Here is a 108,706-nt window from a genome sequence, read left to right as displayed (position 1 = left end):
ACCAGGGTAAACATCGGGTTACTAAGCGCAGGGCCGCGCTTAGTAACCCGATGTTTACCCTGGTTACCAGCGTAAACGTAAAAAAAACCAAACACTACATACTTACATTCCGGTGTCTGTCCCCGGCGCTCAGCTTCTCTGCACTGACTGTGAGCGCCAGACGGAAAGCAGAGCGGTGACGTCACCGCTGTGCTCTGCTTTCCGGCCAGCGATTTACACAGTGCAGAGAAACACAGCGCCGGGGGACAGACACCGGAATGTAAGTACTGTATGTAGTGTTTGTTTTTTTTTAACGTTTACGCTGGTTACCAGGGTAAACATCGGGTTACTAAGCGCGGCCCTGCGCTTAGTAACCCGATGTTTACCCTGGTTACCAGTGAAGACATCGCTGAATCGGCGTCACATACGCCGATTCAGTGATGTCTGCGGGAGTCCAGCGACGAAATAAAGTTCTGGACTTTCTGCTCGACCAACGATGGCTGCTGCCTGTCAAACTCAACGATATCGCTAGCCAGGACACTGAAACGTCATGGATCGCTAGCGATATCGTTCAGTGTGAAGGTACCTTAAGAGTGGAGGGTCCGAACAGAGTATATTTTCCTAATGTATAAATCAATTGAAATATTTTAGTTAATAATTTAATCAAGTATAACTTCAGATAATTGCCCAGATAAGAGATCAGATATCAGTATTACATCTCTGCAGTCTTTATGGGCTGAATATCTGGCAGGCTTATATATATCTGATTACAGCTTTGGTGTGAGGCAATGTGATCAGAACAGGGAAATCACGCAGAAGAGCTAGATCTTGTCCTGGACCTTCAGCTTATAATCTGAATATTACTGCAGACTAAAAGGGAGACCATACTCTGACCACCGCAAAGATAAAGGTATGATATGATAGACGCCGTATTTAGACAATAGATAGCACACTTTTGGAAGAATAGTTTTTAAGAGCAGAGCTTGAAAGTGAGTTGAAGAATAATCCACCACCATTTTACAACAAAGTCCTAACGTTTCATGTACGCCTTTGTTTGATAGTTAGCATGAGACATGTAGTGGATGAGGAGTTTGCACTCTTGGATGTGCAGTAGGATAATGGTGACTCAACCTGGTCGTGGGACAGAAAGCAATAAGCTGCGAGCGTGTCCTTTCGGCTTCTGTATCAGATGTTAGGGGCGAAGGGATAACCAACTGTGAGGGGCAATGAGATCAGAGAAAACTGTAAGCTGATCCCTAAGTGTGTTATCATGAATCCTGTATCATAAGTGAGGATTGAAGGCAAACCAACAGTGAGGGTCAAGGAGATCATAGGAGACCTTCAGCTGATCCCTAAGTGTGTTATGATGAATCCTGTATCATAAGTGAGGGTTGAAGGCAAACCAACAGTGAGGGTCAAGGAGATCATAGGAGACCTTCAGCTGATCACTGAGTGTGAAGAGAAGGTGCCATACCAAAGACGGCAAGGAAACTAATAACTGTGTGCGAGGAACTGTCACTCAGGAAGGCAATGTAGTAAGTTTATCTGAGGTCCTTTGTAGAACCACAGAATGGGTTTTTAGAGGATTACACCTTATGCAAGGACTTTGTATGATTCCTCAGTGTTTGTGAGAGTTTCTTCCAGGTTCTCCAGTTTCCTTTCATACTACAAAGACATACTGATCTGGAATGTAGATTGTGAACCCAAATGGTGATGATGATTTCTGCAAAGCACTGATGGCGCTATATAAGCGAGTAAAATAAATAAATATATAAATAAATGACACTCACCTCTGTGTATGGGAGTTGTTGCTAGCTTCGACATGAAGGATCTGATTCATTATTGCATTTGCACCTGATTTTGGTAAAATGTTTGGTATTTTGGACTTTTTTGCACTAAATTCTTCTTTCCATTTGATCCCTTTTAAAGTCTATTTTATATGTATTTGGCTAGCTTTTGTTTTTGCTTATCTGGTAATATTAAAGGTTTTTTAGATGTTTTTGTCTTACTCGTCAATTGCAACTTTTTGAAAAATTTGTGGCTAATCTACTCCAGTACCATCACCTGTAGTGATTTCATGTACATCGGACTTTATTGTGCAATTTTTGCATTTTTTTTCTGCAAAACGTGCTACTTTTTACATTAGAAACTCTGAAAAACAGCTGGAGATGTTAAAAAAAAGAACAACTTTATATTTTGTACAAAATTCTTGAACCACATGAGCCATAGACAACAAAAAAAGAAATCGGGTTAATAATTTTTTTTTTTGTCTTTCCATAGAAACCTTTCCTGTCACCATGAACATTTCAGATCCCATCACATTGGTTCTATCTATTATTCTGTGTCTTTTTATTGTCCTGTTTATCTACGGGTGGAACAAAAATGTCTACAACTTGCCCCCCGGACCATGGACGCTTCCAATCATTGGAAATCTGCACATTCTAGACCGGAATAGACCATATCTGACAATGCATCAGGTAATATTCAGATTTCATGATTATTTTATCCTGAAGGGTCCTGATTCTGTTTCTCTGAAGGTTTAAGAATAAGCTACATATAGTGGAGATAATAAATAACTTTTTCCTCGCCATGAAAAAAATGCAAAAAATATTAGGTGTAAAACCTTCCCTTTTTTACACACTTTTGGTAGAAGGGTTCTGACGTAAAACTGATGACCAGATCTCCTACTGCTGGTTTAATCAGCCATCATGTTCCTTTAACGGCAGCCGGTAGAGCAGATGTTAACCTGTCAAATCCCGTTGTCAATCTCTGACAGGGGCGTGCATCATTCCACTCCCCCATCGGCGCACCTGTGATTTGATTACGGAGCATCGATAGGTTGTCACGACAGCCTAGGGTCTGCTAATATTACGATCCACCTGTAAACGCTGGATCGTGACAGGAGTTCATAGGAGATTGTGATTTACTGAAGCCCTGCTATGTATAGCACAGGTGATTTGACGATCACTTCTTCAAATCCCCTAAGGGACTATTAAATAAAGTAAAAATATAAAAAAAAAGTTTTATAAATACGAAAAAAAATAAGAAAGTACAAAAGTTCAAATCATCTCCCTTTTGCCCCATTGAAAAGAATATAAAATAATACACATATTTGGCATCTCTGCTTTCAGAAATGTCCAGTCTATCAAAATATAAAATAAATTAATCCGATCGATCATCCATATTTAATCCATATTTCCAGAACCATAAGGCAGATTTATATATATATATATCTATAAATATATATATATAGATATATAATACTCAGAGGAGCAGTTTTAACAAAGTAAAAGCAAAAACTGGACACTTTTGACCCGATCACAGGATCTCATTAAGTAGAAAAAGAATCCCCCAAGGTGTTCATCTTCTTTTAGGTTTATAACATAAAATGGGAAAACCTCTATAAGGAATTTCGTTCTTCAGTTACAGTAGAAGCTGCTTAAGAACAAACACCAGGAGACGTGTCATTAAGAAACACACTAAAAATAACATCATGTTCTTTCCAGCTGTCTAAGAAGTTTGGACCCATGTACACCTTAAAATTAGGAGAAGAGAAAGTTGTTGTCATATGTGGATATGACGCCATAAAAGACGCCCTGGTCAATCATGCAGATGAATTTTCCGGCAGACCGAATGTGCCAATTTTTCGTGAAGTAACTAAAGGACACGGTAAAGATCATAAACTTGCGCCCTTGATCGCCAACAGGAAAGGAGGATTAATTCATCAAAAGATAAAACTGTCTTTTTTGTCATCCGTTTCAAATGGGGATATCCATAGTTAATAATGAGAAATATTCTGACGTGTTTCTGGCATAGCTTCCCTTAGTTGTTGATCAATTCATAGTCAATGACGAAGGGAAGCTATGCCAGAAACGCGTCAGAATCGTTCTCATTTTTAACTATGGATATCCCCGTTTTAAACAGGTGAAATAAAAGACATTTTTATCTTTTGACGTAAAAATCCTCCCTTCCTTTTTTCTGTCGTACACTGTTGGTCAGCAGTATGGATTGTTGTGCTCATTTATGGAGGCAGTGACATTGTCACGTTGAGGCTTTTCATATTTTTCTTGTATAGACTTTACACCATTGATCAATTAATTTCCCCTTGTTGATTTCAATATTGCATAGGTTTTCTGGTTTGGAAAACCTCAGTTCAATTATTTTGCTCCCCAATAAACAATCTAGTGACAGGGAGCTCCACGTTGGGATCCTCCTAGATTAGGTTCAGTAGGATAAAACTGGAAGACAATGGTGAAAAATGGGGTTTAACTCAGATAGAGGATATGGTAATGATAGGTGAAATGATGTACTCAAATGGCTGGGTTGTGGGACCAAAACACCATTGATAGCTCAGAAAAATGTCTGCCGCAGATCCAAGATACATACAAGGAGAGAAAGATCATGGAAGCTGGGTCTTTAATAGCACTGCCAAAGACACCATGTAATGAAAAAGGATATCCAGGAGGCAATGTGTGGACAACCAGAGGTAGTGTACTAAGTGTGGATATCATCTTCCAGTAAGCTCATACGTCCAAATGACAAAGCACACATTGACTCTGTTGGCACCATTATAGTCTATGTCCCACATATGTCGGATTCCCGTTTTGCAGGAGGCGGGGGTTGTTGGACGCAAGCAAATATGGACAAAATGCAGTGCTAAAAGGCCCTTAATGACACCAAAATCATCATTGTTCTTGGTGTACTGTGCTTGTGCTGTTCAAGGGGAAAAAAAAAAAATTAAAATCAATACATAAAAAGTATTCTGCATTCTTCTACATTTTTTTCTTATGTCCCAAGCTTAGATGACATGAGAAAGGCTACATGTTAGGCTACTTTCACATTTCCGTCTTTCCTCTGCTGTCGCAATTCGTTGATTTTTGAAAATGCAAAAATATTTGCAGGACCCTGCATTTTCCCATAGACTTGTATTAGCGACGTATCACGACGGATGGACACACGTTTCTTCCGTCATGCATTCGATCCTTCAAAATGTGACGGCCCATCTTTTGAAAAAACGTTCAAGGGAACGTTTTTCTGTACGTTGTATCCAGTGTTTCTGACTGCGCATGCCCAGCAGGAAATCTCGCTCTCACTCTCTTTCCTCCCCGGGACTACAGAAGGAAATGTGAAAGGACAAACTTTGGTTGGTACGTCACGCCGACACTTTGTGACCGGCAAGTACCGACGCAAATGTGAAAGTTAAGTCTGGAGGTAGTCTGTCTCTCATACTGCTCTAAGAGGAATGCTAACCAAATCCACTCAGTTATGCCTTTCCTAATTTACTATGCCCACCAAATCAAGGACTACAAGAAAAAAAATCCCTGGCTAGGTTTGTACTGTATGAATCCAAGAGCTTATATAAGGTTCTGCAAATTAACCAATAGGTGTATGCTGGTGCACTGTTTTTATTCTTTTCTTATTTATGCTTACTGACTATGTTAAGGGAAATGATAATCAAAAAGTTACCTATCTTTAAATCAGGTTTTTGTGTTAAATGAATAAAAAAAAGTGTCAATACTTTCCTCTCCAAAATCACTGAAGGAGAGCTTGCTCATCTCCTCTCCAAATCACACCTCATCACTTGTGCTCCCATCCCATCCCATCTCCTCCCCAACCTCACCACCACACTTATTCCATCCCTAACCCATCTCTTCAACCTATCACTAACTTCTGTTACCTTCCCCTCTGCTTTCAAACATGCCACAATCACACCTATCCTCAAAATGCCATCCCTTGACCTATGTCTAGCTATCGCCCCACATCTTTGCTCCCATTTGCTTCCAAACTCCTTGAGCAGCGTGTCCATGCTGAACTTTCCTCTCACTTTGCATCTAATTCACTCTTTGGCAACCTACAATCTGGCTTCTGTCCCCACCATTCCACTGAGACTGCCCTGACCAAACTTTCTAATAACTTACTTACAGCCAAAGCTAACAGACAATTCTCTATACTCCTCCTTCTAGATCTGTCATCTGCCTTCGACACAGTTGACCATTGCCTACAACAGAGCCTCTTTACCTTTGGTGTCAAAGACCTCGCCTTAACCTGGATATCCTCATACCTTACCAACAGCACTTTTAGCATTTCCTACTCCCACACTACCTCTTCATCTCGCCCGGTCTCTGTTGGTGTCCCTCAAGGCTCTGTCCTAGGACCCCATCTCTTCTTAATCTATAACCTTGGCCTTGGACAATCTATAAAGTCCTATGGCTTCTAGTACAATCTATATGCTGATGTGCTGATGACACGCAGCAGATGTCACCTCCTCTTTCTGCTGTCCTGAATCCCAGAGTGTCTATCAGCCATATCCTCCTCCTTCTCCTTTCACTTCCCCAAGCTCAATGTGGACAAATCTGAACTAATTATCTTTCTTGCATCTCGCATATCTTCCCTACCTGATCTATCTATCACAATAAATTACATCACACTTTCCCCTATCCTGAAAATTCGCTGCCTCGGAGTAACCTTTGACTCTGCCCTGTCCTTCAAACCGCACATCCAAGCTCTCGCCACCTCCTGTCTCCTCTAGCTCAAAAATATTTCCAGAATCTGTCCTATCCTCAACCCTCTCTAGCAAAATGCTTATGCATGCCCTAATCATCTCCGACCTTGAATACTGCAACATCCTCATGTGTGGCTTACCTTCTAACACTCTCGCACCTCTCCAGTCCGTCCTTAAAGGGCAGATGAGTATGCCTGCAAAGGGTAAATTATGATATTGTTTTCTCTGCCTGCCCCTGGTCTTTGAATAACTGCTTTTTCAGTGACCTGCTTAGTTTAAAATAAGTGCACCTGCGCAGTAGCGTGATGTCAGGGAGCGAAGAAGCAAAAGGAGGGAGGCATCGCAAGAAAATGGGAGGCACCGGACCTGGACCTGCGACACCCATCGGACTGTTCCACACCAAACCGCCCCCCGGGTGAGTATAGTAAAACTTATTTTTCTTATCTTTAGGGTCAGACAGGGGGCTTATCTAGAGCATTATAGAATGCTGTAGATAAGCTGTGAAAGGCAGTGGTCGCATGTTAGATCGGCCAAAACTGCTGACAGGTTCGCTTTAACTCTGCTGCTTGAATCTCTCTCCTCCTAACACTCCTGCTTCCCCTCTTGCAAATCCCTTCACTGTCTCCCAATTTCCCAGCGTATCCAGTTTAAACTACTAACACTGACCTACAAAGCCATCCATAACCTTTCTCCTCTGTATATTTCTGAACTAACCTCCCATATCTTCCCTCACGTAATCTCTGGTCCTCCCAAGACCTCCTTCTCTCCTCCATGCACTTTACCCAATCGCCTCCAAGATTTCTCCTGAGTATCCCCCAACCTCTGGAATTCTGTGCCCCAACACATCCGGGTTATTCACCACATTTGAATCCTTCAGATGGAACCTGAAAACCCATCTCTTCAAAAAAGCTTACAACCTGTAATGACTATGTTGCCACCTCAATACCATCGGAGCTACTGCAACCCCCGACCTACTGTCTCCTTCCCCATAATCCTGTAGAATGTAATCCCAAAAGGGCAGGGTCCTCGCCCCTCTGTACCAGTCTGTGATTGTTAGTTTTGATTACTGTAAGTGATATTTGTATTTTGATGTAACCCCTTCTCATGTGCAGCACCATGGAATCAATGGCGCTATGTAAATAATTAATAATACATACTACTTTTCTGACCATGTAAGAATCTGTATTAAGAACTAAAAATAGAAATCTTGCAATTTCCACATTGACCACTGGGGCTTTTTTCACTCTAACTTCCTGGTGTTTCAGGAAACAATACATGTGCATAGTGTCCATGGTCCTACCCCGACCATACTTTTTTTATGAAAGCATCTAATGTGCATGTGCAAAAATCACTGAAGGGAGGGGGAACAGAGTAAATTATGATATTGGCACCTCTGCCTGCCCCTGGTCTTTGAATAATAGCTCACTGCTTTTTCAGTGACCTGCATACTTACCGTAGTTTAAAATTTGCTTTTCAAACACTGGAGGCAGGCAGAGAGGTCAGGGTATTGCAGACAGGGAGAAAGCTGAACGTTTAACAGCAGAACTTGTGTAGAGTGTTATAATTCTACTAATACTAGAAAAATTGCAAAAGAACCATCCAGATCCAAGATAAAAGCTATAAATAAATATCACAATTATTTATATAGTGAAATTAGCTCCCCAAGGTGTCTTTTGAGCAAAAAGAAAGTGGCAACCACTTAAACCAAGAACCAAACCAATCACCAAACCCAAGGATGCACTATGAAGACCAGACTGGATCATAAAATATACCTTTATTAATTAATTAATTAATTAGCAGCGATATAATATGTAAAATCAATAAATTCAACAAAAATTATATAGAACAAAAATGATACAAAAAAGTGTGCAACACTGGACGGCGTATAAAAAATACATAAACGGAAACCCAAACGCACAAATATGATAGTCACATATATAGATGTACAAGGTAAATATTCCCCAAAATCGGGGTATAATAATTCCCTAAGAATTTGTGCAAAAAATGGTGGAAAAAATAATATATCTTAAAAAACAACTCCCATAATAAGGTGCAAAATATGCAAAAAAAAATTGTGCTTAAGTGCAATTTAAGTTAGGGAACTCGGTACTTATATATATCAGGGTTTTTTCCTCAGACCCTACACAGTGCCAGCATAAACAAGGTGCAAAGTGTTAAACGTAAATAGTCAAGGGATAGAATTAATGAACATTACCTTAGGGCACCACGCCGTCCTGAGTACACGCACACACCCTGGGTGCGTTTTTTTTTTTGCATATTTTTGCACATTATTATGGGAGTTGTTTTTTAAGATATATTGCTTTTTCCACCATTTTTTGCACAAATTCTCAGGGAATCTCATAGTCATTACCTTGCACATCTATATAAGTGACTATCATAATTGTGCGTTTGGGTTTCCGTTTATTTATTTTTTATACGCCGTCCAGTGTTGCACACTTTTTTGCATAATTGTTTTTGAATTTATTGATTTTACATATTATATCACTGCTAATTAATTAATTAATTAAGGTATATTTTATGATCCAGTCTGGTCTTCATGAGGCATACTTGGGTTTGGTGATTGGTTTGGTTCTTAGTTCTACTAATACTGTAGCTCTGCTACTCATCAATAATGTAGGAAACCCTGTCCTGCTAGAAACGAGTGTAGTGCAGTGGTGTTCACACCATGCAGTAATGAGGCAGTGACTCAGGAAAAGTTCAAAGCAAATGTATTTTAATGTCCAAACCTCACAAAACAAAGAGCACACACGATATCTTCCGGATCGCATCCGTGGACTTAAAACAGTCTGTAACCAAGATCGGTTGCCATGGGCAACTGCACCACAGTGTCACGCTGAGGGGTGCCGGGTGTTCGCTTCTATTGGCTAAGTGTTTCCTTACACTGGCTATTGCAGAGCCAACTGCTCTGCGGCTTGCAAGCAAACAATGACACACCCAACCCCTTACTGCAGGGTTTTTAAATGGAATCTGTGGCCATGGGCCACTTGTAAGAACCGGCCTGGAGTGAGCAAACAGTCCCACTACATACTGTAGTTCGCTCCAAAAATAGAGGCCAATGCTGGGTTTTTTAAAAATCTGCCTTGGGCAAATAGCTTGTCCAAGACCACACTTACTTTTATCTTGCATTGCAGCCACAGCTATATCTGTGACTGCAATGCACTCCAGCGCCTTAATACACTTCTGTGCGCAACATGGGGGATACATAGTGACCCTCGCATATAATACCTGTCATTGCCTCACATGCGACATCCCTTGTTCAAGCTTGTGAGGTTGAACATTTGCCACCATACAAGATGCACGTGACATGGCATCCGCATTTCCCTGTGAATTCCCCGCCCGATGTTCCACTGAAAAACTGAAGTTTTGTAGGGAAAGGAATCTTTTGGTGTCTCTAGCATTCATTTATTTTGCATTTCTCATCCAGACAAGGAGTGAGTGGTCCGCTACCTAACAAAATTGACTCCCGAGCAAATAGTAGCATAGGGACTCCAAGGCCCACTTAATCGCCAAGCACTCCTTCTCCGCTACACTATAATTTTTCTCTGCCGGAGTCAGTTTCCTGATCAAGTAAGTGACTGGATGTTCATCCCCATTCACTTCTTGCCCACATCTGAGGCATCCGTTTGTAGAACAAAGGTTTTCGTGAAGTTGGGGCTAATGAGGGCTGGCTGTCCATACAACGATGACTTCAGGGACTGGAATGCTTCCTTCGTTTGAGGATTCCACAGGACCATAACCAACTTCCTACCCTTTAAGAGGTCGGTTAGGGGTGCTGATTTCCCAGCAAAATTGGGTATAAACTGGTGGTGGTACCCAATGATGCCAAGGAATGCCTTCACTTTTTTGTATTTTGCGGGTTGGGCCAGTTTTGGATGGCCTCAATCTTATTTGTTTGGGATCTTATAACCCCACGGCTAACCACATATCCTAGTTACCAGGTCCTATCACATACTTTTTTGGATTCTCTGTTAACCCCGCAATTCTTAGAGAATCCAGCACTGCCTGTACCTGGGACAGGTGAGTATTTCAGTCGGCACTAAAGGTGACTATGTCATCTAAATATGCTAACGCATACTTCCGATGAGGCTCTAACACTAGGATCATCAGAATCTGGAATATGGCCGGAGCCTCATGTAATGCAAAAGGCAAGACGACATAGAGCTATAGACCCTCTGGTGTTATAAATGCGGTCTTTTCTTTTGCATATTCAGTCAGTAGGACCTGCCATTAACCTTCAGTCAAATCGAGCATGGTGAAGTGCCGGGCTTTCCCCAGTCTCTCAATCAGCTAATCCTCCCAGGGCATTGGATAGAGGTCAAACTTAGATACCTCATTCAATTTCCTGAAGTCATTACAAAAACTTAATGACCCGTCTGGCTTTGGAATTAGTACAGTCGGGCTATCCCACTCACTCCAGGATTCCTCGATGACTCTCAATTGAAGCATTTGCTTCACTTTAACTGTGATGGCACTGGGTACAGTTTCATCTGTACCCTTACCCGGGGCTCAGTGACAATGGTGGATCGGCGAGGTTTGCCCCGGCAGATCTGAGAATATGTTGGTAATCTGTTGCATCAGAATCCAAGCCTCCCGTCGCTGCTGTTTTGTGTGAGCATCATTTATCTTAACCTCACCCCCGCCCGCGTCCTTGACCAGTGACAGAGGGTTCCATGTTGGTATGACCAGAGTCACCTCTGTGACCAAGCATTTCCAGTCCTTCCAGGCATTTCTCAGGTTTACATGGTACAGTTGTTCACGTTTTCTCTTTCCCGGTTGGTTCTCTCTATAATTCACTTCTCCCACCTTCCCCCATATCTCATATGGCCCTTTCCACTTGGCTATGAGTTTACTCTCTGTGGTGGGCACTAATACCAATACTTATTCCCTTTCTTTAAAGGACCTGACAGTGACTCTTTTATTAAACGTGCGGCTCTGTGCGGCCTGGGAACCCATCAGATGCTCCTTTACTATAAGCCAGACTACCGCAATCTGGTCATGCATGCTTGCCACGTGCTCAATGACACTCTTATGCAGAGTTGGCTCCTGTTCCAAAGTCTACTTTGCTACATCCAGCAACCCCCCTCGGTTGCCCGCCATACAATAATTCAAATGGGGAGAAATCCATGGATGCCTGTGGTACATCACGGATAGCGAACATTAGATAGGGCAAGAGCATGTCCCAATCCCTCCTGTCCTTGGCGGCCACCTTTTTGAGCATGGATTTGAGGGTCTTATTAAACCTCTCCACTAACCCGTCGGTTTATGGGTGGTACACCATTGTGCGTAGCCGTTGAATCTGGAGCAGCTTACAGAGCTCCCTGGTCACCTTGGATATAAAAGGAGTCCCCTGATCAGTAAGGATCTTCTTTGGTAGCCCAAGGTGACAAAACATTGCAAACAGCTCGCGGGTAACGCCTCTGGGTACCATGTGGCGTAATCCACTATGACCAAATTAGGTTGATGGCCACGGGCGCATTTCACTATAGGGCCCACCAGATCCATTGCTATCCGCTCAAAGTGTACCTCTATAATGGGTAGATGCTATTGATGAGCAAGCACTAAAATGCTTGGGTGCTCGTTGCTCAGGTCCAGCAAATTGGAATGCTCAGGTACTTGACCCGAGCAAGGAGCCCAATGTAAGTCTATGGGAAAACTGAGCATTTTTGCTGTGACCCCCCAGGGGTCCTTTTAGGGTCTATAAACATCTGAAGTTGATGGGAACAATGCTCAAATGACATGGGAACATCAAGGGGAATACCCCTGGAAGCATTTCTGACTCCCAGGTCACAGCTGTGAACAATGTTGCCAGAGTCTTATGCCACTTTAACAAGTGCAGAATAAAACATACAAAAACAAAATCAAAATGGATTTTCCTGGGAAAAATGTTAAGGAACATCCTTTCCAGGGTAATGATTTGTATGTAAGGCAAAATACTGTAGCTGTAACAGATGCGCGTCTCAAGCAAGGCCTAAAAGATACCCATGAAAAATTGGTTGCCAAAGATTCATGTTTCCATATCAAGGTTAAAGGGCAAGATGCTCATGAGATGCTGAATTCTAGAAAGCAGCAGATCAGTGTTGGAGGACAACCAACAAAACTGATGGATGCTGCTCGTGAAAAACTAAGTTTAAAGAGGGGTGCACCACCCGTAACTATAAACACACTCATGGCACAAGGTTCTTCATCTTCAAACAAATATTACCAAGACAATCAAAATTTCACAGCCAAAAACTATTTCATCAGGTAAAGGACTGCGAATAAATGTTAAATTGTTAAACACGAACCAGGGAAACCACACATTTCCTATTTACAAGATATGGACGATGATGTCATTAATGACGACTTGGAATGTTCCCACATCCCATCCAAGAAGATGAAAATCACAGCTGCCAACACTGCAAAAAAAGGCCAGGAATGTCTGGAAATTCATTTTCTCTTGGACAAACTTTACCTCTTACTAAAGTGGTACAAAATGATGAATACAGAGCTCTCTTGTCTACTCAGCATGAGACTTCGCCACCTTTATTGCACCCAAGGGCTCTAACCAACGTGTTATGGACACTTCTCACAAAGGAGGACAGTTCTTCAGTAGGGATTACTCCAAAAGAGTCTGTCTTTAGCCCTTTAGAAGGCAAAAAAATGACCGTTAATAATTTGCATCCAAGACTCACAGAGGACGATATCGTGTAGCTTTTATGTGTATACGGTACCTTGAAGCTCGCCCACTTGTTGAGTTACAGAGTTGCAGAGGTTGTGTTTATAAAAACGGAAGATGCAGTTGATGCCTACAAAATATACAACAATAGATATCTAGATGGACAACCAATTAAATGGAATCTTCATTTGAATTTTAGTGTGATAACATCAGACCTGCCCACCCATCAAACAATAAATGACACCTCATCAAATAAGCAAGGTGAATCTAGAAGAAACATAACCTCCTCCTCCTCCAGTGTTTATCCAAATCCTCCAGCTGAAGTTGCTCCTGACACTATCTTAAAAGAATTCTTTAAATCCTCAGGGTCATCCGCAGTCATCCAACCAACTGCATTTAAGATTAAGCTATGATGATACCGGCACAACTTGGAGACTGTAATAAGAGAGATTCCCAAGTCACATATGGGCCCAGAGACTCCTTAAAAAATCATTAAACCTGCTGGCAAGGGTGGTGCAATAGTCATGAAGAACATATCAGACTATATGAAAGAAGCAAACAGACAATTTATGGACACACGCTACTACAAAAAATTGGAGTCGGACCCTACACAGGAATATTACAAGAAATTAAACAAGTTAGTATCTTGTCTGCCCGATGAATCTATAAGAACCGATGACCTGATACTAGAAAGTCCAAGAACAGGGACATTCTGCATGCTTCCCAAAATCCACAAATCTGGAAATCCAGGAAGACCAATTATTTCATGTGTGTGCACCCTTACCGAGCAGGTATCTGGATGGGTAGAGGTTATTCTTAAACCCCTGGTAAAGGATACACCCAGCTTCATTCAGGACACAACTGACCTATTGAATAAACTATCAGCAATAGGTCCTCTACCAGAAGGAACCATCCATGGATGTGGAATCTTTGTACTCCAATATTGGATCGCCCCCAGACACAGGGCCACAGATTACTCGGTACCGGTCCTTTCTGTCTCAGTTCTGGGGTTGTCACGGTGGCTGGACCCGGTCCGTGACCCTGCTAAGGGGCGTCCAATAAAAGGTGATAGGAGTCTGTCAAGGTTTCGTGACGCCACCTGTGGTGTTCGGTCAGGGTGACCGACACTGCTTGGGGCCCGCTGTGGTGATGGAATGGCAGCTAGATGGTATACCTTCCCACAGGTGAAGTATGTCCCCAGGGCTTCCCAATGATGTAGATGGCGATGGTGTGAGGTGCAGACAATAACGAGGACACAAGGTTGCAGTCTCTTTACCTCTTTACTGAAGACTTCAGGATCCTCAACCAGAGCACAGTTAACAGGGCAGTCTGAGACCGGCCGGTCCAATGGCACATCCAGAGTTCCCTTTGCAGGTGGAAATCGTTGCCTACCAATAGCGCCTGTGTGTTGTAGTGCTACCCTGCTGAGCATTCGGTATAGTCCTCACAACTTCTGTTCTAGTTCGTTCATTCTTTCTAGTTCTTTCTCTTTCTTTCTATTTCGTTCCAGATGTTACTAGTTTCTCGTCCCCCAGGTATGTTATGGCTAGGATGCACCCGTATGACGGGAAGGCCTGGATGTCTTCCGGGATCCTAGAGAAGCCCCTCTCCACGCGTTGCCCCCTATGTCTTCGTAGGAAATTTAAGGTAGACAGCCAACCTATAATTAACTGTCCTGCGGAGTTTGAAGTAAGGCATAGAGTCAGTTACTTCCTCGGTGTTCTGGCCACCGGCTACGCGCCTCAGTAGGATGTTGCCGTTCTCGGGGCAAGACTCCTACTGGTTCTCCTTTGTGCTTGATTTCATTTCTCACTGTTCCACAATATCCTTCGCTTCGTGTCTCTTTCTTAGGATACCGCCACAAGGTAGTGCAGACGCGGTTCCGTAACGTTCTGTTCTGTTCGCTAGGTACCTGCCAGGTTCCCACGCCTGACAGGCACCCCCCTGAATCTTCTCCCTGCAACATCTCCTGCCACGAGATGTTGCCTGAATCCAACCCAGTCAGCTTCTGACTAACTTCCTATCCAACCCCTAGTTTTATCAGTGTGAGGAGTGGCCCAATAAATAAAGCCTTTTTCTCCCCCTAGTGGCCGGAGTGTGAAGTGTAATGTGTTCTGGTGATACCTGGTCAGTAGAATTCCTTCAGTGCCATCAGACGTACCATCACTCCCCTTAGCGGCAGAGTGTCATATTGCAAGGACCAGATCTCTGGGGCGCTGCACTCCTTCCCGGTTAAATCCAGTACTCCTGGACTGGGAAGAAGAACAACAATACATGTCAGCAAAAGACATACAAAATTTTGGAATGCTTGAAACAAGTAAATATAACAAGGCTTCCCTTTATGGGAGGTGAGGACACTTGAACGTTACAAACAAAAACAAAGTTAAATATTTTTAAATAACATTCTGACTATAAATAACTTCTGGCACCCTTCCGGGTATTCTACTAAGTGCAAATTCTGTACAATAATTTAACTTTTCCTTTAAGGGCATATAATCTGAACTCACTAAAGGCCTACTATAAAGTACTAATTCTGAACAATAATTTAACTTTTCCTTTAAGGGGCGCATAAGCTGAACCCACTAAAGGCCTACTATAAAGTACTATAAGACAAACTCAACGTTTTCTTTTCTTTCTAGCTTCACCAATGCCGGACCGCCTAGCTCCTTGGCTGGGCCTACTGTCATTGTCTTGCTATCAGCAACCAACTATCGTTCTACGGTTCTCAGGAGGACTCTCTCTCTAACCCCTACAGGTTTAAGCAGCAAGAGAGTAGGGAAAACAAGAAGATAAAGAGTTAACTATGTACATTTTCAGGCTTCCGAGGTTTAGTTCTTTGATGTTGGTTGTTGTGACAACTCCACCGGCAGCAGTGGGCGGGGCCATCCCGCCGGGTACTCACGGGCACTCGGTGTGGTTACAGGAGATCCCAGGCTCCAGTCAGGGGTCTGTGTGGCAATTGTTCTGAACCTCGCAGTGGCCAAGGTGCTAACCACTCCTGAGGCTGAGCTTTCTGCCACCACCGTAGTGGTAGTGTCCACAGTACAAGTAGTGGTTTTCACGATGGTGCATGTGGGGGTCACTACCGTAGTCTTAGTGATGGTCGTGGTCCGGTCACAAGGGGGCACCCTCGCTACGGGGGACGGCTTCTCCGACGCTTTGTCTGTCGATGTCACGGGGACTGGCCGCTTGTGTACATTCAGGGCGAACCATCCCCTTTCCCCAAAGTGTCGCGTGTACTTTACCTCGTCCCCCGGGTAGAGATCCCGGCCCGGGTGGCCTTCTCTGAGATGGGACTCCACATCCCTCCGGTTAACGAAATCCTCCGAATACAGGTCCGGCTCCTTGATGAAGCCCCATCCCCCACGGAGCTTGAAATCCACAATGGTGCCATGCCTGCGCGGGGCCTGGTGGGTGGTGCGGTCCTTGCGGGCCCGACCTAGAGGTCCCGCTGGTAATGGGCTTCTCGCCCGGCCTGGTATTTCTTCTCCTGTTCCTCCCACTGCCGGTCCAGCTGGGCCTGGTACGCTTCCCAGCTGAGGGCCTCCACCATCTCCCCTTCCTGTGTCTTCGCCCCAGGGAACCCCATGAAGTCAGATCCCGGGTTCACCCAGCGACACACTGTGCGCTCCGCGTAGACCTCGCCTGGCATGGTGATCGGCGAGATCGGGGCTTTTAGGAAGTGTTCCATGCCCGAGGCCTGGTCCCAGGGCGGGAGGCGCTGGAGCCTATGGGTGCCAGGGAGAGGGGGCGCTGCAATGGGGCCTATTAACAGGTCCTCTGCCTACGGGACGGGGTCGGCAGACTCACCGGTCGATGCGACTTCCTCCATTGCAGCCGGCTCCAGTGATGGCAAAGGATCCGGAGTCGAGAGTTCCTCCGCCGGTGCCTCCTGGCCCGAGGCCTTGGTCTCCAGTCGCCACTGGAGAAGCTGTTCCCTGAGATCCTCCATCTCACCCTGCAGGAGACCGGTCCCAGTTGTGGAGGTTTGGTTGCTGTGCTCGTCCGGGTAGCTGGGGGAGCCCTCTGCTTCAACCCCGCAGTCTGGGTCTGAGCGACTGGCCATGGCGTCCTCCACGTGGGTCGCTTCCTGGTCTCTTTCCCCCTCTCTCCTTCGTGGGTGGTTCCGTTTCCTTTGTCTCTGCCCTCCATTGAGAATCAGGAGGCGGATCTCAGCCGCTGACGGACACGTCCTCAGGGTGCAGAAATATTTAGATTGGGCGGTCATTGTCGTTCACACTCTGCAGTTTGTTCACACCCACTTTCACACCCTTCTTCTTCTCCTGCGCTCCTCGTGGCGCTGTAATGGCGGCGGTTTTGGTGGGAATCTTGCAGCAATCGGCAATACACAGTCCTTGCAATAAATCACAGTTCATGCACAATTCAATCACAGTTCCAAGGCACACATGACCTGATTCCTCAGGCTTAAGTACAATCCTGTTCGTGACGCCAAGTTGGATCGCCCCCAGACACAGGGCCACAGGTTACTCGGTACCGGTCCTTTCTGTCTCAGTTCTGGGGTTGTCAAGGTGGCTGGACCCGGCCCGTGACCCTGCTAAGGGGCGTCCAACAAAAGGTGATAGGAGTCTGTCAAGGTTTCGTGATGCCACCTGTGGTGTTCGGTCAGGGTGACCGACGCTGCTTGGGGCTCGCTGGGGTGATGGAATGGCATCTAGATGGTATACCTTCCCACAGGTGAAAAGCAAAAAGAAAAACAGGTTGCCGCACCAACCGCTAGTGAAAACACCTGTACATGTGTGTGTCAGATATCCAGCGTATATGCCACTTGCAGAACTTGGGTGCTGCCACAGAAATATAATCCATGAAATAGCAAAAACTGTAGAAAAAAGTGGGCACTCACCATCTGCTAATATTCAGTCTTTATTGTGCCACATGCCAAATGCAGAAATAGCAGGGAGAAACGTGATATAAAAAGACGACGATCGCTGCTGCGCTTCCTCGGGTCTTGATGCAGAGTGTGAGTGAGAGGACTCTATATAGCAGAAACCACCACCAGGTGGCCACTCACTCACCTGCATTATCACAAACATACTAGTCTAATAAAAACATAAAAGTGATTAAAAACAATGCGAGAATAAGCACCTTACATAAATATGAAATCTTGAACATGAACTGTGCAACCAACATCATATTATATTGCCAACTCTCCATTATAAATATACTGACATATCCAGTCTCTCGTTTAACACCAAGGGTCCTTTAGCATTAACCCTCATGATCCACTTCCCCTCTCTTCTCAGAAGTAATGTATTATGATCTCCTCCTCGATCAGACAGAGCTACTCTTTCTAGTCCCGCAAATCTCAAAACTGACGAATCCCCTCCATGATGTGAACGCATATGTGATATTAACCGAGGGACACCCTTACCAGTGCTGATCGAATTGAAGTGTTCTCTGAACCTCACAAACAACGGTCTAATAGTTTTCCCAATATAGTAAGATCCACATGGGCAGAACAAGGCATAAACCACATATGTGGTCCTGCACGAAATAAACTGCTGCACTTTATGTGTGACAGGACCTAGCCTTATTAGTTTGTCAATCATGTGATACCCACAAAAATTGCAGTGACCGCATTTGTAGTTACCTTGAGGAGTCCCATCCTGAAGCCAATTAGATCGGGTTGTACTGATATTATTATGAACTAAAATGTCTTTTAAATTCTTACCCCGACGGCACGCAAATAAGGGGCCTCTGCTGGCCAGTTCAGTTAGTGCAGGATCTCTTTCTAAAATGTGCCAGTTCTTCCTGACTGCTGTTCTTATTGCTGAATCCAAGTGACATAGGGTCCTGGAAAAAATTACCCCAACCCCCTTAAACAGATCTCTTAACAATCTAAAGAATAAACTTCTAACGTACTCAAAACAGCAGACGGAGACATATGTTGGATTTAATTGGCCACAGCAGCCATTTTATTAAATAAAAGATAACAGAACTTTTATGACAACCCAGAATAGGAGGGGCGGTCCTCGAAGCCCCAAAGTTATAAAAAACTCAGTATCCCAAAAACTCCACAATGTTCAGCCCAGGATGAGTCTTACCCCCAGCCGTAAAGCACCAGCTCAGGGATAGATAACAACCAATCCTGGTCCACCGAACCCACCCCCATGCCAGGGGTCCATAAATCCACCTCACGCGGAATAACCGTACCGCGCCTTGTTAAATTCTCTCATGGGGTGTCCAGGACCTCTCAAGATCCCCACCCCATTGAACCACGATTTACCATTTCCACCGACTTCGAGGACCTCCACCCCCGCCAACTGCCGTGACAATACCCTGACAGCATTCACATAACAAAATAAATACATTTAGACGCCTCTTAAAACAATACTCCAAAAGCCCACATATGCCGACTTCACCCCCCCCATTACCCTAACCAAAAAAGGGAGGGTGGGCGGGAGATTCCTCACTTGTCACGCAGGCACCTAAAATGGATGCCTGCGTGAGGAGCGTGCCCCTTTTTATGTGCCCCCTCCCCACAGTCCCCTAGTTCCACCCCTTATTTTCAAAAAATGCCCCTAAAGCCACCCCTCAAGTTCCCAGTTAACCCCTTACCACCGTATCCCTTCTAACTGCTCCAGCTCCCCAGGTCCCACGTAACCCCGTCATGGCGGCCTCCCTTTACGTGCCGTGGGCCCCCAGTACGGCCTTTCTGGACCGAAGATAAAACTGAAAGTAAATCTTTTCTGGCTTTTATCTTTATGTGCTCCCTGTGAGGATTTGACATCTGATTTGTCTGCCCTGACTAAGGCTTTATCTAAAGTTGACCGGGGATAACCTCTAGCACTGAACCTGTCATATAACTCACGGGTCTGTTGTCTGCATTTTTCTGGATCGCTGTTCACTCGTTTAACCCTTAAAAACTGACTGAAGGGGAGGGAATCCTTCATATAATGTGGATGTGCGCTCCTATAGTGCAATAAGGAGTTAGTGGCTGTAATCTTACAAAAAATTTCTGTGTTTAACCTCCCCTCCTCTGCACTGACCTTCACATCCAAAAATTCCAAAATTTAACCCCCCAAAAACTGAAGTGAACTTCATATTCATGTTATTAGTCTGCTCTAGAGACTCAACAAAACTATTAAAAGTATGGTTGTCCCCATCCCTAATTATGAATACATCGTCCACAATACGGAGGTATAGTTTGATATGTTTTAAGAAGGGATTGCTTTCCGTATACACATACCGATTTTCAAAAACCGCCAAAAACAGGTTGGCTAATGTACATGCGACCGGTGTCCCCATGGCGGTACCCTCTGTTTGAAGGTACCACCTGGAGTCAAAACGTAACGCATTGTGTGTTAGTACAAAAAAAATGCCATCTAATATATAAAGCTGAATGTGTGTGTGTATGTGTGTATGTCCGGGATTGGCATCTGCATCGTCGCAGCTACAGCCACAAAATTTTGCACAGTCACACGTCTGGACCCTGAGAGCGTCATTGGCTACGTTGTGAGGTGAAATTTTAACCCCGCGCTTTCCAATTCACCAAACTATTTTGCCCCTATCTACATAATGGGGGAAAAGTGAAATGAAAAGTGTTGGAGGCGTCGCAGCTACAGCCACAAAATTTTGCACAGTCACACATCTGGACCCTGAGAGCGTCATAGGCTATGTTGTGAGGTGAAATTTTAACTCCGCGCTTTCCAATTCACCAAACTATTTTTCCCCTATCCACATAATGGGGAAAAGTGAAAGGAAAAGTGTTGGAGGCAAATTGACAGCTGCCAGATGTGAACAAGGGGGACTTAAAGAGTGAGAGCGATGGCGCAAAAGAGTATATACTGTACAGTTGCTAAGGTGGGGCCCCGACATGAGATACTCACCACACATGGGGATATGAACACACACAAAATGCGCCACACACTACCACGTGCTTGAACACATATACCACCCTCAGCACACATTTCACCACACATGTACCAACCTCGCCACATAAAAGTCGAAACACAAAAGTCACCGCTCAAGACTCGCCACGCGCAAAACTCGCCACATGCTAAAACTAGGCTCACGCAAAACTCGCCACAAGTGTAAAACTCACCTCATGGAAAACTCGCCACACGCAAAACTTGCACACGCGGAAAAATTGCCACATGCACAAAATTTGCAACACATGCAAAAGTTGCCTCACACAAAACTTGCACATACTCAAAAGGCACCACACATAAAACTCGCCACGTGCAAAACTCGCCATGCGCAAAACTTGCTGCACACAACTTGCTACACTAACCTGTCACATGCAACTCGACACGCAAAAAGTTGCTACACGCATGTTGCCACACAAAACTCATCTCACAAAAGTCACTACATGCATGTCGCCACACACAACTCAACACACACAACTTGACAAACAAAACTCACCCTAAAACACACACAAGTCTGGTATTATCCTTCAAAAATAAAAATCTGATTAATAAGCAGACAAACTACAAGAGCAACAAATGTACCATATAGGAAATACGGCAGCTGTCAGTCACATGACCTGTCTATTATGTGCATGTGTGAGCTAATATATACTGCCAGGGGGGAGGGCTTCCTGTTGGCTGGGGATTTATCAGGCTGCCAATTTATCTTACAAATACTGAGGTAAAAATACTGAGCAAATAACGTGTGAACGAGGTCTAATACAGGAGATCACACAGGTATATACTATATACAGGGGAGATGACACACAGATATATACTATATACAGGAGAGATGACACACAGGTATATACTATATAGAGGAGGAGATGACATACAGGTAGATACTATATACAGGAGGAGATGACACACAGGTATATACTATATACAGGAGCAGATTACCTACAGGTATATACTATATACAGGAGGAGATGACATACAGGTATATGCTATATATAGAAGATGACATACAGGTATATACTATATACAGGAGGAGATGACACACAGATATATACTATATACAGGGGAGATGACACACAGGTATATACTATATACAGGAGGAGATGACATACAGGTATATACTATACATAGAAGGAGATGACATACAGGTATATACTATATATAGGAGGAGATGACATACAGGTATATACTATATACAGGGGAGATGACACACAGCAGGTATATACTATGTACAGGGGAGATGACATACAGGTATATACTATATACAGGAGATGACATACAGGTGTATACTATATATAAGGGAGATGACAAACATGTATATACTGAGGTGAAAATGAGAGGTGTGAGGTGAAAATGAAAAGGTGTGAGTGCAAAATGAGAGGAGTGAGGGAAAATAGTGGAGTGATCGGAAAATGACAGATGTGAGGTCGAAATGACAAGTGTTAGGGGGGAATGAGAGGAGTGAGGGAGAAAATGAGAGGTGTGAGGGAGAAAATGAGAGATGTGAGGGGGAAAATTAAAGATGTGATTGGGAAAATGAGAGGCGTGATGGGAAAATAAGAGTCTGAGTGAACACAGGAAGTAAATCACACAACAGAGCATTTTGGGAAACAGTCACTATGGAGACATCTAAACATTGTGGAAACGTATGGTGAGATAAGAGTAAACACTGCATGTTTTTATATTTATAATAATAATAATAATAATTTTATTTATATAGCGCCAACATATTTATGGGATGAATATTATAGAGTTACACTCAGCGGTGATGTGCCTATATGTTAGTATATGGCTATGTACAGTCATGGCCAAAAGTTTTGAGAATGACACCAAAATTATATTTTCACATGATCTGCTGGCCTCTGGTTTTTATTAGTGTTTGTCTGATGTTTATATCACATACAGAAATATAATTGCAATCGTATTATGAGTACTAATAGGTTATATTGACAGTTAGAATGAGTTAATGCAGCAAGTCAATATTTGCAGTGTTGACCCTTCTTCTTCAAGACCTCTGCAATTCTCCCTGGCATGCTCTCAATCAACTTCTGGACCAAATCCTGAATGATAGCAGTCCATTCTTGCATAATCAATGCTTGCATTTTGCCAGAATTTGTTGGTTATTGTTTGTCCACCCGTCTCTTGATGATTGACCACAAGTTCTCAATGGGATTAAGATCTGGGGAGTTTCCAGGCCATGGACCCAAAATCTCTATGTTTTGTTCCATGAGCCACTTAGTTATCACCTTTGCTTTATGGCAAGGTGCTCCTTCATGCTGGAAAAGGCATTGTTGGGCGCCAAACTGCTCTTGGACGGTTGGGAGAAGTTGCTCTTGGAGGACATTCTGGTACCATTCTTTATTCATGGCTGTGTTTTTAGGCAAGACTGTGAGTGAGCCGATTCCCTTGGCTGAGAAGCAACCCCACACATGAATGGCTTCAGGATGCTTTACAGTTGGCATGAGACAAGACTGGTGGGAGCGCTCACCTCTTCTTCTCCGAATAAGCTATTTTCCAGATGTCCCAAACAATCGAAAAGGGGATTCATCAGAGAAAATGACTTTGCCCCAGTCCTCAGCAGTCCACTCCCTGTACCTTTTGCAGAATATCAGTCGGTCCCTGATGTTTTTTCTAGAGAGAAGTGGCTTTTTTGCTGCCCTCCTTGAAACCAGGCCTTGCTCAAAGGGTCTCCGCCTCACAGTGCGTGCAGAAGCACTCACACCAGCCTGCTGCCATTCCTGAGCAAGCTCGGCACTGCTGGTAGTCCAATCCTGCAGCTGAAACAGTTTTAAGATGCGGTCCTGGCACTTGCTGGTCTTTCTTGGGCGCCCTGGAGCCTTTTTGACAACAATGGAAGCACTTTCCTTGAAGTTCTTGATGATGCGATAGATTGTTGACTGAGGTGCAATCTTTGTAGCTGCAATACTCTTCCCTGTTAGGCCATTTTCGTGCAGTGCAATGATGGCTGCACGTGTTTCTTTAGAGATAACCATGGTTAACTGAAGAGAAACAATGATACCAAGCACCAGCCTCCTTTTAAAGTGTCCAGTGATGTCATTCTTACTTAATCATGACTGATTGATCGCCAGCCCTGTCCTCATCAACACCCATGTTAATGGATCAAGCACTAAAACGATGTTAGCTGCTCCTTTTAAGGCAGGACTGCAATGATGTTGAAATGTGTTTTGGGGGTTAAAGTTCATTTTCTGGGCAAATATTGACTTTGCAAGTACAGTAATTGCTGTTAAGCTGATCACTCTTTGACATTCAGGAGTATATGCAAATTGCCATTACAAAAATGAAGCAGTAAACTTTGGAAATAATACTATTTGTCTCATTCTCAATACTTTTGGCCATGACTGTATATCTGATGTCTGTTTTGTTAGATTAATTGTTTATATGTTAATAGTGGGCTGGCACTGAATGGTGACTGGCTCCCTGCGTGGAGTGCACACTATTTAAGACAGCCCACGATACCATGTTGTATGCTTGAAAAAGGCTGGATGTGCAGCCGAAACGTTGCTATTTTACCATGGCTGAAATAAAGTTCTTCTCTATTGGATAAACACCCGTTTGGAGCGCTGTTCTTCCCATTCTGGGGAAAATAAGAGAAGTGACGTGCTATAACTAACCACAGAAATTTACTATGCCCAGGCAACGCCGGGCTCTTCAGCTAGTCACTAATAAACCTCACTGTATTCTCATCTGTTGTTGTGTATGACAAAATATCCTTTACCGCTTCTACTGCCAACTGTTGTGGTATGTGAGTATATAAGCTCTCTACATCTATTGATGTTAGATTAAAGCCCTTTTGCCATGTGAACCCCCTAAGCACCTCCAAAAAATGTTTTGTATCCTTTATGTATGAAGAGAGTTGACGATATTAGTAAAGATGCACAACTATTGCTCAGTTTAACTGATCCGGATGTGACAATGCGAATATCTACACCCTATACTAATACACCCTTCACAGGAGGAGTGCAATCTACGTATATGCCTCCAGTGACCCCTGGTAATCTCATAGATGTCTTTGAGAGACAAGTTCTACAGGAGGTGGAAGCCCTTATTTACCGTGAATCAATCCCTAACTTAACTCAAGCAGAACAGAGAGCATTAATGGACATAAAAAGTTGGTCGGACGTGGTTATCCGCACTGCGGACAAAGGAGGTCATACGGTTCTCCTTTCAAAGGAGTTGTACATGAGGGAAGCTAATAGGCAATTACTGCAAACCAATACATATCAGCGGTTAGAAAATGATCCTACAAATAAATATAAAAATGATCTACGCTCCTTGTTGAGAACACAAGTGAAGATAGGAACTTTATCCAAAAAACAAGCAGAAAAATTACTTCCTGAGTTCCCTCAAAAGCCCATTTGGTACCACGTCCCAAAAATCCACAAGTCAATAACAGAGCCACCTGGCCGTCCTATAGTGTCGGGAATAGGCTCTATAACGGAGCCTTTGTCGTGCTATTTGAACTGGCTACTCCACCAATTGCTCTCTGATATTCCTTCATACATAAAGGATACAAAACATTTTTTGGAGGTGCTTAGGGGGTTCACATGGCAAGAGGGCTTTAATCTAACATCAATAGATGTAGAGAGCTTATATACTCGCATACCACAACAGTTGGCAGTAGAAGCGGTAAAGGATATTTTGTCATACACAACAACAGATGAGAATACAGTGAGGTTTATTAGTGATGGCATTTTTTTTGTACTAACACACAATGCGTTCCGTTTTGACTCCAGGTGGTACCTTCAAACAGAGGGTACCGCCATGGGGACACCGGTCGCATGTACATTAGCCAACCTGTTTTTGGCAGTTTTTGAAAATTGGTATGTGTATACGGAAAGCAATCCCTTCTTAAAACATATCAAACTATACCTCCGTTTTGTGGACGATGTATTCATAATTTGGGATGGGGACAACCATACTTTTAATAGTTTTGTTGAGCATCTAGAGCAGACTAATAACATGAATATGAAGTTCACTTCAGTTTTTGGGGGGTTAAATTTTGGAATTTTTGGATGTGAAGGTCAGTGCAGAGGAGGGGAGGTTAAACACAGAAATTTTTCGTAAGATTACAGCCACTAACTCCTTATTGCACTATAGGAGCGCACATCCACATTATATGAAGGATTCCCTCCCCTTCAGTCAGTTTTTAAGGGTTAAACGAGTGAACAGTGATCCAGAAAAATGCAGACAACAGACCCGTGAGTTATATGACAGGTTCAGTGCTAGAGGTTATCCCTGGTCAACTTTAGATAAAGCCTTAGTCAGGGCAGACAAATCAGATGTCAAATCCTCACAGGGAGCACATAAAGATAAAAGGCAGAAAAGATTTACTTTCAGTTTTACCTTCGGTCCCTTGGATTCAGCAATAAGAACAGCAGTCAGGAAGAACTGGCACATTTTAGAAAGAGATCCTGCACTAACTGAACTGGCTAGCAGAGGCCCCTTATTTGCGTGCCGTCGGGGTAAGAATTTAAAAGACATTTTAGTTCATAATAATATCAGTACAACCCGACCTAATTGGCTTCAGGATGGGACTCCTCAAGGTAACTACAAATGCGGTCACTGCAATTTTTGTGGGCATCACATGATTGACAAACTAATAAGGCTAGGTCCTGTCACACATAAAGTGCAGCAGTTTATTTCGTGCAGGACCACATATGTGGTTTATGCCTTGTTCTGCCCATGTGGATCTTACTATATTGGGAAAACTATTAGACCGTTGTTTGTGAGGTTCAGAGAACACTTCAATTCGATCAGCACTGGTAAGGTTAATATCACATATGCGTTCACATCATGGAGGGGATTCGTCAGTTTTGAGATTTGCGGGACTAGAAAGAGTAGCTCTGTCTGATCGAGGAGGAGATCATAATACATTACTTCTGAGAAGAGAGGGGAAGTGGATCATGAGGGTTAATGCTACAGGACCCTTGGTGTTAAACGAGAGACTGGATATGTCAGTATATTTATAATGGAGAGTTGGCAATATAATATGATGTTGGTTGCACAGTTCATGTTCAAGATTTCATATTTATGTAAGGTGCTTATTCTCGCATTGTTTTTAATCACTTTTATGTTTTTATTAGACTAGTATGATTGTGATAATGCAGGTGAGTGAGTGGCCACCTGGTGGTGGTTTCTGCTATATAGAGTCCTCTCACTCACACTCTGCATCAAGACCCGAGGAAGCGCAGCAGCGATCGTCGTCTTTTTATATCACGTTTCTCCCTGCTATTTCTGCATTTGGCATGTGGCACAATAAAGACTGAATATTAGCAGATGGTGAGTGCCCACTTTTTTCTACAGTTTTTGCTTCCCACAGGTGAAGTATATCCCCAGGGCTTCCCAGTGATGTAGATGGCGATGGTGTGAGGTGCAGACAATAACGAGGACACAGGGTTGCAGTCTCTTTACCTCTTTACTGAAGACTTCAGGATCCTCAATCCAGAGCACAGTTAACAGGGCTGTCTGAGACCGGCCGGTCCGATGGCACATCCAGAGTTCCCTTTGCAGGTGGAATTCATTGCCTACCAATAGCGCCTGTGTGTTGTAGTGCTACCCTGCTGAGCATTCGGTATAATCCTCACAACTTCTGTTCTAGTTCATTCGTTCTTTCTAGTTCTTTCTCTTTCTTTCTATTTCGTTCCAGATGTTACTAGTTTCTCGTCCCCCAGGTATGTTATGGCTAGGACGCACCCGTATGACGGGAAGGCTCGGAGCTCTTCCGGGACCCTAGAGACGCCCCTCTCCACGCGTTGCCCCCTATGTCTTCGTAGGAAATTTAAGGTAGACAGCCAACCTATAATTAACTGTCCTGCGGAGTTTGAAGTAAGGCATAGAGTCAGTTACTTCCTCGGTGTTCTGGCCACCGGCTACGCGCCTCAGTAGGATGTTGCCATTCTCAGGGCACGACTCCTACTGGTTCTCCTTTGTGCTTGATCTCGTTTCTCACTGTTCCACAATATCATTCGCTTCGTGTCTCTTTCTTAGGATACCGAGGTAGTGCAGGCGCGGTTCCGTAACGTCCTGTTCTATTCGCTAGGTACCTGCCAGGTTCCCACGCCTGACAGGCACCCCCCTGAATCTTCTCCCTGCAACACCCCCTGCCACGAGATGTTGCCTGAATCCAACCCAGTCAGCTTCTGACTAACTTCCTATCCAACCACTAGTTTTGCCAGTGTGAGGAGTGGCTCAATAAATAAAGCCTTTTTCTCCCCCTAGTGGCCGGAGTGTGAAGTGTAATGTGTGCTGGTGATACCTGATCAGTAGAATTCCTTCGGTGCCATCAGACGTACCATCACTCCCCTTAGCGGCAGAGTATCATATTGCAATGACCAGATCTCTGGGGCGCTGCATAACCCCCCCCCCCCCCCCCCCCCCCCGGTAAAATCCAGTACTCCTGGACTGGGAAGAAGAACAACAATACATGTCAGCAAAAGACATGCAAAATTTTGGAATGCTTGAAACAAGTAAATACAGTGGGGCAAAAAAGTATTTAGTCAGTCAGCAATTGTGCAAGTTCCACCACTTAAAAAGATGAGAGGCGTCTGTAATTTACATCATAGGTAGACCTCAACTATGGGAGACAAACTGAGAAAAAAAAATCCAGAAAATCACATTGTCTGTTTTTTTAACAATTTATTTGCATATTATGGTGGAAAATAAGTATTTGGTCAGAAACAAAATTTCATCTCAATACTTTGTAATATATCCTTTGTTGGCAATGACAGAGGTCAAACGTTTTCTGTAAGTCTTCACAAGGTTGCCACACACTGTTGTTGGTATGTTGGCCCATTCCTCCATGCAGATCTCCTCTAGAGCAGTGATGTTTTTGGCTTTTCGCTTGGCAACACGGATTTTCAACTCCCTCCAAAGGTTTTCTATAGGGTTGAGATCTGGAGACTGGCTAGGCCACTCCAGGACCTTGAAATGCTTCTTACGAAGCCACTCCTTCGTTGCCCTGGCGGTGTGCTTTGGATCATTGTCATGTTGAAAGACCCAGCCACGTTTCATCTTCAGTGCCCTTGCTGATGGAAGGAGGTTTGCACTCAAAATCTCACGATACATGGCCCCATTCATTCTATCATGTAACCGGATCAGTCGTCCTGGCCCCTTTGCAGAGAAACAGCCCCAAAGCATGATGTTTCCACCCCCATGCTTTACAGTAGGTATGGTGTTTGATGGATGCAACTCAGTATTCTTTTTCCTCCAAACACGACAAGTTGTGTTTCTACCAAACAGTTCCAGTTTGGTTTCATCAGACCATAGGACATTCTCCCAAAACTCCTCTGGATCATCCAAATGCTCTCTAGCAAACTTCAGATGGGCCCGGACATGTACTGGTTTAAGCAGTGGGACACTTCTGGCACTGCAGGATCTGAGTCCATGGTGGCGTAGTGTGTTACTTATGGTAGGCCTTGTTACATTAGTCCCAGCTCTCTGCAGTTCATTCACTAGGTACCCCCGCGTGGTTCTGGGATTTTTGCTCACCGTTCTTGTGATCATTCTGACCCCACGGGGTGGGATTTTGCGTGGAGCCCCAGATCGAGGGAGATTATCAGTGGTCTTGTATGTCTTCCATTTTCTAATTATTGCTCCCACTGTTAATTTCTTCACTCCAAGCTGGTTGGCTATTGCAGATTCAGTCTTCCCAGCCTGGTGCAGGGCTACAATTTTGTTTCTGGTGTCCTTTGACAGCTCTTTGGTCTTCACCATAGTGGAGTTTGGAGTCAGACTGTTTGAGGGTGTGCACAGGTGTCTTTTTATACTGATAACAAGTTTAAACAGGTGCCATTACTACAGGTAATGAGTGGAGGAAAGAGGAGACTCTTAAAGACGAAGTTACAGGTCTGTGAGAGCCAGAAATCTTGATTGTTTGTTTCTGACCAAATACTTATTTTCCACCATAATATGCAAATAAATTGTTAAAAAAACAGACAATGTGATTTTCTGGATTTTTTTTCTCAGTTTGTCTCCCATAGTTGAGGTCTACCTATGATGTAAATTACAGACACCTCTCATCTTTTTAAGTTGTGGAACTTGCACTATTGCTGACTGACGAAATACTTTTTTGCCCCACTGTATAACAAGGCTTCCCTTTATGGGAGGTGAGGACACTTGAACGTTACAAACAAAAACAAAGTTAAATATTTTTAAATAACATTCTGACTATAAATAACTTCTGGTACCCTTCCGGATACTCTACTAAGTGCAGATTCTGAACAATAATTTAACTTTTCCTTTAAGGGCGTATAATCTGAGCTCACTAAAGGCCTACTATAAAGTACTATAAGACAAACTCAACTTTTTCTTTTCTTTCTAGCTTCACCAATGCAGGACCGCCTAGCTCCTTGGCTGGGCCTACTGTCATTGTCTTTCTATCAGCAACCAACTATCGTTCTACGGTTCTCAGGAGGACTCTCTCTCTAACCCCTACGGGTTTAAGCAGCAAAAGAGTAGGGAAAACAAGAAGATAAAGAGTTAACTATGTACATATTCAGGCTTCCGAGGTTTTGTTCTTTGATGTTGGTGGTTGTGACAACTCCACCAGCAGCAGTGGGCGGGGCCATCCCGCCGGGTACTCATAGGCAGGGGTCTGTGTGGCAATTGTTCTGAACCTCGCAGGGGCCGAGGTGCTAACCACTCCTGAGGCTGAGCTTTCTGCCACCACCGTAGTGATAGTGTCCACAGTACAAGTAGTGGTTTTCACGATGGTGCATGTGGGGGTCACTACCGTAGTCTTAGTGATGGTCGTGGTCCAGTCACAAGGGGGCACCCTCGCTATGGGGGACGGCTTCTCCGACGCTTTGTCGATGTCACGAGGACTGGCCGTTTGTGTACATTCAGGGCGAACCACCCCCTTTCCCCAAAGTGTCGCGTGTAGGTTACCTCGTACCCGAGTAGAGATCCTGGTCTGGGTGGCCTTCTCTGAGATGGGACTCCACATCCCTCCAGTTAACAAACACCTCGGAATACAGGTCTGGCTCCTTGATGAAGCACCATCCCCCATGGAGCTTGAAATCCACAACGGTGCCCTGCCTGTGCGGGGCCTGGTGGGTGGTGCGGTCCTTGCGGGCCCGGTCCTTGACCGCGAGGTCCCGCCGGTAGTGGGCTTCTCGCGCACCCTGATATTTCTTCTCCTGTTCCTCCCACTGCCAGTCCAGCTGGGCCGTGTACGCTTCCCAGCTGAGGGCCTCCACCATCTCCCCTTCCTGTGTCTTCGCCCCGGGGAACCCCATGAAGTCAGATCCCAAGTTCACCCAGCGACACACTGTGCGCTCCAAGTAGACCTCGCCTGGCATGCTGATTGGCGAGATCGGGGCCTTTAGGAAGTGTTCCATGCATGTGGCCTGGTCCCAGGGCAGGAGGCGCTGGAGCCTATAGGTGCCAGGGAGAGTGGGCGCTGCGATGGGGCCTATTAGCAGGTCCTCTGCCTGCGGGATGGGGTCGGCAGAGTCACCGGTCGATGCGACTTCCTCCATTGCAGCCGGCTCCAGTGATGGCAAAGGATCCGGAGTCGAGAGTTCCTCCGCCGGTGCCTCCTGGCCCGAGGCCTTGGTCTCCAGCCGCCACTGGAGAAGCTGTTCCCTGAGATCCTCCATCTCACCCTGCAGGAGACCGGTCCCAGTTGCGGAGGTTTGGTTGCTGTGCTCATCCGGGAAGCTGGGGGAGCCCTCTGCTTCAACCCCGCAGTCTGGGTCTGAGCGACTGGCCATGGCGTCCTCCACGTGGGTCGCTTCCTGGTGTCTTTCCCGCTCTCTTCTTCGTGGGCGGTTCGGTTTCCTTTGTCTCTGCCCTCCATTGAGAATCAGGAGGCGGATCTCAGCCGCTGACGGACACGTCCTCAGGGTGCAGAAATATTTAGATTGGGCGGTCATAGTCGTTCGCGCTCTGCAGTTTGTTCACACCCACTTTCATGCCCTTCTTCTTCTCCTGTGCTCCTCGTGGTGGTGTAATGGTGGCGGTTTTGGTGGGAATCTTGCGGCAATCGGCAATACACAGTCCTTGCAATAAATCACAGTTCATGCACAATTCAATCACAGTTCCAAGGCACACATGACCTGATTTCTCAGGCTTAAGTACAATCCTGTTCGTGACGCCAAGTTGGATCGCCTCCAGACACAGTGCCACAGGTTACTCTGTACCGGTCCTTTCTGTCTCAGTTCTGGGGTTGTCACGGTGGCTGGACCCGGTCTCTGACCCTGCTAAAGGGCGTCCAATAAAAGGTGATTGGATTCTGTCAAGGTTTCGTGACGCCACCTGTGGTGTTCGGTCAAGGTGACCGACGCTGCTTGGGGCCCACTGGGGTGATGGAATGGCAGCTAGATGGTATACCTTCCCACAGATGAAGTATGTCCCCAGGGCTTCCCAGTGATGTAGATGGCGATGGTGTGAGGTGCAGACAATAACGAGGACACAAGTTTGCAGTCTCTTTACCTCTTTACTGAAGACTTCAGGATCCTCAATCCAGAGCACAGTTAACAGGGCTGTCTGAAACCGGCCGGTCCGATGGCACATCCAGAGTTCCCTTTGCAGGTGGAAATCCTTGCCTACCAATAGCGCCTGTGTGTTGTAGTGCTACCCTGCTGAGCATTCGGTATAGTCCTCACAACTTCTGTTCTAGTTCGTTCATTCGTTCGTTTTTTTTAGTTCTTTCTCTTTCTTTCTATTTCGTTCTAGATGTTACTAGTTTCTCGTCCCCCAGGTATGTTATGGCTAGGACGCACCCGTATGACGGGAAAGCTTGGAGCTCTTCCAGGACCCTAGAGACGCCCCTCTCCACGCGTTTCCCCCTATCTCTTCGCAGGAAATTTAAGGTAGACAGCCAACCTATAATTAACTGTCCTGCGGAGTTTGAAGTAAGGCATAGAGTCAGTTACTTCCTCGGTGTTCCGGCCACCGCTTACGTGCCTCAGTAGGATGTTGCCATTCTCGGGGCACGACTCCTACTGGTTATTATTATTATTATTTATTGTTATAGCGCCATTTATTCCATGGCGCTTTACATGTGAGGAGGGGTATGCATAATAAAAACAAGTACAATAATCTTAAACAATACAAGTCATAACTGGTACAGGAGGAGTGAGGACCCAGCCCGCGAAGGCTCACAATCTACAAGGGATGGGTGAGGATACAGTAGGCGAGGATAGAGCTGGTCATGCAGCGGTTTGGTCGATCGGTGGTTACTGCAGGTTGTAGGCTGGTTCTCCTTTGTGCTTAATCTCGTTTCTCACTGTTCCACAATATCCTTCGCTTCGTGTCTCTTTCTTAGGATACCACCGCAAGGTAGTGCAGGCACAGTTCCGTAACATTCTGTTCTGCTAGGTACCTGCCAGGTTCCCACGCCTGACAGGCACCCCCCTGAATCTTCTCCCTGCAACACCCCCTGCCACGAGATGTTGCCTGAATCCAACACAGTCAGCTTCTGACTAACTTCCTATCCAACCCCTAGTTTTACCAGTGTGAGGAGTGGCCCAATAAATAAAGCCTTTTTCTCCCCCTAGTGGGAAGTGTAATGTGTGCTGGTGATACCTGGTCAGTAGAATTCCTTCAGTGCCATCAGACGTACCATCACTCCCCTTAACGGCAGAGTGTCATACTGCAACGACCAGATCTCTGGGGCGCTGCAATATCCCATGCCAGGATGGAATAAATGCCTGCAAATTCTTCATGGAAAATACAGGGAGTGATGCTGATTCTGAGGTGAAACTTATAAAATTCATCCTCACCCGCAATTACTTTGAATTTGACAACAAGATATATCTAGAGAAGACTGGCACAGCAATGGGAAGTAAAATGGCCCCAGAGTATGCAAATCTTTTCATGGCCAAGATTGAAAGAGACTTTTTATCCTCATGTCCCATCAGGCCTCTGGCCTACTGCTCTACGTTGATGAGATTTTAATCATCTGGATGGAGTCTGAGCAACAGCTAAAGATGTTCCATGAACAATTTAATCAATTTCATCCTACCATCAACTTAATACCCAACTACTCCTGCACTGAAATTAACTTTTTGGACACCATCATTAAGCAGCAGAACAATGAAATAGAAACATCCCTGTATCAGATGCCAATCGATCGTCTAACAAACCTTAAATGGGACAGTTTCCATCCAAAACACATACAAAATTCTATTGTCTACAGCCAAGCCATCAGATACAATCGTATATGTTCCAACACTATGGATAGAGTTGAACACCGTGGTCGCCTCAGAAAGACCTTTTTGAATCAGGGCTACCATCCAAGAGCAATTCAAAATCAAATTACAAGAGCAACTAGAATATCAAGGAATCACCTGCTACATTACAAAGCTAAAGAAGAAAATAATCAGATGCCTCTAGTAGTCACCTTCAATCCAAATCTGGAGGTGCTAAGGGGAGCTGCACGGAAATTACAACCTTTACTACAAAAAGATGCCCGCTTACAATCCATTTTTCCAGACCCCCACTACTGTGTTTTAGGCAGCCCCCAATCTAAGAAGCATCATTGTCAGAAGCTCGCTGTCCTCTCCAACAGCTGCAGGAACCTTTCCTTGCATCCAGAAAAAATGTAAAACCTGTCCATTTATAATGACCACGGACAAGATAAAGATTCCCAACTCACATCAGGACTACAAGATACCAGGTACTTTCAGCTGCATCACATCTAATGTGGTGTTATTTGGACTAAATGTCCAACTGGGGGTCTGTATGTAGGGGAGACAGGGCAGAAACTGAGAGCAAGGATGAACTCTCATCGCCATACAATAAGAGAAAAAAGAATGGATCTACCTGTGGCAATACATTTTTGTCTCCCTGATCATAGCATTTTGGACAGGAAATTACTTAATAAAAGGTAACTTCAAATCTCAGAGAGACAGAAGATCCAATATGAAAAAGTGACAGTGCTCCATCCGGGTGTAATCCAAAATCGAAACTTTATTCAGCCATAAAACAGCAGACAGCAACGTTTTACTAAAGTAAATTTTAGTTCAGGATAGATTTGATTCAAAGAATCATGGAAGGCCTCCAACTCAAGGGAGGACCCCTCCCATATCACAAAAATGTCATCGATGTATCGCCACCAGGCTCTGACGTGGCGCCAGAGGTTGGAACTGTACACGAACGCATCCTCATGTAGATGTTGGCATACGTGGGGGCCACATTGGACCCCATGGCGGTACCCCTTATTTGCAAGAAAAACTCATCCCCAAACAGAAAAAAATTCCGCCTGAGTATGAACTCAAGCAATGTGAGGATGAGTCGTGCACACTCGGGGGCCAAGTCAGAGCCCGATAGCATACATGAGACCGCTTCAAGACCTTTATCGTGCTCAATGGAGGTATATAAAGATACCACATCGGTATAAAGCCAGGATGGTAGAATCAGAAATGGTGATGTTTTCAATCTTATTCAAAAAGTCTCCCGTGTCCCGGATATATGACTTTGCAGATGTAGCATATGACCTTAATACGCGGTCCCAAAAAATTGCAACATTATTGGAGAGAGAGCCCCTACCCGAGACGATAGGTCGTCCCGGGGAATTATATAGATCTTTATGTATTTTAGGCAGTACATATAGTACTGGGACCACCGGAGACTCAACGATCAAAAAATCAGCCAGCTTATGGTCAATGAGTCCCATGGCTAGGGAGTCACTGACCACAAGCTGTAATTCCCTCTGAAAACGGGATGTCGGGTTACATGATAGTTTCTCATAAACAGCCCCATCGTCCAACTGCCTTAATATTTCTGACTTATATTTAGTACTGTCCATAACCACCACCGCCCCACCTTTATCAGCTGGTTTAATCGTTATTAGGGAGTTATCAGCTAAAGTCCTCAACGTGTCCCTCTCGACCGTTGTTAAGTTGTTGACCCTGACAGATTTAAAGTCTTTCTTCAATTTTTCAATATCCCTGCATACCAATTCAACATAGGATTCCACAAAATGGTTTCTAATGGGAGGTTGAAAATTGCTTTTACAATGCAGGCCCACCCCTTTCAGAGTGAAGCCATTCTCATTATTCAACCTGCTAGTATTGGGGATTTCAGGGCTCTCCATTTTTTCAGAAAAGAAGGTAGATAATCTTAGTCTTCTGAAAAAAGCTTGTAGATCTACCTCTAATGTAAACCAGTCAGGGTTATGTGTGGGGCAAAATGATAACCCCTTGGACAGTACCTTAATCTCCATATCCGACAGGGCAGTAGACGAGATATTCACAACCAACTCCTCACTATCATTTAGTTGTCCTTCCTGTTCCTCGTTCTCATGGTCACACTCCGTCCTGGTCGCTGCTCCCGGGATGTCCCTCCATTTCCTATGTTTGCGGCCCCCTCTCCGACCACGTCTCCGGGGGTAGTTTTGTCCACCTTCTCTTGACCTAAAAAATGTTGGCGCTGTTGTATCTGTCTGGGCCCTCCAGCATTAGAGTCATCTGTCGACTCCGAATCGGCTGTAGTGAAACCAAAGTTAGAGTTTTCTCTTACTTGTGGTCTTCTGCGCCTCCTGGTTCCATTAGCTCTCCTATTGCCGATATTGGAATGCTGTCCCGGCTGTCCCGGACCCATCTGCCAAGAAAAGACACGGCCCACCTTATAGTCATCCGCATCTCGAAACCACTTGGTCCTTTTAGTAATCTCGATCTCATTCCTGAATTTCATCAAATTCTCCTCCATCTTTATTTTAAGCGGATTCCAATCCTGGATTGTCAACTGTGCCTTCACCTGATCCTCCAAATCCATGATGTTCCTCTTCACGGTAATCATTTCCGCCTTCAGAAATTCAATATTCAGCAACATAACATCAAAGGCATATTTGTTAGTAATTGATTCAAATTTCATGCAGAATTGGGTATTTTCTGGTAACAGCGTAGGTCTAAGGTGTGGCCGCAGACCCCGTGGAATCCTCCGTGCCTTAAAATACTCAGTCAAAGTTATAACATGTAATTCAAAAGATACCAGTCTCTTTTTCTCATTCTCCAATTTCCTCCTCAGCATTTCAATAGTCGGTTTGCTGAGAAATCCAATGTCCGTACTTGCATCGGCCAAGATACGGGCCGCATCATCGTCGGTATATGAAAAGGTAATGGCATTCTCCGATTCACCCACCTCCGGAGTCATAAATCCTTCCGCCATTGCGGTGCGGTGCAGGTCAGCCAGGTTCCAAAAGTCCAAAACAAACAAGATGGCTAACCGCACTTCACAATCAGGAGCGCCCGTCCAGGTCCAGGGAACCAACTAGGGCCATAGAAAGTCCAATATGAAAAAGTGACAGCGCTCCATCCGGGTGTAATCCAAAATCGAAACTTTATTCAGCCATAAAACAGCAGACAGCAACGTTTCGACCCTGTGGGTCTTTATCAAGCATGTCTAACAGTGCAAAGTGTCGGCTATATATAGCACAAGTGCCACACAGGGCACCAATCCCCAACAAGCCGCACCCACCATATAATTAACGATATATACAACATTAAAAACAAAGATCAGACATATACCCAATAAAAATCTCCCCACCCAGATATAATCCGCATACACAAAATGTAAACAAATCCCCCAAATACATCAAAATACAGCTCAATCCAGAGAAGTTTCATCTGTCAAAAAACAGGAGGCGTGATCTTCATAAGAAAGTCCACCAATCATCGCATCACCACATGGGGTTGTAAACAATCCACTGCCAATCGATTCCAGGCTCTCTTGCGCGTCATAGATCCAAACGATGCAGTCAGAAGAATCACATGACCGGAAATCACCTCCCCACCAATAGCGAAACCTGTAACAAAATCAATATAACACTGCATACAGCTCAAACGTCCAGCCACCACCCACCCAGGCCGGAGGACTAAGTGGTTTCGAGATGTGGATGACTATAAGGTGGGCCGTGTCTTTTCTTGGCAGATGGGTCCGGGACAGCCGGGACAGCATTCCAATATCGGCAATAGGAGAGCTAATGGAACCAGGAGGCACAGAAGACCACAAGTAAGAAAAAACTCTAACTTTGGTTTCACTACAGCCGATTCGGAGTCGACAGATGACTCTAATGCTGGAGGGCCCAGACAGATACAACAGCGCCAACATTTTTTAGGTCAAGAGAAGGTGGACAAAACCACCCCCGGAGACGTGGTCGGAGAGGGGGCCGCAAACATAGGAAATGGAGGGACATCCCGGGAGCAGCGACCAGGACGGAGTGTGACCATGAGAACGAGGAACAGGAAGGACAACTAAATGATAGTGAGGAGTTGGTTGTGAATATCTCGTCTACTGCCCTGTCGGATATGGAGATTAAGGTACTGTCCAAGGGGTTATCATTTTGCCCCACACATAACCCTGACTGGTTTACATTAGAGGTAGATCTACAAGCTTTTTTCAGAAGACTAAGATTATCTACCTTCTTTTCTGAAAAAATGGAGAGCCCTGAAATCCCCAATACTAGCAGGTTGAATAATGAGAATGGCTTCACTCTGAAAGGGGTGGGCCTGCATTGTAAAAGCAATTTTCAACCTCCCATTAGAAACCATTTTGTGGAATCCTATGTTGAATTGGTATGCAGGGATATTGAAAAATTGAAGAAAGACTTTAAATCTGTCAGGGTCAACAACTTAACAACGGTCGAGAGGGACACGTTGAGGACTTTAGCTGATAACTCCCTAATAACGATTAAACCAGCTGATAAAGGTGGGGAGGTGGTGGTTATGGACAGTACTAAATATAAGTCAGAAATATTAAGGCAGTTGGACGATGGGGCTGTTTATGAGAAACTATCATGTAACCCGACATCCCGTTTTCAGAGGGAATTACAGCTTGTGGTCAGTGACTCCCTAGCCATGGGACTCATTGACCATAAGCTGGCTGATTTTTTGATCGTTGAGTCTCCGGTGGTCCCAGTACTATATGTACTGCCTAAAATACATAAAGATCTATATAATTCCCCGGGACGACCTATCGTCTCGGGTAGGGGCTCTCTCTCCAATAATGTTGCAATTTTTTGGGACCGCGTATTAAGGTCATATGCTACATCTGCAAAGTCATATATCCGGGACACGGGAGACTTTTTGAATAAGATTGAAAACATCACCATTTCTGATTCTACCATCCTGGCTTCATTCGATGTGGTATCTTTATATACCTCCATTGAGCACGATAAAGGTCTTGAAGCGGTCTCATGTATGCTATCGGGCTCTGACGTGGCCCCCGAGTGTGCACGACTCATCCTCACATTGCTTGAGTTCATCCTTAGGCGGAATTTTTTTCTGTGTGGGGATGAGTTTTTCTTGCAATTAAGGGGTACCGCCATGGGGTCCAATGTGGCCCCCACGTATGCCAACATCTACATGGCGGTACTTGAGGATGCGTTCGTGTACAGTTCCAACCTCTGGCGCCACGTCAGAGCCTGGTGGCGATACATCGATGACATTTTTGTGATATGGGAGGGGTCCTCCCTTGAGTTGGAGGCCTTCCATGATTCTTTGAATCAAATCTATCCTGAACTAAAATTTACTTTGACTCAGTCTACCATCCAGATACAATTTCTGGACACTTTGGTCTACAAGGCTGGTAATAAATTAGAGACCGACATTTTTATTAAAACAACAGATATGAATGGATTATTAGCCTTTGATAGTGATCACCCGAGGAAAATGGTGGGTTCCCTCCCGTGGAGCCAACTTCTGAGGGTGAGACGTATTGTGTCAGATGAGGAACGTGTTGATATGAGACTGAGCGAGATGTGTAATAAGTTCATCGCTAGGGGATATCCAGCAAGGGAGGTGATTAAATATAAGAATAAGGCTAACAGCTGCTCCAGTTCGAGTATTCGAAACAAGACTCGTGTCGAATCCACTACGGATAGAATCCCCTTTGTATCAACATATAACTCAGCGAGTAGTCGGGTTGGGAATATACTGAGACGACATTGGTCCCTACTACAGCGAGGTTTACCCTCTGTCCCTAAGTTTGAGGCGCCCCCGATGATGTCATTTAGAAGGGGACGTAACCTCAGGGATAAACTTGTGAAGTCTGATATTGGGACCTCTAAAAGATCTATTCAAAGTACCCTGAGTACAGTCAAGAATGGTAATTTTCCATGTCTGTGTTGTTCCTGTTGTAACAATATGTTAAAGGGGGATTTTTTTCATCACCCGCTCACTGGTAAAAAAAATTTTCTTAAGGAAAGATACACGTGTACTTCTAGTTTTGTTGTGTACATGATTGTATGCCCGTGTGGGCTCAATTATGTTGGTGAAACAACCATGGAGGTAAGAGCACGCATTACCAAACATAAGAGTACAGTGAGAACAGGACTCACGGAATTACCAGTGCCTAAACACTTCGTTGATAATAAACATTCAGTGAATCAACTTAGGTTTAGGGTGATTGATAGTGTACCAGTGCTCAGGAGGGGAGGCAATAGACTACAAATTCTCAAAGCTAAGGAACTTCGTTGGATCTATACATTGGGGTCATTACAACCTAAGGGCCTTAATATTGATTTCAACTTGCATGTATGTACTCGGTAGGATGTCGGTTCCATCATTGTCGGTATTTGTTTTTAATGTCTTTGCTGCCCAGGTTTATTATGTGTTGTCATAGGTGTGCTGTATCCCTTGATTGTTTGTATTTCAGATATACTTTGGCACAATCGACGGTGATGAGAAGTGAAAGGCCTAGTCTATGATATGAGACCCTATTGGGTTTCCTGGGCTGTGTGTTCCCCGTCGGCCACATATGGGTTATGGGGGCCTAATTGAGTGTTGACATATCCCCCTGGTTGTCTACTAATTTTTGCGATTCCCTCTAACATGGGTTCTCTACTATATGATTCTTTTTCTTACAGGATGTGTTCCCCCTTTTTGAGATTTTATAGATTCTGTATAGAGATGCCGCTGGTATTTCCCTGTTCCAATATGCTGTACCTGGTGCTGCACGTGTAATGCCTGGGCTGCGGTTGTCTCGACAAGCGAGGTGGCTTACCCGGTGTGATGTGCGGGGTGTGCGCACTGCGGACCCGTCCCCGGTGTGGTTCTCCCACTATTTGGTGGGGTTCTGACTCGGGTGGGGATCCGTGGGTGCATCCTCGCCATCGCATCGTTGGTTTTAGCCGGTGGTTGTTGAGCACTATGGCGATGGTAGCGTTGCGGTTACTGTGGCAACGCTCCGATCCAGCCCCGCTCTCTTCGGGGGGTGTGCGCATGACGCTCTCCGCTCTGGATAGGCTCCCGAAGGGGGGCGTGTCTTGACGTTGTTGCGCCTGCGTCCTCCGGCCTGGGTGGGTGGTGGCTGGACGTTTGAGCTGTATGCAGTGTTATATTGATTTTGTTACAGGTTTCGCTATTGGTGGGGAGGTGATTTCCGGTCATGTGATTCTTCTGACTGCATCGTTTGGATCTATGACGCGCAAGAGAGCCTGGAATCGATTGGCAGTGGATTGTTTACAACCCCATGTGGTGATGCGATGATTGGTGGACTTTCTTATGAAGATCACGCCTCCTGTTTTTTGACAGATGAAACTTCTCTGGATTGAGCTGTATTTTGATGTATTTGGGGGATTTGTTTACATTTTGTGTATGCGGATTATATCTGGGTGGGGAGATTTTTATTGGGTATATGTCTGATCTTTGTTTTTAATGTTGTATATATCGTTAATTATATGGTGGGTGCGGCTTGTTGGGGATTGGTGCCCTGTGTGGCACTTGTGCTATATATAGCCGACACTTTGCACTGTTAGACATGCTTGATAAAGACCCACAGGGTCGAAACGTTGCTGTCTGCTGTTTTATGGCTGAATAAAGTTTCGATTTTGGATTACACCCGGATGGAGCGCTGTCACTTTTTCATATTGGACTTTCTATGGCCCTAGTTGGTTCCCTGGACCTGGACGGGCGCTCCTGATTGTGAAGTGCGGTTAGCCATCTTGTTTGTTTTAGAGAGACAGAAGAGTCTTGGAATATAAGCTAATGATGACCCTTGCCTTGACAGGAATGAACGTGTCGCATGGATTTATGTCTTTTTACATCAACTAAGGAATTTGCTCCTCAGACCATGTGAGGTTACCATAACATAGAACAAGACCCCAAAGAGATCACAATAAAACATTTACACTCCTTATCTATGAACTGTTCCAATATTTATGGACATAACTGTTTAGCACTCAAATAATGGTAATTCTGCTTAATGTCACCTGTCTTATCTACGGCATTTTTCTGTGCTGTGTTGTGCATAAATATGTGATTCTTCAGAATTTCTATTAGTCTGTGCCTCATGAATAGACCTGAGTAGTCTCGAAAGCTTGCAATTTGTTACCATCTTTTCAGTTAGCCATTAAAAGGTATCAACCACTGAGGACTCTTAATTCAAAATATTTTTTTTTTTTTAAAAACTTCATTTTGCTTCTTGTGTTTTGCTTAGCGCTGTTCACCAGCAGGTAGTTGATGTTTGAAGGAGTCTGGCATCAAACATTGGACAATCAATCCTGTTGACTGCATGTAGTTACAGTTTACCTTTGCTGTGGGGCAGTTGCGTCATTGCATCAAGAATTTCCATTATATCCTTGCTCTAGTATTCTGATCAGCACGATTATGGTTCTATAGTTATGTCAAGGGAGGCTAAATGTTGAATAACTTGTATAAATTTCTTCAATAATATGGTTGTTAGATGTCGAGTTCCTACCGCCGCACAGGGGAATCTCGAACCGTCTTCGCTGCAGTCTCCCATTCTTCTCCAGCCGCAGTGGAGCCTGCTCAGCGGAGACGTCAGTCCCAGCGTCTAGCACAGGCTGATACTGGGCGACTGGTTACTACTGCCCTTCTAGTCTCTGCCTTTGTGGCTAGTGCTGATCAGCAGCGAGCAGGTCTTTCTGGGACTAAGTCCTGCTTTTCCCATACCGAGCATGCTCACGGAGTGATCTCCCATTGGAGGTTGGAGGTCACATGCTCAGGTCCTGTTGCGGCTCCTATTGGACCATCTGGAAGGTCTTGTAGCACTGCCGCTATAAAAGGTTCGCATGGCCGCTCGGCCATGCGCTAGTGTGCACTTGTGAACGTGTGTGTGTTGATGAGAGAAAGTCACTCTTTAATTATCCCCTCCCTTGTGTTTGACTGCTCGCGAAAGGTGGATGATTGCTATCTAGCACCGGACTTGTTATCAGCACTAGAACACACGAAACAGCATCTATCTGCTGTGACAATGGCCAAAATCTGGTGGCAGCTCTGGGCCTAGGCAACCTCACTCACATCTCATGTCTGGCACATGTGCTCAAATTGGTTGTGCAGAGTTTTTTGAGGGACTATCTGGATCTTGATGCACTGCTGCACAAGGTCTGCCTAGAGTGTACTCACTTGCGGCGTTCCAGCATGGCAAGATTGCGCATTGCAGCTCTGCAGCGCCGATTCCGCCTTCCAGAACATCGCATCATATGTGACCTACCTACCACGTGAAATTCAAGGTTACATATTTTGATGCGGTTATGTGAGCAGCAGGCAGCAGTAATGAAGTACCAGCTGCATCAGGTGCAAAAAAGTCGCACTGCACGCCTTTCAGACTTCACAACCACTGAGTGGGCCACTATGAAGGACATCTGCCAGTTTTTGCATGCCTTCGATGATTCAATGCGGATGGCGAATGCAGATGATGCACTAGTCAGCATGACTATCCCCCTTATCTGCCTGCTTGAAAGAACACTGCAAGTGCTAAGGGAGGAGGCTGTGGAGTCACAAATGCCATCTGCACATTCTGGACAGTCTGCGCAATGTGGTTCCTCACAAAGGCCTAGGCAGGGGACACTTTGTGAGGAGGATGAGGAGGAGTCAATGGAGTACGAAGACATCTGTCCAGAGGAGGGAGTTACACAATGCTCTAGTAGTCAGTATGTAGAGCGAGGGTGGGGTGATGCAGAGCAGGCAGAGGTCACGCCTCAAGCAGGGGACAGCGTTTCTTGGCCAGTTGACAGTCTGCAGCACATGGTTGATTTCATGCTGCAGTGCCTGAGAAACGACCGCCGCATCGCCCACATTCTCAACACGGCTGATTATTGGGTGTAAACCCTCCTAGATCCTCGCTACCGGGACAACTTACAATGCCTCATAACACCGTTGAATCGGGAGTACCAAGGCACACTGGTGCATTCCATCATGTTCTCCATTCCAACCGAGAGCAGTGCGGCTAGTGCTTTACAAAGCAGCTCAGTGCGTCGAGGCAGTGGAGGAAGCTCTGCACAAAGAGGGAGCAGAAGTAGTGGCTCGGCACAAGGCAAGACCAGTATGGCCCAACTGTGGCAAAGTTTTGTGTGCCCGCCACAAATGTCTACACCATCACAGATGGCTCCAGTCAGCAGGAGGTAAAGTTTCCGTCAGATGCTGACAGACTGCATGTCTTGCCCTCTCAGTGTACTCCCAGACGGCTCTTCCCCCTTCAAGTTTTGGGTTTCTAAGCTGGATACATGGCCATAGCTTAGCCAGTATGCATTGGAGGGGCTGGCTTGCCCTGCTGCCAGTGTATTATCGGAACACGTCTTTAGTTCCACAGGTGGTGTACTAACAGACCGTCGTATGCGACTATCCTCCGATAACGTTGACCTGCTTACTTTTCTGAAAATGAACAAGGCCTGGATGTTAGCGGTCGAGTTCCCGCTTCTGCACAGGGGGAATCTCGGGCCGTTTCTGCTGCGGTCTCCCATTCTTCTCCTGCCGCAGTGGAACCTGCTCAGCGGAGACGTCGGTCCTTGCGTCTGGCTCAGTCTCACTCTGTGCTTAGGCTTGCTGTTGCTTCTCCAGCTTTTGCCATTAAAACCAGTGCTGGGCAGCGGCGAGCAGACGCTTTTGGGACTATGTCCTGCTTTTTCCCTTCTGAGCATGCCCAGGGTGAGATCTTCCATTGGAGATCGAGGGTCACATGCTCTTACATGGTCACATGGCCCTTACTTCATCCTTAATTGTAAAGTGCTGCAGAATATGTTGGTGCTATATAAATAAAAATTATTATTAAAAAAATTATTATCCTTTGGACTCACTCAGTGGTCCTCCACAGCCACCCACACAGACAGACATACGCTAGACCTCATCTTCACCCGCCTCTGTTCCTTATCTAATCTTACAACCTCTCCCTTCCCCCTATCTAACCACCATCTACTCACCTTCTAATCCTTGTCCTCCTCACCTGCCCCCTATGTCCAGCCATTACTACATCCTCGCAGAAACCTCGCACATCTAGATATTCACAGACCCTCAGACTCTCTCCTACCCCTGTCCTCCATATCTTCACTCCACGACACGGACAGCGCCACCGCGTTCTTTAACTCCACTCTCACATCAGCCATAGACTCAGTCGCCCCTCTCATGCATGGCACAGTGCAACGAACCAATAGGCAACCTTGGCATAAATATCTCACAAAAAAACTTCGACAAACATCCAGGGTTGCGGAGCGGCGTTGGAAGAAAACATGCCTGCCAGATGACTTCACTGCTTTCAAACAAGCTACATTGGACTTCAAATTAGGCCTCACCTCCGCTAAACAGACCTATTTCACTAACCTTGCATCTTCACTATCCTACAACCCAAAACAACTATTCAGCACATTTAACTCCCTCCTCCGCCCACCACTGCCACCTCCAACTCCCCACATCTCCTCCGAGGACTTTGCCACCTACTTCAAAAACAAGATCAACCAAACAAGTCAAACCCTAACTGTTCCACCACCCCAACCACCCCAAATACCAGACCTCTGCCCTTTCCTAATAACCTCCCTCTCCAACATCACTGAAGGAGAGCTTACTCGCCTTTTTTTCAAATCACACCTAACCACCTGTGCACTTGACCCCATCCCCTCCCACCTGCTCCCCAACCTCACTAACATGCTCATTCCAGCCTTAACCTATCTCTTCAACCTATCGCTATCTTCTGGTACCTTCACCTCTGCCTTCAAACATGCCACCATCACACTCATCCTCAAAAAAACTATCCTTGACCCAACTGCTTTGCCCAGCTACCGCCCCAAATCACTGCTCCCGTTTGCTTCAAAACTCCTTTAGCAGCATGTCCATGCTCAAAATTCCTCCCACCTCTCATCTAACTCTCTCCTTGACAACCTCCAATCTGGCTTCCGCCCACACCACTCCACCGAAACTGCCCTGACAAAAATTACTAATGACTTAGTCACAGCCAAAGCTAACAGGCAGTTCTCCATCCTCCTCCTTTTTGACCTATCCTCTGCTTTCGACTCAGTCGATCACTGCCTACTGCTACAGATTCTTTCTTCACTTGGAATCAAAGACCTTGCCATGTCCTGGATTGCATCATACCTTTCTGACTGCACATTTACCATTTCCCACTCCCACACAACCTCCTCATCCCGCCCTCTCTCTGTTGGAGTCCCTCAAAGCTCTGTCCTAGGGCCCCTACTTTTTTCCATCTATACCCTTGGCCTAGGACAACTCATAAAGTCCCATGGCATCCAGTACCACCTGTACGTGGACGACACTCAGATCTACCTCTCTGGCCCAGATGTCACCTCTCTGCTGTCCAGAATCCCGATGTGTCTGTCAGACATATCCTCTTTCTTCACCTCTCGCTTCCTAAAACTCATTATAGGCAAAACTGAACTCATCATCTTTCCCCCGTCTCACGTATCCCCCTTACCTGATCTGTCTATTATGGTAAACGGCATCACGCTCTCTCCCTCACCTGAAATCCGCTGCCTCGGGGTAACTCTCGACTCTGCCCTGTCCTTCAACCCACACATCCAAACTCTTGCCACCTCCTGTTGCCTCCAACTCAAAAATATTGCCAGAATCCGCTCCTTCCTTAGCCCACAATCTACCAAAACTCTTGTGCATGCCCTCATCATCTCCCGCCTCAACTACTGCAACACCCTCCTCTGTGGCCTTCCCGCTAACTCTCTTGCACCGCTCCAGTCTGTCCTCAACTCTGCTGCCCGGCTAATCCACCTCTCTTCTCGCTACTCCCCTGCTTCTCCCCTCTGCAAATCCCTCCACTGGCTCCCAATTACCTAATAAATCCAGTTCAAACTACTAACACTGATCTACAAAGCCATCCACAACCTGTCCCCTCCCTATATCTCTGAACTAATCTCCCAATATCTTCCCTCACGTAATCTCCGATCCTTCCAAGACCTCCTACTCTCCTCCACACTTATTCGTTCCTCACACAACCGCCTCCAAGATTTCTCCCGAATACCCCCCATCCTCTGGAATTCCAATCCTCAACATGTCCGATTATCCACCACCCTCGGATCCTTCAGACGGAACCTGAAAACCCATCTCTTCAAGAAAGCCTACAGCCTGCAATAACCATTCTGCCTCCTCGCCATCACCAGAGCCGCCGCCTCGCCATCGTCAGAGCAGCCGTGTCACCCCCTACCATCTGCCTCTTCCCCACTATCCCATAGAATGTAAGTCCGCAAGGACAAGGTTCTCTCCCCTCTGTACCAGTCTGTCACTGTAAACTTGTTTACTGTAAACGATATCTATAATTCTGTATGTAACCCCTTTCTCATGTACAGCACCATGGAATTAATGGTGCTATATAAATAAATAATAATAGTAATATTAAACTAGCTCAAATTTGGCCTCTGCCTTCACTCTGTTTCTCTTGGATTCCCAGGGCTCCAACACCGCTAGTTGCTGCTCAGAAGTGCCGTCTGCACAGTCAACACTTGCTGCCGTGTTATTGGGGTTCAGTAAGGTCAGCTGTCCCCCTGCTGTGTATCCGGCAATTTCTCCTGCTCCATTCACTCTCACACTACATCAGATATTAAACTTGCTCCAATTAGGCCTCAGGCTACACTTTGCTTCTAGCATTGACCCTGGGCTCCAACAACGCCAGCTGCTGCTCGGAAGTACCGTCTGCACAGTCAACAGTTGGTCCTCTGTTATTGGGGTTCAGTAACGCCAGCTGCTCCCCTGCTGTGTGTGTGGTAATATCTCCTGCTCCCTCCACACTAAGACTACAACAGATATTAAACTAGCTCCAATTAGGCCTCGGCGTACAGTCTGCTTCTAGCATTGACCCTGGGCTCCAACACCGCCAGTTGCTGCTCGGAAGAGCCTTCTGCAGTCAACACATGCTCCAGTGTTTTGAGGTTCAGTAACGTCAGCTGATCCCCAGCTGTGTGTGCGGCAATTTCTCCTGCTCCCTCTACATTGACACCACTACATATTTTAAACTTGCTCCATCTAGGCCTCAGCCTACACTCTGTTTCTCCTGTAATCCCTGGGCTCCAACACCGCCAGTTGCTACTCAGAAGTGTCGTTGGCACCGGTACTCCCTCCTGCCCAGCCTGGTTCCAGCACGCCAGCTGTTTCCGGGTAGTGTCAAGGTCACTTTGTCTCCAATACGTTGTCATGTCGGGTTGCGGTTGGGTTAGCCAACTCTATAGTACCTGCAGTTTAGGTGCTTCCTATCTGGGCCGTGGGAACTGGCAATCAAGGCTGGTTCCGTAGTGCCAATAGGACAAGCTCCCCCTGTAGGACTGTGGGTTTTCGGTAACTCCGGCCAACTCGCGGCCTAGAAATTTTTTTTTCATGTGGACCTTCTGCTGCCTATCTGAGTTCCAGCACCATTAGCTGGTTCTTTGGAAGTCAATCTTGAATAGGTCCCCCTGGGTTCCAGTACCGTCAGCTGGTTCCAGGCAGAGCCTTTGGCTTAGGTGCCTCCTTCTTGGTATCCGAGTTCAACCAACGTCTGGTGGTCCTTGGTAGTGCTTTCTGGCATGGGTACCTCCTGACTAGTAACCGGCTTCCAGTACCGTCAGCTGGTCCTCGGTAGTTCCATTGGCTCTTGTACCTTCGGCTACCCATCCAGGTTCCAGTACCATCAGCTGGTTCTCAGCAGTGTCTTTGGCTCTTGTACCTTCTGCTACCCATCCTGGTTCCAGTACCGTCAGCTGGTTCCAGGCAGAGCCTTTGGCTTAGGTGCCTCCTTCTCGGTATCTGAGTTACACCAACATCTGGTGGTCCTTGGTAGTGCTATCTGGCATGGGTACCTCCTGCTTAGTAACCGGGTTCCAGTACCGTCAGCTGGTCCTTGGTAGTTCCATTGGCTCTTGTACCTTCGGCTACCCATCCAGGTTCCAGTACCATCAGTTGGTTCTCAGCAGTGTCTTTGGCTCTTTTACCTTCTGCTACCCATCCTGGTTCCAGTACCGTCAGCTGGTCCAGGCAGAGCCTTTGTCTTAGGTGCCTCCTTCACGGTATCCGAGTTCCACCAACGTCTGGTGGTCCTTGGTAGTGCTTTATGGCACGGTTACCTCCTGCTTAGTAACTGGGTTCCAGAACCATCAACTGGTCCTCGGTAGTTCCATTGGCTCTTGTACCTTCTGCTACATTTCCAAGTTAACATACATAGTAACATAGTAACATAGTTAGTAAGGCCGAAAAAAGACATTTGTCCATCCAGTTCAGCCTATATTCCATCATAATAAATCCCCAGATCTACGTCCTTCTACAGAACCTAATTGTATGATACAATATTGTTCTGCTCCAGGAAGACATCCAGGCCTCTCTTGAACCCCTCGACTGAGTTCGCCATCACCACCTCATCAGGCAAGCAATTCCAGATTCTCACTGCCCTAACAGTAAAGAATTCTCTTCTATGTTGGTGGAAAAACCTTCTCTCCTCCAGACGCAAAGAATGCCCCCTTGTGCCCGTCACCTTCCTTGGTATAAACAGATCCTCAGCGAGATATTTGTATTGTCCCCTTATATACTTATACATGGTTATTAGATCGCCCCTCAGTCGTCTTTTTTCTAGACTAAATAATCCTAATTTCGCTAATCTATCTGGGTATTGTAGTTCTCCCATCCCCTTTATTAATTTTGTTGCCCTCCTTTGTACTCTCTCTAGTTCCATTATATCCTTCCTGAGCACCGGTGCCCAAAACTGGACACAGTACTCCATGTGCTGTCTAACTAGGGATTTGTACAGAGGCAGTATAATGCTCTCATCATGTGTATCCAGACCTCTTTTAATGCACCCCATGATCCTGTTTGCCTTGGCAGCTGCTGCCTGGCACTGGCTGCTCCTGGTAAGTTTATCATTAACTAGGATCCCCAAGTCCTTCTCACTGTCAGATTTACCCAGTGGTTTCCCATTCAGTGTGTAATGGTGATATTGATTCCTTCTTCCCATGTGTATAACCTTACATTTATCATTGTTAAACCTCATCTGCCACCTTTCAGCCCAAGTTTCCAACTTATCCAGATCCATCTGTAGCAGAATACTATCTTCTCTTGTATTAACTGCTTTACATAGTTTTGTATCATCTGCAAATATCGATATTTTACTATGTAAACCTTCTACCAGATCATTAATGAATATGTTGAAGAGAACAGGTCCCAATACTGACCCCTGCGGTACCCCACTGGTCACAGCGACCCAGTTAGAGACTATACCATTTATAACCACCCTCTGCTTTCTATCACTAAGCCAGTTACTAACCCATTTACACACATTTTCCCCCAGACCAAGCATTCTCATTTTGTGTACCAACCTCTTGTGCGGCACAGTATCAAACGCTTTGGAAAAATCTAGATATACCACGTCCAATGACTCACCGTGGTCCAGCCTATAGCTTACCTCTTCATAAAAACTGATTAGATTGGTTTGACAGGAGCGATTTCTCATAAACCCATGCTGATATGGAGTTAAACAGTTATTCTCATTGAGATAATCCAGAATAACATCCCTCAGAAACCCTTCAAATATTTTACCAACAATAGAGGTTAGACTTACTGGCCTATAATTTCCAGGTTGACTTTTAGAGCCCTTTTTGAATATTGGCACAACATTTGCTATGCGCCAATCCTGCGGAACAGACCCTGTCGCTATAGAGTCCCTAAAAATAAGAAATAATGGTTTATCTATTACATTACTTAGTTCTCTTAGTACTCGTGGGTGTATGCCATCCTGACCCGGAGATTTATCTATTTTAATCTTATTTAGCCGGTTTCGCACCTCTTCTTGGGTTAGATTGGTGACCCTTAATATAGGGTTTTCATTGTTTCTTGGGATTTCACCTAGCATTTCATTTTCCACCGTGAATACCGTGGAGAAGAAGGTGTTTAATATGTTAGCTTTTTCCTCGTCATCTACAACCATTCTTTCCTCACTATTTTTTAAGGGTCCTACATTTTCAGTTTTTATTCTATTACTATTGATATAGTTGAAGAACAGTTTGGGATTAGTTTTACTCTCCTTAGCAATGTGCTTCTCTGTTTCCTTTTTGGCAGCTTTAATTAGTTTTTTAGATAAAGTATTTTTCTCCCTATAGTTTTTTAGAGCTTCAATGGTGCCATCCTGCTTTAGTAGTGCAAATGCTTTCTTTTTACTGTTAATTGCCTGTCTTACTTCTTTGTTTAGCCACATTGGGTTTTTCCTATTTCTAGTCCTTTTATTCCCACAAGGTATAAACCGCTTACACTGCCTATTTAGGATGTTCTTAAACATTTCCCAATTATTATCTGTATTCTTATTTCTGAGGATATTGTCCCAGTCTACCAGATTAAGGGCATCTCTAAGCTGGTCAAACTTTGCCTTCCTAAAGTTCAGTGTTTTTGTGACTCCCTGACAAGTCCCCCTAGTGAAAGACAGGTGAAACTGCACAATATTGTGGTCGCTATTTCCTAGATGCCCGACCACCTGCAGATTTGTTATTCTGTCAGGTCTATTAGATAGTATTAGGTCTAAAAGTGCTGCTCCTCTGGTTGGATTCTGCACCAATTGTGAAAGATAATTTTTCTTGGTTATTAGCAGAAACCTGTTGCCTTTATGGGTTTCACAGGTTTCTGTTTCCCAGTTAATATCCGGGTAGTTAAAGTCCCCCATAACCAGGACCTCATTATGGGTTGCAGCTTCATCTATCTGCTTTAGAAGTAGACTTTCCATGGTTTCTGTTATATTTGGGGGTTTGTAACAGACCCCAATGAGAATTTTGTTACCATTTTTCCCTCCATGAATTTCGACCCATATGGACTCGACATCCTCCTTTCCTTCGCTAATATCCTCCCTTAAAGTGGACTTTAGACAAGACTTTACATAGAGACAAACCCCTCCTCCTCTCCGATTTTTACGATCCTTTCTAAACAGACTGTAACCCTGTAAGTTAACTGCCCAGTCATAGCTTTCATCTAACCATGTCTCAGTTATTCCCACTATGTCAAAGTTACCTGTAGATATTTCTGCTTCTAGTTCTTCCATCTTGTTTGTCAGGCTTCTGGCGTTTGCGAGCATGCAGTTTAGAGGATTTTGTTTTGTTCCAATCTCCTCGCTGTGGATTGTTTTAGAAATGTTCTTACCTCCCTTCTGAGTATGTTTTCCTGGATCTTCTTTGTTCAAGTCTAATGTTTTTCTTCCCGTCCCCTCTTCTTCTAGTTTAACGCCCTCCTGATGAGTGTAGCGAGTCTTCTGGCGACTGTGTGTTTCCCAGGTTTGTTGAGGTGTAGTCCGTCTCTGGCGAGGAGTTCATCGTACAAGTAATTCACACCGTGGTCCAGGAATCCGAATCCTTGTTGTCTGCACCATCATCTTAGCCAGTTGTTTGCATCAAGGATCCTGTTCCATCTCCTGGTGCCATGCCCGTCTACTGGAAGGATAGAAGAAAAAACTACCTGTGCATCCAGTTCCTTTACTTTCTTCCCCAACTCTTCAAAGTCTTTGCAGATTGTCGGTAGGTCCTTCCTTGCCGTGTCATTGGTGCCAACATGTATCAGAAGAAATGGGTGGACGTCCTTGGAGCTGAAGAGCTTTGGTATCCTATCGGTCACATCCTTGATCATCGCACCTGGAAGGCAGCATACTTCTCTTGCGGTTATGTCCGGTCTGCAGATGGCTGCTTCTGTGCCTCTCAGTAGTGAGTCTCCCACCACCACCACTCTTTGTTGCTTCTTGGCTGTACTTTTTGCTGTCACTTGTTGCTGTGTGCCCTTTTCTTTTTTGCTTGCTGGTATTGCTTCATCCTTAGGTGTGCAATCTTCATCCTCTACAAAGATTTGATATCGGTTCTTCAGTTGTGTGGTTGGTGATTTCTCCATGGTCTTCTTGCTTCTTTTGGTCACATGCTTCCACTCATCTGCTTTTGGAGGTTCCCTGACACTTTTTTCACCTTCTGTGACCAGTAGAGATGCTTCTGTTCTGTCTAGAAAGTCTTCATTCTCTTTGATGAGTTTCAAAGTTGATATTCTTTCTTCCAGACCCCGCACCTTTTCTTCTAAAAGGGCCACTAGTCTACACTTCTGACAGGTGAAATTTGATTCTTCTTCTGGTCGATCTGTGAACATGTAGCACATGCTGCAGCTCACCATGTAGGTTGTCACATCTGCCATGTTGCTCCTAGATCCTGCTGACTTGGTGTGTGTTATCCTTCTTGTGTAATCTACTCAGCCAAGCTCTCTTGCAATAATGTCCTACAGGCAAAAATTCGCCCGCCGTAAGGCGCGCGGTTTGGTGATGCTTTCCAAGCAGCTGGTCCCGGCTGTATCCAACGATCTTCTAGCTTAGGGAGACTCTTCGCTCTTCCCAGAAGGCACCTGGAATATGCAAATTAGCCTCTTCAAGCTTGAATCCCTGGTTTGGTGATGCTTTCCAAGCAGCTGGTCCCGGCTGTACCCAACGATCTTCTAGCTTAGGGAGACTCTTCGCTCTTCCCAGAAGGCACCTGGAATATGCAAATTAGCCTCTTCAAGCTTGAATCCCTGGTTTGGTGATGCTTTCCAAGCAGCTGGTCCCGGCTGTATCCAACGATCTTCTAGCTTAGGGAGACTCTTCGCTCTTCCCAGAAGGCACCTGGAATATGCAAATTAGCCTCTTCAAGCTTGAACCCCTGGTTTGGTGATGCTTTCCAAGCAGCTGGTCCCGGCTGTACCCAACGATCTTCTAGCTTAGGGAGACTCTTCGCTCTTCCCAGAAGGCACCTGGAATATGCAAATTAGCCTCTTCAAGCTTGAATCCCTGGTTTGGTGATGCTTTCCAAGCAGCTGTTCCCGGCTGTATCCAACGATCTTCTAGCTTAGTGTTCAAGCTTTTGGAAATGGTTTTTGCTAATTACTCTGGATCTCCCTGATGATGACCCTAAAGACGACGACCCAGAAGACCACCCTGAAGAAGATGACGACCCCGGCGACGAGGACCCCGGAGACAACGACCCTGAAGACCACCTCAAAGAAGATGACGACCCCGCAGACGACAACCCTGGAGATGACAACCCTGGAGACCACCCCGAAGAAGACCAAGAAGCAGAAGAATAAGAAGCTGCAGAGCAAAAAGCAGAAGTACATTAAGCATAAGACTAAAAATCAGAGCAAAAGATATTATCAAAATTATAAGCAGAAGAAGACTAAGCAGAGTATGGGGGTGAGTCCGTTCCTCCTCGTGGTGCCCCTGGAAAAAACCTGCTGCTGCAGGCCAAACTTTTATAGATAACAACTACAGGAATGCCTATCACAAATAAGAATATGCTGAAGAAGAAGAAGAATATGACGAAGATGAAGCAGTAGAATATGAAGAATAATAATAATAGTTGAATAAGAAGAATATAGGAAGAAGGGGAAGAAGATGAAGATGAATAAGGTGAAGAAGAAGTTGATGAAAAAGATGCTGCTGCTGAGGATGATGAAGAAGAAAGTGTGGGAGAAGTAAAAAAGAAGGTGAAGAGCATGGAAATAGTGAAACAAATATCTGACAAAATATAAAAAAATCTATACATAGTTAATATCTTTGTAACTCCGAAAAAAAAATTAATTCCTGCTATTCTATTTCATTGGGCTAAACCTCTATGCCTTTAATGTCTCCTCCACCTCCCCCAATAAAATTCTACATTATTCTTAGCGGTTTTCCTTCATGTATATTTAACCTACAAGAAAAGAAAGGGTTTATTTTAATTCTGATATTTTTGTCCCATTGATTTGCATTGGTTTCCGGTATCGGTATCGGCATCGGCAATATCCGATATTTTTTGGATATCGGCCGATCCAATCCGATATTGATATTTTCAGATATCGGAAGGTATTGCTCAATACACTACACACGACCATGCCTGGCTGTAGGTTCAGCGGCATCAGCCACAGCTCTGCCTGCTCTTTCAGAGCTGTCCACAACTCTTCAGCATTGTGTGATTTGTCACCTAAGCATATTAGCTTCAGCACAACCTGTTGCTGCTTGGCTGAGACAGTGCTGCAGTGCTTCCAGCTTGTGACTGATGTGGTCATTTTGAGATGGAGGCTGAAGAGGAGGAGGAGGATGTGCAGGAGCTGTAGACTGTGGGGGGGAAACCCTGATTGACATAGGGCCCACAATCCTTAGTGTCAGGATGGTGCATTCCATCCCAAGTTCGGAATGGGTCTTGGCTTCCACTATGTTAACCCAGTGTCCCGTCAGTGAGATATACCATCCCTGCCCCAAGCACTTGTCCATGTGCCTGTGGTTAGGTGGATTTCCCATTAACAGCATCGTTGAGGGCACGCGTAATGTTATGGGACACGTGTTTGTGTAATCTTGGGATAGCACATTGGGAGAAATAATGGTGGCTGGGGGCCGAGTACCTTGGGAGGGCCACCGCCATCAGGTTGCAGAAAGCTTCCATCTCCACAAGACTAAAGGGCAACATTTTGAGCGCAAGCAGATGAGAAATGTGTGAATGTAGTACTGTGGCCATTGGCTGCATATTTACGCTTGCGTTCCAACGACTGGGGTATGTTCAACTGAACACTGCGCTGGGAAAAGGATGTGGACATGCTTGATGATGGTGGTTGTTGAGTGTGTGCAACGACATGTGCAGGACAGGAGGCATCATCACAGGCACCATGGACAGGGGATTGGCTTCCGCACACAACAGCAGAAGAAGCAGTGATGTCACCCTCAGGCAGTGTTCCACCGGTATTCACGGTGGAAAATGAAATGCTAGGGGAAATCCCAAGAAACAATGAAAACCCTATATTAAGGGTCACCAATCTAACCCAAGAAGAGGTGCGAAACCGGCTAAATAAGATTAAAATAGATAAATCTCCGGGTCCGGATGGCATACACCCACGAGTACTAAGAGAACTAAGTAATGTAATAGATAAACCATTATTTCTTATTTTTAGTGACTCTATAGCGACAGGGTCTGTTCCGCAGGACTGGCGCATAGCAAATGTGGTGCCAATATTCAAAAAGGGCTCTAAAAGTGAACCTGGAAATTATAGGCCAGTAAGTCTAACCTCTATTGTTGGTAAAATATTTGAAGGGTTTCTGAGGGATGTTATTCTGGATTATCTCAATGAGAATAATTGTTTAACTCCATATCAGCATGGGTTTATGAGAAATCGCTCCTGTCAAACCAATCTAATCAGTTTTTATGAAGAGGTAAGCTATAGACTGGACCACGGTGAGTCATTGGTATATCTCGATTTTTCCAAAGCGTTTGATACCGTGCCGCACAAGAGGTTGGTACACAAAATGAGAATGCTTGGTCTGGGGGAAAATGTGTGTAAATGGGTTAGTAACTGGCTTAGTGATAGAAAGCAGAGGGTGGTTATAAATGGTATAGTCTCTAACTGGGTCGCTGTGACCAGTGGGGTACCGCAGGGGTCAGTATTGGGACCTGTTCTCTTCAACATATTCATTAATGATCTGGTAGAAGGTTTACACAGTAAAATATCGATATTTGCAGATGATACAAAACTATGTAAAGCAGTTAATACAAGAGAAGATAGTATTCTGCTACAGATGGATCTGGATAAGTTGGAAACTTGGGCTGAAAGGTGGCAGATGAGGTTTAACAATGATAAATGTAAGGTTATACACATGGGAAGAGGGAATCAATATCACCATTACACACTGAACGGGAAACCACTGGGTAAATCTGACAGGGAGAAGGACTTGGGGATCCTAGTTAATGATAAACTTACCTGGAGCAGCCAGTGCCAGGCAGCAGCTGCCAAGGCAAACAGGATTATGGGGTGCATTAAAAGAGGTCTGGATACACATGATGAGAGCATTATACTGCCTCTGTACAAATCCCTAGTTAGACCGCACATGGAGTACTGTGTCCAGTTTTGGGCACCGGTGCTCAGGAAGGATATAATGGAACTAGAGAGAGTACAAAGGAGGGCAACAAAATTAATAAAGGGGATGGGAGAACTACAATACCCAGATAGATTAGCGAAATTAGGATTATTTAGTCTAGAAAAAAGACGACTGAGGGGCGATCTAATAACCATGTATAAGTATATAAGGGGACAATACAAATATCTCGCTGAGGATCTGTTTATACCAAGGAAGGTGACGGGCACAAGGGGGCATTCTTTGCGTCTGGAGGAGAGAAGGTTTTTCCACCAACATAGAAGAGGATTCTTTACTGTTAGGGCAGTGAGAATCTGGAATTGCTTGCCTGAGGAGGTGGTGATGGCGAACTCAGTCGAGGGGTTCAAGAGAGGCCTGGATGTCTTCCTGGAGCAGAACAATATTGTATCATACAATTATTAGGTTCTGTAGAAGGACGTAGATCTGGGTATTTATTATGATGGAATATAGGCTGAACTGGATGGACAAATGTCTTTTTTCGGCCTTACTAACTATGTTACTATGTTACTATGTTACAGTGTTCCTGGACCCTGAAGTTCAGCGCACAAAGTTGGGTGATTTGCTGCCATGTGCCTGATCATGCTGGTGCTGGTCAGGATGGTAATTTTGCTACTTCTGCTGATGCGGGCATGACAGGTGGTGCAAATGGCCTGTTTGGAGTTATCGGCAGAGTCTTTAAAAAACAACCAGACTCGGGAAGACCTAACACTTGTGCTGTCAACTTCCGTCGTGTTGGTGTTACGAGGAACGGTTGCCCGCCTTCTGTCTGCAGCCACCACACTGCTTCTTCCTGCTTGTTGGGGTGCTACGCCTCCCTTCCCGTTTGCTGCTGTCCTTGCTCTGCATGTCCTCCTGCCAGGTTGGGTCAGTTACTATATCATCCGCCACCTCATCTTTCACTTCCACACCTTGGTCCTCCTCCTGACTTTCTGGCAATTGTGTCTTATCATCGTCCACCTCTTGTGACACATTCCCACCATCGCCTTTGTGTGACCGTGGCTGCTCAAATATTTGGGCAATGCTACATGCTCATCTTGCCCCACTTCAAGTGGAGAGGACAAGAGGTCCAAATCTTTAAATGGAAAAGTGGACAGCTCTTCGGAGTGTGCAAATGTAAGATCAGTTGTCTCTGGGCACTTGGCATGGTGGGAGACAGGAGGATCAGGGTGAGGAATATGTGGTCCAGACTCACGGCTACTACTCAGACTTGACCGTGTGGAAGACAGGGTGGTTGTGGCAAAGTGACTGGAAGCATTTTCCGCTATGCAACCAACAACCTTTTGACACTGCTCTGGGATTAATAGTGGTGTTGTGTGGTGCCTTAGCAATTTGGACAAGAATGTCGGGCGAGAAGATGTGGGTGTTTGTTGTGGCACAATTTTAGGTGGCCCATGGCCTCGGCCTCTGTATGCACAATCACCATCAAGTCCACTTCTCCATCCCTTGCCACGTGCCTTGCCAATTTAAATGGACTGCAATATTTTCCACATTCACTACAAATGGCTGAATCTGGAGCTGTCATTATCCAGTCTGGGTTTTGGGCACTGAATGCCCTTTTCCCGGTCAGATCATGTTAAGGGTTAACTTTACCTTGCCTCATTTTGGATTCAGGTTTGTTATTTCTTCCTGCTGGGTCCAGCAGGCCATGTCAGTTATATTTTCTGCCTACGGCATAAGTATCTGACTCTGGTAGTACCCTGATTTCCCTTCCTACTGTTGTTGACTTTGCACATGTCTGTTATCTCACACACCCTCGTCCCAACTCAGTGTGTCCCTGTCATGTTTAGAACTCCTGGTTTTTTGACTCAGCTTGGATCCTGACCTGCTGTTTGTCTCTTGTCTTTGGCATACCTGCTCTTGACCGGTACTGTCACGGGGCAGAAATAGGAAAACAGGAGATGAGGAATCTGGACCCCTGGACTGCCCCTCAGGCTAGGGGAAGCCCTGTCTTTCGTTAACTTGGGGGTACCCTTGAAGGTAAGGAGGCCCAAGTAACCGACCTGTCCCTGTCTCCTGTTAAACCCTGAACTAAACCCCCACCCCAGGGGGTGAACAGTGTAAACAGCACCACAAAGCAAATAAACAATATGAGAGTGAGGGGAACATGATACCAAAAGGTGAATGCACAAACTACAAAGAAACAATAACACCACACCTGCTCCACTGTCCACAAGCACCAGTATACACTCAGTTACCCCGCCAACCACTACTCCAACTGACAGGTTACACTGACGAGAAGATATGGAGGAAATATACACTCCCTGGTCGCCTCCCTCCACACGACCACGGGAATGCGGCTTCTTAGATGGTACAGGTTTTTTGGCCCGAGCTGGGCAGACACAGAAAAAATGACCAGTCTGCCCACAGTAAAAACATGCCCCCACACCACGGCGAACTGCAGGCAACCCCGTTTGAGAAACAACTCCTCCCACCTGCATGGGTTCATCCACCTGCTCAGGTGTATCCCCCTCCCAAGCAAGGACTACCGGAGACACATTAGATGTATGTCTCTCCCTCAAGCGTCTACGTACCCGGATGACAAGGGACATGGTGGCCTCCAATGACCTGGGGGTGGCATACTGCACAAGAGCATCCTGCAACCTTAGAGACAGACCCTGCCTAAAATGGCTCCTAAGGGCAGGGTCATTCCACTGTGTTGTCAGTGGCCCATCTCCTAAACTCCGAGCAGTAATCCTCAGCCGGCCGAGCCCCCTGCTTGATTTTACGCAGTCAGGATTCTGCCAGGGAGACGCCATCAGGGTCCCCATACACAAGCACCAAGGCCGCAAAGAACTCATCCACCGACCGTAAAGATGGAGAACCGGCCGGCAGGGAGAAAGCCCAGGATTGGGGATCACCCTCAAGAAGGGAGGTTATAATCCCCACACACTGTTCCTCACTCCCCAGTGAACGAGGGCAGAGCCTGAAGTATAGTTTAGAGGCTTCCTGAAACACCAAAAATGGTGAACCTGTCAGGGATAGATATCTTGGGCTCTGGCTGAGCATGTACCTGGGCCGAAGCCCAAAACCCCACCAACTGCTGCAGCTGCTGCACCACCTCACCACTAAGCACCTTAAACTCATCAGTGAGGGTCTGAAGCAGTTGGGCAAAGTCCTGCATTTGAGCCATAGCTCACCAGAAAAAAAAAATGGGAGGGTTGGTTATAATGTCACAGGGCAGAAATAGGAAAACAGGAGATGAGGAATCAGGCTAGGGGAAGCCCTGTCTTTCCTTAACTTGGGGGTACCCTTGAAGTTAGGGAGTCCCAAGTCACCGACCTGTCCCTGTCTCCTGTTAAACCCTGAACTAAACCCCCAACCCCCACCCCAGGGGGTGAAAAGTGTAAACAGCACCACAAAGCAAATAAACAATATGAGAGTGAGGGGAACACGATACCAAAAGGTGAATGCACAAACTACAAAGAAACAATAACACCACACTTAGCTTTCTCTGCTGCAACATACCGCACAGCAGAGCAAGGCACCTGGAATGAGTATTCAGCTGTAGCTGCACCAGGTGACCTTTTAAAGGAAGGTGGGAGTGGTCACAAACATCAGCAGACCCAGCAGCAATGCAATAACACAAGTGGCCACCGGGGGGAAGGGGGGGAAAACTGCATTAACCCCCAATGACCAGAAAGGAAAAAAAGTTTAAATCAGAGGGAAACCAGATCTGCCACAGATCCAAACATGGTTCGTAACAGGTACTGACCCATTTGGCTTGCTTCTGACTCAGTGTTTATTTATTCCTTTCGTACTGCGCTACAGACTAATATCGACTCAGCTTGTTTCATTATTCTGCTGTCACCTGCAGGTCTGCTCTGGAAGTGTGCAGTCCTCCCTCCACTCTATTGCCATCTAGTGGAGCTTGCATCTACCTGCTTAGCAGCAGCATGACAGGAGCGAACGTTTATGTGATCTGTGTGCGGCAAAACCACACACTGGCCTGTAGGTAATAATTTTTTTTCAGCAAACTGGTGTCAATAACTAGGCTAAGATACAGGAAAAAAAATTGGAATGGGAGGCCTCAAATGCCACAATTTGATAGATGAGGCATGTGATGGAGATACTACACAGTAAAATATGTGGCCTTTATTTTTTATTTTTTTACAGGAAAATAGTTTCAAGAACTAGGGTAACACACAGCAAAAACAGTAGAATGTAGGCCTGAAATACCACAACTTTTAGCGCACAGATACTGTAGCAGAGTCGTGTGACGGAAATACCACACTGTAAAATATGTGGCCTGTATTTTTATTTTTTTGCAGAAAAATAGTTTCAAGAACTAGGGTAACACACAGCAGAAACAGTTCAGTAGGCTGGAAAGGCCACAATTTGTAGCCAACAGATAGATGATGTCTGTGTCGGAGATACCACACTGTAAAATATGTGGCCTGTATTTTTATTTTTTTTTACACAAAAATAGTGTCACTAACTTGGGTAGTACACAGCAGAAACAGTTCAATGTAGGCCTGAAATGCCACAATTTGTAGCCCACAGATCGATGAGGCGTGTGATGGAGATACCACACTTTCAAATATCTTTCCTGTATTTATTTTGGCCAGTAAAAATGTGTCAATAAGTAGGCTAAGGCTTGGTTCACATTGCGCTATGGCTCTACGTTTAACGGACTACGTTACACCGCGACATAACGCGGTGTAACGTAGTCCGTTAACGCCACCATAGACTGCAATGTCGGACGCATCTCTAGCGCATGCCCACACTGGGCGTGCGCTAGCGATGTGCCGTCATTTGAGTGACGGTTCCCGAGATGCGGGCTGCAGCGTTTTTGGGTCCGTCACTGCTAGCGCACTTGCATTAGTGCAGTCCATTTAACAGATATGTTGAACGGACTGCACTAACATAGTGTGAACCTAGCATAACACACAACAAAAACCATTCCATGGAGGTCTGAAATTGAACAATTTTAAACTCAATGATATGTGATCCATGTGGCGGACGAACCCCAGTGGAAAATATCTGTCCTGTAGCTAAATATTATTTTGGCAGCTAAATATTTTTTTGGCAGCAAATTGGTGTCAATAAATTGTATAAGACACGCCAAAAGTTTTTACAGTAGTACAAAAATGGCAGAATTTACTGCACACTCAGATGTGATTGCTGGGATGGGCAAACCCAAATAGCTGTATTTTCACGCTGTGCTATGAAAAGGATCTGGCTGTTTTCTGCAATGTCAACAAGAAAATGGAGAAAAAAAACGTGTGCTCTGGATTGCTTTTGAATAAAAAAATCAGGATTAAGATGTCAAAAAATTACTCCTGGCCACTGATACCTGGTGCTATGTATATATGGTCAATATCTGTAATAGGCAGCAGCAGCAGACAGTAATGGAGTGGACCCTCTTGCTGTATGCAGTAGGTGTGGTAAATTGGCACTCGGGACAGGACTCATAATACCTCTGGAACTCGGCATAAGAACCTCTGTTGTATTCATATTTGGGTTTTTTTTACCCCCAAGTGTCCACCCAGGATGTGTGTGTGTCATCTCTAGCACGGCCCGATAGTACGACTGCGGCACCACCAGCATTTCTATCAATTCATCTCGGATTTTATCAACCCTATACACTAAGTCTTGGTTGACAGCCATGTGGGGAAAAAATATTTCTGCACCCAGGTGCTGAGCCACCCAATTTATTTCTACCACCCTTTCTCGTGCCCATACCAGGGTGGTATCCTGAAGCTGATCTGTCCCAAATGTACAAGGGAACACTTCCAACTCGGGGATCATCGGGGTCTCCTCGACCTCTCTAGCCAATGCCTCTAGGGGGAAACTATCAGGGTTACACTCTGTCCCTAGGTTGACAACCCCTAAGGCAGTTATCCCTGACTTGGGATCTTCGGGTTCTGCACCCGGAATAACCTTTACCATGGGAGGGTTAACCCTGTGCTCCTACAGGGACAAGAACAGGGGCAAGTCTCTTCCCAACACAGTCCCATATGGAAGAGTCTTTACCATTCCCACCACATGTCTTATTTCTCCACATGAGGTGGAAAACGTAACCTCAGCAGACGGGTACTCTCAGAGTTCCCCATGTGTGCAAACTACCCCCACTTTTCGACCATTGGGGTGGTCTCCGGCAACTAGTGACCCATGGACCAGAGTAACTAAGCTCCCTGAGTCCAAGAGAGCCTCCATCTGGTACCCGTTGACGAGTACCTGGCACAGTTGGGGTTCACTACATGCATTGCCTGTAGTTACGGTACAGACTGACTGGGCAAACATAGAAACTCTACGCATAAACCCGCAGTCCATAGGTTCAGCTTGGCATCGCCAGCACCTAATATTGGAGGCACCGCTAGTCTTTGAGATCCCAGTTTGGGTGAAACTGATCTCCTGCCACACTCACTCTGGAGTAGCCCCTCAGTATAGAATCGGGGCTGACTGTCCCCAGCAAGGGAACGCGACCCTTTCCCCGACTCTGGGGCTTCGGGGTCCGGCATTCTACTAATGCTATAGCTCTGCTACTCACTACTCACTAGTAATGTAGGAGACCATGTCCTGCTAGAAACCAGTGTAGTGCAGCAGTGTTCAGGAAAAGTTCTATGTAAACGTATTTTAATGTTCAAACCTCACAAAATAAAGAGCACATGGTATCTTCCAGATCACATCTGGGGCGTCAAAACAGTCCGTAACCGAGATCTGTTGCCATGGGTGACTGCACCACCATGTCACTCTAAAGCCTGCTAGGCATTCTCTTCTCTTGGCTCTGTGTAACCTCACACACACTGGCTGTTGCAGAGTCACCTGCTCTTCCGCTTTCAAACAAACGCTGACACACCCAACCCTTTACTGCAGGGTTTTTAAATGGAATCTGTGGCCATGGGCCACTTGTAAGACCCAGCCTGGAGGGATCGAACCGCACTACAACCATCCTGTACTTTGCTCCAAAAATAAAAGCCCATGCTAGATTTTTTAAATAGCTTGTCCAAGAGCACACTTACTTTTAGTCTGCATTGCAGCCACAGCTACAGCTCTGGCAAAAATTAAGAGACCACATCCAAATGTTCAGTTTGTTTGATTTTTCTCTTTATAGGTATATTTTTGAGTAAAATGTAAATTGTTCTTTTAGTCTACAAACTTCTGACAACATGTCTCCGAATTTCTAAGCAATACATTTTATTTGTTATTTCTGAAAAGGAGAAATTGTGAAAATTTAAAAAAAGCCCAGTGCTTTCAGACCTCAAATAATGCAAAGAAAACAAGTTCATAATCATTTAGAAACAACAATACTAATGTTTTTACTCAGGAAGAGTTCAGAAATCAATATTTTGTGGAATAACCATGATTTTTAAAAACAGCTTTCATTCATCTTGGCTTGCTTTCCACCTGTCTTTCACACTGCTTCTGGTGCCAAAATTGAAGCGGTTCTTTGTTTGATGGCTTGTGACTATCCATCATCCTCTTGATTACATTCCAGAGGTGTTCAATGGGGTTCACGTCTGGAGTATGGGCTGCCCATGACAGGGTTTTGGTGTGGTGGTCTTCTATGCACATCCTGGGGCATATATAGCAACCCTCGCATATAATACCTGTCACTGCCTCACACCAGGAAGTAAGGAAAATAAGGAGACTGCATTGCTCTTTGCTGCTCAAGAGTTGAATTGAGAATACCCCTTTAAACAATAGGTCATTTTCTGACCGTTGCTTATTTTTACATGCCAATGCAATATTTCTGGTTAAAATTCCAGTGATTTCATTCACATACTGTATACTAAGATAATTTCATGTCCAACATCTTAAAAACGACTATTTTCTTGAGATGGAATATAAAGTGTGTGCTTAAAGTCATGGTGCACTTTTGATCAGTCACTGGAAAGCAACAAAAAAGCAATAGAAATGTTAAATCTGCTCCAAATAAAAGAAAAACTCTCCCAGTTTCATACCTATTCATTGTAGTTTTGATGTGCACTACCTTTGTTGCCCTACACACAGCATAAGCTTGTGGTTGCATGATGTCAGTCACAGACCTGGCAGTGTATTAATCAGAGTTCAGTTTCTCAAGGGTTAATCTGACTGGGGGCTCAGCAACAGCTTAAATGAGTTTGTGTTGTTTGATTGGTTTTTGTTATATTTCCTCATGAACAGGTCTGATATGATTGGGCCAGAGAAAGGGCTCCAAAATGTAAACTATAAAAGTGCACCATGACTTTACGGACACACTGTGTTTTAGTTTAAAAATGTATCATGTAATCAAAGACTATTGAGTCCATGGAGGGTACATTATAGAAACCCTCACTGCCCCACATAACTTCAGTGGCCATTTCTTCAAAAATGACTCATCCAGAGGTAATATATATATATATATATATATATATATATATATATATATATCTTTGTACCGTGTTAGCCAGTAGATAGAAAAATATTTAGAGAGTCCTCAGTGGCTGATACCTTTTAATGGCTAACTGAAAAGATGGTAACAAATAGTCTACATGCCTGATGAAGAGACCTGTGTAGTCTCGAAAGCTTGCAATTTGTTACCATCTTTTCAGTTAGCCATTAAAAAGTATCAACCACTGAGGACTCTCAATTCTAAATATTTTTCATCCAGAGGTGACGTTTGATTGCTAATAATAATATTTTTCAATTCAGGAGAATTTTGACTCTTCCACTATTTGGTGCTATGAATTAGCCACTGAAAAATAAATGTTGGTAGCCATCTTGTATGTCTAATATCTTTCTCTCTCTATGAAACATGTACCATTCCCAGGAGTTATATTTACCAACTATGAAAACTGGAAAGTGATGAGACGATTTACTTTATCAACACTTCGAGATTTTGGAATGGGGAAGCAAGCCATTGAAAACAAGATTTCTGAAGAAAGTGATTTTCTAGTAACGAAATTCAGATCTTACAAAGGTTAGTGAATGCTTCCATTGTACCAAACTGTTGTATTCATGGGCGAAAATTATAAATGCTATAATTTTTGGTGGTAGGCTATGCTGGACTTGGATAATTCTGAAGGTCTGAGCTCCAGTTGAGATCCATCCTTGACTTATTTTTTCTTGGTTACCAATATATTACCTACATCAATTATTACACACATTTATAAAAAAGACTCTTGAATAATCAGAAAAGTCATAACACCCCCAGGTGCACAGGGTTTGTTCTAGTCACTTGTGTTTTCTACTGCTAGACTTCAAGTGTCCTGTTATGGCTGGACATCATCCATTTTATAATCCCTTCTTCCATCTTCTATGTAGCCTATGAGTATATTTTATACTTGTAAAATAAGAAAATGTCTCTAATTATTTAGGGATCTAGCAACTTGATAGAAATGCTCTAGATGGAATCACGCTCAAGACCATATACTGTTTAGTAACAGAGTGGTTAGCACCATTACCATGATAAGAGCCATCTCTGCTCCCCAATCGGGTCCTCTTCTGCTTTGGGTGCCACCATGCTATGTCCTGATGCTGTAATTATTATACAGTATATGGGTCTGAACAACGCATCATTTTGCAAGATCCATGACTGTTTGATCTCCTCTGGTGCTAACGAGAATCTGGTAGCAAGGAGGAAAAGAGTTGAAGACTGAAAAGAGCAATGGCCAATCAAAATTTTTTCGGAGGCTGCATGGTCAACCATTTGCTCTCTCTTGGTTCCTACTCTATGTGTTAGAACAGGAATGCGTTAATACACTGAGATTCACACACAGAGTTGAAGGACAGCAAGATCTGTAACCATTCAACTTTTTTAGATGGCTATATGGTCAGCCATTCGCTATATTATGTGCTCTTACTCTATACATTAGAGCACAACGTTTCGAATACATTGAGATTCATAGACTTTAATGCTGTAATTTCTTATGGCCCTTATCTAATAATTGTATTTCCAGGCGAACCCTTCGATAACATCTTGATTATAAATGCTGCTGTAGCCAACATAATTGTTTCCATCTTATTGAGTAATCGATTTGATTATGAAGATCCCACACTTCTGAAGCTGTTGAAGATTGTTAATGAAAATATCCAATTACTTGGAACCCAAAAAGCTATGGTGAGCAACAAAATACCTGTAGATGGAGGAAGGAGACATATCTTCTGGCAGTAACATGTCTCCTTTGGAAATAGCAGATCAGCCATGCTGAAATCCAACATACCCCTTCTTTCCCCAACATATGTCATTGACAGAGAGTTGGAACACTCCAAACATATAAATTAATTGGTCAGTCCTTCTATCAGTAAAACGTGTAGCTGACTGTCCTGTGATGTGCAAGAACATATTATGACCCACACAGATCATCATTAAAAAAAAAAAAAAAAAAAGTGCGCTAGTGCTCGTTAGAGCACTATATCCACCTAGAAGCAATTTTCTGGGATTACTACCTAGAAGATCGCAGGGGACACTGAACCCTAATCTGATATTGTTAGCCTCTTTAACGGACTACTGTTTAACTCACACAGGACTTTTGGATTAGTTAGAGTTCTAGCGGTCTAATCCCCATCATTCATACAATTTCCATCCCATTCAGTATACATATGACAAGTGTTGTTTGTAGGATTAACCCTTTAATTTGCAGGACTACACATCTATTCTTTGTATACGCTGCAGCTGTTTAACGCATTTCCATCTGTGATGCGCTGGTGTTCAAGTCTGCAAGAAACAGTCACCAGGAATGTGGGTGAAATGCATGCGTTCATTCAAGAGACCTTCACCAACCAAAGGAAAGAACTGGATGTAAATGACCAGAGGAATCTTATCGACTCCTTCCTGGTGAAACAACGAGAGGTACTAGAACACGAACTGATACTACATGGCAGAGCTGAGTTTGTTATCTGGCATAACCAATTATCATGTATCTTTTCTTCCCTGTATTCACTTTCTCAAGTTTATATATATATATATATATATATATATATATTTATATATATATACCGTATATACTCGAGTATAAGCCGAGATTTTCAGCCCCAAAAAATGGGCTGAAAGGGCCCCTCTTGGCTTATACTCGAGTCATGGAAGGCAGAGGGGTCGGCGGGTGAGGGGAAGCGACGCCTGTCAAATACTCACCTGCTCCCGGCGCTCCTGACGCGGTCCCCGCATGTCCCACAGTCTCTAGGAGGGGCAGCTTCTTCCCCTGTTCAGCGGTCACTGGTACCGCTCATTAAAGTTATGAATATGGACTCCACTCCCATAGGGGTGGAGCCGCATATTCATTACTGTAATGAGCGGTGCCACGTGACCGCTCACTACGGGATGAAGCTGCCGCTCCCGGAGATGTGGGACATGCAGGGACCGCGTCAGGAGTGCCGGGAGCAGGTGATTATGTCATATTCACCTTTCCCCGTTCTACCGCCGCCCTGTCTTCCACGTCCTCTGCAATGACTGTTCAGGTCAGAGGGCCCAATGACGTATTAGTGTGTGCTCCGCCCTCTGCCTGAACAGTCAGTGCAGAGAGACGGGATGCTGAGGAGCAGCGGGCAGCGACGAGAGGTGAGTATGTCATTTTTTTTTTTTTTAGTGCAGCAGCAGCATTACATGTGGCACAATGCTATATGGAGCATCTATGGGGCCATAAAGAACTGCATGGAGCATTATATGGGGCATCTATGGGGCCAAAACTGCATGGAGCATTATATGGGGCATCTATGGGGCCAAAACTGCATGGAGCATTATATGGGGCATCTATAGGGCCAAAACTGCATGGAGCATTATATGGGGCATCTATGGGGCCAAAACTGCATGGAGCATTATATGGGGCATCTAATAGGCCATAAAGAACTGCATGGAGCATTATATGGGGCATCTATGGGGCCATAACTGCATGGAGCATTATATGGAGCATCTATGGGGCCATAAAGAACTGCATGAAGCATTATATAGGGCATCTATGGGGCAATAAAGAACTGCATGGGGCATCTATGGGGCCATAAAGAACTGCATGGAGCATTATATGGGGCATCTATGGGGCCATAAAGAACTGCATGGAGCATTATACAGTGGGGCAAAAAAGTATTTAGTCAGTCAGCAATAGTGCAAGTTCCACCACTTAAAAAGATGAGAGATGCCTGTAATTTACATCATAGGTAGACCTCAACTATGGGAGACAAACTGAGAAAAAAAAATCCAGAAAATCACATTGTCTGTTTTTTTAACATTTTATTTGCATATTATGGTGGAAAATAAGTATTTGGTCAGAAACAAAATTTCAACTCAATACTTTGTAATATATCCTTTGTTGGCAATGACAGAGGTCAAACGTTTTCTGTAAGTCTTCACAAGGTTGCCACACACTGTTGTTGGTATGTTGGCCCATTCCTCCATGCAGATCTCCTCTAGAGCAGTGATGTTTTTGGCTTTTCGCTTGGCAACACGGACTTTCAACTCCCTCCAAAGGTTTTCTATAGGGTTGAGATCTGGAGACTGGCTAGGCCACTCCAGGACCTTGAAATGCTTCTTATGAAGCCACTCCTTCGTTGCCCTGGCGGTGTGCTTTGGATCATTGTCATGTTGAAAGACCCAGCCACGTTTCATCTTCAATGCCCTTGCTGATGGAAGGAGGTTTGCACTCAAAATCTCACGATACATGGCCCCATTCATTCTTTCATGTACCCGGATCAGTCGTCCTGGCCCCTTTGCAGAGAAACAGCCCCAAAGCATGATGTTTCCACCACCATGCTTTACAGTAGGTATGGTGTTTGATGGATGCAACTCAGTATTCTTTTTCCTCCAAACACGACAAGTTGTGTTTCTACCAAACAGTTCCAGTTTGGTTTCATCAGACCATAGGACATTCTCCCAAAACTCCTCTGGATCATCCAAATGCTCTCTAGCAAACTTCAGACGGGCCCGGACATGTACTGGCTTAAGCAGTGGGACACGTCTGGCACTGCAGGATCTGAGTCCATGGTGGCGTAGTGTGTTACTTATGGTAGGCCTTGTTACATTGGTCCCAGCTCTCTGCAGTTCATTCACTAGGTCCCCCCACGTGGTTCTGGGATTATTGCTCACCGTTCTTGTGATCATTCTGACCCCACAGAGTGGGATTTTGCGTGGAGCCCCAGATCGAGGGAGATTATCAGTGGTCTTGTATGTCTTCCATTTTCTAATTATTGCTCCCACTGTTGATTTCTTCACTCCAAGCTGGTTGTCTATTGCAGATTCAGTCTTCCCAGCCTGGTGCAGGGCTACAATTTTGTTTCTGGTGTCCTTTGACAGCTCTTTGGTCTTCACCATAGTGGAGTTTGGAGTCAGACTGTTTGAGGGTGTGCACAGGTGTCTTTTTATACTGATAACAAGTTTAAACAGGTGCCATTACTACAGGTAATGAGTGGAGGAAAGAGGAGACTCTTAAAGAAGAAGTTACAGGTCTGTGAGAGCCAGAAATCTTGATTGTTTGTTTCTGACCAAATACTTATTTTCCACCATAATATGCAAAAAAAATGATAAAAAAAACAGACAATGTGATTTTCTGGATTTTTTTTTCTCAGTTTGTCTCCCATAGTTGAGGTCTACCTATGATGTAAATTACAGACGCCTCTCATCTTTTTAAGTGGTGGAACTTGCACTATTGCTGACTGACTAAATACTTTTTTTCCCCACTGAACTGCATGGAGCATTATATGGGGCACCTATGGGGCCATAAAGAACTGCATGGAGCATTATATGGGGCATCTATGGGGCCATAAAGAACTGCATGGAGCATTATATGGAGCATCTATGGGGCCATAAAGAACTGCATGGAGCATTATATCGGGCATTTATGGGGCCATAAACAACTGCATGGAGCATTATATGGGGCAATAAAGAACTGCATGGAGCATTATATGGGGCATCTATGGGGCCATAAAGAACTGCATGGAGCATTATATGGAGCATCTATGGGGCCATAAAGAACTGCATGGAGCATTATATGGGGCTTCTATGGGGCAATAAAGAACTGAATGGAGCATTATATGGGGCTCCTGATTCAATATGGATATTCAAAAACACTTAACCTACTGATGTCTCAATTAAATTTTACTTTTATTGGTATCTATTTTTATTTTTGACATTTACTGGCAGCTGCTGCATTTCCCACCCTAGGCTTATACTCGAGTCAATAAGTTTTCCCAGTTTTTTGTTGCAAAATTAGGGGGGTCGGCTAATACTCGGGTCGGCTTATACTCGAGTATATACGGTATATACATACATATATACATACATATGAAAAAGTTTGGGCACCCCTATTAATCTTAAGCTTAATGTTTTATAAAAATTGTTTTTTGCAACAGCTATTTCAGTTTCATATATCTAATAACTGTTGGACACAGTAATGTTTCAGCCTTGAAATGAGGTTTATTGTACTAACAGAAAATGTGCAATCTGCATTCAAACAAAATTTGACAGGTGCATAAGTATGGGCACCCTTATCATTTTCTTGTTTTAAATACTCCTACCTACTTTTTACTGACTTACTAAAGCACTTTTTTTGGTTTTCTAACCTTATTGAGCTTTGAACTTCATAGCCAGGTGTATGCAATCATGAGAAAAGCTACTTAAAGTGGCCACTTGCAAGTTGTTCTCCTGTTTGAATCTCCTCTGAAGAGTGGTATCATGGGCTCCTCAAAACAACTGTTTAATGATCTGAAAACAAAGATTATTCAACATAGTTGTTCAGGGGAAGGATATAAAAAGCTGTCTCAGAGATTTAACCTGTCAATTTCCACTGTGAGGAACATAGTAAGGAAATGGAAGAACACAGGTATAGTTCTTGTTAAGGCCAGAAGTGGCAGGCCAAGAAAAACATCAGAGAGGCAGAGAAGAAGAATGGTGAGATCAGTCAAGGACAATCCTCAGACCACCTCCAGAGAGCTGCAGCATCAACTTGCTGCAGATGGTGTCACTGTGCATCGGTCAACTATACAACGCACTTTGCACAAGGAGAAGCTGTATGGGAGAGTGATGCGAAAGAAGCCATTTCTTCAAGCACACCACAAACAAAGTCGGCTGAGGTATGCAAAAGCACATTTGGAGAAGCCAATTTCTTTTTGGAAGAAGGTCCTGAGGACTGATGAAACCAAGATAGAGTTGTTTGGTCATATAAAAAGGCGTTATGCATGGCGGCCAAAAAACACAGCATTCCAAGAAAAACACTTGCTACCCACAGTAAAATTTGGTGGAGGTTCCATCATGCTTTGGGGCTGTGTGGCCAATGCCGGAACCGGGAATCTTGTTAAAGTTGAGGGACGCATGGATTCCTCTCAGTATCAGCAGATTCTTGACAATAATGTTCATGAATCAGTGACAAAGTTGAAGTTGCGCAGGGGATGGATCTTTCAGCAAGACAATGATCCAAAACACCGCTCCAATTCTACTCAGGCATTCATGCAGAGGAACAATTACACTGTTCTGGAATGGCCATCCCAGTCCCCAGACCTAAATATCATTGAACATCTGTGGGATCATTTGAAGAGGGCTGTCCATGCTCGGCGACCATCAAACTTAACTGAACTGGAATTGTTTTGTAAAGAGAAATTGTCAAATATACCTTCATCCAGGAACTCATTAAAAGCTACAGGAAGCGACTAGAGGCTGTTATTTTTGCAAAAGGAGGATCTACTAAATATTAATGTCACTTTTCTGGTGGGGTGCCCATACTTATGCACCTGTCAAATTTTTTTTGAATGCAGATTGCACATTTTCTGTTAGTACAATAAACCTCATTTCAAGGCAGAAACATTACTGTGTCCAACAGTTATTAGATATATGAAACTGAAACATTAAGCTTAAGATTAATAGGGGTGCCCAAACTTTTTCATATAACTGTATATATATATATATATATATATATATATATATATGTATATATATATATATATATATATATATATATATATATATATATATGTATATATACAGTTCTGGTAAAAATTAAGAGACCACTGCAGAATTTTCAGTTTGTCTGATTTTTCTCTTTATAGGTATATTTTTGAATAAAATGTAAATTGCTCTTTTATTTTATAAACTACTGACAACATGTCTCCGAATTTCCAAGCACTAAATTTTGTATTTATTTTCAGAAAATGTGAAATGGTCAAAATAACAAAAAAAATGCATTGCTTGAAGACATCAAATAATGCTAAGAAAACATGTTCAGAATCATTTAGAAACAACAATACTAATGTTTTAACTTAGGAAGAGTTCAGAAATCAATATTTTATGGAATAACCATGATTTTTAATCACAGCTTTCATGCGTCTTGGCATGCTTTCCCACAGTCTTTCAAACTGCTTTTCAGTGACCTTACGCCACTCCTGGTACAAAAATGTAAGCGGTTCTTCTTTGTTTGATGGCTTGTGACTATCCATCTTCCTTTTGATTACATTCCAGAGGTTTTCAGTGGGGTTCAGGTCTGGAGATTGGGTTGGCCATGACAGGAATTTGATGTGGTGGTCCTTCATTGATACATTGATTGACCTAGCTGTGTGGCATGGCGTATTGACCTGCTGGAAAAAACAGTCCTCAGAGTTGGGGAACATTGCCTGAGCAGAAGGAATCAACAGTTTTTCCAGGATAACCTTGCATGCGGCTTGATTCATAAGTCTTTTGCAAAGGTTAACCTGCCCAATTCCAGCCTTGCTAAAGCATCCACAGATCATCACCGATCCTCCACCAAATTTCACAGAGAGTGCAAGACATTGTGGCTTGTATACTTCTCCAGGTCTCCGTCTAACCATTAGTTGACCAGGTGTTGGGCAAAGCTGAAAATTAGACTCATCAGAGAAGATTACCTTACTCCAGTCCTCTATGGCAGTGTTCCCCAACTCCAGTCCTCAAGGCCCACCAACAGATCATGTTTTCAGGTTTTCCTTTGTTTTGCACAGGTAATGCAATTATCACCTGGGCAATACTAAGGAAATCCTGAAAACATGACCTGTTGGTGGGCCTTGAGGACTGGAGTTGGGGACCCCTGCTCTATGGTCCAATCCTTATGGCAGTGTTTCTCAAATCCAGTCCTCAAGACCCCACAACAGGTCATGTTTTCAGGATTTCCTTAGTATTGCACAGCTGATAATTTCATCCCCTGCTCAAGCATTAATTCCATCGCCTATGCAATACTAAGGAAATCCTGAAAACATGACCTGTTGTGGTGTCTTGAGAACTGGAGTTGAGAAACACTGCCTTATGGTATTTGGCAAACTTCAGCCTGGCTCTCCTTTGCTTCTCATTAATGAAAGGCTTTTTTCGAGTTTTACATAACTTGAGCCCTGCAACTAGGATCCTGCTACGAACTGTTCTTGCCATGCACTTCATCCCAGCTGCCATTCCTTTTGTAGGTCACTTGATGTCATCCTGCGGTTGCTGAGTGACATTTGAATAAGATGACGGTCATACCAGTCAGTGAAGAGTCGTTTTCGCCCTCTGCCGGTCTGTAGCTTCGTTGTCCCCAATATCTGCTGCTTGACCTTGTTGTAATGGACTGTTGTCTTAGAAATTTTAAGTATGGAGGCAACATGATGCTCACTGTATCCCTCTGCTAGTAAAGCCAGAATTGAACCCTTCTTTTTCTTACTCAAAACGTTTCTTTTCAACTCCTTTTGCATCGTAAAAAGTTATTTTTTAAATATGGTGCTTGAACCCTCTAGGTTCAAGCAACATATTGTAATCAGATTTCTTGTATTTTCTTATTAGTCTACTTCTTCTTCTCCACGTTTTCCGCAATTAATGCGGCCCGAACCGCTCGGCGCAGAGATCCTGTTCAGGCGGCATTTCGAAGCCCTCAGTGGGGACAGGTGTGCTATTTTTGGAGTCGATCAGATTTGTAGATTTTTTAAAAATCGCATTTTAAACAAAGATTTTCCCATAGGAATTAATGGCGACCTTTCCATGACCCCCTACTGACATGGACTGAAGCCACAGCGCAGGTGCACTCACCTTACAAAAATGGCAGCTATGCAAATGTATGATGTCCATTTTAGGACAGGATCATTTATCAAAGTCAGACATCAGAATAATGTGACTCTGACTCGTGACTGTGACTCGCGACTCTGACTCGTGACTACCGAGGGGCCGAATGTGCCAAAGTGGCTACCAAGTGGCCAAAGTGGCTACCAACTGGCCAAAGTGGCTACCAAGGTGCCGAATGTGCCAAAGTGGCTACCAAGTGGCCAAAATGGCTACCAAGTAGCCAAAGTGGCTACCAAGGTGCCGAAAGTGCCAAAGTGGCTACCAAGTGGCCAAAGTGGCTACCAACTGGCCAAAGTGGCTACCAAGGTGCCGAATGTGCCAAAGTGGCTACCAAGTGGCCAAAATGGCTACCAAGTAGCCAAAGTGGCTACCAAGGTGCCGAAAGTGCCAAAGTGGCTACCAAGTGGCCAAAGTGGGTACCAAATGGCCAAAGTGGCTCCCGAGGTGCCGAATGTGCCAAAATGGCTACTAAGTGGCCAATGTGGCTACTGAGGTGCAGAATGTGCTAAAGTGGCAACCATGTGTCCGAAGTGGCTACCGAGGTACCGAATGTGCCAAAGTGGCTACCAAGTGTCCGAAGTGGCTTCCGAGGTGTCGAATGTGCCAAAGTGACTACCAAATGGCCAAAGTGGCTACCAAGTGGCCATAGTGGTTACCATGGTGCCGAATGTGCCAAAGTGGCTATCAAGTGGCCAAAGTGGCTACTGAGGTGCCGAATGTGCCAAAGTGGCTACAGAGGTGCCGAATGTGCCAAAGTGGCTACCAGGTTGCCAAAGTGGCTACCAAGGTGCCAAATATGCAAATGTGGCTAGCAAGTGGCCAAAGTGGCTACCGATGTGCAGAATGTGCCAAAGTGGCTATCAAGTGGCCAAAGTGGCTACCGAGATGGTGAATGTGTCAAAGTGGCTACCAAGTGGCCAAAGTGGCTACAGAGGTGCCGAATGTGCCAAAGTGGCTACCAAGTGGCCAAAGTGGCTACAGAGGTGCCGAATGTGCAATCATGGCTACCAAGTTGCCAAAGTGGCTACCGAGGTGCCGAATGTGCCAAAGTGGCTACCAGGTGGCCAAAGTGGCGACCAAGGTGCTGAATATGCCAATGTGGCTACCAAGTGGCCAAAGGGGCTACCAAAGTGCCGAATGTGCCAAAGTGGCCATCATGTGGCCAAAGTAGCTACCGAGGTGCCAAATGTGCCAAAGTGGGTACCAAGTGGCCGAAGTGGCTACCGAGGTGCCAAATGTGCCAAAGTGGCTACCAAGTGGCCAAAGTGGCTACCAAGGGGCTGAATGTGCCAAAGTGGCTACCAGGTTGCCAAAGTGGCTACCAAGGTGCCAAATATGCCAATGTGGCTAGCAAGTGGCCAAAGTGGCTACTGATGTGCAGAATGTGCCAAAGTGGCTATCAAGTAGCCAAAGTTGCTACCGAGATGATGAATGTGTCAAAGTGGCTACCAAGTGGCCAAAGTGGCTACAGAGGTGCCGAATGTGCCAAAGTGGCTACCAAGTGGCCAAAGTGGCTACAAAGGTGCCGAATGTGCCAAAGTGGCTACCAAGTGGCCAAAGTTGCTACCGAGGTGCCGAATGTGCCAAAGTGGCTACCAAGAGGCAAAAGTGGCTACCAAGGTGCCGAATGTACTAAAGTGACTACGAAGTGGCCAAAATGGCTACCAAGTGGCCAAAGGGGCTACCAAGTGGCCAAACTCGCTACCGAGGTGCTGAATGTGCCAAAGTGGCTACCAGGTGGCCAAAGTGGCGACCAAGGTGCTGAATATGCCAATGTGGCTACCAAGTGGCCAAAGGGGCTACCAAAGTGCCGAATGTGCCAAAGTGGCCATCATGTGGCCAAAGTAGCTACCGAGGTGCCAAATGTGCCAAAGTGGGTACCAAGTGGCCGAAGTGGCTACCGAGGTGCCAAATGTGCCAAAGTGGCTACCAAGTGGCCAAAGTGGCTACCAAGGGGCTGAATGTGCCAAAGTGGCTACCAGGTTGCCAAAGTGGCTACCAAGGTGCCAAATATGCCAATGTGGCTAGCAAGTGGCCAAAGTGGCTACTGATGTGCAGAATGTGCCAAAGTGGCTATCAAGTAGCCAAAGTTGCTACCGAGATGATGAATGTGTCAAAGTGGCTACCAAGTGGCCAAAGTGGCTACAGAGGTGCCGAATGTGCCAAAGTGGCTACCAAGTGGCCCAAGTGGCTACAGAGGTGCCGAATGTGCCAAAGTGGCTACCAAGTGGCCAAAGTTGCTACCGAGGTGCCGAATGTGCCAAAGTGGCTACCAAGAGGCAAAAGTGGCTACCAAGGTGCCGAATGTACTAAAGTGACTACGAAGTGGCCAAAATGGCTACCAAGTGGCCAAAGGGGCTACCAAGTGGCCAAACTCGCTACCGAGGTGCTGAATGTGCCAAAGTGACTACAGAGGTGCCGAATGTGCCAAAGTGGCTATCAAGTGGCCAAAGTGGCTACCGAGGTTCCGGATGTGCCAATGTGGCTGCCAAGTGGCCAAAATGACTACCAAGTGGCCAAAGTGGCTACAGAGGTGCCAAATGTGCAATCGTGGCTACCAAGTTGCCAAAGTGGCTACCAAGGTGCCGAATGTGCCAAAGTGGCTACCAGGTGGCCAAAGTGGCGACCAAGGTGCTGAATATGCCAATGTGGCTACCAAGTGGCCAAAAGGGCTACCGAAGTGCCGAATGTGCCAAAGTGGCTATCATGTGGCCAAAGTAGCTACAGAAGTGTCGAATGTGCCAAAGTGGGTACCAAGTGGCCGAAGTGGCTACCGAGGTGCCAAATGTGCCAAAGTGGCTACCAAGTGGCCAAAATGGTTACCAAGTGGCCAAAGTGACAACAGAGGTGTTGAATGTGTCAAAGTGGCTACCAAGTGGCCAAAGTGGCCACAGAGGTGTCAAATGTGCCAAAGTGGCTGTATCAACTCTGCTGGCATCACGGCATGGCTTCGCATCTCTCACACTATCTTACCCAGTGCCCCAGGTCATGATGTGGTTTCTGTTTCATGCCAGCTCCATGTTCTGTGTCTCTGCGCTCTGTATGCTTCATGGCTGTGTGTATAGGGTGGCGGCGCCTGATCTCTCTGGTTCTTATAGGAATCAGGTGCACCTGTCTAATCTGTTCCTGACCAATTACCAAGAGGCCTCCAGTATATAGTGCAGCTCCACCCTGTGGTCTGGGCCTGTGCAATGTGTTAGCTCAGTTTGTGTTTAGCTTCTGAGTTTGCCAGGCCTTGCTCTGTGTTACTCCCTCTCTGGAGGCTTTTCTCCTTGCCTTGCCTTGATCTTGTTGTCCGCCCTCCAGGAGGCAGAATATCCTGGTCACTGTGTCTTTGTCCTTGTGTCTTGTTCCATTGCCTTGTCTGTACTTAGTCTTATCTCGGTCTCCTTGTCTGTGGCTTCCTTCCCTGCTGTGTCGTTCCTTGTGTTCTCAGTCTGCCTTTGCTCCGCACTCTTTCGGCTCTGCCTGCTCTGTAGCTTTGTGGCTTTACCTCTCCTCCGCACTCCTGCGGTTCTGCTCTGTCCTACTCTGCTTAGCTTCTGCGGCTGCAGTAATCTCTTGCTGCAGCTCCTCTCCACATTCCTTGTGGCTCTGCTCTGCTTAGCTCCTGCGGCTGCAGTAATCTCTTGATGCAGCTCCTCTCCACATTTCTTGTGGTTCTGCTCTGCTTAGCTTTTATTGCTGTGCTATCTCTTGCGGCTCTTGCGGTTCTCTTCCTGTGTGAACAGGTCCCAACCTGTTCCATCATTCTCCTTACCTTCTGGGTTGTTTCCTTTCCTGCACCTCCTGTGTGAACAGGTTCCTACCTGTTCATTCATACTACATATCCATAACTGCACCTCCTGTGTGAACAGGTCCCTACCTGTTCCTTCATACACCACACCTTCATACACCATTCCTGCCAGTCCTGTGTTCTCTGGCGTGTTCCTGCCAGCCCTGTGTTCTCTGCCATGTTCCTGCCAGCCCTGTGTTCTCTACCGTGTTCCTGCCAGCCCTGTGTTATCTGCCGTGTTCCTGCCAGCCCTGTGTTCTCTGCTGTGTCTCTGCCAGCTCTGTGTCCAGTTCTTTCAGGAAGAAGGCTGAGCGCCGAAACGCGCGTTGGGGACCGTGGGCATCACAGAGCTCCAGGCACCTCCAGGTAATTACTACGTCTACTCGGAAATCCTTAGTTTGACTCTTTTTAATGTGGCATACAGCCCTTTTGGAGGTTTTATTTTGGCTTATCTTACTTAAGATTCCAAATCTTAGAATCACCTTCATTATGTATAAGATTCATGTGGTTATTACTGAGTGATCTATTTAACTTTCATACACCTGTTGGTGCCTGGTGTTCACTGTGATCCCACTTTTGTTAGCTTACTACTGTCACATCCCTGTACAATTTCTGTTTATGCAATTGTTTGTAATAAAGTTTTTTGATATCCTTTTACACATTGATTCTTTATGGTGCTTGTTCTCAATATGATCTTTATTGACAGAAAACTGCTCCTCAGTGGAGAGGGTGCGGGATTATACAGAGCATTTGACTTGGAGGCACGAGACACCTAGTCCTGTAGTGATAATATCCTGCTGATAAAACACTGATTTTGTTGAAATAATACATAACAGTTTGGTAAATGACACATTGCTGGAGTCATGGTCTAAATCCACTACATCATTCTTCTCTCGGATTACATAGTAAACCCTGCTGACAGATTCTCTTTAATATTAAGCTTGGAAACTTTACAAAAAATAATAGGGCCATTCTCATAATGATTTTCAAAGTAATTACATCAGCTGTAACAGCTATAAGATATCTATTTAACCTATTGAACTCATGTCCATTTTTCTCCTAATTTTCCAAGAGTTCGTTTTTTTATAATTACACCCACGTAACCATATGAGGGCTTGTCTTTCGCATGACGAGTTGAAGCTGTCATAGACTGAAGTCTAGTATTTTCACTTACCTGCTTTTTTTGTGATAACTACTGTAGTTATTTCCTCCCACTCAACCTCACAAACTCTAGCAAGAAAGTCAGAAACTCAAAAGTGAGCTACAGGCTGCACTGTGGTGACTGATGAGCATTTTCATGACCTAAAGATATATACGATATCTTTTTTTCTTTACAGGTATAAGGTACCATTACATAAAAATGCATCTCTAAATACTGACAGTAGAGTGTGGATTAAAATTAAGCTGAAAAGTAAAAGACAGATTCTTCTTTAATGTTTACTAAAATAATGGTGTTAAAACAACGAGAATAATCACATTTTTGCAATGTGATACATGTGATATATTTTATGTCTTAGGAAAAGCCAAATCCTGGTTTATACTTCACCAATGAAAACCTTACTGTGCTGGTATCCGATCTCTTTTCTGCTGGCATGGAGACAACCTCAACAACCTTGAGGTGGGGTCTTCTCCTGATGATGAAGTATCCAGAAATCCAAAGTAAGAAACCTGCCTTAAGTGTGGGAATGTATCATGTACAATATTTTTCGCACTATAAGAAGCATTTTTCCCCCAAATTTGAGAGGAAAATATGGGTGCGTCTTATAGTCCGAATGTACCTTACTGATTCCTTGTGGTGGTGGAGCAGTGTCACGCCAGGCAGGGTCCCCGCTGCAGGATGCTGGTGGCAGTGGTGGCAGAAGTGGAGAGATGCTGCGGGCCCTGAGCTGGAAGGAGGGGTGTCGGCAGTGACTCAGAAGCTCAGTCACCACTTTGCACATTGATTTCCCAGTGGTGTGCTTTAGGAAAATGATCTCAATCTGCACATGCCATCATCATAGTAACATAGTAACATAGTAACATAGTTAGTAAGGCCGAAAAAAGACATTTGTCCATCCAGTTCAGCCTATATTCCATCATAATAAATCCCCAGATCTACGTCCTTCTACAGAACCTAATAATTGTATGATACAATATTGTTCTGCTCCAGGAAGACATCCAGGCCTCTCTTGAACCCCTCGACTGAGTTCGCCATCACCACCTCCTCAGGCAAGCAATTCCAGATTCTCACTGCCCTAACAGTAAAGAATCCTCTTCTATGTTGGTGGAAAAACCTTCTCTCCTCCAGACGCAAAGAATGCCCACCTTTGTGAAATCAATGCACTACATGCTGCCTCACCATTTCTTCCAGCTCAGGGCCCTCAGCCTCACACTGCCGGGATACCCCCTCCTCCCACTCAGAGCCCCACTTTTACCATTGCCGGCTTCCTGCAGCAAGGATCATGCCTCCCGTGACCCGGCTCCACTTTTGCTGCCTCCCTGGTAATCTAACATACATACGGACTATAAAACAGACCCTCATTTTATTAAAAATCTTTTATTTTCTCTTTGCCACGACAGCATCCACTGAGAAAGGGGATCCACCCCTAGGAACAGGAAACCTACAGAAATAAAAGGGGCAGTCCCCTTGCCCCCTCAGTTGGTTTCCTGTTCTACGGGAACCTGCAGGAAGAAGAAGATACCTGGGCTGTATAGGCCGCCTGTGCGGTGTTGGTGGGAATTGCCAAGGCTGCAGCACCAGAAGCAGCATCAGGGGAATCCTGCCGGCAGCTCCCCCCTCGTCTGGCGATGGATGGCATGAGGCCAGGGTTCAGGAGATGCCGCCTTGGCTCACATGGGAGCGCGGTATAGCAGGATGGACCGACACACGTCTGGGAGGAGAGGGGTGTGGGCATTGGGTGCCCAGCTCCTCCATTAGTCCTGGTGTTTGTGAGGTGGTGCCAGGAAGGGGAAAGCCGGGCCGTGCGTGTGCAATAGCAAGGTAAGCGCTCCTGCCCCGGAAGTAGAGGGGATCACTTCCAGGGGGCACGGGGAGGTGGTGGAGTCAGCGTGATGCATGAAGCCTGGTATCTACATGGTGGCGCTGGGAGAGAAAGAAGTTGGGCCATGCCCGCAGTAGCTGGGTAAGTGCTCCTGCCCTGGAAGTAGCAGAGATCATTTTCGGGGGGCGAGGAAGCAGTGGAATCAGCGTGAGGTATAAAGCTGGTGGCGTGAGGCCTGCCAGTGTACCATGATGGCCTCCCCAGGAGACTCTGTAGTGCACCCACAGGTGGTGGATGTGCAGGCACACAGCAGAAGAAGTAAGAGCAGCAGTTGACCCTCCCGTGAGAGCGATTCACAGAAAAGAGTGGAAGAGACAAGAAGACTAAGGAATCCACATTTCAGGCTGTGCCTCTGCCTACAGAACCGTTACCGTGCTGACAAGCTTCACTGGGTGAGTGTTACAGGGCTCTACCATTTAAGCTGATTGCCCCCTCTTTCTGTGTACCCCTTCAGGTTAAAAAGACTGGGAAGTCTAAGCATAGGGAATGTGCTTTGTGCTCAAGGCCCCTTCCTGATAATTACCCAAGAAGGCTTTGTCAGACTTGTATCAGCCAGACTCTGGAGGAGGAATCATCCGTCAGAGCAAATGATATAAGGCTTATGATTAGAGAGGAGCTCCAATTACTCAGGGGCTCGGATAAGGCTGGAAAACATAAGCCCAGGGAAAGGGGTGCTTCCTCCATTTCCAGCCCCTCTTCTGACAGTGACGGGGTTAAATCTGATGATTCTTCTCAGGCGTCATCATCGTCTGATGAAGAAGGGCGCTTCTGTTTCCCCATTGAGAGTATCGATAATCTGATGAAATCAGTTCATGGGACCATGAACTGGTCCCATGCTGGTCCTAGCTAAGGAGGCTAGAACTACACAGGAGATTATGTTGGCTGGCCTCTCACAGAGGAAGAGGCGAACATTTCTGGTAATAGCCACAGTGAAGGATGTGGTCAAGAAGGAGTGGGAGAAGCAAGGACAGCGAGGTTTCCTTCCTTCAACCTCAAAGAGGAGATACCCCTTTGATGATGAGCACCTGACAACTTGGTCTAAGGTTACTAAAGTAGATGCCGCAGTAGCTTCAACCTCGAACTGCTCCACTCTGCCGGTAGAAGACTCAGGGACTCTGGCTTACCCCTTGGATCGCAAAGCTGACATGCTCCTTAAGAGATTGTGGGAGTCTTGCACAGGGGATTTCAAACCAGCTATCTCAGGAACTTGTACGGCAAGATCGATGCTGGTCTGGGTGGATCAATTGGAGGAGCAGATAAAGAAGGGTGTCTCTATGGACAAGTTGCTGTCCTCTATCCATCTGATCAGGGGAGCTATGGCTTATTTGGCGGATGCCTCAGCAGACTCCTTACACCTGGCAGCCAGATCAGCCGGATTGGCTAATACTACTCATTGTGCCTTGTGGTTAAAGTGCTGGAAAGGGTATGCGCAAGCTAAATCAAAGCTATGTGCGATTCCATGCCAGGGTGAGTACCTGTTTGGCAAGGTATTTGATGATATCTGCACCAAGGCAGGGGATAGGAAGAAGGGGTTCCCTAACCAGTTTCTCCCATCCTACAAGAGAGCTTTCAGGAAACAGCCATTTGGTAGGAAAAGAACATATAGGAACCAGGATCGCTGGGGTAATAGAGAGACTAAAGAGAAAGATACCCTTTTTAGTGGGTCTTCCTCCAAGGGCAGAGGCAAGTTCTGCTTGTCCTGGCCCTCTGGTAGGTGGCAGGTTGTCATTGCTCTGCCATGAATGGGAAAAAATAACATCTAATCCCTGGGCCCTAAGGCTCATTTCAACTGGCTTGAAATTGGAATTCAGCCATGTTCCCTAAAACTCCTTTATATTGACATCTCTAAAGTCTCATGCGCAAGAGGAGGCATTGGAGTTGGAAATTAGGGATCTATTGTCTAAACATGTTCTTGTAGAGGTCCCGGTAGACCAAAGAGCAATGGAATTTTATTCTCCTTTATTTCTGATTTCTATTCCAGATGGTTCCTATATAACCATCATTAACCTAAAGAAGTTAAATAACCTCTTACAGTTCCATACCTTCAAGAAGATATCTGTAAGATTGGCCATTAAACTTTTATTTCCCAGATGCTTCATGGCAGTTCTGGACTTGAAGGATGCTTATTATCATCTGCCAATACATGCCGGGTTCCAGCAATATCTCAGAGTGGCGGTCATCATGGAGGATCACATCCGTCATTTTCAATTTATGGCAATGCCTTTCGGTCTATCTATGGCTCATCGGGTCTTCACCAAGTTAATGCTGGAGGTGATGGCTTATGTGTGGTTGAAGGACACGTTGATAGTTCCATACTTAGATGATTTCCTGGTAGTAGGGAAATCTGCCATCCAATGTGAAGATCGACTTGATGACACAATTTCATCCTTGCAGGCTTTAGGATGGATAATCAACTGGGTCAAGTCCAGACTAGTCCCAGTAACTCTTCAGTCCTTTCTGGCCCTGAATCTAGTTTCTGCAAGTCAGAGATGTCTTATCCCAGAGGTAAAGATGTTGGCGATGATGCATAAAGTGAGGTTGGCAATAGATAACCCTCAGATGTCTCTAAGAGAGGCTATGTCCCTCCTGGGCTCCCTTACATCCTGCATTCCTGCTGTTCAGTGGGCCCAGTTTCATACTAGACATCTGCAGCATAAGGTCTTTGACGAGGAGGAATGGCTGCAAGGTAGACTGGATGACAAGTTAACGTTGTCATTAGATAACTCCCTGTCATGGTGTTTAGACTGAGATCATCTCTCTAATGGGGTTCCGTGGTGGTGACACCCTCGAGGGTGGTTACTATTGATGCTAGTCCTTTTGAATGGGGAACTTATTTAGGTAATAACTTAGTTCAGGGACAGTGGTCCATAGAAGAAGCCAATGACTCCTCAAATTTAAGAGAACTAAAAGCAATCTGTCATGCTATACATGAATTTCTGCCACAGCTGTGTGGGTCTCATGAGAGAGTCCTGTCGGACAATGCCACATCCGTCGCGCATTTAAATCTGTAAGGCGGAACATGATCAAGGACTCTGATGTCTACTGCACAGGGAATCCTCGAGATGGCCGAATCCCATCTCTTGTCTCTATCAGCCCTTCACATCAGGGGAATGGACAATTTCAGAGCAGACTTCCTCAGTCGCCATACCTTGCATCAGGGGGAATGGACACTCAGTCATCGCATCTTCAGAAAGATAGTGGACTTGTGGGGCTTCCGGAAATAGACCTGTTTGCTACCAGAGCCATCAGACAAGTCAAAATGTTTGCCTCTCTGAACAGAGCGGACCAACCAGAGATGATCGACTCCCTCCAGTCCCGTGGCCTTTCAATCTGGCTAATGTGTTTTCCCTGATGGTGGTACTCCCATAGGTCATCAAGAAGGCCCAAGAGGCCTTGGTTTTCATGGCTCAGAGCCATGTCCATATATGACCCCTGGATCCTTCCACCAGATCCGGACCTACTCTCTCAAGGCACATTATTATTATTATTTATTATTATAGCGCCATTTATTCCATGGTGCTTTACATGTGAGGAGGGTATACATAATAAAAACAGATACAATAATCTTGAACAATACAAGTCACGACTGGTACAGGAGGAGAGAGGACCTTGCCCGCGAGGGCTCACAATCTACAAGGGATGGGTGAGGATACAGTAGGTAAGAATAGAGCTGGTTGTACAGTAGTTTGGTCATTCGGTGATTACTGCAGGTTGTAGGCTTGCCGGAAGAGGTAGGTCTTCAGGTTCTTTTCTCAGGTGAAGGGTCTACACTTGACGGCGAGGAACTTGAGAGGCAGTTACTGAGACTAAGGGGGTTCTCTGACAGCCTGATTAATACCCACAACCCACAACAAAAATATATAGTAAAGTGTGGAGGAAGTTCTTTAATTTTCATACTGGGGCCTTCTCTAATGAGATGCCTATTACTGCTATTCTGGAGTTTCTGCAGAGGGGTCAGGAGCTTGGTCTTTCAGTTAATGCACTAAAAGTTCAGATTTCAGCTCTATGATCCCTGTATGGTCACAATATTGCAGGGGATAGATGGGTTATACAATTTATTTCAGCATGTGAGCTTAGCAACCCAGTGCACATTACTCGTTTACCCCCTTGGGACCTGAACCTGGTCCTTGACACCCTGAAAGATCCTCCATTTGAACCCTTAGACTCTGTTTCATTGAAACATATTTAATTGAAGACTGCCTTATTAGTAGCTTTAACGTCTGCTAGGAGAGTGAGCGACATTCAGGCTCTGTCGATTGACCCTCTCTTCCTGTTAGTATTGCAGGATAGGGTAGTTTTGAAGCCAGACCCTTCATACCTCCCTAAGGTAGTGGCCAGATTTCATAGAAGTCAGGAGTTCTTTATTCCCTCCTTTTTTTGATAACCCTTCAACTCCATGGGAGGAGAGATTTCACACCTTAGATGTGAGGAGAGCTGTCCTGGGATATATAAACAGAACTCGTCCCTGGAGGCAGAGCAGGGCTCTGTTTGTGTCATTTCAGGGCCACAGGAAGAGGTCTGGAGTCACAAAAAGCACCTTATCCGGATGGATCAGAAATGCAATCTGTCTGGCCTACTCAGAAAAAGGTGAAAGTCCTCCAGATGGCATAAAGGCACATTCAGCATGTGCTATGGCATCCTCCTGGGCTGAGAGGGCGGACATTCTGATTAATCTCATATGTAAGGCTGCAACATGGTCTTCATCATCTACATTTTACAGTCACTAAAGGCTGGATTTATCATCATCCTCTGACTTAGCCTTCCGGAGGTCTGTCCTCAACACTGTGGTCCCTCCCAGGTGATGGTTCTCTGAAAGTCTCTCAGTGGGTACTGTCGTGGCGAAGAGAAAAAAACAGATTACTTACCGATAATACTCTTTTATAGAGTCCACGACAGCACCCACTCACTTCCCTCCCTTAGTTTTTTATGGATGTACATGGCTTACTTTGGGTGGAGATTGTATGTATGTATATAGGTGTGTATAGATGTAAAAGTTTAGGCACATTAAATGTCTTTCTATGGCAATTGACTAAATCTTGTTTGGCAGTTCCTCTCATTCTCTGTAAGGCTACGTTCACATTGGCGTTCCGCCAATGTGCGTCGCTGTTGCGCCGGCGACGCAGCGGCGACGCAGCGGCGACGCAGCGGCGACGCGCCCCTATGTTTAACATAGGGGACGCGTGCGTCGTTTTGGTGGCGTTTTTCGCCACGTGCGTCGTTTCCGACGCTAGCGTCGGACGCAAGAAAACGCTACATGTAGCATTTTCTGTGCGTCCGATTTTCATCGGAAAACGACGCACGCGTCGCAAAACGCGCGCGTTTGCGTGCGCTTTAGCGTGCGTCGCGCGTTGCGTCGCCGACGCACGGCGGCGCAACGCTAATGTGAACGTAGCCTTATCCAGCTGAGGAGGCCAGGGGTACCGCCCCTTTTACTTCTGTAGGTTTCCTGTTCCTAGGGCAGGATTCCCTCTATCAGTGGGTAGCTGTCGTGGACTCTATAAAAGAGTATTACCGGTAAGTAATCTGTTTTATTCCTATTTTCCTCCTCCAATTTGTGGGGTGTCTTACGGTCTGGTGTGTCTTATAGTTAGCAACATGCATTATATAACAATCATCTACTTCTCTGTCTCTAATTTTATCTTCTGTTCATCATTATGGTGGCTGCCATATTATTTGAGCTGCTGCTCTCCACTGTGAAAAACAGCTCAGAAATGTTCTTTACAGCGGCTACATCAAAGGTAACAAAGTCAGAAAACAAACCAATGACATTCATGGGAGAAGGCAGTGGGCATGTGACTTGACTTGTCCAGGGGTCACTAGTACTACGCTGCAACATGGAGGAGGGAGGAGGAGCTGACTCCTTCACTAATTGTTAATATTGATTTACGTGAAAGGAAAAAGCTAGAGAGTGATGCTACAGTACCAAATTTTGGGTCTTTTTTGGTCTACTAGTCACTATGGTCACATAAAATCTCATTAACCCCTTCCCGACCCATGACGCCACGTAGGCGTCATGAAAGTCGGTGCCAATCCGACCCATGACGCCTATGTGGCGTCATGGAAAGATCGCGTCCCTGCAGATCCGGTGAAAGGGTTAACTCCTATTTCACCCGATCTGCAGGGACAGGGGGAGTGGTAGTTTAGCCCAGGGGGGGTGGCTTCACCCCCTCGTGGCTACGATCGCTCTGATTGGCTGTTGAAAGTGAAACTGCCAATCAGAGCGATTTGTAATATTTCACCTATTATAACGGGTGAAATATTACAATCCAGCCATGGCCGATGCTGCAATATCATCAGCCATGGCTGGAAATACTAATGTGCCCCCACCCCACCGATCGCCCCCCCAGCCCCCCGATCTGGCCGGTACACTGCTCCGGCTCCCCTCCATCCAGTGCTCCGCTCCCCCCCGTGCTCTTGTCCGCTCCCCCCGTGCTCCAATCACCCCCCCGTGCTCCAATCACCCCCCCTGCATTCCGATCCACCCCCCCCCCCGTGCTCCGTTCCACCCCCCCGTGCTCCGTTCCAGCCCCCCCGTGCTCCGTTCCACGCCCCCCGTGCTCCGTTCCACGCCTGCCGCGCTCCAATTCCGCCCCCCCGTGCTCCGATCCCCCCCCCCGTGGTCCCCCCCACCCCATCATACTTACCGATCCTGCCGGGGTCCGTCCGTCTTCTCCCTGGGCGCCGCCATCTTCCAAAATGGCGGGCGCATGCGCAGTGCGCCCGCCGAATCTGCCGGCCGGCAGATTCGTTCCAAAGTGCATTTTGATCACTGAGATATAATCTATCTCAGTGATCAAAATAAAAAAAATAATAAATGACCCCCCCCCTTTGTCACCCCCATAGGTAGGGACAATAAAAAAATAAAGACATTTTTTTTTTCCACTAATGTTAGAATAGGGTTAGGGTTAGGGGTAGGGTTAGGGTTAGGGGTAGGGTTAGGGTTAGGGGTAGGGTTAGGGGTAGGGTTAGGGGTAGGGCTAGGGTTAGGGCTAGGGTTAGGGGTAGGGTTAGGGTTAGGGGTAGGGTTAGGGTTAGGGGTAGGGTTAGAGGTAGGGCTAGGGTTAGGGCTAGGGGTAGGGTTAGGGGTAGGGTTAGGGCTAGGGTTAGGGTTTCGGTATGTGCACACGTATTCTGGTCCTCTGCGGATTTTTCCGCTGCGGATTTGATAAATCCGCAGTGCTAAACCGCTGCGGATTTATGGCGGATTTACCGCGTTTTTTTCTGCGCATTTCACTGCGGTTTTACAATTGCGATTTTCTATTTGAGCAGTTGTAAAACCGCTGCGGAATCCGCACAAAGAAGTGACATGCTGCGGAATGTAAACCGCTGCGTTTCCGTGCAGTTTTTCCGCAGCATGTGTACAGCGATTTTTGGTTCCCATAGGTTTACATTGAACTGTAAACTCATGGGAAACTGCTGCGGATCCGCAGTGTTTTCCGCAGCGTGTGCACATACCTTTAGAATTAGGCCATGTGCCCACACTGCGGATTGGCCGCTGCGGATTCGCAGCAGTATTCCATCAGGTTTACAGTACCATGTAAACATATGAAAAACCAAATCCGCTGTGCCCATGGTGCAGAAAATACCGCGCGGAAACGCTGCGTTGTATTTTCCGCAGCATGTCAATTCTTTGTGCGGATTCCGCGGCGTTTTACACCTGTTCCTCAATAGGAATCCGCAGGTGAAATCCACACAAAAAAGACTGGAAATCCACGGAAAATCCGCAGGTAAAACGCAGTGCCTTTTACCCGCGGATTTTTCAAAAATGGTGCGGAAATATCTCACACGAATCCGCAACGTGGGCACATAGCCTTAGGGTTAGGGTTGGAATTAGGGTTGTGGTTAGGGTTGTGATTAGGGTTATGGCTACAGTTGGGATTAGAGTTAGGGGTGTGTTGGGGTTAGTGTTGGAGGTAGAATTGAGGGGTTACCACTGTTTAGGCACATCAGGGGTCTCCAAACGCAACATGGCGCCACCATTGATTCCAGCCAATCTCGTATTCAAAAAGTCAAATGGTGCTCCCTCGCTTCCGAGCCCTGACGTGTGCCCAAACAGTGGTTTACCCCCACATATGGGGTATCAGTGTACTCAGGATAAACTGCGCAACAATTATTGGGGTCCAATTTCTCCTGTTACCCTTGTGAATCTAAAAAAATGCTTGCTAAAACATCATTTTTGAGGAAAGAAAAATGATTTTTTATTTTCACGGCTCTGCGTTGTAAACGTCTGTGAAGCACTTGGGGGTTCAAAGTGCTCACCACATATCTAGATAAGTTCCTTGGGGGGTCTAGTTTCTAAAATGTGGTCACTTTTGGGGGGTTTCTACTGTTTAGGCACACCAGGGGCTCTGCAAACGCAATGTGACGCCCGCAGACCATTCCATCAAAGTCTGCATTTCAAAAGTCACTACTTCCCTTCTGAGCCTCGGCATGTGCCCAAACAGTGGTTTACCCCCACATATGGGGTATCAGCGTACTCAGGAGAAACTGGAAAACAACTATTGGGGTCCAATTTCTCCTGTTACCCTTGGGAAAATAAAAAATTCTGGGCTAAATAATTATTTTTGAGGAAAGAAAACGTATTTATTATTTTCACGGCTCTGCATTATAAACTTCTATGAAGCACTTGGGGGTTCAAAGTGCTCACCACACATCTAGATAAGTTCCTTTCGGGGTCTAGTTTCCAAAATGGGGTCACTTGTGGGGGGTTTCTACTGTTAAGCCACATCAGGGGCTCTGCAAACGCAACGTGACGCCCACAGAGCATTCCATCAAAGTCTGCATTTCAAAACGTCACTACTTCACTTCCGAGCCCCGGCATGTCCCCAAACAGTGATTTACCCCCACATATGGGGTATCAGCGTACTCAGGAGAAACTGGACAACAACTTTTGGGGTCAAATTTCTCTTGTTACCCTTGGGAAAATAAAAAATTGCAGGCTAAAAGATCATTTTTGAGAAAATAATTTTTTATTTTTATTTTCATGGCTCTACGTTATAAACTTCTGTGAAGCACTTGGGGGTTCAAAGTGCTCACCACACATCTAGATTAGTTCCTTTGGGGGTCTAGTTTCCAAAATGGGGTCATTTCTGGGGGATCTCCAATGTTTAGGCACACAGGGGCTCTCCAAACGTGACATGGTGTCCGCTAATGATTGGAGCTAATTTTCCATTTAAAAAGCCAAATGGCATGCCATCCCTTCCGAGCCCTGCCGTGCGCCCAAACAGTGGTTTACCCCCACATATGGGGTATCAGCGTACTCAGGACAAACTGGACAACAATATTTGGGGTCCAATTTCTCCTATTATCCTTGGCAAAATAGGAAATTCCAGGCTAAAAAATCATTTTTGAGGAAAGGAAAATTATTTTTTATTTTCATGGCTCTGCGTTATAAACTTCTGTGAAGCACCTGGGGGTTTAAAGTGCTCAATATGCATCTAGATAAGTTCCTTGGGGGGTCTAGTTTCCAAAATGGGGTCACTTGTGGGGGAGCTCCAATGTTTAGGCACACAGGGGCTCTCCAAACGCGACATGGTGTCCGCTAACAATTGGAGCTACTTTTCCATTCAAAAAGTCAAATGGCGCGCCTTCCCTTCCGAGCCCTGCCAAGTGCCCAAACAGTGGTTTACCCCCACATATGAGGTATCGGCGTACTCGGGAGAAATTGCCCAACAAATTTTATGATCCATTTTATCCTACTGCCCATGTGAAAATGAAAAAATTGAGGCGAAAAGAATTTTTTTGTGAAAAAAAAGTACTTTTTCATTTTTACAGATCAATTTGTGAAGCACCTGAGGGTTTAAAGTGCTCACTAGGCATCTAAATAAGTTCCTTGGGGGGTCTAGTTTCCAAAATGGGGTCACTTGTGGGGGAGCGCCAATGTTTAGGCACACAGGAGCTATCCAAACGCGACATGGTGTCCGCTAACGATGGAAATAATTTTTAATTCAAAAAGTCAAATGGCGCTCCTTCCCTTCCGAGCCTTACCATGTGCCCAAACAGTGGTTTACCCCCACATGTGAGGTATTGGTGTACTCAGGAGAAATTGCCCAACACATTTTAGGATCCATTTTATCCTGTTGCCCATGTGAAAATGAAAAAATTGAGGCTAAAAGAATTTTTTTGTGAAAAAAAAGTACTTTTTCATTTTTACGGATCAATTTGTGAAGCACCTGGGGGTTCAAAGTGCTCACTATGCATCTAGATAAGTTTCTTGGGGCGTCTAGTTTCCAAAATGGGGTCACTTGTGGGGGAGCTCCAATTTTTAGGCACACGGGTGCTCTCCAAACGTGACATGGTGTCCGCTAAAGAGTGGAGCCAATTTTTGATTCAAAAAGTCAAATGGCGCTCCTTCCCTTCCAAGCCCTGCCGTGCGCCCAAACAGTGGTTTACCCCCACATATGAGGTATCAGCGTACTCAGGACAAATTGGACAACAACTTTCGTGGTTCAGTTTCTCCTTTTACCATTGGGAAAATAAAAAAATTGTTGCTAAAAGATAATTTTTGTGACTAAAAAGTTAAATGTTCATTTGTTTCCTTCCATGTTGCTTCTGCTGCTGTGAAGCACCTGAAGGGTTAATAAACTTCTTGAATGTGGTTTTGAGTACCTTGAGGGGTGCAGTTTTTAGAATGGTGTCACTTTTGGGTATTTTCAGCCATATAGACCCCTCAAACTGACTTCAAATGTGAGGTGGTCCCTAAAAAAAATGGTTTTGTAAATTTCGTTGTAAAAATGACAAATCGCTGGTCAAATTTTAACCCTTATAACTTCCTAACAAAAAAAAATTTTGTTTCCAAAATTGTGCTGATGTAAAGTAAACATGTGGGAAATGTTATTTATTAACTATTTTGTGTCACATATCTCTCTGGTTTAACAGAATAAAAATTCAAAATGTGAAAATTGCGAAATTTTCAAAATTTTCGCCAAATTTCCGTTTTTATCACAAATAAACGCAGAATTTATTGACCTAAATTTACCACTAACATGAAGCCCAATATGTCACGAAAAAACAATCACAGAACCGCTAGGATCCGTTGAAGCGTTCCTGAGTTATTACCTCATAAAGGGACACTGGTCAGTATTGCAAAAAACGGCAAGGTCATTAAGGTCAAAATAGGCTGGGTCATGAAGGGGTTAAAGATTAAAAAGAGGCTAACGCAACATAAGTGTGTACATGCCTACGGCTTCTAAAGGACTTTTGAGCAAGTATAATCTTAATGTTACTCTATGAGAGAAGCAGTTACAAAAGATTGTCCATGGCCAGAATTCCAAATATAGGGAAACATTGGGGTTTAAGGCTATGTGCACACGTATAATGGTCCACTGCGGATTTTTCCGCAGCAGATTTGATAAATCTGCAAGGCAAAAATGCTGCATTTTTGCTGCAGATTTATCGCGGATTTACTGTGGATTTACCGCGGTTTTTCTGCGGATTTCACTGCGGTTTTACAACTGCAGTTTTCTATAGGAGAAGCTGTAAAACCGCTGCGGAATCCGCAGAAAGAAGTAACATGCTGCGGAATGTAAACCGCTGCGTTTCCGCGCGTTTTTTTTACGCAGCCTGTGCACAGCCTTTTTTGTTTCCCATAGGTTTACATTGTAATGTAAACTCCTGGGAAACTGCTGCGGGACCAGCAGCTGCGGAAACGCTGCGGATCCGCAGCGTTTTCCGCATTGTGTGCACATACCCTAAGGATGATTGCAGCATTCAGCAAGTGTATCATGACCACCTCAAGACCAAAAACTATGGACTAAGGGCACAATTCATTATGCAGTTGCATTAATTGTACTTTATTTTTTCCAGCTAAAAGTTATTTGTTTTGCGTTGAATTATTATTTTTAATTGCACATACCGTATTTTAAAATCTATGTTCTACTTCATCTGCTTCTTTATTCCTTTTCACTATTGTGGCCGTTCTTCTTGTAATCCAGATGTTTTCGGCTGATTCATTGCTTGCAACTTTTGGCGCAAATAAACTCTGGTCCTTCTATGGCAGGTGTGGGAAACCTTTTTTCTGCCAGGGGCCATTTGGATATTTATACTATCATTCAGAAGTCATATAAAATTATCAACTATTAGATCAAACAAAAAAACTAACTCACCCATAACGTGATGGCTGCAGTTGCTTCTTTTTGGTGCAAAATATGATATTAGATGGTATTGATTATATGGCTACTCGCAGCTGTTTTTCCACATGTATATTACACTGCAAGTATCCCCAGAGTAGAAAATTCATCAATGCCCAAGTAACAATTATAGAACTCAAGCAATGGGGATCTGCAGTATATACATCACACATGAAACACAGACTGTTGTATATACACCACATAGGAGACACTGGGACTGCAACATATACATTACATTGGAGACACTGGGACTGGAACATATATGTCACACAGGAGATGCCTGGGCAGGAGCATAGATCTAATACAGAATATACTGGGGTTGGAGAATATGCACCACAGGAGATGCTGGGCATGCTTTAGCATATACATCCATAAGAGACATTGGGGCACATACATCACAGGAGACACTGGGGCACATACATCACAGGAAACACTGGGGCATATACATCACAGGAGACACTGGGGCATATACATCACAGGAGACACTGGGGCATATAGATCACAGGAGAGACTGGGGCATATACATCACAGGAGAAGCTGGGGTATATAGATCACAGGAGAGGCTGGGGGCATATACATCACCGGAAGCACTGGGGCATATGCATCACAGGAAAAGCTGGTGCATATACATCACAGGGGCAGGATGAAAGATGCAAGAGTCTGTCTGGATCCCAGAAACTCACTCAGCTTTTGTGCACACACACTGTTTACAAGAAAACAGGTCACAGGTGAGCATGTTACCTTTAGTAGCCATTCAAACCCATTTGTGTCAACGTCTGTGCATGGTATGAGGCCAAAATCACCAGGGTATGTAAACTTTTGATCAGGGTCATTTGAATGTTTTGGGTCGTCATTATGATTTAAAAGGAGAAAACACAGTAGTTTGACAATAAATGACTTCACCCAACCACTTAACATGAGTGGAGAAAACGTTTTGGTGTTATCATTCATATTCTCTGACAAAAGGCAAAGAAAGCAAAAATTCTGCCAGGGTATGTAAACTTTTGAGCACAACTGTACTTGAGTTGCATGCAACCTTTTTTGGGAGCATGCAACTTTTTGCACTCAAAAAAAAAAGAAAACAAAAAGCAAGTTTTACTTTGACAAAAACCCTTGAAAATTTTGGCATTAAAAACAGCATAAAATGCCACAAGACCTAAACAAAAAGTGAATCTAAAAAAGCGCAAATGATAAATCAGGTTCTAAATGTGCTGAAATCGTGATGAAAAAAAGTGTTTAATAAATACTATTGTTATGTATGGTCTTATGTTTTTTTTTTTTAAACTCGTGAAATAGAAAAGGTCCAAAGTGAAATTGAAAGAGTTATTGGTTTGGCCGAACCCCAAGTGAATCATCGAAAAGACATGCCGTATACTGATGCCGTCATCAATGAGATTCAACGTTTTGGAAACATTGTTCCAACTAATGTGCCCCACGCTACCACTCAGGATGTAAATTTTAGGGGATATCTCCTACCCAAGGTAAGATAAATAGATATTGAGGCTTATTAGTTATCTTGTTATTTTGGCGACATGTGTGATCTACCATGGATTGTAAAACAAGGCTACTTGCACATGGTCATTTATGTTATCCATGTCTCAAAATTTCCAAATTCAGTGGCCATAGCCCATAGGCCCATATTCCTCATTGCTCCTCAGGGTGAAGCCCATACACTAAAGCAACTGATTTAACTTTAGTCACAAAGCTATTCTACACACATCAGCTTCCGTGATGTTTCTCCTGCTTTGGACCAAAAGGACCAAGCGATTATTTTTCTTCTTCTTCATAACTTTTTTATTATTTCTGTCAATGCAGCTGTTTTACAGATAGTTTTATGTGTTGAGCTGTATTTTCCAACGGAATCAACTTTGGATGCATGGAATTTATTGATGTTTTTATTGAAACAATTCGAATTGATCTTTTTGCATTTCTTCTCCCGTCTATGATGTGTAACATTAAAGGAAACCTGTCACGTAAAAACACTACTAGCCTACAGATATTGGGAAAATCTACAGGTTAATAGTGTTCTGAACCTGCCAGGTGCGGGCAATAAGACCCCCGCTGTTGCAAGGAAGTAAACTTATTTCTTCCTGGCAACATTTGGGTTCCAGACATGTTCAAGGTCCAGTCATCACTTAGAGTATAGAAAGCAGCAGCTCTAACAATGACACCGAGTCAGACTGTCTGCAGCTCAGCATTAGGACCAGCTGTTACTAGGGGTGTAGTTACAGCCACCACTCTCGTTTTCCAAACGGCTTTCAGGCATAAATCTCCTAAAAAAGACGATGTCTGCATATACTCTTATAGTTTCATTTTTCTGACTATCGGGACTAAGACTAGAGATGAGCGAATTTGTCTCCGAATCTGATTTAGCCATATTCGAAGACTATCGTGCCGAATGTATGTTGAATGATTGGTTCCGAACATATTCGGTAATTTCAACACCCATTGACTCTAATGACGTTCGGCTGTGTTCGAAGAATAGTGCAGAAACAATATTCGCTTACAACCGCTAACAATCTTATTCGGAACCGAATCCGAACAAATTCGTTCAACTCTAACTAAGACTTCATGTGCACATACCCTAACTTATATTTTCCGGTCAATATTGTATGAGGGTTTGTGTTTCAAGAATCAAGCTGGGGTTTTTATTGGTACCTTTTTGGGAGACATTTTAAATTTGATGACTTGTTATAACATTTTCTGAAGGAGACAAAAACAAAAATTGCAATTCTTCAAATTAAATTTTTAACTTTTCGAAAAAATGTTCTCTCTGACTCTCTGAAAAATATTCCAATATTGTTTTAGTTCGGACTGCTACAGACGCATTGCTAGCAATTTTTTGTAATGTACAGTAATAGTTTTTTTATTTAAATAACAGGAAAATTGAGTTGATTTAAACTTTTTAAATTTGGGGATTTATTTATTTATTTTTTATCATGTTATTCTTGGTTTTTTTTTACCCTTTTGGAGTTTTGAACCTATTTAGTTACTTGTACTATACAATGCAGTAGTTTTATAATACAGGGAGGGCCATTTATATGGATACACCTAAATAAAATGGGAATGGTTGGTGATATCTACTTCCTGTTTGTGGCATATTATTATATGGGAGGGGGGAAACTTTTCAAGATGGGTGGTGACCATGGCGGCCATTTTGAAGTTGACCATTTTGGATCCAGCTTTATTTCTTCTAATGGGAAGAGGGTCATGTGACACATCAAACTTTTTGAGAATTTCACAAGAAAAAACAAATGGTGTGCTTGGTTTTAACGTAACTTTCATGAGTTATTTACAAGTTGATATCGCCAGCCATTCCCAATTTATTTATGTGTATCCATATAAATGGCCCACCCTGTATATTACAATCAAAATTTAGATATAAGGGGGAAGTTTGTGTGTGGCATTTTTTTTCTGTTTTAAATAGTAAATATAATTACTGTTATTTAATTGTTTTATTCGTGTACACATTTTGATTGCATGATATGTCCTAATACAAATTTATACATAAAAACAGACTGTTAGAAATACCAGCAGAGCTTACTGTTAAAAATTAAATTCTTTATAGAATCTCACAAGAATAACTGTTAAAAATAAGTCACATGGCAAAGTGTCAAAATCACCGCAGAGATAATATCACAATTCGAAGTCAATATTGTATCAACAACAAGAACAATCCATTATATAAAAACCTCTGTACATTACAAAGGAAAAAAAGAAGTTCAAACAACATTCAAAATAAGATATAATAACCCACAGCTGTTGTATTTTTGTGCATTGATAAGACCCGCTGTACATAGTCCTTACAGGTTATTCCCTGGGGCTGCAGCTCGTTGCCACTTGCTTATGCACTTTATTTTGACTCCTTTTTGGAATGTCCTAGGATAATTTATTAAAAGTTCCGAATTGTGTTTGGACTTCATTCGTTCCCTACACAATTTACAAATTTTTTTGTGCAATATTGACATTATGGCAACATCCTTCCTGTAATGTGGCTAGAGATGATTCATTTGATTTGAAATTTCTCAAAAAAAAGTTTGGATTAGTCAAAACCCGAATATTTTGTAATTTAGTTTGCTAAAATCAAACTGCAAGCAGTTTCACAATAAAAAAATATTCTGCTCACCTCACCCACCACTCATCTGTCATGGCAGTATTCCTACCTCCAGCTCCAATGTTCTCTTTCATCTTCACCCTTTTGACACCTCCAAAATTGAGTATGCTTCAAATGACATCATGGTGTTACCTGGTAACTCCTGTGCACCAGGCAGAAGCTTTTCCCTTTGAGTTATTCAGCTCTATGTACAGCTCCCTGCTAGTTCAGATACCTGATCGGCTCCACACTGTGTTTTACTGATTGGCTCATTGTGTGATTCCTTGATTGGACACCCTACTTAAACCTGGCCTTGTACTTACCTAATAGCGAGAATTTTGAGCTCTCAGCTCCCTTTATTTAAGATTTCACTATACCTGCTTATCCTCCATTACATTCATGCTGCTCTTATGTACCCACCTCTGGCTATCAACTGACTACACTACCTGCTTATCCTCCATTACAATCCTGCTGCCACTGTGTACCAACCTCTGGCAATCCATTGACTAAGCTACCTGCTTATCCTCCATTGCAATCCTGCTGCTCTTGTGTTCCGACCTCTGGCTATCCACTACGCTACCTGTTTTTTTACCATTACAATCCTACTTCTCCTGTTTCCCGACCTCTGTCTAACTACTCATTATCTTTTTATCCTCCATTACAATCCTGCTGTTCCTGTGTACCGACCTCAGTGATAAATCTAATTTATTAAGTTCCATTGTAAATATCACTTCTTTCAGGGCACACATGTGATTCCGCTGCTTACCTCCGCTCTTTATGACAAAGATCATTTTGTAAAAGCTGATGAGTTTTACCCAGAACACTTTCTGGATTCCAGTGGAAATTTTGTAAGGAAAGAAGCATTTATACCCTTTTCAGCTGGTGAGTGATCCTTTCAGTTGTCTTATTTTAGGAGTAATAAGGATGAGAGAATTTCAACACTGAAAAGCCCACCCAATTCAAAGCAATCTTTTAACCCTTTCAAAACAGGGTCAATTTCCATTTTTTTTGTCATAACTTAATTTTTTGTAAACATACAGTTGTGTGAAAAAGTATTTGCCCTCTTCCTGATTTCCTGTTATTTTGCATGTTTTTCATGGCTTAAAAAAGACAAAATAAAGACTTTGGAGTGGCCTAGTCAAAGTCCTGATTTTAATTCAATTGAGATGCCATGGCAGCTATTGGCTGGGAGACACCTAGGAGGAATAGCTTTAAATGCCTCCCAGATGTCAGCTGGGGGCATTTTACAATGTGCTTGTGCTCTCACTTTAAAAGGAACCTGTCACCTCGTTTTTCAGCTATAAGCTGCGGCCACTACATTTCAAGGCTTATCTACAGCATTCTATAATGCTGTAGATAACCCCCCAATCTAACCTGAAAGATAAGAAAAACAAGTTTTTTTATACTCACCCAGGAGCGGTCCGGTCTGATGAGAGTTGCAGGTCCGAGTCCGGCATCTCCCATGTTCATGCGATGTCGTCATCTTCCTTGCTTTGTGTCGTGGCTCCTGCGCAGGCATACTAATCTGTTGAGGGCAGAGCCAAGTACTGCAGTGCGCAGGTGCTGGGCCTCTCTGACCTTTCCTGGAGCCTGCACACTGCAGTTCGCTATACCAATCAAAGTGTTTAAATGCCCATTTTTGGAAGCATACTTTACCTTGTGTTTTTCCTTTTAAAGAATATACATTTTTTATCTTTTATTTCATATTTTTTGTTTTAGGTAAGAGAAGTTGCGCTGGAGAGAACTTGGCCAAAATGGAGCTGTTCATGTTCTTCACAAAACTACTGCAGAACTTCACATTCCAGGCTCCTCTTGGAGCTACACTAGACCTCAACCCTAGGGTGGGATTCACTGCCAGTCCAAAGGCCCATAAGATATGTGCTATACCTCGTAAATAATTGCCTAGATAGATTTGTGGTACAACAAAATTTACAATAGTGAAAGATTACTACCATAAACCAACCAGTTCCTTACATCTCGCTGACTTCTATCATGAATATACAGTGTATCCATATTTATAGAGAACCTGCTACCATAGAAAAATGCTGATAACCTGCAGATATGGGGTTAATCTGCAGATTAACAGCATTATTAACCAGTTCGGCACTCGAACATAGCCAAATATTGTGGGGAGAAAATTACATTTATTCCCCACTGGCGACATTCCAATTTCAGTCACTGGGATAGCACTACAAAGCAGCAATTGTAACCGTGCTACCGGCATCGATTGAAATCCGGCCCCAATGCAGAGACAGTGTCAGTCATGCCCTGCGCTCTGTATACTCAGAGTGGTGACTTAATCAGCACCACTCACGTGATACTATTAACCTGAACATTAGCCCCATATCTGCTGATTAATAGTTTTGTTTCTGATGATAGGTTCCCTTTAAAGTGGAACCGTCACTTCAATTTTTATTTTATAAACCGACTAGTAGATTACCCGCGGCTTTGCTCGCAGACAATATGTTAAATTGATCAGGGTGTATCTTATCCTTTAGTCATATGAGTAAATGAGCATGTGGAAGACCTCTTTTTGCCACTCAATTGAATACATCCAACACTGACTTTCACCAAAAATGTAACACTTTGTAAATTCATCTATGAGCTTGATAATTTTTTGTTTAAAAACCCTTGCTGTTAAATCATGTCGATCAGAGGGGCTTTGACCATTCAGAAGCTCTTCCTTTATCTCTGTTCAAGTTGGAGTACATATAACTGTAATAAACAAATCAGGATGACCATATATCCGAACATATGTCATGGCGTCCTGAGCATACTCATGCATATGTCTGGGACTTCCAGTAAATGTAGCTGGTAAAATAAGCATACACCCAATGTCAGCCACATTGCCATCATTAGCAACAGCATCCCTTAAATGAATGCATTCATCCACTCTTAAGTTTTTGTTGGTTCAATCGTATGTACAAAAGATGCTCACTTTCCACATTGGCATACATATCAACTATAAATTGATGAAAAATTGCCTACACTGTAAAATGTGGTTAGAAGACCCATGTCTGATCGTTATTTGGTAGGCATCAAAGTCCATAGCTGATATGATCTATGTGTTTCTGCAATACGTTGAAGATTGTTGCTTCGTCGATGAATAATTATATCTCGGCTTTGAAAGGAATGACCGGAGCAGAGCTGTCTCCCTCCCCCACGGCTGGGCGGAGGCCAGCATGACAATGGGTTGGAGGGTGGAGTGAGGGTTAATTAAGGGGTTGGCTTAGCGGGGTAGTATTTAGGGTCTGGTTAGGGGTGGAGTCCCATCAGTTCCCGCTCTCTGGATATAGGAATTGTCCCGCCCTCCCGCCCAAATTTTTGCTTTTGTTTTGGGGTTAGTGAGGCTACTGTTTTTATAAGGTTGTTTCTTTTTTGGGTCATTGTGGCCGTGGCGTCTGGGGGGAGTCCTTGGAGTTGGTAGAAATTGGTCTGGGGATCCATTGGCAGGGTGGTTGGATCCCCTAGAATTGTATCGTGAACAGTAAACCCGCAGGGCTTTTGGTGCTCCCAAGCCAGTGTGGTAACGGCTGGGAGTAAATTGGTTTTATGTTATGTTCACGTTATGCTTTATTAATCACCAGATTCTTGGGAGCTTCAAGGACTCCCCCTAGTATTAAAGTTAATGTAGTTAATTTCAATGGGTTATTGTTTATGTTAAATAAAGGTGGCTGTGGCCTATAATGTTCTAAAGAAAAATTGTTGTCCATGTTTTTATTTGGGGTAATCTTTATGTAAGTGGAGGGTAAACGGGTATAAGGGGTTGGGTGAGGTTATCCCTCTTTACCACAATAACTCAAAAATACCAGTGTCAAGTCCTGTCCAAGCATTACAATAGCTACTTTGTTATCAATGGGAGAATGAAATCGCCTTTTATGCTCGCCAACCGGTGTCTTGTCTGCTCTTATTACAACTTGATATTCATCACCTGGCATTCTTTCTAAGGCAACTTTGAAAAGGTTTACTAACTGATTGTGCTGATGGAAAATCTTTGCAAATTCAACACAATCTCTCTTTTTGTCTCAAGTATAGCTTCACAATATCTATCAGCTTGCATTTGTTCATCTCCCAAAAAACATATCGGCATTAACTATGGATCTTCATTTGCTACAGGAAGCATTGAACCGATTTTGTGATATACTTGGCCCTGGACTTTAAAAGTTGGCATAATTCCTGCTTCCTGGAGTACAGCTGTCGTACCAAAGGATGTCATCAGGAAAGATGAATTGTACCTCCTAATATTTTGCAGAAAATGCTTGGACTCGGGAGTTGTTCCTGACATGTATGAAAGAAGTGGTTCAGGAGGTAGATCTAAAGGTGTCAAACTGACTTTCCCATTTGAGCAGCACATACCAGGCGATTCCAAGTCATCCTGCCTACATCTTTGCACACGTTGCATATGTTGTATGCGGTCATTTTCACACATGTGCATGTGTGTGTGTGTGGTGTGCATGTGGTATTTATGGGGTGGTGTTGCTGTATTTGAAGGGTGGTGTTTGTGTTGGGTGTGTCTAGAGTGGTCTGGTGTTTGTGAGGTGTGTTGTTGCATTTGTGTGGTGTTGTGCTTGTGGGTTGGTGTATGTGTGCTGTCTGTGTGATGTTTGTATGGTGTTTGTGAAAGTTTGTGTGTTGTGTGTGGTGGTGCGGCCCCTGTAGCAGCGACTCTTTGGCGCCGTCGCTATAATCCATCCCTGTCAGTCACAACTGTTGTTTTCCCCTCAGCACGTTTACTTTCACCTTCACATTTCTCCTTTATATGTGTAGGGCCTAACTTCCCAATCTCATGACGGGAGGACGCTAGCAAGAGGTAACGTGCGCGGTATTCTGCTCCTGTGGGTGGAGAGGTGGCTTGCCAGATTTCGCCCAAATCGGCTAAGAAGTGTGGATCTGTATAGATCGGGCTACTACAGATTTTGAGTATTATTTATACAGCTAATAGAAACGCCAAGATTTTTTTTAGTGGATTTTTTTAGAGTTTTGGCTCAGATTCTGTTCCCAAAAGCTCAACAAAAAGACAAACTGTGAAGTGTTCCTAAGGGCGCATGCCGACTATGTCGTTTCCAATATGTTTAATGAGAAATGTTGCAAAAAATGTTCAAAGGAATAAACATGTCCCCATAAGACCCATTAATAAATAAATGACAAGACACCTTTATTGATGGAATAAAAATTGGCCGTGAGGTTTTATTTTGGGTAACATACAACTCGAATAAATACCAATAAATAAATTCAAAAGTCCATATCCAAAAATTCATCCAGTAGCCAAATCCACCCATTGAATGGTGATTTTTACCCCACAAATAAAACCGAACGACAGGAAAACAAATGCTAAAATAGCGGGAGGGAGGGTGGGCTCTTCTTTCTTCAAGCGCCAGCGGAGTGACAGGCGCTGACAGGAATCAGTCTTATATATCAACCAAAGAACCGCCAAATTGATAGAAACCAATCACATTGTCAGAAAATTGAGCACACAAAAACCAGTAAAAACTGGTTTAAGCCACTTTACTTTAAAAATAGCACAGCCTCTGACCCTTCACTGACTCTTGTTTACCACTGCCTGAGGTAACTCAGGTCTATGTGGACATGAGACCCCCGTCATATTTCATATGTTTGGGCGGGGGGGCAAACATTCGTTTATACTGTACGTAAAAAATGTCTTACTGTTCCTATTATGTTATGCAGTGCCTTGAAAAAGTATTCATACCCTGTGAACCTTTCCACATTTTTTTACATTATACTTGCAAACTTAAATGTATTTTATTGGGATTTCATGTGATATACCTACACTAACTAGGAAATATTTGTGAAGAGTAAAGGAAGTGATCCATGGTTTCTATTTATTTTAGAAATATAAATCTGAAAATTGTGAGGTGCATTCGTTTTCAGTTCCCCTGAGTTAATACTTTGTAGGGCTATCTTTTGCTGCAATTACTAATACAAGTCTTTTGCGGTCTTTCCTTATCAGCTTAGCACATCTAGAAGTGACATTTTTGTCCTTTCTTCATTGCACGCCCGCTCAGTGAGGTTGGATGGAGACGTCTGTGGACAGTAATTTTCACGTCTTGCCACAGTAATTTTCACTTTTTGCCACAGATTCCCAATGGGATTTAAGTCTGAAATGTGACTGTGACTTTCACACACATTAATATACTGTGATGGAAACCATTTGACCATTTGTTGTAGCTCTGGCAATATGTTTAGGGTCATTGACTCGAGTTTTTTGCATTATCTCACAAGTTTTACTCCAGGATTGCCCGGTATTTAGCTTCATCCATCTTCCCCTTAACTCTGACCAGCTTCCCTGCCACTGCTGGAGAAAAGCCTCCCCACAGCATGATGTTGGAGTATACGACTAAGGCCATGTTTGCACGTTTAGTGTTTGGTCAGTATTTTACAACAGTATTAGTCTTTTATTGTCTGTACAAGTCCCTTCTAAAATGTAAAGCGGAATATGTTAGCACTATAGAAATAAAATTATTATTATTATTATTATTATTATTATTTTGAAAAAACAAGATTGGGAGAAAAATACAGACATGGTGACATTTTTATATTATGCTTTTCCTCTGAGTGTCCCACTCCTGATTTTGGCTTACAAATACTGATGTAAAATGCTAATCAAATACTGAACATGTGAATATGACCTAGCATTTGTCCTGTGAACAGATTCTCTCACCTGAGCTGTGGTTCTCTGCAGCTCCTCCAGAGTGTTCTCCTTGCTCTAGATGTCAGTTTGGGTGGACGGCCATTTCTCGGTAGGTTTGCAGCTGTGTCATCCATTTGTGGATAATGGATTGAAAATGCTCTATGAGATGTTCAGAGCTCGGGCTATTTTTTATATAACCTATCCCAGCCTTACTCTTCTCCACAACTTTATCCCTGACCTGTCTGGTGTGCTCATTGGTTTTCATGATGCCGTTTGATCCCTGATGTTACCAAACAAACCTCTCAGGCCTTCACTTAAGTTAAGTAGTAGTTATAATGGAAATAAATCACACACAGGTGGACAATTTACTAATAATGTGACTTCTGGAGGCAATTGGTCAAACGGGTATCAGACACTCGTGGGCTAAATACAAATGAATATCACAATGTTCAGATCTATATTTTTAAAATAATTAGAACACTATGTATCTATAACATTCGTGTACGCATTACGTAAAATAGGTTACTTGCATCTTTTCGAACATATGCAGTTAAAACTCACCAAAAACTTGGAACTTAACATAATTTACATGATAGGTTCAGAAACACTGCAAAACGCCTGCAACATCAGAGACATAGCAAACACTCATTGTGCAAACTTACTCGGAGGCCACATTTACACAAGAAGCTTTTGGAGAGTTTTGGATGTTCCAGATTTTATGTAGCATTTCTGCCCCTACATGTGCTTGTTTATTTAGTTTTTGAGTGCATTTTTTACATATATTTTTGACACTGCATTTTTTGTCTGTATTTAGTCCATCATGTTTTGAATAAAGCCGCTTTGTTTTTAATGCTACCTGGCATTTGGCATTAACAAAATGTTATTGATATAGTCATGTATGAATTTAATGCATTTTTTATGTGTTTGGTTGCATATACAAGGTGAGTTTTTGACTCTACGCATTTTTGCTTCATCAAAAACACACCATCCTACAGTTCTAGAAATCTCATACCCACTGTGCTTTTTTTTTTAACTCGGCGTAAACTGAACCTTTGTTTTGTGTTGCAAATCCATAACATGTCAATTTCTCTTGTGGGTACACTGAGTTTATGAGCTGATCTTTTTAAAAGCCTTGCACTAGATTTGGATAATCCACAGGAAAATATCGCACATGAATATTTAGTGCGTTTGTATGGCGGAAACACATTAAAACTGCATGCAATCCGCACTTGACTATTTCAATAAAATTTTGGCAATACCGAATACCAGATAGTATCAAAAACAAAGTAGCTTTATTGAAAATATGACAAATGTGGAAGAAACAAAAAACGCAGAGTCTAAAATACAATTAAAAAGCATGTAAAAACACACCCACAAACTAAATGAAAAATATGCAATTACTGTATTTTTTGGACTATAAGATGCATTGGACCATGAGACGCACCTAGGTTTTAGAGGAGGAAATTAGAAAAAAAATGGAAGCAAAATATCTTGTCAATTCTATACTTAATAACCCCCTTCCTGGTACACACGACTCCTTTATCCCTATTCTGGTATGTATGACCCCATCCTTATCCTAGTATGATTGGCCCCAATCCCTATCCTGGTATGCAAGGACCCCATCTCTGTTCTGGTATGCGTGGACCCATCCTTACCCTGGTATGATTGGCCTCATCTTCATTGTGGAATGCATGGCCCCAATTCTTATCCTGGTATGCAGTGCCCAATCTCGGTATGCATGGCCCCATCCTTATCCTGATATGATTGGCCCCCTTCCCCATCCTTATATGCATGGCCCCCAGCAGAAAAATAAAGCAAAAAAAAATTCTTAGCTTCCCTGCGCGGCCTCCCAGCCTACTACTCTGATGCCAGCAGCTGCTTTATGCTTGTAAGCTGCGCCTGGCAGTGAAGTCATGCACTGCCTACAAGCTGCCAAGGACAGCTGCTGGAATACTCACTGTTCTTCACACCGGGACTATGTGCGTGGAGCGCAGTGCATATTCATTGCTCTTTAGCTAGCACGGTGTTAGCCACAGCCGTCAGGTTCCTGCAGCTGCCGAACTTTCACTAATGGGAAGGAATATTCATTGCACTCCACACCTACGGGAGTGGAGAGAAGTGAATATTCATTGCCTTAAGTAGCCTGATACTCGAAAGCCTGGTAGCTGCAAGAAGCCGGCTGCTGCGGCTAATACTGTGCTCGCTGTTAAAGAGAAATGGGCATGGAATGGAGTGAATATTTAATTCTTTTTAGCAGCCGGCACAGGAGTGTAGCCCAGCAGCTGGCTCCCACCTCCTGTGACCCGCTGCTCCGCCACTGCCACTTCCTAACCCCACAACAGCCAAATTAAGGACGTCCAGACCATAAGACACCCCATGTTTTCCTCCACATTTTTGAAAGAAAAAAGTGCGTCTTATAGCCTGAAAAATGAGGTAACCTAATTTACCTAATAGGTAATAGGTAATAGCTATATATATATATATATATATATAGTACAGACCAAAAGTTTGGACACACCTTCTCATTTAAAGATTTTTCTGTATTTTCATGAAAATTGTACATTCACACTGAAGGCATCAAACCTATGAATTAACACATGTGGAATTATATACTTAACAAAAAAGTTTGAAACAACTGGAATTATGTCTTATATTCTAGGTTCTTCAAAGTAGCCACTTTTTCCTTTGATGACTGCTTTGCACACTCTTGGCATTCTCTTGATGGGCTTCAAGAGGTAGTCACCGGGAATGGTTTTCACTTCACAGTTGTATCAGGTTTAAATGAGAAGGTGTGTCCCAACTTTTGGTCTGTGCTGTATACCATACATACACTCAGATACACACACATATACAATACATACACATACCATACATACACACTTACACAGTACATACAGTACATATACCATATATATGTAAGGGGTACAAGAGCCAGTTTAATGCCCTGCACTCCCTACATACGTCCCTGGTAGAATGTCATATGGTGTGTAAATACAGTATATTCCTCATAGAAACAGTGTATTTCATATGTCGTGTATTGTAAACGTACTGATGTTCATGTGCTCTATAGATATAGGGATAGTGTAGGACTTAGCTCAGTAGGGGGAGCACAATTGGATAGAATAGAATAGGGATTAGATAGACCAATAGGATTAGTTAGGAGGGACTATGAAGAAAGACTAGTTGGGGAGCTTCCTGGAATCACACAGTGTGGAGTTGGAGTGTGGAGAAGGAGTGTGAGCCAGGAGCAAGGACAGGACAGTTGTGTCCAGGGGGAACATTTAAGCCGAGGAGCCCAGCAATCCAAGGCCTTAGAGCTGACAGTTACACAGTGTGGAGAAATATCTTGGCAGCTTAAAGATGGTAGCAGCTAACTTCGTGGGAACAACCCTAAACATCCGAGACTTACGGCCTGGTAAGGAATGGAAGAGTAATTTCTCGACTTCACCTTCAGAGAGCGAAGTGGGTGGGGAACTCCTGAAGTGGGTAAGTCTGACCAGTAAGGAAGCTGTGGGACCGGCGGATCCGATGGATATTTCTGGAGGAGTGAGGGACAGTACAGGGAACGGAATAGTTATATTCTTGTGCTGTTTCTGTGACTAAACTGGACGAGCAGAATAAAATTGTTTTGTTGAGGATGAACCTGGACTCTGACTGTCATTGTGTGATGTTAAAGAAAAAGGTCTCCCGGCAGTGTGAAATGGACCCTGACTTGCAAGTGAGTGAACTACCATGTGTTAATACACCGAAGGGCCAGGGTGTGCCAGTACTGCCACCCACTGCCACAACTACCCCCTGTCCTCCATTTCACATACATGTACATACATTTACCGTGCATACAGATACAAATACATATACCTTACATACACACACACTTATATCTACATATAGTATACACATACCGCTAACACATATACATACACATATATACCGCATCTACACACGTACATATACAGATGTACAGACACATACATACACACACAAACACACACATACATACACA

At 44.4% G+C, this 108,706-nt stretch overlaps 1 protein-coding gene and 1 pseudogene across 2 annotated transcripts; both read left to right on the top strand.

Moving 5' to 3' along the window:
- The first annotated feature begins 701 nt into the window (after positions 1-701).
- On the top strand, positions 702-101,756 carry LOC138638718 (cytochrome P450 2K6-like). Of its 2 annotated transcripts, XM_069728241.1 has the most exons (10): positions 702-889; positions 2,260-2,456; positions 3,486-3,648; positions 65,835-65,984; positions 66,964-67,124; positions 67,680-67,856; positions 80,310-80,451; positions 95,258-95,442; positions 98,795-98,936; positions 99,774-101,756. In XM_069728241.1, exons 2-10 carry the CDS (start codon positions 2,277-2,279, stop codon positions 99,950-99,952), a joined length of 1,479 nt encoding a protein of 492 aa, XP_069584342.1. In that variant the 5' UTR covers positions 702-889; positions 2,260-2,276; the 3' UTR covers positions 99,953-101,756. The 2 variants fall into 2 exon arrangements, with proteins under 2 accessions (XP_069584342.1, XP_069584344.1); XM_069728243.1 differs by lacking the exon at positions 67,680-67,856 and having other exon boundaries at positions 749-889.
- Positions 12,366-13,570, top strand: LOC138680767 (polymerase delta-interacting protein 3 pseudogene; annotated as a pseudogene).
- Positions 101,757-108,706: the final 6,950 nt, after the last annotated feature.

The sequence above is a fragment of the Ranitomeya imitator genome, chromosome 5, assembly GCF_032444005.1.
Source record: "Ranitomeya imitator isolate aRanImi1 chromosome 5, aRanImi1.pri, whole genome shotgun sequence".
NCBI classification, from domain to species: Eukaryota; Metazoa; Chordata; class Amphibia; order Anura; family Dendrobatidae; genus Ranitomeya; species Ranitomeya imitator.
The sequence above is the reverse complement of the archived record's forward strand: the minus strand, read 5'-3'. Positions and strand labels throughout refer to the sequence as shown.

Excerpts from the sequence above, each read along its gene's own strand:
- LOC138638718 (XM_069728241.1), top strand. The coding sequence starts at position 2,277 with ATGAACATTTCAGATCCCATCACATTGGTTCTATCTATTATTCTGTGT. Across the intron at positions 2,457-3,485 it reads CATATCTGACAATGCATCAG|CTGTCTAAGAAGTTTGGACC; the intron begins GTAATATTCAGA and ends TGTTCTTTCCAG. Across the intron at positions 65,985-66,963 it reads GAAATTCAGATCTTACAAAG|GCGAACCCTTCGATAACATC; the intron begins GTTAGTGAATGC and ends TTGTATTTCCAG.